The sequence below is a fragment of the Anoplophora glabripennis genome, unplaced genomic scaffold (assembly GCF_000390285.2).
Source record: "Anoplophora glabripennis isolate ALB-LARVAE unplaced genomic scaffold, Agla_2.0 scaffold3, whole genome shotgun sequence".
In the NCBI taxonomy this organism is placed as follows: domain Eukaryota; kingdom Metazoa; phylum Arthropoda; class Insecta; order Coleoptera; family Cerambycidae; genus Anoplophora; species Anoplophora glabripennis.
Genome location: NW_019416486.1, coordinates 3,677,031 through 3,821,209, shown reverse-complemented (window position 1 = coordinate 3,821,209; position 144,179 = coordinate 3,677,031). Strand labels below are relative to the sequence as shown.

At 32.0% G+C, this 144,179-nt stretch overlaps 6 protein-coding genes and 1 long non-coding RNA gene across 10 annotated transcripts in view; 2 read left to right on the top strand and 5 right to left on the bottom strand.

Moving 5' to 3' along the window:
• Positions 1-1,931: 1,931 nt before the first annotated feature.
• Positions 1,932-2,462, top strand: LOC108917451. Its single transcript, XR_001964801.1, has 3 exons — positions 1,932-2,208; positions 2,274-2,348; positions 2,409-2,462. It is a non-coding gene; the product is annotated as an uncharacterized LOC108917451 (long non-coding RNA).
• Positions 2,463-2,515: 53 nt separating this feature from the next.
• On the top strand, positions 2,516-17,817 carry LOC108917831 (formin-like protein 7). The gene is made up of 10 exons (XM_018724596.1): positions 2,516-2,594; positions 2,648-3,280; positions 3,338-3,436; positions 3,492-3,578; positions 3,628-3,684; positions 3,744-3,991; positions 6,816-6,964; positions 7,047-7,441; positions 13,561-13,938; positions 16,089-17,817. Exons 3-10 carry the CDS (start codon positions 3,355-3,357, stop codon positions 16,832-16,834), a joined length of 2,142 nt encoding a protein of 713 aa, XP_018580112.1. The 5' UTR covers positions 2,516-2,594; positions 2,648-3,280; positions 3,338-3,354; the 3' UTR covers positions 16,835-17,817.
• Positions 17,818-22,972: 5,155 nt separating this feature from the next.
• LOC108917887 lies at positions 22,973-81,966 on the bottom strand. Of its 2 annotated transcripts, XM_023454691.1 has the most exons (15): positions 81,743-81,966; positions 66,620-66,672; positions 47,283-47,334; positions 35,311-35,501; positions 30,394-30,659; positions 30,157-30,261; positions 29,494-29,664; positions 29,241-29,436; positions 28,922-29,185; positions 28,692-28,848; positions 25,837-26,001; positions 25,600-25,769; positions 25,382-25,549; positions 25,113-25,310; positions 22,973-23,751 (listed from the first exon to the last, which is right to left on the bottom strand). In XM_023454691.1, exons 4-15 carry the CDS (start codon positions 35,369-35,371, stop codon positions 23,672-23,674), a joined length of 2,001 nt encoding a protein of 666 aa, XP_023310459.1. In that variant the 5' UTR covers positions 35,372-35,501; positions 47,283-47,334; positions 66,620-66,672; positions 81,743-81,966; the 3' UTR covers positions 22,973-23,671. The 2 variants fall into 2 exon arrangements, with proteins under 2 accessions (XP_023310459.1, XP_023310460.1); XM_023454692.1 differs by lacking the exon at positions 66,620-66,672.
• An 18,522-nt stretch (positions 81,967-100,488) lies between these two features.
• Positions 100,489-114,193, bottom strand: LOC108917130 (alpha-N-acetylglucosaminidase). 2 transcript variants are annotated; one of them, XM_018723600.2, is made up of 16 exons: positions 114,082-114,193; positions 112,263-112,423; positions 112,037-112,212; positions 110,671-110,889; positions 110,431-110,592; positions 110,032-110,161; positions 109,171-109,316; positions 108,669-108,753; positions 108,075-108,224; positions 107,691-107,906; positions 107,422-107,508; positions 107,135-107,325; positions 106,872-106,992; positions 106,724-106,817; positions 106,501-106,671; positions 100,489-100,756 (listed from the first exon to the last, which is right to left on the bottom strand). In XM_018723600.2, the coding sequence occupies exons 1-16, from the start codon at positions 114,143-114,145 to the stop codon at positions 100,608-100,610; spliced, it is 2,322 nt and encodes a 773-aa protein (XP_018579116.1). In that variant the 5' UTR covers positions 114,146-114,193; the 3' UTR covers positions 100,489-100,607. The 2 variants fall into 2 exon arrangements, with proteins under 2 accessions (XP_018579116.1, XP_018579109.1); XM_018723593.2 differs by lacking the exon at positions 108,669-108,753 and adding an exon at positions 108,559-108,643.
• A 2,411-nt stretch (positions 114,194-116,604) lies between these two features.
• Positions 116,605-124,864, bottom strand: LOC108917373 (mitochondrial amidoxime reducing component 2). 2 transcript variants are annotated; one of them, XM_023454686.1, is made up of 5 exons: positions 124,452-124,864; positions 123,932-124,111; positions 120,653-120,848; positions 117,026-117,312; positions 116,605-116,801 (listed from the first exon to the last, which is right to left on the bottom strand). In XM_023454686.1, exons 1-5 carry the CDS (start codon positions 124,721-124,723, stop codon positions 116,690-116,692), a joined length of 1,047 nt encoding a protein of 348 aa, XP_023310454.1. In that variant the 5' UTR covers positions 124,724-124,864; the 3' UTR covers positions 116,605-116,689. The 2 variants fall into 2 exon arrangements, with proteins under 2 accessions (XP_023310454.1, XP_023310455.1); XM_023454687.1 differs by having other exon boundaries at positions 124,429-124,518.
• A 1,893-nt stretch (positions 124,865-126,757) lies between these two features.
• Positions 126,758-133,038, bottom strand: LOC108917055 (mitochondrial amidoxime-reducing component 1-like). Its single transcript, XM_018723486.2, has 4 exons — positions 132,716-133,038; positions 132,201-132,375; positions 127,230-127,516; positions 126,758-127,138 (listed from the first exon to the last, which is right to left on the bottom strand). The coding sequence occupies exons 1-4, from the start codon at positions 132,985-132,987 to the stop codon at positions 127,021-127,023; spliced, it is 852 nt and encodes a 283-aa protein (XP_018579002.1). The 5' UTR covers positions 132,988-133,038; the 3' UTR covers positions 126,758-127,020.
• Positions 133,039-135,021: 1,983 nt separating this feature from the next.
• The window catches only part of LOC108917728 (mitochondrial amidoxime-reducing component 1-like), a 9,963-nt gene continuing 805 nt past the window's right edge, over positions 135,022-144,179 (bottom strand). The window contains exons 2-6 of the mRNA XM_018724474.1: positions 143,049-143,305; positions 140,917-141,096; positions 139,861-140,050; positions 135,494-135,780; positions 135,022-135,402 (exon numbers count right to left, since the gene is read on the bottom strand). Of these exons, the coding sequence (XP_018579990.1) occupies positions 135,285-135,402; positions 135,494-135,780; positions 139,861-140,050; positions 140,917-141,096; positions 143,049-143,296 (1,023 nt within the window). The 5' untranslated portion in view covers positions 143,297-143,305 and the 3' untranslated portion in view covers positions 135,022-135,284. The remainder of the gene's footprint in view (positions 135,403-135,493; positions 135,781-139,860; positions 140,051-140,916; positions 141,097-143,048; positions 143,306-144,179) is intronic.

Below are 144,179 nucleotides of genomic sequence, written 5' to 3'. Positions count from 1 at the left end.
AAATTAGTCTCTTCTATTTATCTGTTATCTCTGGCGCAAAATTTTGTCAAGGATTTGATAATACCCCAAACTCTTCTGGATTAATTGGTACACTAGCAAAAATTAAAAACTGCTCAAAAAATATGTTAGCCAAAAAAACAGTGAAACTAGAGATATAGCAAACCATTTGCAACATGGAGTGATTAAAATTACAAAAGAGTTGAATAGTATTTTGCTGAACTTGAAATCAATGGCTTTGGACCATTGGTATGGCTTTTTCTTTGAACCTAAATAATCCAAGGAACTATACCTTTAGAAATTAATATCTAATTTCTAAAAATACTGAAATCTGTAATGTTGAAGCAAAAATATGTACATATTTTTATATTACGCTTTATCATCATTGCGATTCAAAAGATTTGATCCATCAAAATGCAGTTTACTAGAAAAATGTAAATAAAAGGTCTATAAATAACACTCACAACTGACAAGATATTTGAGATTTTTAAATTGGTGGGAGTCGTAGAAACAATTTAAGAGAAAGTCTAATGTTCTAGAGCATCAAGAAAAAAAAGGAGAATCTTTCTTTTTTATAAGACTTTGCAAAAGAAAATAATACAGGGTATCGAAAATAATATGATTCTTTAAAATATACTATTAAGATGGGAGATCCGATCCCATCAGGACAATCTCTAAAGCAGACAGTGATAACTTTTTGATGTGGATTTCAAATCAATTTGAAAAAAATATACAACAATCAGAAAAGATGATTTTTTATTCGAAACGAAAATTACTGTCACATATATTCATTTTCTGTTAAATTTTGATTTTTTCAATTTTTTAAACATTACAGCAAAATCTTACAATTTGAAATTTATCCCTTTTTTATTTTTTCTCTGGCAATGGTTATTTAAAATATTTAAAACCTGAATATCCATTTAATTTGGCTTTAAGGGTTAACCTGAAAGGTGTTTGTAGTTTTAATTTTCAATTTTGAAAAATACAGGACCGTTCCTTTAATAATGTTTCACATTTCTCTACAAACTACTGCGCTTAGTCCGATTAAAAAGACATTAAAAATAAAAAGTAAATTCACATCTATTCAAAATTTTTAATGATTATTCATATAATGAGTGAAGTTTTGTTTAGATACAAGATTAGTACTCAAAAATTTCATATTATTTTTTCTGTGTAATCAGGACCGCAATCAGGGGGATAGAACTTATAATTTGATAAGTAAAGCACATACAATTATCTATTTTAAATTATAAAAAATTCATCAGTAATTAAGTTTGGGGGAGCTGAAGTGAAGTGAAAATTGTCTTAAAAAAAGTTCTTTAAAGTTCTTCGGCTTCCTTATGGCTGCGCCACTGAATCAAAATACACAGATCAAAATTATTTTAAAGAAAACTGTTATTTGATGTTTTGACATTTGTAATGAATTGAACGTGTGCTAAAAGTTGAGAGAAGGTCAAACACTTAACTAGAACCAAAACTCGGTACAAAATTACAGTTGTTATTGAATTCTTAAATGAAAAGTCAAAATATTAAAAATTTCAAAAACTGTCAAAATATTTTTGACAGCTGTAATTAAAAATCGATTATTTGAGGTCATTGTTGTTTATAACCATTTTAACAATAAAGGTAATTATAAATATCATACATAAATATTAACCTTTTTAAATTAATTATAATTTTCAAAATTAATATTCCTGCCAATCAAATTGTCATACCGCCATTTTGTTTCTGCAGTAGCGACATCTTTGTGACTGATCTGTGACGTCACTTTTATAGTATGTTACGTCACATCGCACTAATGATGGAGAACGACGAACAGGTCTACGACATACGTGCGGAATATTGTTTGGGAGCATTTTAGTCGATACTTGTTTCCGAAACCGAAAACAACTACTAAAACGCTGCTTATCCCGCCATTTCTAGAATTTTGTTACCACATCACCGTTGCTCCCTGCGCCTGTCTTTATGAAATGCAGTGTTACGAACCTGTACATTGAATTAATGAACTCTATGCAATTTTCTTGAAATTTGTTTTTATATCGTGAAGTTAATGTCGGGTAATGCTAAAAATCTAGGGAAGTACTGTGTAATATAAATTATTGTGAATTTTCTAATGTGAAGTGACAGGTCTATTGTCACTTGTGAAATGTAAACTTACCATAAATTTATAGGTGGTGAGAAAGATAACCTCAACATATAAAATGGAAACAGGTAATTTTTTCAAATGATGTATAATGTTAAATAAACTAAATATATCTATTTTTTTTTTATTATAGAAACTTTAAGCAGCTATGAGCAACCTCAAGATAAACATATTTTAGATGATGTTAATCTTAACATTCAAAATCATGGTAATATTTGAAAATGCAGCCCTGTATATTTTATAAATAATCTTTATTAATCATTTTTAGATGACAACTCAAATTCATTGCACAATAATGATATTAACGAGGCAGAGTCAGGTATATTTACATAAATAATTCTATTATTTAGCAATATAGGTTATGTTTGTTGTTTGGTATTTACTAACAAATTAATTATTTGTCATGTATTTTTAGATATTTCTGCAGAACCAGTGAGTTCTTCATGCAAGAAAGGCAAGTATAATGATATTTATAAATTTGATATAAATTTAACTTTAATATTGTAGATACTGAGGAGAATTGTGATGAGACTGTTTCTAGTAGTGAGAATAAAATAGATAGTGGTAGCAATTTAGAAGATGAAAATGAAATTAGTAACACTGTTAGTAAAAGTATAAATAGCCCTAATGTCTCAAGTACCAATTATGAGGAAGAAGAGGAAAAAAATCATTTAAGTGATGAAGAGAGTTCCTTAAAAAATGATGAAGAGAAACATGATTCACCAAATAAGGAACATGATGAAAGCATAGAAAATGTGTCGGATACTGACACTATTTATACGAAAAATGATTCACAGGAACGTGAAGAAAATGTGGATACAACAAACAGTCCGAAAACTAGTGAAGACAAAAGTGAAGCCGTTGATCCACTTGAAACAAATGAGGAAGGCAATAAAGACAGTAATAATGAATTAAATTCTGTTAATGAAAAAACTGAAGATCCCGTTAAAGAGATTGCGGAGGAAAATGACAAAGATAAAAGCAGTGAACCTGATGAAGCACCAGAAGAGAAAGAAACAGCTACAGAGGAAAAGAACTTAGAAAAGACTCCTAGTGAAATTTTTCCATTATTAAAAGAAACTTTGACGAAGGAGAAGAAAGATGATGGCACTGAAGATAAAGAAGTAGAAAGTGAAAATGGTTTGTAAAAAATTTTTCATACAATTTTTTTTTTAATTAATGTAAATTTATTTCAAGGAAATGAAGAAATAGACATGGATGATGACTTTGATCCCTCCCTGCTATGTCCTGATATTGCAATGGAAGTTGATGAAGCACCAGTCATAACCACCACAGGTATTTTTATTTATTGAGTAAAGAATGTTTTTTTTTTTATTGAAATGTTTCCCAGATAATGTTCCCTCAGATGGTAATAAGAGCCCACTGCTCTATGATCCTGTGTATTCAACCTATGTGGACGAAATGACGGGAGCTGAAGGTAAACAACATGATCTGTTTATATTCTTTAATAATTTATGTTTTTACAGTGACTTTTAATTTAACACCTGAGGAGCACCAAATGCGGCAAGACAATTATGGAGAAAGTAAGTGAAATAATCACCGAAAACCAATTTCTATTTTACTTGATGTGTTATATTTTTAGAAAATCCTATACAGTTCACAAAAATCCATTGTACTGCCTGCAATGTTCATCTGGGCAGTGCATTAGATGGCCAAGGCAATCGATTCGTACACCCCCTGTTAAAAGTGCTGATTTGCAAAGATTGCTACCACTTTTATACTAGCGGGGAATTTGAGAAAGACGAAGACGGAAGCGAACTTTATTGCCGTTGGTGTGGACAGGGTGGGCAGGTCATGTGTTGCTCTGCCTGTGAAATGGTTTTTTGTAAGGTAAGATATGTATATTTTTTTAAATCCATTGTGTTGAAATTGATGTTATGTTGCCATTTTTTTTATTTTTGTTGTAATTAGAGTGACAAAAAATGGTGATGAAATATATGGCCTTCTAGGATTCAACCTTGCTTGTTTGTAAAATCCAGTAAGCCAAGGAGATTTAGAAAAAACTCTTTGTATTCACCAATAAAACGCCATTTCATCAGAAAACTGAGTATTTATGCAAATTTTCAATATCTTAGGCGTATTTTGATGTTTGCTCTTTAGTTTTTTAATTCCATTATGTGGAAATTGTTGGTCATTTTTTGTTTTTGTTTTTTTTTTTGTGGTAAATAGAGTGTGCCCCCCGTTAGGGATTCAGTCCTGCTGGATCGTGAAACAAAATCTGCCATGATTTTAAATCTGTAAAATCTACAAAGCCATTGGAAATTTTGAAAAAATCTCCTTGTATTGGCAAATAAAGTGCCAGGTTCTCAGAAAGCTTAAGTATTTATGCAAATTTTCAATGTCTTAGACTTACTTTAATGTCTGCTAGATTTCAAATTTCTTCTCATAAAGTCCCCTTTCTGTATGACATGATAAAAAAGTTATTGAGTTGATGTCCCTTACCTAGTTTGAGAAAAATTTAACATCAAGCAGAATATCAAAGTAGGCCTAGGTCATCTTTTTGTACATATACTGTATACCACAATGCTGCGGAAAATTTTCTAGGATGAAAAAAACCTCAGTTACCATCTCCTCCACTCATTGGCTGAATAATGACTGTACCTTCAAATTATTACAATCAATATTCTAATGATTTATAATTATTGCAATCAATAGTATAAAGATTTCTTGGATCCGATCAGCCATTGTAGACTTATTTCAAAAAATGTATTTTTGACAGAACACATTTATCACCCTGTAACTTTTTTTGCAAAGCATTTTCAGAATCATGGACATCAGAAACCTTTTTGCATAAAATAATCATTACCTGTCTTGCATTTAAGTTTATCATGATGTTTAACAACACCCTTGTATATTTGCATATGGGAACGTGCCAGATTGTTCAAAATAGCAAAAACAATTTTGATAAACGTGGGTCACGAGTTTAGGTAAAATGTTGCCCAATCTTTCTTGGTGTGATTTTTTATCTTTTTTTTGAGGCCGAAATTTGAAGATTGAACTTTTTTTACACAAAAATTTGCTTTTACTTTTTTTATTAATATTTCCCATCAACAATTAAATAGTTGGACAGTTTCTCTGTAAAAAGGTCAAAATTTTAAAGTTGTAGTATTAAATAAACAAAAAAATATAACCAACAAAGATGGGATGTTTTTACCTAAACCCATGAAAAAAAAAGTTTTTTTCATAAACAGGAAATTTGAAAAATTGGAAAAAAATTGAAACATTGAAAAAAATACAAATTTAAGACAAACTTGATGAAATACTAAAATAATATTCCAAATACATACACATATTTTTCTGGAATAAACCTTAATGACTATGAAAATAACATTTTAATAAAATATATATTATGGATAGGGATGCACTTAAATTCAAAATTAATGGAACTCATGCATAAATTAACAAAAGGTAAATATAATATATAATTTAAAATAACAAATTCTAGTTGTTCGCAAGTAAAGAACAAGAAACAAAATAACTAACTTCAATAACTAAAAACAAACAACAAAAGCAAATAAAAAAGATATTAGAAAAAAACATTTGCTAAACTCAAATTAGCTTCTTAAAGGAGAACTAATCTGATTATTTCATTAGTAAAATAATTCCTAAAATTAATTTTTTTACTTCTAATGATTTTACCAGCACTTATTTTTTCTGGGAATGTAAACCTCTAAAAGAAATTTCATCTTATATTTCACAATTTAAGCACCTCCAGTCACATAGTTATAGAAACCTTTTTTATTTTTTGATGTTCTATAACAGGTAGACTTTTGTTTATGCAATTGGGACACCCTGTATTTGTACATACACGGGGAAATGAACATATGAGTCGAAGGACCAAAAAAATATATACAGGGTGTAGCGCTTAAATGTGATACAAGCCTGTAGCTGCTTTATTTTTTGACCGATTTAATTTTTTTTTAAATGTAGGATAAACAAATATCTAACTGTAATGCTGCTGTTTTTATTAATGCAATTCATGGCCAACTAGGACGCGTTTTTTTAACGTCAAAACAGCTAATCGGTATTAGCTATTTTTTCCCAAAAACAGATTACGTATTCTCATTCAGCATCCCTTGAAATGTCTTGTCACCAAGTTTCATCAAATTCGATACATCTTCAGACGAGTACTAGTTAACCGTGTATTGCATTAATAAAAAACAGCAGTATTACAGTTAGATAGTTTTTTTATCTTACATTCCATAAAAAAATTTTTAAAATCGGCCAAAAAATAAAGTTACAAGCTTGTTACAAGTTACAAACTTGTTATTACATTTCGCGACATCATGGAGTGCTCGCCTGAAGATGTATCAATACCTAATCTGTTTTTTGAAAAAACAAATCGCTGATACTAATCAGCTGTTTTGATTTCAAGAAAACACATCCTAGTTGACCGTGAAATGCATTAATAAAAACTGCAATATCACGGTTAGATAGAATTTTTTTAGCCCACATTCCAAAATGAAAATTTTTGAAATCGGCCAAAAAATAAGGTTACAGGCTTGTATTACATTTAAGCCCGACACCCTGTATAAGGAAATTTTGAAGGAAAAGTTACATATTATTTGTTGGAAATCTTATATTTTATTTTACAAATCTTAACAAGAAGGTTACTTCCTAAATTACTGAAGTGATGCATTAACATTTATTTTAGAAATGCATTCGCATCAATTTTGGCCGGAAAAAACTAACTGAAATTAGAGACAGTGATGACTGGTACTGCTTCCGATGCAATCCAATCCAACTAACACAGCTGCGGGTCCATTGTGCAGAATTTATGGAATACGTGAGACGAGAAATTTCGTGAGTATAAGACGATTGTTCCTCATTGGCTATACTTTTCGCACTTTCTCGAAAACTGCCTTCAACCAGCTTTTAATTTTAGTCGGGCAGCGACACTGGAGAATGCCACATCATTCATGACAACCGATTACACACAATGCTGCCTGGCCCAAAAGAAGAAATATGTGGATCCGAATATGCCCGAGCAACCGAAAAAGAAGAGGAAAAAGTGGGTTGATCCAGATTACGACCCAGTAATGGATCTAGTCGATACCTCAAAAACGAATAATGTATCTCCCGAAATAAAAGCTTCCCCATCGGCTAAAGTCGTACCTATATTGCCCAAACCGTCAGATCCAAATCTTAATGCGGGAGTTGTTCAGGTTACGCAGACTGCTTCACCTGGTGGTATATTTAAGGTGGGGAACACGACGTTCAGGCCTAGGGTGTCCACACTTTCTCAAGTGAGACCAACGCTGCAGCCGGGCATTTCAACAGGTAAGATTCTTAGAATAAATTACAAAATCTTTATGAGAGTTACTTCTTTGAAGTAGTATGTTACATAATTACTTTACATTATTTTTTTATCTGCATATGCTCGAGTATCTATACAGGGTGTTTAAGTGGGGGATAGTTCTTTAAGAGGTAGGAATATGCGTTTCCAAGAATGCTAACCTGAAATTAACATTTTTTAAATCAAATAAATAGTCTTATCTACACCGGCAGCTCTCGAACTCAGTCGTTTGGTGCGCTTATCAGTGTTTTCTTTTTCCAAAATTTGAAACTTTGTTGAATTATTTAAATCTTTCCTCAAGGGTATTTGTAATTTTTTATTTCTGATTTTCCAGCCTTTTATATAATCTCCATGTTCATCTCTTGTAATATATACAGGGTGTCTCATTAAGGTCGGCGAGGTACGATATTAAGGAAAGTATAGGCTCTAGAACTTCGGAAAAAAAAATTTTGATGAATAAATCAGCCAAGAGAAATCGCTGGATATACTTTTCAAGTTCGTAGCTCGGCCGCTAGGGGGAGCAATCTACATACCAACACGAGATAAAGCATGAAAAGACCTTTCCAACGAGGTATAACACTTTGGGCTTTTGATAAGTCAATTCTTCAAAAAATGCGTTTTTCTGATTAAACATTAGAGGCTTCCCCTACCCTTTCTCTTGAGAGATAGAACAAAATGTCAATATCAAAAGTTATGCGCAATGAATCCGGCTATCCATATTTGTGCTATTTAACACGTTGGCTACCAAGGGAATATTTGAATTTCAACCTCAGAGACCAAGCATACATTTTTACATGAATGTAACTAAAATTGAAGTTTTTATTGATATGTATATGTATAAAATATTAATATGGGGTTCCTTTGGGATATTTTGATCCGGCTCACATATGTGACACTGGTCTATAATGGAAACAATTGCTAAATGGACCAGTGGCTCATATATGAGACCTAAAAGAGTGCAACAATTTTGAGTGAAGTATTTGTTTTTCAGCACTTTTAGAGGTAAACAAAGTGAAAAAAAACTAAACAATATATTTCCAATTCATTACATAAATAAGGAATGGCCACTTAGAATTTCTATGTAAAAAAAAGAAAAATGAAAAGATAATATTTCAGAAGGAAAGTAGAGTTAGCCTTCATGGTATTCTTTGAAGCAGGGGTCTACACATAGTCCAACAGTCTGTCCATTTTTGTAATTACAATCTCATCACAGACAAAAAAAGTTTGACTTTTCTTTTTTTGACTTATCTTTTTTTTTTTTTTGAAGAACAGATCTTCTCAGTTTTCTTAGGGTAATGGTTCTTTTCTTTTGGCATTTTATTTGTGGGTGAAGTAATGGCACGTACTTATCTCTACTTTCAAAAGATCTGAGACTACCATAGTCATAAAAAACAAAATACAAAACAACACTTGTTGATGACAATATATCTCCAGCAACGCAAGCTACACACAGACCATGTGTCCCATATATGAGACGGGCATTTCTATAGATCGTGTTAAAATCGTACTCCGCCGTTTCAGACCGTTGCACTTTAAATGGATATTTACTTACACACGATTGCTGGCTCATATATGAGACGGTGGTCTACCTGAAAAATTGTCGTGGCTCATATATGAGACGCTTGGTAGCGAACGTGTTAATATACCTGAATAGTAAACATTTCTGAGAAAAATTCAGCTCTATATTTTGATATGTAGATTGCGCCTCCTAGCGGTCGAGCTACGAATTTGAAAACTATTTCCAGCAATTTTTTTCGGCCGATTTATCAATCAAAATTTTTTTCACAAAGCTCTAGGACGTATACTTTCTCTAATATCGTACCTCGCCGACCTTAGTGGGACACCCTGTAGAAGTTAACATAGCATTCACAAGGTATGCTATAAATGTAAACAAAAAAGCAACAAATTTAAGTAACATTAAAACACTTTTTCAGATAATATAGTTTTTTCAAAAATTTTGCGAAATATTGATCAAAATTCGGTCAATATTAGAATAGATGAACACAGAGATTACATAAAAAAGTGGGAAACAATAGTATATTGTGCAATAAGTGTGGTAAGTTGTATATTGCCCACGAGAGCGGAGTTGAGCACACGAACAAAGTGAGTGCGCTCATCCGCTCAAGTGGGCAATAGACAATCGCACGAATTGCACATATTATTTTTTATTACAAATGCAATAAAATCTTAGAGTCCAGTGCGAAGCTCCGATGAGTACCACATATTTGCGTGTTTTATTGGCAATTCGCGTGCGACAAGTAAGATTACCGCACGCAAATAAATAGAGTGGGCAAACACACAACTATTATGTTTTAAATAATAATAATAATTTAAAACCTCATAGACTACAAAAGTTGAGAGAAGTAGTAATAATAACACAATAATACCTCCATAATATCTCCAGCTATGGAGACATAAACAAATGAAATATAAGCTGTCAAATTCATTTAAAATGAAAGGTCAATTGTAATTTCAAAAACGAAAATAATTTTTGGAACGTTTACTAAGTGAAGTCATATAGTGTGTATTTTTCTTTGTCTGTTCTTTATCGATGCGAAATTTTTGGTTATGCAAAAATAATTTCATAATTAACAAAGCGTCAAAAATAATTTTCTAAAATCAAGTTTTGCTATATATTTTTTAAAAAACAATAGAATGCAAACAATTTATACAGGTAAGTCTTTGAGGGTGCTAAATACCTTATTGTTTTAAATTTTTCATCATCTGCTGAAGGTGTGGTACTACCTTTCTCAGTGAAATTTTATGATATATCTTTTTTGAGATTAGGTTCTTTGTAGGTTATGTTGTATACTATAATGTAAAATTTCATATTGCAACTGTTTTTGTTAAAATCGTTTAAAATGCTCGATGAAATTAAACCTATTTAGGTTGTTACTTTTGTATATTTTTGCATCCCTAAAAAGTTATTGGTATTAAAAAAAAAAATGTTTTTCTATTTCATTTTAAATAATACCGACATAATTTTTTAAAGAAGCAAAATTATACCAAGATAACACAGGCTGACAAAATTTTACGAAATTCCAGAACCAGAGACCGGATCTAGTGTACCCAAAGGATGCGCTGATTCTGAACCCTAGGTTCTCGAGATATTCTAACCTAAAAGTGCAAAAATCGCGGTTTTTCGCATATTCAGTGTCAGATTACAACGTGAATTATTATTTTTTTTCTAAAATCGCGTTAAGTCATCTAAAAGTACCACTCTTAGCGTCTTACCCTTCTAAGCGCACTTTGATATTTTTGAAAATCTTTTTTTTCCATAGAGATATATGATGTTTAGTATTTCAGCGATTTCGTTACAACGTTGAAATAAACAAAATTTATCCAAAAACCAGGTATAGAGTACTTATATGTTTCTTGAGTTGCTGAATTTGAAAACACCGGCGGACCTGTTCCATAACTTCAATATTTCAAGATTTTCTAACCTAAAATTGCGAAAACACTACTATATGAAGCAGATACTTATGTATACACGTATATACGCCATAACCTGCGACGCGAAACCCACGACAGGTAAACCTAAATGCGCAATAACCCGCGAGGGCTAAGCCCTCGACAGGTAAAGCTAAATGCGCCATAACCAACAAGGGCTAAACCCACGACAGGTAAACGTTAATGCGCAATAACCAGGCGCTAAACCCACGTCAGGTAAACCTAAGTACGCTATAACCTGCGACGCTAAACCCACGACAGGTAAACCTAAATGCCCAATAACCAGCGAGGGCTAAACAGCGCACTAAGGTTAACCTCTAGCGGGTTCTGCGCATTTAGGTTAACCTATCGTAGTTTTAGCCCTCGCTGGTTATTGCGCATTTAGGTTTACCTGTTGTGAGTTTAGCATCGCAGGTTATAGCTTACTTAGATTTACCTGTCGCGTGTTTAGCTCTCGAGGTTAACCTGCCGTGGGTTTAATTCTTGCTGGTTATTGCGCATTTAGGTTAACATGTCGTAGATTATAGCGCATTATGATGAACTTGTTATGAGCTTAGCATGCGAATATAACAGCGTGTATATGTATAGTACAATCATATTCGATGCAAAGTAATAAATCATTGCCTGTCAAGGGAACCAATGAAGTACGCCTTTAAGGGTTTTACAAATTGAATAATTTCTTTATACATTATGAAGGGACGAGGGGATCAGTTCAGGTCTGGCACCCTTGTTGCTACAAAAATTCCTTTATTCTCATAAACTATTTATTTTAAATGTAATTTATTATAAATCCAATTTGTTTCCTAAATTCCACATATGTACTACATTTTACCTCTGTACGCGCCACTGTTGTTTACTTCTTTTTTGGAAGCGCTCCCTAATTGACGGCAAAGCTCGCCAGGTTAGTATTTGACGTATAACCGACCAGTTCGTACACTCGATGCACCTGGGCGACTACAGCTACTACCAGAACACAGTGCGTATGCAGCGGTATTTCAGATTTTACATTGAATTTCATTTTAAATTTGAAATGATTTATCTTACGCCTCCTAAAAATGATGACACAATTTATCTTTGATAAAAGGCCGACAATTTTTTGCTCTACTTTGCATCGTATACGATCCTACTATAAGTATCTGCTTCATATAGTAGTGTTTTCGCAATTTAAGGTTAGAAAATCTTGAAATATTGAGGTTATGGGGCGGGTCTGCCGGTATTTTCAAATTCAGCGACTGAAAGAACATATAAGTACTTTATATCTCGTTTTTTGATAAATTTTGTTTATTTCCATGTTGTAACGAAATCACTGAAGTACTAAACTTCAATCTATCATATCTCTATGGAAATAAAAAAAATTTCAAAAAAATCGAAGTGCGCTTAGAAGAGAAAGAGTGGTACTTTGAAATGGTTTAACGCGATTTTAGAAAAAAATTAATTCACGTGATTTGATCCAGAATATAGCGAAAAAACGCGATTTTTGCACTTTTAGGTTAGAATATCTCGAGAACCTAGGGTGATGGGCCAGTTCTGAGCTCGGATTCATAATCAGCACACAAAAATCCTTCGGGTACACTAGATCCGGTTTCTGATTTTGAAAATTGTCGGCCTGTGTAATTTAATCCAAATCAGTTAATTTCATCTAAGGAACTTAGACGCAGTCAGTTGCGTTTTTTTCAAAAACAATGCTTTTCTGGCAATATTAACAAGAGTGTCTTTTCTTGGGTAAAATGGAATGTTGTATAATATACATTCACTGTAAAAAATTTAACCTCAAAAAAAATGTGGTATAAAATGTCATTGAAATAGGTCGTAGTTAGCAATTTATAGCAATTATCCGAAACTAATAACATTGATGTATTTAACAGTCCAAAAAACCAAACTACCAAATTTTTTGCATTACTTTGTTTTTTTGGAAAGATATGGCCAAAATTTTATTTAAAAAACGCCCTGTACGTTTATAGTTTGTCCAGTTATTTTTATTTTTCAAACTATTCTCTACACCAGCGGTCTCCAAAATTTTAAGACTTGCTGAACCCGGCCAACATTTCGATTTTTTTGAGGAATCCCCACACCTAAAAAAATTTTTGAACACATTTTTTACTAATTATATAATATTTTTATAAATACTAGGATTAACAAAATAAATATTCCACTAAGTAAAAATTGAACTAAGTCTAAATTTTAAAGTAAATATTTATTGGATAATTAAAAAAAAGAGTAAAGAGAATGCTTGAATATTTTACATAATTGTGTTGAAATCAGGTGCTATTGTCGTAAGTTGCAATTGCATTTCAAATTCTGCATTAAGCGTATCGCGATACTTTGTTTTTGTTGCTACATACATCTTGTTAAGCTCTTATAGTAACTTATACGCGTGTACTTATAAAAATAATAAGTTTTAAGTAAGAGTATAAATTTTTTTGAAATTTGTAGTATCGATATTGTTAATTTCAAAATTTTGAATTTTTGACTAAGTCGCAGAACCTCCAGAAAAGTCGTGGGGAACCCCAGGGTTGCACGGAACACAGTTTGAATACCGCTGCTCTACAACAAATATTTTTCTTATCAACTTATAAAATTCTCTAACCTTTTAAATAAGCAAAAATAGTAAATAATCATGAAGTGACATACAAGTTTCTTTGTTTCATTGTAGGAATACGCCTTCAGACTTCCAGCCCAGGCTACATCAAAATCATGCCGAGCGGCATACGTGCCACCACTCCAAGGCAACCCGCCCAAACGTTTGTTTCCAGCTCGGTAAGGGCCCAGCCGTTCCAGCAGAGACAAATACGGCCAGGTACCAGCACTAGCCCCACCATGAAACACGAGTGGTTCGAAAAAACTGTTCGTGCCGCTGCCCGCGTAAATTCCAATCTTTCCTATACGTTAACGCAGCTGAACAGGGCTCAGGCGACGGCGAGTAGTGTCGAGGCTTTGGCGGTCGTCCACAACAAGCTGCAGGAAATACTGAGCACTTCCATCAATTCCTTGATCCAAATAAGGAAGAACTTGAGGACCGAGTTCATAGCAGGTATGTTTTATGACGTAGATTTTAAGTCTCTTCTGAATTAAGTATTTAAAAAAGTACGCTATTCGCAGACATATCCGGAAAGGATTAACATGTCAGATGTAATGAATATGAGTGTATAAAGATGTGTTCTTCGAAAATTAGACACTAATTGGCTTATAGGGCATTTACGTGAAGCGGACAGCAAAAAAAAAGTGAAGTTCTGAAATTTGTTCATATTCGACTTAATTGTACTTCTAGTAGGTATGAATGTGAACACACAATTTTTTTTGTATGATATTTATTTGCTAAAAGAATTGTCGTAATATTTTATAATATTAAATGTGGCATTTTAAAACTCCTGGTGTATTATAAATGTACTTTAGGCTATATTTTAAAATAAGAAAAATAAAAAACATCGGTCGAAGTTACTGAAATTCTGATTTTTTTTTCCAGTATCATTTTATAATTAAAAAGAACAGTAAATTTTCTATATAAGTTGCCATATTTAATATTATAAAATAAATTAGTTTAATTCGAAAAACTATTTCCGAATAATACGAATTTCAATTATGACAATTCTTTAGACAAATAAACGTCATACAAAAAAAATTTGTGTTCACATTCATACCTACTAGAAGTACAATTAAGTCGAATATGAACAACTTTCAGAACGTCACTTTTTTTCGCTGCCAGCTTTACGTGAAATGCCCCTTATTTAAAAATTACAACATTGTGATTCGAGTGTCTAGAGACACAATACACTATGCTTTAAGGCTCTTGTCATGCGCAACTTAGTTGTCTATTTCCAAAAGTGGCTAAATCCATCTAGTCATTTTTTACCTCAAGACAAAACGAATTAGTACATGATGATGCACGAACTGTCAACAAAAATTTTTGTACCATAAAATAATAAAAAATTCAATCATTACAATGTATGTAAATTCAAAAAGATATTGAAAATTATAGGGGAGATTTTTGCAAAAATTGTTTGGATTTGACCGGTTTTGAAAGTAAGTTGTAAATTTAGTTGGTTTTGGAAATAATTTTCCTTGATTCTATACTATACAGGGTGAGTTTTTTGCGATGTTTAGTGTAGGGATCTGGGAAAGTAACAAAGATACAAAAAAGCTTACATTAGGAAAGATGTGCACTTTTATGATCCTTATTAAATGTTATTTTTATTTTTTGAAAAAAACGTCGTGGCTGACTAGATATTTGGAAAAATCCGAATTTGGCCAATTCCTTCAGATGCGTGTAGCCCCGTTGCTATTTATTTTACAAAAAAAAATTTAAATTACAAAGTTTCAGGTTTTTTTTAGTGTTAATATGACAGTGTGATCAAATTGTTCGTGTATACTTTCGTTTTCAAGTATATAAATTTTTTTAATGTAGACCATAGTTGGCTGTGAGCTAGAAAAAAATGTCTGTTTTATGCTTTCCAACGATATAATATTTGGTATTGTTCTTTTGAAAAATGGGAGAACTGCAGCTGTTCTTAACATTTCAGTTGCTCGTTGATAGCTGTGAAAACAATCGAAATGTTTACTAACAACACTTTGGTTACTGTAGCATTATTTGACAGTTACTTTCCTTTCTTAAAAGTTGTTTCAATTGCCAAAGACAATGAATATTTCAAACGAGAAAAAGTGTGATATTATTGAGTTATAATTTTATTATTTATACAGGGTGTTCGGAAATAGTGGTACTTCCCTTTGCGGGTAGATTTATCGACTCAAATTAAGACAAAAATTTCATATAAACATGGTCCGCAAATCCACTGTACGGGAGGTAGACGCGTTTTGAAGATGACTTTAAATAAATGAGTTTTTGCCAATAACTTTTAACTGCTTTAAAGGAGAGGGATAAGTTTTGGACGATAAGTTACTACCAGGAACATGATTATTTGAGGTTATTAGTTGATCCAGCTTATAACCCATGACGTGCAAACTAGGGGGGGGGGGATGTCCACATTTTTATTAAAAAAAAAAATTGATGGTGATAAGTTACTACTAAAGTGCAAAGAATTATTTGGTAGTACAACAACAACAGTAATTAATATTTGAAAACATAGATAAATTTATTTTGTGTGGAAAAAATTCAAAGGAAAAATTGAGAGTAACACTTTCAGATTGCAGCAAGACCAGCAATTCTAAAACATTAACATTTTCTAGGTATCAAAAATATCAGATTTCCACCGAAACCACCTCAGCCACGACCACTGCCTTCGACGTCGGCTCAAGACGACGACGTAATTTTTGTAAGTCCTACGACTTCGCCTGTACCCCCACCACTTGTTACATCAAACAGTCTCATAGCAACGAACAACCTCACACCATCAGTATCCTTGTTAAATTCACCAGTTTCTTCAAAGAAAAATTCTCTTCCTATAGTTCCCACCACCACTTTACAACCGATTCCAAGTACTAGTAGTAGTGGCGGCAGCGAGGAGAAACCAAAAGTGTTCCTCAGAGTGAAATCGCTATCTGCATTACAAAACGTTCCCTCGGAATGTATAACAATACCCGACGACCCTATACCGCCACCCACACCTCCTCCTCTAACTGCCATAAAGCATTTCGAAGACGTTACTATGATTGAAGATAGTCCTGAAAAGAATGGAGACCAAACATCTAAAGAAAATATTGTAAACGACACAGTTACTGAAAGTGAAGAGAAGAAAAGTGAAGCTGAACCATCCAATACTGAAAAAAATTGTGATACAACTGAAGATGTGAATACGAAGAATATTAGCGATGAGAGAAATGAAGAAATGACGTCATTGACCATGAATGATCTTCATTCTTCACCTGGCCTGATGAAGATGTTCAAGATCAAAGTTTGCCTCCAAAGATCTGAAGAAATAGATAAGCTAGTTAGGAATAAATTTGGACTTGTCAATGGTGACACTTCGGAATAGTGTAGGTATTAAAAGTGTGTTAAGAATCTTAAAGGATAAAGTTCCTTGGTGAGAGCATTGCCTGTATATAAAATGCAGAAATGGAACGCTTGTAAGGATTTGAATGGGGTGCAATAATGCGGTTCTGTTTTTATCCATTGGAGACTGCTCTTAGGGTGGTTTAATGTTTATAACTATTTCTGAGACTTATGTGTTACGTGAGAGTACTCTTTTTTTCAATGAGCGTAAGCTCTAAAATATGTTGATATCGTAGTTTATTTTATAAATATAAATCATGTTTTGTTTTTAATAAAAATTATGCCTATACGAAATATTATCGAATTTTTATTTTTCTAAAAAAGAAATAGACAATTTTTTTTCGGGATTTGTCTAGGAAAATAAAACACTAAGTGTGCTGATTTAAAAAAATATTTTTTTCTTCTAAAAATCACCACTTTTAAGATCGATTTATACCAGGTGTCTCATTTTAATTGATACACGTAAATATTTCGTTCGATTTGACCTTGACCTCATCTTGAAGATCAATTGAAGGTCAACTTCGGAATTTTAAATGGCACCCCCTATTTTTAACCTTGGAAATGGATTCAACAGAAAATTTTACATCCGGATGTGATGACAACTTTGACCTTGAGGTCATAACGAGATTAAATGATTTGTCGCCCTTGAAGCAGCCTGGGAAGAAGATGTTTGATCTTCAGAATAGATGGCATTTACATCAAGGTACTCAATCACGACCTTCGATTCGTCCTTGACCTCCACTTTGTCAAGGTCATTTGAAGGTCGACTATAACAATTGCAGGAAAAAATAATGCTACAAATGAGTGAGGGGAGATAAAAATATCTTGTTACTCAACGAAGGTATAACTTCGCTTGAGAATTGAAAAAAGAGATATCTGAGTACATTACAAAGTAAAACTGACTGACGGTGAAAAATTGAGAAGAAATAATATCACAGTATTATTTGTGAGCCATTGAATTACGTTAGTATTCTGGATTTAAATCTTCACCTGATCTTCAAATGAACTTTTTATTTGATCCCTTACTTTGCAGCGTAATTGGATACAAATTTACCGTTTTCCCAAGATTTGATCTAGGTAATACACGTCCTGTCCGAAAAGAAAAGAAAGTGAACCTTCAAATTCAATCCCGAACATCTTTCGCAACATTTGTAGACATGAAGGTCGATTTTTATAGTTGACCTTCAACTGACCTTGACAAAGTGGAGGTCAAGGACGAATCTTGATTGAGTACCTTGATGTAAATCCCATCGATTCTGGAGGTGAACATCTTATTCCGAGGCTGCTTTAAGGGTGACTAATCATTTAAACTCGTGACCTTGACCTCAAGGTCAAAGTTGTGATCACATTTCCAAGGTCAAAAATAGGGGGTTCTCTTTATAATTCCGAAACTGACCTTCAATTGACCTTTAAGGTGAGGTCAAGGTCAAATCCTAGGTAAGCATCTGGTTTCCCCCCATGAACTGAACAACTTTTACTGTAGGTCATTTTTCGATTGGTGGCTTTTCTTGACGAGATATTTACGTGTATCAATTAAAATGGGACACTCGGTATAAAATAGGTATTTTATAGGTATCTGGAAGTGGTGGAGATTTTTTTGATTATGTTTAGACCTGCACCTCCAACAAATTTGCTGATGCATGTCTCTTCAAAAATAATGTAACATTTCAAAGTATACAAAAGTAACTGGTTGAATTAATTTAAAATTTTATTTTGTTTTTGACTCATCGCACTTTCATGCAAAAATTTCATATTCTTTTTTATAATATTTAATAATTTTTTCAGATTTTTTCACAAAACTATTTCATAACACTGTTTATTTATGTAAATAATAGTGCTGTTCTGTAATTTTCTCACAGTTCTATAAATCTAGTGATAAAAACATATGACAAGATATATACGTAACGTTTAAAAAAATGTTTGCTTTTCTATGACTAATACTTCTTGCAATATATGTTGCTTACATTTACTAAAAAAAATTGTAAATGTTGAAGAATACAGAATAGCAGTATAAAAGTACCATTTACAATATATTTTTAATATTTCGAGAAGGGGTTCACTTTTCCCCAAAATTGTAATTATTCTGTAAATATTTTTCATAAATTTGTTGCAACAGCCTTTCAAGAGGGCTCTATAGCAAATAGGCAACCAGCAATACATTTTTATAGATTTTATTACACAGTTTGTCTAAATATGAATTAATGTACAAATAACAGACTTTCCCCCATTTTAACGTAGATTTTCTATAAAATGGAGTTAGTTTGCAACACGCATTACTTTTTGGTGTAAAGAAATTTGTAATTTACGATGCCGCTTGTTCAAGAGCGGCAAATTACAAATTTCTTTACAACAAAAAGTAATTTGAGTTTCAAGTTAACTCCATTTTATAGAAAATCTGTTATTTGTGCGTTAATTCATATTTAGACAATCTGTGTAATAAAATATATAAAAATGTATTGCTTAAGTCCACTGTTTATGAAGATTTTGAAAAATTTATCTCATTCTGCATTAATTGTATTGTTTTTGTATGTTGTTAAATTAACAACAAATAAATGAGTTATTATTCTACAAAGGTTTTCATTTCATTTCATCATTTATAATCAAAATGTATTTAATTGATAAATATACACACAGAAAATTCTAAAAACTGAAACTTCATATTAGTGATGTATCGCGGACATGTCAGCTGAACATGTCCGTCGGACACGTGAAAAGTGGACATATCCTGAGGACACTTTTCAAGATTGAAAAGTTGTACGCGCAGGGTTCGTAGTGGCCGGAAAAACCGGGAAAAGTCAGGGAATTTGTTATTCTTCATAAAAAACAGGGAATAGTCAGGGAATTTTAAAAATATTCATGAAAGTCAGAGAATTTGATGTTTGCAACTGGAAATTTTGAGAAAGACGGCCCTGGGTTCTTGAAAGAGAAAACTATTTGTGGTTTTGAAACCTTTATAAGAGGTTGTTAGGGTGTAAAAAAGATTATGGAGTCCAGTCGAGAAAAAATTTAATGCATAAACACCAATTAGTATGTAAAAATGAACTACAAATGACCTGGATTTTTTTTTGTCAGGGAAAACCTGGAAAAGTCAGGGAATTCTTTATTACTTTTGAACTATGAACCCTGTTAATAATTAATACACAAATAGTTTATAAATGAAGTATGACGCCAAAATCAACAGTTTGGTTATTTTTTTGAATTGAGTAAAAATCATTATAAATGTAACTTCTGCTCAAAAACAACTTTTAAGATTTCCAATAGGATGGAAAAACATTTAAATAAGTGTATTGGCTGTCCGGGGAAAATTAGAAACCAGTTTATAAAAAAGTGTAAACGTAGGTAATAAGTAAAATATATTGACATATTCATTGGAATAAAAGTAATATTTTGCTTTGTGTACCCTCAAGCAGTGACCTGTGAAAACATGACGTCACTCATTGGTGCTTTATTAGATGCAAGGACAAAAGTACTTTTCTCGACATGTCCGTAACACACTTTTTCGAAAAGTGCCCATCTCTACTTCATATTAAGCCAAAATATGCTGAGCTAGTGGTTCTTAACCTATGGTCCGCGGACCCCTGGTGGTCCGCCTGCCTCCCAAGGTATCCGCGAAGCTTTTAGGAACATTTAATCACTATTAACAACTAATTTGCACTTTCTTATGCCGGAGTGTAACTTATTGTTTATCTTTCCAAAATTTACATTTGGTGTACAATTTAAAATTAATATTTCAAACCCATTGGGACTTATTCTAAGCAAGTAACTGGGGATTCGCAACAAAAAAAAAATTGAAAGAAGGTCCGCGATAAACAAAAGGTTAAGAACCGCTGTGCTAAGACATTCATATCCCACCTCCTCTAAATGTCGACGCTCTCTGAAGATGTTGCTATGATTGAACAAGTCACAACCGTAGAAAAGTTCTGAAAAAGGAAGTCCCAACATCTAAAAAACATTACAAATGACGTAGTTACTGAAATTAAAGAAAACAGTGAAACTGAAATATCAAATATTGAGGGAAAAAGTGATAAAGACACAACTGAAGCTGTAAATATGAAGCAAAGGAATCGTAAAATTGGGAGCAGTGAAGCTTTTTTACCTACTTGGGACTGCTCTTAAGGAGGTTTATCGGGTCTAAAGTCAAATGAGAGTTTCTGTATAGATTAGCTAGTGACTTTAGATTTGGCAACGTTGCACTTGGCTGTCGCGCTAGGCTCAGCGTTCGCTCGCTCGCGTTCGATCATTCTGTTTGTTTGGATGCCTAAGCTTGAAATATACATCATATGTCATACCTGCAAATTTCAAATAATACGCTACGTCGACAACCGCGGCGTTGCCGCTATCACGCATAATGGAGGTTAAGTTAGTGAACGACAGCAGTTTGAAGGAGAATTATTATAAATTATGTACCTTACAAGTACCTAATCGATTTCTGCGGGCTGGCATATGGTTCCTTAGGTATCAGAGTTTCCTATTTAAACAAGTTGCTGTGGAAACTGTTCGTTAATTGTTGCGCATTCTAAGTGGAAATACCAAAAAAATCTGCACTCTCATAAGACTCTGTAGGTACTAAATCATGAAAAATTATCTTGTCGCTTAGGTATCCAAACTGGTCATAATGTTTTTTTCTTCATATTAATAAGCTTATATAATTTTTTTAATGAATATTTGTTTGTCAATTCCAGATCAGATAAACCTCCTTAACTTTAAAGGACCGGCATTTTTCCCTTGAAATTCGATCTTTTTTGAAGGTATGATTTATGTATATAAATGTGTAGTCAACACGTCCGATGGAGTCCCGACTTACCTGCTGGCTCCAAAAGGAGCCAGACCTACCCAGCAGAGCACGGCCAATATCAAAAATATTAAAAATTCAGATACTTATTAGGGTTTGTACGAGTTTTTCATATCAATATTCACGATTTTAATATCAAATTATCACCTCTTTTTTAGGTTAAAATTTCACTCACTGCGATTTTGGACAATGACCTTATCCGAAAAAAATATACCTTGTTATTCCGAAAGGAAAAATTCTTTTTTTGAGCACACCTACTCAACATGATGGAAAATGCTTTTAGAATCCAAAAGATGAATACTTCTATATTTGTTCAAGAGATTTGGGGTGAGGGTGAAAATAATAAAATTTGAAACTACTAAAAATTCTTAAAAGATCTAATAAAAAAGATAAATTATTCAAATTTACATTTTCTCGAGTTGAAACGTATTCTTTCAGTAAAACAAAGTTGTGGAAGTTAAATTAAAAAAAAACTATTTTAGAGTGATGTTCTTATTGGTTTTACTCGAAAAGTATGGTTTTGAACAAAAAAGTGTAAATATAAACGATTTCTCCCCTTTTTCTGTTTATTTCCATCCCCAAATTTTACCCCCAAATCCCTTGTCCTACCAAAACAATTTATCCTGTGCAACTTAATCAGCATTTTTCACCATGTCTCATGAGTGTGATGGAAAAGTTTCCGTGATAAAATTTTTTTTTTTAATTTTGTTTGTCTATTTTGTATTTTTTTTTGTTTTCCATTTTTAATTTTTTTTCTGATTTTCTAATTTTTTTTTAACAAAAGATTGGAATGCCCGATCTTAGGAATACCAGTCAGAATCGAGAAAATGTTCACAAAAGCCAAATGCTTTATTCATCATTGCTCCAGAGGAATTCGATCATGATTATCAATCATGAACAATAATCCATTTTTAGAAGACGGAATCCAGTTGGCGGAAAGTTCAACTCGCTTATGAATTTTTTTTATATACATGATAAAATATAAAAATAAGAATTTTCTTCGTCACAGTTCAATCAATTTTGAATTTAAAAAAATAGCGTGTATCCTGAACCAGCATAAGGGATTCTCAAATTTTGTGACACATTTGCAACCTTCTTTGCAATATTTATGAGACATTATTTTGTCATTGAGAGCTGTTACTAAAACAAAAGCATTATACATCTCCAAGAATCTGAAATTATAAAATTATGTGTATATATATTTTTTCAATTTATAAAATCTTTAGCAATCTCAGCAACATCTTCTGTAGCCCCTAGGAGATTGTGAGACATACTTTTGTGAACAACTGCTTTATGGTATAATAAAATTATAATTTAATTCATTTAATTAATTATATTTACCTACAATCTTAAAAACTTAAACTTTACAAGAGAAAAATATGGACACATCAAATATTTATTTCATTAACTGTATACAGTTCATTAATTAAAAAAAAAAACAATATAAAACAAAAATATTTGTGTACAAAATTAACAACATGTACATGTATTTGATGCATGTTTCTATGAGATAGGTACCACAGTTTTATTTAAAAAGTTTGTAACTATTAACAAAGCTGCGAAAGATATGGCTGTGAATATGTTAAAAAAAGTGATTTTTCTATTTTTGAGTCAGAAATTTAAGTGATAAGAATATTTACAACATTAATGTTTTACACAGGTAACTAAAAATTGCTTTTACTGAGCATGTTTTTGTGTTGCTTATAGCAACTTTTTTAAACCAATTTTCCTCAAATAATTTCTACAATGTATTTGATTCCTTCATTTTTACTAGAATATGGCAATTCTTTGAATTGCATTTTTTATATAAAACCCAAGAGAAATTGTAAAACTAGTGAAGTGAGAACAGTGACAGAAATGTACTTCAAATTCTTGTAAAAAAAAAGTGGTGAAACATGAACCACAGCCATATAACTTGAAAGACTATCAAAAAAGTAAAAAAATATACAATAAAGCTTATAAATATAAATATATCATTTATTACAAAAATAGGTAAAGCTGTTTTACACACATATGAAATATAAATAACTAATATCTAAAATGTCCTTTCTTCGATTTACTGTTGTGATATACCCTCAGAGGTGTGTAAGATCCATTCTCATTCACATCTAGAAATTCAAGCATATTTTAGTTAAAAATTTACATTGGGCTAAATAAAATAGCAAGAATGAGTTATTCAAAATCAAGGTATTAAAATGGTTATTCACATTTTGATTTTGAAAAGTAAATTTGCCAAATGCCAAATGTTGTTTAAAAGTAAACTAACAACGATAATGAAAAAAACACAAAAAATTACATTGGAATGGTTGAAGAATTTTTTTTGCATATTATAAAATTAATTAATTTTAAATAGATTTTGAAATTTTAATTAAATTCATATGAAGAGAAGTAAATGTTTTTTTTTTGTGGAATATTACCGAGCACTAAATTCTGTACTACTACATTGTCCAAATAATCATTCTGATAGGTAACTACTCTAATGCAAAAAATTAAAGGGTCAAAAGGATTTCCGAAATTTTTCCGTGATTTTTGACAGACTGTATTTAGGTGAAAAATGGTCGTATCGGGAATTAAAAAAGCCTTTTGAAGTTCTAAAATTCTAATTTTTAGACCTTTTGGGTCGAAATTTTTTAGGAGCTACAGTTATCATGCAATTTTAAGAAATAGCGCGATAAAAAAATTTTGCAAATTTTCTTTCTTGCACGGACTTGGAATTTTTTTTTCAGCTTAGCCATTGCATGGACTAGATAGCTTGTTCGGGGACACCCTGTATAATTAACGTAATTATATAACTAAATATTAATTAACATTATTGAATCTACCTAAAATTCCACATATTTTCCAAAAAGAGTATTTTTTTAATTAAAAAAAAATATATTTTTCTCCTAAATCTAAAATCTCTTTTATACAGGGTATCTCATAATTATTGTCCAATAATTTACCATTTGATTCTATTGCCAAAAATAAGAAATATTTTTTCATATAAACATTGATCGAGAAATGCTTCCTAAGGGAGCTACGCCCACCTAAATGGGACCTCAAAAAAAATCATTTTTTTTAAATATTTCTGAAATGGAGTGAAGGGAAATTAAGAATTTTGACACCATGAACGCTCATTAAAAGTTGAAGTAGATCATCTTAAAATTTTTCAAAAATTTCAAAAAGGGGGTCGTCAACTAAAATTTGCCCCAATTTTTTTGCTTGTCGAAATTTTCAAATTCAGAGGCCAACATATGATAGACCTTCATAAGTGCTTAGAAAAGCACACTTTGGGAAGTGGTATAACATATTTAAACCGATTTTTCTCAAAAACGGATTACTTTTTCGATATAAAACAACATTACCATTTTTAATAGAAAACTCAGATCAATCAATTCTAACTGGATAATCTAGAAATGTGCTTTTTTAAACAAAATTTAGTATACCACCCTGTTTAAGTTTACCATCCTGAAAGAAAAATATCTCTTACTTTGGAATATAGCCGGTGCGGGATCAGGTGGTAAGTGCACTGGAGCTGCACATTTTGGTTTCATGTAGAAATGATAAGCAAGGAAATAAATGATAGCAATAACTGCGGCAGCGATGCAGAAGCTTCTGTGGACATCTTGGAAATTGTTGGGATATTCTGAGTACGCCATCCCTCCAAAAAGAGCACCGAAACATCGACCTAAAATTAAAAAAATTGATTTCAAAACTTTAAACCAGTTGTAAGAACATTTAATGAAACAAACCACTTACCTAAACAAAAGTGAGCAATAATTGGCAGTGCTTGACCACAAGAAGTAAATTTGCGAGGCACCAAATGCCTCAAATATAAGACGGACGTTATATACATAATATGCAACGTGAAAATTTCCATCCATTCACATAGGAGGATGTAAGAGGCATTTTCGATGAACATGAGAGCTAAAAAAGTTACATTAGAATCTGCACTTGCTCTAGAAGGTGTGTCTTACCTAAATGGTGACATATATAATTCACAAAACAAAATATTAGGATATTGGAATGCCCGCAATAGTCAACGATCCGTTCCGCAAATATCAAGAAGAACACAGCAGGTATTGCTCCTACTGTTACCGTCAAACCAATGTCAAGGGGTTCGCCCTCTTCAATTTTCACAACATGCCTACAATAGGAAGAATTATAGGGATGCTATATATATAGAATAAACATCACTTGTAGTTGCATATTACCAAGGTAAGAATGTGTCGATAGCATTCCAGAAAACACCAAGGAAGAACAAAACAACACCAAGAGCTGCTATCTCCAATCCGTATTTTCTTACAGAAGACATCGGCAGTGCCAGTAAGCCACATCTGGTGTGCCACCACCATTCTGGAGGACTTAATGGCATTTTACTAAAAAAAAATTATTGCTGTAATGCTGAATAGTTTTTTTTAAAGGTATACAGGGTGTCCGGTAAGTACCTCCTAATCTCTCGGGAGTGTATAGGGAAGGTCAAAATAAAACTAGTCCTTCCTATAATTTTTTTTCCTAATGTGCCCCCTAACGGAGTTATGGGGGGTCAAAGGGGTACCTAGAAATTAACGTTTAGGGTTATAACTTTGAAACCACCCTGTATATTTTAATAAAATTTTCGTACGTTGTATTACACATGGAGCTCTACGATTTGATGCTAAAATCAACTTTTTGCTATTATCAGGTGTCCAGAAACGGACTGGCCCTATCACAATTTTTCTCAAAATTTTGACAGAAGTAATTTTATCAAACTGAAAATATTATTATTAGATACTCTGAAGGTTTTTCTTTAAAAATGGTACTCTTTATTTATTTCGAAAAAATGAACGGTTTGCGAGATAAATCGGTTTTGAAAAAAATTGGTAACAAATACAACAATTAAAATTTATTTTTTTTACATATTATTTCATGCATTTAATTTCTTTAACTTTATCAAGTCCAGAAATCTTTGAACGGGTTGGCTATACTTTATGAGCAAGTAGTGACCAATTAAAAATAACATTTGAAAAATAACTTACTTACAAGACATGCAACAAAGAACATTCAACAATGAACAAAGGTACCTAAATGTTACTTCGGTAGATGTTCAAAATGAGCACCCCGTACTTCAATGCACTTTCTAATCCTACGAATGTTTTCCCGGTGCACTTGAAATAATATTCCGTGATTATTGCGGAGATGGTCACAGTTCTGTGTTAGCCTCAGCAGAAGTTCCTCTCTACTATTTACGGGTGTTGAATAAACGTTATTTTTTAAATGACCCCACAGAAAAAAGTCTAATGGGTTTAGGTCGGGCGACCTAGGTGGCCATAATACAGGTCCGCCTCGACCTATCCATCGATCACCAAAAACATTCGTCAGATGTTGACGTACTAAACGATCAAAGTGGGGTGGTGCACCGTCATGCATGTACCACATTTCAGTTCTTATTTGAAGGGGCACTTCTTCTAACAAAATATTTAGATTTTCCTCTAAAAATTGCAAATAAAGAGCACCATTAAGTCTTTGCTCCAGAATAAATGGACCAATCAAATGATTCCCGATAATGCCAGCCCACACATTCACCATAAACCTTTGTTGGTAGCGAGTTTGAACTAAAGCGTGAGGGTTTTCTTCATCCCAGACATGTAGATTATGCGAATTAATTATGCCGTCTCTTGTAAAACCTGCTTCATCGGTGAACAAAATAGATGTACCAAAATTATGATTCCGAATATGATGCTGTAAAAACCAATTGGCGTATTGAAGTCTTTTTGGATAATCATCTGGAGACATAGCATGTACTTTTTGGATGTGGTACGGGTAAAGCAATTGTTCTTTCAGAGTTTCATGTACAGCCCATTTTGTAACATTGTTTTGCGCCGCAAGCTTCCTTATGCTATTTGAAGGATTATTAGCAACGTCTTCCAATATTTGTTCCTCTACATGAGGGTCTCGTACTCTCCTCGGGGCTCCTGCTCCACCACGGCGTGGCAAAAAGCTTCCTAAATAAAGGATTCGGAAGAAATTAGTTTCACTAACGTTTTTCACTATTTTTTTTTACCTGTTTCTCTTAAACTACGATCAACTCTTTCAAAAGTTTTTGGACTCGGCAAATGTCGACCCGGAAACCTTTCCTCATAAAGTCTTCTTGCCTCCACGGAGTTGCATAATGCTTCCCCATAAATTAGGTGCATATCAGCATATTCTGCACAGGAATATTCTTCCATTTTTAAATGTTATTTCTAACGGCTTAAAACGAATACCACAATAAAATTGAATTTTTATTCTGTCACGCGCCTTTGACAAGTACTTTAAAATCAACAGGGTCTAACAACGAAAACAATAGAAAAGAACTCCATGGAGACAAGAGCAATAATAATTTGTAGATGTATTTTGGTCATAGATGTTGATTTTACAAGAAACGGCATTATTCATTCCCTTAATTCACCACCAGTAAATGTTTATGGTGAATCTGTAGGCTGGCACTAGCGGGAATGATTTTATTGTAAAAAAATAAATTTTAATTGTTGTTGTATTTGTTACCAATTTTTTTCAAAACCGATTTATCTCGCAAACCGTTCATTTTTTCGAAATAAATAAAGAGTACCATTTTTAAAGAAAAACCTTCAGAGTATCTAATAATAATATTTTCAGTTTGATAAAATTACTTCTGTCAAAATTTTGAGAAAAATTGTGATAGGGCCAGTCCGTTTCTGGACACCTGATAATAGCAAAAAGTTGATTTTAGCATCAAATCGTAGAGCTCCATGTGTAATACAACGTACGTAAATTTTATTCCTATACACTCCCGAGAGATTAGGAGGTACTTACCGGACACCCTGTATAAAATTTTATATCTAAAAACCATGACAAAGCAAACGATACTGCATATGTTTATCACCGGAACAGAGGTGAAAATCAAAGTTACTAAAGTTTTGCACAAATACTTATTTATTTAAATGGAAGGAAGTCAGACGAGTCAGACTCAACTTTTCATTAATGTTGAGAAATTCTTACAAAATAATTGACTTATTTATGATCCGATAAAATTATTTAGTCAAAAAAGTTCAAATTTAATAGTACTTACAAATCGACTAATAAAATAATAACGGCAATAGCCATTAATACCGTGAAGCTGATCATAGCATATAGGTATATTCCAGCAGCAGCTCCTCCTATGATTGGAGCAAATATACCAAATCCTAAAGCGCCAGCTGCAAATTGTTTTCCAATATCACCTCTACCTGAAAAAAATTCAAATCTGTACTTTGTAGGCCACAGGATTACAGCTGAATACTGTAGTCATAGTTCTATTACCTGTTGACGTTTCCCTAGTAGCTATCACTACGGCCGTTGCTAAGAGGGTAACAGCTGCCGCGGGAAATATATCGGCGAAAGATCTGATGAGCAGGTACAACCAAAAGCTGATATTGTCATAGCCACACTGGGATCTCTTCAGGAGACTGTTTTCGTTTGTATAAGGATTATGGATTTCACATACAACTACAGGGTGGCAATCCATTTGTATACTGGTTAGATTGTCAACCACACCAGGATTTATCCTGCAGTGGAAATAATCAGCTGAAAATGTACATTTTATAGAAAAAATAGTTTCAATTAATTTAATTCAGCATACCAAATGGATATTTGCAAGTGTCATCTTCGTCGTCTTCACTCGTTATTGTGGGCTTTAGCCCAATTGAGAAATGTATCTGTTTGGTGAATTCAGTGTACACCTCACAAATTTCTTCCCCACTGCTATTTTTGTAGCACATGTGGGGGTGTGGAATGAAATGAACTTCTTTTTTGCTGGGTTGAGTATCATTGAACACCTAAAAGAAGAAGTGATATCGATTATTATACTATGCACTTCATCATTAAAAAATTACCAAGGCTTGTGCTTCAATAGGGTCAGTAGGTTGATCTGCTTCACCAGATTCAAAGTATTCAGGAGCTTCAGAGACTCCCTCTTCTTCGGAATATGGTGTTGTATATTCGCCAGAGTAAGAAGACGAGGCGTTACAAGAAAATTGGCATTTCTTTACCAAAACTGAACCTTTCTGCAACGAGAAATATTTGTAAAAATGTTATAAAATATAACTACTTGTAGGAATTTGTAAGATACTGAAACGTAACTGAAATAATTGAAGGTACATATTAAATATATTTCTTCCAAAAATTGTATATTAGAAAAAGTTGTTGAGTAACAGAATTATTTATTTTCTCCCCTAATTTTTAACATATCTAGATTTAGTAAACATGTCCACAAATGTGCGGAGGCCCTTTACAAACCACCTTGGCCTTATGGATGGAAATGAAATGGAAAATTAGATGTTAATACAGACAGTAGGTGGCCCATAAGAGCTCTGTTCCCCACTCTACTAATTTGGGGCATTCACAAGATTATGGACCAAGTGTTACCAAGTAAACCAAGTGTTATGAAGTAGGAGGACTATGTCAAATAATGATATTTTCTAAAAGCACCCTGATATTTCTAAACAATTATTTTTACGCTTTCCTTCATATGGTTTGATAACCCCAATTTTACTTACCGTTGATCCCCAATTATAACATATCCTGTCAGCTCCACACCGATCTTGTAGAATAAATCCTCCTTGTTCATCACATGCAAAAGATACGTTGGGTGGACTTCTTAACTAAACAAGATAAGAACTTGACTATAAAAATATTTTCCTAACATGCCTAAGTAATTGGTATTAAAAATGTCTGCTTCATTAGAAATACGTAAAAATTAAAATGGAAAATAGAATAAATTAAAAAATACTCACAATTGGTGGGATAGCAAGCAACAGCCAATAAAAGATGGTGGCTAGTACCAGGCATACGGCGATCATGACCCTAAGGTACCGCCCAGTCTTACTCCTTGGGGCACCCCCGAAACCACCAGCTAACCTATCCGCTAGCGGGGCAGCTACGAGGGGCCCGATTGTAGCTATCAGGGGGGCTACTATCGAGACTGTTATAGATTCATCCTTCGCCGCGAGACCTATCGCGTTCATATGGAGAGGTAGGAAAGGGAACAGGCTTCCTATAGCTGTAAGTATACAATTTTAATTTAATAGTAATGATTATACACGTTGTGCACTCCAAATTTAACTTTTTCAAATAATATTCAGACATTTTCAAAACAAGTTTTTGGATGGAAGTATAAATGTAAATTTGCATATTGAAAAATTCAAAATTGTATTTATTATAAGCTCTACATCAAATACTTATTTAATATTAGCTCAACTCGTTTATATTTAATATAAAGAATGAATGAGAATGAAAGAAGTGTTAGGCGAATCATATTGGAGCAAATGATGAGAGGTTATTTTAAGTACGTATATATATATGCATATTTGCAAAATATTGAACACATATTTTAGTTCCAACAGTGGCAATTTAATTTGCAGACTTGTCTGATGTCATGTAAGAACTTGTTTATAAATTATACATAAACTCAAATTATACAAATTTCTACACATATGCTAATATTTTCCAGTACTTAAATTTTATGAGTTAGGTAATTTATGTTAAACTTATTGAGAACCTCTGGAATAGTCACGCACGTACGTACATACTACATAAAAAGTGGTGAATATTTGTGACCTTAAATGACGCTTGTTTGTCCGTTCTTTTTTGTAGTAAACAGAAAATTTGCTAGTTCAATTTTGGGTAATCATCAATTCCACTTTAGTTTTCATTGAGTATATTTCATTGTGAAAATTATTAGTGAACAAACGAAGTTAATCACTTTTCTAGATTATTTTAACTGTGTTTTCTTTTTGTGAAAGTGCAGTGTGAATATTAATATGTAAGTGCAAATAAACACTGAATGAATTAAATGAACATGGTGATAATGAGTGAAAATGCTGATGAAAACTGCAAGTTATCCAAATAGGCGTGAGCCAAAACTTGTAAACAGAGGCAGAGCTATCGGTGAAGTCAGCGGTTCAAAAAAAGTTTTCATGGTATTAATGTGGTAAGTCAGTAGATATTAAAGAGAAATGTAACAAAGCAAATGCATAATGTCAAAAGACATTTACAATGTTTGATCAAAAAGTAACGGGAATTATTAATTTTTCTCAGAAAATATTTATTTAATCTACAATTTTTATCCCCTTGTGATATTGTACACTTATGCCAACGTAGTTTCCAGTTTGAGAAACACTGGTGGAACGCCTCTTTAGGTATCGTCTTGAACACGGTTTGCGATTTTGCCTTTATTTCATAAAAACCTTGTCCTTTGAGTATCCTTTTGAGTTTGGAAAATAGGAAAAGGTAACAGGGTCATGTCCGGAGAATAGGATGGTTGCGGCATTAGTACAACGGTGTTGTTTCACCAAACACTATTGGATAAACAAAGCGGTGTGCGTTGCCGTGGTGCAAGATCCACGAGTTGTCTCTCGTGTTTTTGTCGTTTTCTCCTGATAGCCCCACTCAAACTTGTAGGTAGAATTAACTGTACGACCGGGCAGTAAAAATTCGCGATGAACTATTCCAACGTAATTCCCGTTACTTTTTTATCAAAACTCGTAATATTTAATATCCGATAATATAAGTACAGGGTGGCCCAATAGTGTGACAAAGATTTGAATAGAAATATTTTATGGGAGTAATGACGTACCTAAAAAAGTTCACATTTTAAAAATGTTTTGAATTATACAAGATGGTGACATTAGGGCGGAGCATCTTGAAGGTGGTTTTAATTAAATGGAACACTCTATATTTTAAAAATTTGTATTCTACAGAAAATTCTCTTTCCAGCTATGTCTTTGTTTTTTGTATTCGAAGCGGCGATGCTAAGTTATTTAAAAAAATAATATAATTTTCTCAGGGACAGAGTTCTGTAAATCTATCCACTGTGCAGGTATTAAAAATAATTAAAAAAAAATATTTTGTTGGCATGCGGACCAAAGATATGGACAAATAACAAAAGAAAAAAATCTTTATAATTTTGCACAGGGTGTTCTACACATAAGCCCCAGTTTAGCGAATTTCGAAGGAGGATTTGTTTAAATGAAACACCCGGTATATTATTTTGTTTCTGGATTACCTACAACTTTTGTAAGTAATACCCTATGCCTAAAATCACTATTTTCGGAAATATTGGCACTTTTCTAGCAAAACCCTTTTAATTTTACAAATTTTACTTTTTATTACTCTAGTAGGCCATGAGTTTGACATAAAATAACAAAATCTGCAAGATTACTGTTGTTGTTTAATTGTCAGTGGTGTAAACTGCTGGGTTGTAAGTTTAAAAATACTTCAAAATGAACTTTTCTCAAGAAGAAATGGTTGATATGATTTATGCATTGGGTGCAAGTGATAAAAATACTTTTTTAGCAACACGAATTTATCATCAACGCTATTCACAGAGAAGGATAATTCCGGTAATGTATTTTATGTTATTGTAAAAATGTTAAAAATAAGAACATTCACTGAAGAAAACGAATTAAACGTTCTTTTGGCTGTCACTGAAGACCCTCATATTAGTCAACGAGAAACATGTATTCAAATAGATATTGGAAGAACATCTGTTCAAAGAATATTAAAAGACAATAAAATGCATCCATACCATGTACAATTATTGCAGGAATTAAGTGATGAATATTGCAGAAGACGATTAGAGTTCTGCGAGTGGGTTCAAAACAAAATTAGAATAGAACGCGATTTTACAGATTTTGTTCTTTTTGGAGACGAGGCGACCTTTCATAAGAATGTTAATGTCAACCGACATCATTTTCATTATTTCGCCACAGAAAACTCGCACTTTGTGAGAATGCACTCACAAAATAGATGGAGTTTAAATTTAACGGAAGACGCTTTGAACATTTTCTTAGATAGTTAAATTGCTTATTTAGTTAGTACCTATTTATATTTCTTTTCTTTTTATACTAAGTATTTAATTTATTACTAACACTTCTTCGATTCTGTTCATTTGTAGTAATTTCTTATTCTTTTTAAATTTTGTTAAAATCTACTGTTAATCATTAAATTTAGCATTTTTCTGTTGTTTGAACTAACTTATTATTTCGAAGAAAATATACATTTTACGTTTTTATCAGTTTCTTCTTAATTACCATCAAGTTAGCCCTGGACAACGATTTTAATTTTGTTACTGTCCGCGGATAAAAGAAAAATTATAAATTTTGTTACTTGAATGGCAAACTCATGGCCTACTAGAGTAATAAAAAGTAAAATTTGCAAAATGAACGGGGTTTTGCTAGGCAAGTGCCAATATTTCCGAAAATATTGATTTTAGGCATAGGGCATTTATTTACAAAAGTTGTAGGTAATTAGTATATTAATCCAAAAATAAAATAATATGCCGGGTGTTTCATTTAAAAAAATCGAGAATATGTCCTTCGAAGTTCGCTAAACTGGGGCTTATGTGTAGAACACCCTGTACAAAATTATAAAGATTTTGTTATTTTGTTGTTTGTTCACATCTTTGATCGGCATGCTTACAAAATATATATTTTTAATTACTGGTAGTACCTGCACAGTGGATATATTTACAGAACCCTGTCCCAGCGAAAATTATCTTATTTTTTCAAATAACTTGGCATCACCGCATGGAATACAAAAAACAAAGACATCGCTGGAAAGAGAATTTTCTGTAGAATACAAAATATATAGAGAGTTCCATTTACGAAAAAAACACCTTAAAGATGCTGCGCCCTAATGCATCACCCTGTATAATTCAAAATATTTTTAAAATCTGAACTTTTTTAGGTACATCACTCCCATAAAATATTTCTTTTCAAATTTTTATAATAAGGGAGATATTGTCACACTATTGGGCCACCCTGTATATAAGACCACTTCATTTCCCAAATTCTATTCAAATTGTGTTTATATTTAGGAACAATTTTTATTTATTAAATTAAATTTACTGTGGTAATGGAAACTGAAATTAATTATCCTCTAAAACTAACTACTTTAAACGTATGCTTTACCTTGACATAAATTTAAATGCCAAGTAATTAGTATTTTTATTTTTATGTTTATAACAAGCTTATAAAAATAAAATAGGTATGCAGACCGAAGCAATATTGTGCACTTTCACATGTTTAGATGTATATTTTTAACATTTTAATGAATTATGGTACCTACATTGTATATTCAACTAGATATCTCTATTATTTTTATACAATTTGTTGTATTTTTCTTCAAATCTGATATGGTGTGTATTATTTGAAATTATCTGGAAGTAACAAATCTAGACAAATATTTGGAAATGCTAGAATATCTCGAAATATAATTTTCGTAAGGTACCTACCAAAAATATTATTGGAAAGGAAAGCTTTCCAAAAAGTATTACTAGCTCGTCCGAAAACATGAGTTTGATATTAAAACTGATCAATAATTCAACAATCAATCAGTCACTATAATTGCTTGTTATTAAATTTCTTTACTAATTTTGCGAGAGTTAAATATTAGAAATATTTAGAAAATGAAGATTTGTTTAGGCACATATAAAATAGTTTTACCACACTTAGTACCTACCTAAATTTTCATTACTGATCTCATAAAATTGTCAATTAGAATATTTTAAGGGCAAGTTAAAATTATTTTTTGAATTTGAAAAATATTTATCAAGATGTAGTAGAAATTTGCCTGTAGATAATATAATAATATATATGTTAATGGCTGTCTATAGATGTATAGAAAAATAATTTAAATAAATAGTTTCTTACCCCCAAAAAATAGGAACAGAACACATTTTAAGGTGATTAAGCTTGAATTGATGTACTTCATTTTAAGATTCGCAGTCGAAATATATCACACACAACCTAAAATACTATCGTCGATGTCTAAAATTTCTTTTAAATATCATGTCTTATTCTCTTCCATTTTGCCTTATCCACGATAATCACAATGTTGGCATCTGAAACAATAAAAAAAATAAATACCTTGTTAAATCTGCAGTGAAATGTTGCATTTATATTGCTTGTTTAAAAAATATAAATATAAACATATACTACTCATAAGAAAAAAGCTGCAACATTTCATTTACTAACAAGCATGGGTTTAATTTCAGTAAAGTTGTCACATCAAATTTTTATATTTCAGATTTCTCCAATTTTATCAGTAATCTTAAATGCTGTTCTTTTATACATTAACAATTTTTACTGTTGAGATTTTTATACCAATTTAAATACTTTTTCCGGATTTCATTCATTTTTATATAAAGAGTTGAATACTATCTAAATAGTTAGATTGTGGAAAGTCTGTTGCTTCAGTGCTTCCTACGAAATCAAATTTTTTTCAACTTATGTACATATATACATATTTACTGTGGAAAGCAATTTGACAACAATATTTCAGAAAGATTAAAAATTAGTTTGATAACGAATTAACTTTATTAAGTCGTATCTGGATTATCTAATAAATATAATCCGGGTGATACTGTCATTAAATTAATAAGTATACGCTTATGAATGTAATGTTATACAATATCTAATAAGGAGTGATATTTTTATCTGTCTAAAATATAAATACCAATTTTTAAAGCATGAATAGCTTTGAAATCTTAATAACATATCAAATTTATATAGCAAAATCAGTAATTAAGTTCTAAAAACCTAAATCTAAAAATGTGAGTGTTACAGATCTCTCTTTACTTTGAAATTCTATGTTACTTGCATTCTCTCAAATAAGTGCACGAAATTGAAATATATATAACAATATACATATAAGCTATAAGAACGTACAGAGTGTTTTCTGTTATTGTTGTTCTGTGTTGTTATATTGAATAATTTCATCAAACAGGAGAAAATGTGTTTTTTGAAAATTGATGTGCACATATAAAAGAATATTTTTCGTATAATAATATATTTAAGTTTCTAAATTCACGGGTTTAATTTATTACTCAAATATTGCAACATGGACAGAATTTCACTATACATGTATACCAAGCGGGCTATTTTAATGATGTAAGTCCTTGGATTTCGGAAACTATAAGAGATAGAAAAATGTATTTTTAAGCTCTTCATCAATCAAATCTGCTGTGTAATAATTTACAAAAAGTGATGATAAATGTTTTTATAGATCTGAGAAATTCATAAAATTGAAAAAGTTAGTACTTTTCAATTATCTCGGCCTTTGAGCGCCTTTAAAGAATAGTCTGATATTTTTCATATTTAACTGTTTTTCCATTCCTGAAAATGGTCCACCCGTTATACTAGCTGATATTATTCCTGTAATTATATAGGTACATACAGATAGGTAAAACTAACTCTCGGTGTAATGTAACTATAAAAAAAATAACGTCGTTTAAAATCAAAGGTCAACCTGATTAGCGCGAATTCTGTGACTAGCCATATTTCCATTTATCACACCCTACCTTTAAATCAAGAAATGGAATTACAAGCAAAGGAGTTTCTAAAAATAGGAATGATACTAGTTACCAGTACATGACATAAACATGTAAACAATTATTATATTTAGCCATTACAACAAACTACTGCCTATTTGTTAAACTAGTGGCTTTTTGTGATAGCCATTGACCCTTTTCTATCGGTGTTGCATATAATAGAAACGTTGATTGTGACCCCATTCACCATAATGAATGTTCGATGAACAATAATTGCGAAAAGTTTCATTAGTAATTGGTGTAGATTGTTGTATTTAACACAATTTACATGACTGACTATAATAACACTTATTATTAAATGTTAACAATTAACAAATAAATAAAGACAATATCTGGATACTCTCCAGTTGTAAATAAACATTTTTTATGTAGCACTTTAACACAAAGTATCAAATAAATAAACAAAATGACACAAATAATAATTATTGTTATAGCAACCATAATTTTTATTTACCAGGCTACTTTGATTGAAATATGAAATTATATTTTTTAAATTGCTTATAACTTCCAGCTGCCATCTGTCAAAGTTTGTCATTCTACTGGAGACGAAAAATTCTGGTCAACACTCTACATACAAGCCATAAAAATCTACAAAACTGCATATAATTTCGACCGAGAATGAGAGCTTAGAACTACCTATTCGAAGTAAAAATCATGGACCGATACGTACAGCAAATATAAATACCGTCCAGGAGACTTAATCCCCAGTTTCAAAGTTTCTTCTGAAAATACATATGTCTCTTGCAACATCAAGAAGTATAAAAACGACGTGACAACTAGCCCGGTAATTGAGCCATCTTGCATAAGAAGTTGATTTGGTTTTCGTTATTGAAATGTCTGCAAAAATTAAAATAAAGGAAATTGGAAACACCAATGTCGCGTTCATAGGTATCGTTACATGAATAAAAGTGTCATAAAATTATTATACTTATACAAGCATAAACAATCTATAATTTTTTAATTTACTACTGTTTGTAAAATTCATAAATAACTCCAACACGATGTCATAGTTAAAAATAGCCATAAGGACAATTTTATGTGAGGTATATCTACTATGATGAATATTAAATGAATTTAAACTGAGATAACATAAAACTAGTTTCAAAATTAAGATTTGTTGTAATCTTTTGACACTCGATATTCGTGTTGGATGTTACTTTGTTATTCTTATTCCATCAAAAATCCCACTGTCGTATTACGTTCAAAAATTTCAAACTAGAAGGATTTAAAAAGTTAAATATTTTGTAACAATAAAGATTCAGATGATATGTTTTCTTCACTATTATTCTCTTTTTCTTAAACATTTGCCCTTTTAAAGTATTCTTCAAGTGATCAAAAACAAATTTGCTTGCTATTATGCTAACGTGCGTCTTGATTAATAAAATAATGTATATATAAGTTAAACAATGTATTCGAAGGAATGTTTACAAGAGATTCGTCTCCTTAGCCTATATTAAATTATTTGGTCCTTGACGCAGTTCATCAGAAATAAAGGATTTTATATTCCTGTGAAATGCGATATTCTTTAAAACTTTTCTCTCGGGCGTTTGTGCAACAATCCTATTTATACGTTGAGAAATTGGGAAATATGCCGGTTCTTTTGTATCTACATTAATTTATTTCATATGGAACCGAAAATAAAATGATGTCACGGATATTTTCACTTTTCGTGACGAGATCTGAAATTTCGGCCCACGCAACATAATTCACCTGATTTCAAGAAATAATTTTTGTGCTTCTAGATTATGGAGAATTAATGACTGGTATAATTATTGATGACTTATAATCCACAGTTGGCAACACAGAAAATGGATATGTGACCCGATCAGTATTTTGGGTAACTAAATTTGTTGTTTTAAGCTGCTGCTAATATTAGATAATATTATTTATTGCATTGCTTATTTACCAAATCTAAAATCACAAAAAGAAGTAGTGTTCATAATAACTATGCAAAAAAGTGTCGAGTGTAAGAGAATAATATTAACTAAATTTATTTAACTGCTCTTTTCATTCTGTCTCGGAAATATACACTGTGTCCACCTAGTGCGCGTAAGTCCAATATCAAGGTTAATAAAAGATATAACTTAATTTACAGAGTTGCCTACTTTCCCGAGCTACATAAAAGAAAATATATTTGCATATACAGGGTGTTCAGTTTTTTCTGGGCAGGTACCAACTTATTTTTTTTTAATGTTACTGTAGTTAGGAAAGTTATTAGTGAAATTGGAGATTAAAAAATTTGAATGAATAGAATATTGAAAAAAAGAATAACCATAGTCGCAAGCTAACTTAAAATAAATGTTCAAATTGTCCACCGTTGTTTGCTACACAAAGCATTAATCTACGATGAAAATGAATGTGGACATTTCTTAACATTTGAGGCGTTATAGTTAGAAACTCGTTTTGAATCTGTTCTTTTAAGTCTTGAATATCCGTTGGTGGTACTTCGTATACTTGCTCCTTGATATAACCCCACAAGAAAAAGTCCAGACTATTTAAGTCAGGCGAACGTGCGGGTCAAGTAACTGGACCACCACGACCTAACCACTGGTTTGGATATACGTGATTTAGATGTTCTCTAACCTGAAAGATAAATAGGTAATAGGAAAAGTATAATAACAATAAAATAATCACAATACAGCCAAAGGAGCGGGCGCAAATCCGGTATTTTATATAAAAATGGGTTTCTTTCAAAAACTACGCAACTTAGTTATAGGGAATACTATTAAAAAATTGTAGGGTCTACAGAAAGGCATCTAATGAAATCATAAAACACACATACCTAAAACTATTTGAAAAAGTCGAGATTTTTCAAATTTTAAATTATCAGGTTTGCCACGATTTTTTTTGCCCCCTGTATATCGTAGGTCAACTTTTGATACGTTTTTTGAAAGAGCCATCTTCACTCTACAGTTTCTGAAAAAAAATAATTTCTAGCTGTCATACAATCATAATTATGTCAACTACTAGAAGTGACGAAACATAAGAAAAAAAATGAAAAGTCAATTATCTCGATAACTATCAATATTTTAATAGGGATCATAACATAAAGTCCCGTTAATTTTTCACGTAGTATTCGATAATGCCATAAAAAATATAGGTTTCCATAAAAAAAAAATTAAGTTGGTACCTGCCCAGGAAAAACTGAACACCCTGTATATGCAAATATATTTTCATTTTATGCAGCTCAGGAAAGTAGGCAACTCTGTAGAAAAAAAATTAAGTTCTATATTTTATTAACCTAGATATTGGACTTACGCGCACTAGGTGGACAGGGTGTATGTTAATTTTTTCACCAAAATTAATAAAGTCCATAAGACAACATAAATTATTGTTTCCTATAATTTCTAATTAAAAGATCTTATGACATCATCTGTTTTGTAGTTCCTAATTCAAACATAGCAAATAACAATTTGTAGTCGGCTTCAGCTGGTCTTTATTGTACCGAAACCAAGGTTAAATTCAGGTCACTAAATGTCCACTGTGGGAAAAAAACAAGCGTCCTCCTAGAACTGGATAAATAAAATGTATTCGGCTTTTAAAACTTTAGTGATTTAAATGCTGACCCTGTTCACCAATATCTTTCCGCCATTACGAGGAATATAACAGCCCTAGTCGTAGATGTTCTTAAGTAATCTATAGAAGGCAATTATATATGATAAATCATTTATTTGTTTTACAAAAGAGAAATCTATGTCAAAGACTGAAAAATAATTTAAATGCAATTCTGGAAGAATAGTAGGATGAATGCTGAATAATAAAATATCAAACTTCATTTTTGTCAGTTCTTTTCTCGCAATCACAAATCACATTTTCTACAATTTTGATCCTATGAAGTGTTAGTAGTGTTAGTACCCACCAAACCCATTATGCTGCTTGAATTGCCCCTGAATTAAACAGCCAGAGAAATTTTTTCAGAGCTATTCCAACCTATTAGCTATTTGAGTTTTGGCAGCAACCTCGACAGAATATGTAATTATGTGTTTGTTTCCGCTACAACCTTGAAAATGATGTCATCGTTTTTATGAAAGTTAATATAACCTCGTTTCTCAAAAGATGCAGCCACTTGCCGCCCACCAAAAATACCATCATTATGCCAAAATCTAGACGTTGTTTACTGGCTAAGTTATAAATAAAATACATTGTCGTTATTACGTACTGTAAACAAAAGATAGTTGGTGAATTGTGAAATGTAGAGTCAAGTGTTGTTATGTATCAAGGTCTAGATAATTCCCAAAATTTGAAATACCTACCTACATCGTCAATATAAAATCGAAATCTTCTTTGTTCATTGTTCTGATTATTCTGATTTTCATTTTTTGTTGGATAGAATAATAAAATTCGATTAAATGTGAATAATACGTTATTTTTAACTGTACGAGTTGAATTTTTCAGTACACATCATGAATAGTATGTCTATATGATGGTGATAACCTTTGCTAGTTGACATACCATTAGTGTCACTGGAGATAATACAAGTAATTTGTATATTTAATTTGCATTTGACACAAACGTCCAGTATTTACTGAAGGACACAACTTATTTGTAGCAATGTAATTTGTTTATAATGTAAATATTTACGTGGACAAATATTTATTTTACTCGCAAATAAATGCAATACTTAATTGCAAGCTTGATACACAAGTAATATAATTATTGTAACCCAATTTATATTTATTATTATTTCTTTTTTCAATGGGAAGTTTCGATAGGGTAATATAAATAATCTTAATTCATTTTAGAAACAAAACGTCAACAGAGTAATATTTTCAGTGTCCATATCAATTTAGAGACTTTAGTTTCTGCTATACCTAATATCTTTGTAATCGTAAAGAAGCTAATATAAAATTGTATTATATGTTTATCGCTCACTTGTTTACGTTCTTGGCAGGTGATAAGAATTTTATTCGAATTATAGATTTAATTACCATCCATGTTCCTTTTAAAGCATACACCTGCTTGTTGTTTATAATAACTACTTATTGTAATAACTACACGTTTGAAGATACACGTTTCTTCTAATTTCCGTTGAGATAAACAACGAACCAGTTTGTTACACACATAATGGAAAGGTTTGGGGAGTGACTTTACCATATTTAGAAAAACTTTATTACAAAATCCTGTATTATTAAGATGGGTCATTTATATTTAACAACTTCCTCTAGAGGCAGGACGACATTCTTCTACAAGATTATTCCAACATTTGTATGGTGAGCAATATACCATGATGCTTATCGACGATTTGGTACTGATTTATAAAACGTGTCTTTAATTCCTTATGAACTTGTTTACTACTTACAAAGTTAACAATAATGCCCGACATTACTGAAGAATATAAATATGTATCTTTAGCACAACGTTTATTTTTGCATTTGGTCAGTTATACATCAAATTATTTTATGAACAAAGACAACATAAAAATAACTTGTGGATAATAAAAATGTTTACTTCACTTTTCCTTTTTATTATGCCTTAATTTAAACTATATTTTAAGAAATACAATATTTCTTTTCTTGTCAAGAAATGATTCCCTAAGGTGTGTCTGAATAATATTATTTTAGAAATTTTATTCAAACACAACATAGTGACTTCAATTTGACAGCCAAATATGCCTACTCATTATGAATTATCTTACAATATGTATCAAAAAGATGTAAGAGATATTTAATATGTAAGAGTGAAATGGGTAAGCATAATATTTGTTTACCTCTATGGGAGTATTTTTCTTGGTAAGTATTTCATTCTATTTTCAATGAAAATAAATGCTCATCTTTCACTAGATTTAAAATCCAACATTTTTCAACAGCTACATTTGTTTCTGGTTCATAATTTAGTTCCATCAGTTATCTCCATTAGAATGCTATATCTCAATTTCATAATTGTTCGAATCTTTTCAGATTTCTATGATTTCACTACTAGGTAAATGCGTACTCTTTTCAACACTGTTATTAATTATTTTCCTTTTCAGATTTTCATTTGTTGGAACAGTGTTCATATATTACTTGCCCTTCATTGGGTATTAATAAATACCACGCTTTTTAGTCCATCAATTACTCGTACTCATGGTGGCTTCACGGTACGTACTCTGACCTGATAAGACGTAAATAAAAATATTACAGTCTAATGAATAATAGCGCCGACCTCATTATTCCCAGTTTATAAAGAAAAATTGTACCGTTATTTGAATTTCCTCAATTTTACTGATGACCGTTTCAGGGAATTTAATAGAAGGACGACTGCGACTTCAATTACTGCAAGATTAGCAATTAACGATTTCGAAATTAATTGGATATCTTTATATGTCTGCTTTTTATAACTTCAATCCTCAATGAAGCTTTGTAGCTTTTTTGATCTATAAAATTTATATAGATTCATTTAAAACACGTTGCGGTCTTTCTTGTCTTTGACCTTCATACATTGAATTCACTCTACCGATGTCCCGTAATCTTTGAACACCGTTTTGCACTGTTCTAAGATTTGGTTATTGTCTTTCGGGATAACGATTCGCATACAAACAGTCATAATTAAATCATATTTGACTCCCTATACATTAATCCCATATCCACTCATTTGAATAAAGTAATTTGAAATAAAACAACGTAAGTCAATCTACAGCCAACAAGAGCAAGCAAAAGTTGCCGTGCAAATAACCACACTGGATTTGAGTTTATTATCCTGTGTATCCTTCACTGAAGAGGGTTATTAAATCCAGAAATTAAAAACAACGCAATAATAGTGCTGTATCTAATAATCGTTGTTTGTTCAAATGTACCTACCTCACATTACGTAGGTAGAGAATCAATAATATATTTTTTTAATTTTTTTTCGTAATATAAAACACTACTTTTAAAATTCTGCTACAAATATTTAGCCCGAATTCTCCATACAACTAAAATTCATTCATATTCCAGTTTCGACGCTATATCCCTTAATTAAGTTCAGACATGTGGTACAGATCATTAGATTACATAATTAATAATTAACATTAGTTTAACATACGAGACCGGAAGTCGGGTCACTAATTCGAAATTTACATGTCATTAAGTAACGTCTCGAGTGGTATAAGTAGCAGCGCATAATTTACATAAGTGCCATTTGTTAAACGTACGAATATTAAATACAACTCTTCATATTTCATTTGCTGTAACGATTTATTATTCATCATAGAATAAAGGAACAAATCAGAAAATACTTAACTAAAGCTGAGTTAATACAAAAGGGAGGCATTAAAAAATGCAAAGAAATAAAAATACTGGCAGACATAAAAATACGTCTAATTTCTGACACACTGTATCTAACAAAGTTTTTGGTTCAAATATCTGAGTAATTTTTCAAGATTGTTTATATTATAAAAGTTGTTCCGAATTTTTTAAGTATAATTTGCTGACTATGTTAAACAAATATTGTAGTTGGTCGTATTGGCTTGATAAATTACATATGTCAACAGTGCTGCAGTTGGATAAATTTTGAATATAATATTTTTCCGTACAAAATTCCAGGATGGCGTTGGAAAAATTCCCAATTAACAATTAAACTCTAGTAACACACTTTTTTAATCTGTTTTTCCAAAATCTTTTAACAATGAAAACAGTTAAAGATCGCAGGTACTTTCATTCTGTAGGTATCAATTTTACAGAATTAAATATTTCCTGTCCTAGATGCAAATATATTTTATGTATGCGTACACTTAAAGGCAAATCCGTCCGTTTTGATTAATCCAAAAAATTAGATAAGCTACATACCTTCACTAAATTATATATTTGGCACACCTATCGCGATTCTGGCGCAGACACGACTCCTATTAGGTACATAAACAAAAGAAGGGAGCGGCCCATATTATTTCGCTTGAAAGAAAATAATTGTACAATTTACGCATTTGATGCTTCACCATATACTTCACCTATGTATAAAATTACGTCAGGAACATCTTTCGATTGAATTGATAAGTGTTTCTCATTCTTTGTTTTCAACCCTCAAAATGGAAGATGATTTACATGTTTCATTGTAACTAGCGATATTTGGTATAAGAACGCAACAGGATGTGACTGAAGTGCTGGCTATGGATACACCAGAAAAGTGCATTGAAATGTTAGCTATGTCATGCCGCCCATCTTAATTATTGAAAATGTTTCTATCGATAAACATTTCAACAAAGAGAACAGGTAGTAGATACATCGGTAACTGGAATCTGAACGGTTTAACTAGTTTTTTCACTTGGATACGTCAATAAAATCGTTCGTGAAGACGGGTGTCAACTTAGAAATTGAATTGTACCGAAAACATAAAGTAATATTTTTGCTGGTAACTTTGGAACGATTGAATCGATTGAAACAAACAAACCGGTGATTGATTGTCAAAGGCGATACGAAAGAACTTTGTTACTTTAACCTAGAAATCGATCTTTCATCCAACTTTTGTGGTTTGTCTTGATAAGAAATCAGAAATCAGAAAGTTGTTGATCTCCTTCAGGCTTTGTAGGCTGCGTTCCACACTGCATCATGCCTTCGTCAGTATGTTTGACATAAAAGTGTATGGTATTATACAGAAAAAAGTGTATAGATTTCGGGCTCATTTTTGGAAGAGTAGTTCTAACTGGAACTGAATAAAAATCGAATTTAAGATGTCTCCGTCATCAAAATTGGTTTCGCTGTTTGAAAATTACATTTATCTTTGAAATGGAGAAACAGTTCGCACGGGAAAGTTTCCTGAAGTAAATATAATAATTCAAATATCAACCAACTAGTTACTGACTTTTTATATTCCATTAGAATGATCATAATGTGTTTGGCACTTGTTATTATGCGTTTACAAACATTTTTTTGGGATTGGGGGTCATCCATAAATTACGTAAGGGTTCAATGGCGAGGGGGGGGCTCAGCATTTTCTTATCATTCCTTACATGGGGGGGAGGAGGGGAAATAAAATTCTTACGTAATAATTTTATTGTCAAACAGTACAGTCGGAATTATCGAATCGAATTTGTACAACATGTCATCTTTATTTTGCTTCGAAGAAAGCCCTGGCATTTCATGCCAAATCTTTAAAACATTCAGTTGCCAAAAAAAAATCCAAGTAAATTAAAGTTGAATAGTATAGAAGCTGCAAGAAAAGAAGAGGTTTTATGCATATTTAAAGACGAAGGTACAGGAATTGAGAGTGATGAATGGATTGACAAAACTGATATCGAGGATAAATATGTGTCTGCCTGTGTCAATAAAAGAGAGACTGAAGATCAGCTTGAAGAGGATGATTCACTAGCAATTATTGAATCAATGGAAGAATGGTTACAGAATCCGTCGATGGCAGTGTAGACAAATTTGCTCGAGACTATTTTTCTTAGTATATATGTATTTATAATATAACAAATATATTAATAAATGTTATTATGTATTTATAATATAACAAATATATTAATAAATGTTAAAATTAGAAGTTGTAAAGCTTTTTTTATTATAAAAAAAAATTATTGAATCATGTAATGTATTACGTAAGGTGGGGGAGGGGGGTTATGAAAAATCTTACGGTTTCTCTTACATGGGGGGAGGGGGGAGTTGAAAATATGAAAAAATACCCTTACGTAATTTATGGATGACCCCTTGTAACATATCGCCAAGAAAGTATCTACAGTTAAGTGGCTCCAAAAATGTTTGGAGGTAATTTCAAAACTAGTTTTTTCTACAAAACTGTTAAAAGTGGGCTTTTTAATTGTCATTTTTGATGTTACTTTTAACACTAGTGTTAAAAGTAACTTACTTTTAACACGCGTGTCAAAAAATTACATTTTTAACATCAAAAATGACAATTAAAAAGCCCACATTTAACAGTTTTGTAGAAAAAATAGTGTATGATATACGTGTTAAAAGTGATTTTATTTTGTTTGTGAAGTTAAAAATCTCGCTACGCTCGTTTTTTAATCATCTTCACTCACAAAATAAAATCTTACTTTTAACACGTATATCATAAATAGCTATTCTTTACGAAAAATATCTACAATAAAATATTTAATAGTATAATAATATAAAAATACAAGTGGTATCAGTTCAGGAATTTAAACTTTTTTGAAAATGTTGGAAACCTTTTGAGGTTTTTTTAAATTTCTTTGCGTCTAGGTGTTGCAGAACATGTTTGTAATATTTTTAATATATTAATCTGAATGTACTTCCGAGTACTTTATATAGAGTAATATCTTTCGTATCTGGAGTTTATTTAATTTTTTAGGAATGAGGAATTAAGCCAATAATGACATAATAAATAATAAACGTCAAAAAGTAATATAAAATCAAATTTACTTACCATTTTGAACAGAATGATGTGAAAATATAATTAAGCCTTGGTGTGATAGTTTCTGAAAAACAAATAAAATCCAATCAGTTTCATTCGTATTAATGTCTACGTCTATTTATACCTTACATAAATCAAAAGTCGGCCAATTTGTGACTTCCGCATTTTTAAGGTATTGTAAACGAATTTTATATGCAAAAGCTATTTCCCGTTTTCAAATTATATCGTGTCTACATTCCAGTTTTATAAGTAATGGCACTAAATAAAAAAATGTATTTTTGAAAATTTCAACTCAAATTATGGGACTTTTTAGACTTAATAATTACGTACGTAATATCATAGCATTTCGACCTTTCCAGAAGTATATTTTTATTTTTGTGAAAATAAAAAATTGAAGTATCCAAAAATAAAATGAGAGAAATTACTACTCATAAAAATCTAACAGTAAATGCATAGATTGTAAGAAATTATAGTAATTTATATTAACTAAATCAAATGGTAAAAAGCAAACAGTTTTTACCTATCTTCCCAATTTAATATAATAGAAACCATAATAAACACTCAATAGATTAGACGCACATTCTGAAAAAAGGGACAAATCTACAGATAGACAATTTAAACTCAATTTTTACATGACAATAGTTACTTGGAAAATATATCACTATCTGAACAAAACTGTTATAATGTTCCGCAATCATATATGTATGTATGTATTTACCTTACCTCCACATATATGTAGTTCCATATCATCTGCATACACTAAGATGTTGGTTTTTATAAATTCGACTACAAAATTTAAAAAGAAAAGATTGGTTCTTTTAATTTTTTTTTAATTTATTATTTTTTTTTACTGAAGTTGCTATCTTGGGGTACGCTACTAGAACGAAATTTTACATAATAGTTTATATTTCAATTTGTTAAAGCTTTTAGTCAAATACGTGCAGATACAATTGACATGTGACTTTATTAAGACTTTCTTCAGTCCAATACTGTGTAATATTACATAAATTTACAGTGACTGAATATGTGTTGCATAATCTTAATTTTCTACTAGACTTCTAACCCGCTTTTTTGAAAACCGGACAGATTCTACCTTTTTTGCACTCACGTGAGTAGTTAGCAATTTTGAAATTTAGATTAAAATTTATAATGATTTACTTAATAGCACTTCTTCTTATATTTTTACAAGTTTAAAAACGTCAACTTCGTCAATTTGTAGAATGGGGGAATTATTATAAAAGAAATGTATTCTTTTACAAATATCATCAAACGCATCGATGTCATGGGAATTAAAATAAACAGAGCCGAAAGGCTCAGCATTTCAGAGCCATTAGCGGACTCTCATTTGTTATACGTTATTTGTGAAGCATATTCGAAGAAATTTTTCCTGCTGTTAACGAAGCTCCAAAGTAGTTTGCATATTATTTACGCTGTGAAGAGTTATTTTCTTACTGAAATCAAAGAGGTAAATAAAAATAGAGAAAAATAAATATTAATTTACGTGGTTTCCTCCTTGAGTAGTAGTTGCTAAATTTTAAATTACTCGGCAAGTAATCTTGATACTCTTCACTTTGGTTTCAACCGGTTACTTTTTCGACGGATCTTACAACAATATGCTTTCGTTGCATTAACACAAAATACTGATAATCGCAACGCAGTTGCGTGGGTGTCATTATAACACGTATGCATCATAGCATGCATTCTGAATACCAACAAATTCTTGAAAGTGACTATGTCAGACGCGTTATTCTTACGGTCCGACACCTACGCTGACCCCAGTGCATAATTCCTGGCCCAGGTGGGAGCAAATGACACGGGACAGATCCGGCCTTAGAAGAAGACGAAGCAGCAGTGCATCAAAGGGCATTTGTTCCGAAATTTGCCTCCGTTTTGGGACAGAACAAACATACGAGATTAGTATACCAATTAATTTCTATTAGAAGAAAAAAAGATTATAAAAATCATCACAAATCCTGCAGAAGGGGTCGAATTTATTAAAAATCAGTAAAATCTTATCAGTTTCCAAAGGGTATCAAAATTTAATAAATATTTAAGAACCATCAATTTAATAATTTCAGGAGTTTTTATATTTATTGTTTCTCCTCCACAAACAATTTGAAAACCCAACGAAAACTCATTTTAATAATAAATTGAATAAGTAATAATTATTTGGTTCCCAATCCATCAGTGCCTCATTAATAATAACAGCCACAGAGAAAAAAAAAAGTTGGGTATACTTTTTATGCGACATATATTTTTCGTAGTAATTTGGCCTCCTGAACACGAATCTGGGGTCAGAATTGATGAAAATTTACTGGGAAAATTTGGAAAAAAAATTATTTCCACATCAAATAGTACATTTTTATGTAAAAGACTCTGCTGAATTCAAATCCACTGTCAGAATTGAACTAGAACGTGTGTTTTTTTTTCTAACCTCAAAAAACCGAGCAGGAATCGCTATTTTCAAATTCTGAGCGGATTTTGACCAGATTCTGTACAAAGGGTTTTTTTGGGTCGCTGATTACGAATATGAATTCACATTGTAAAAATTCAAGATGGCTGATCCAATATGGCGGGTGTACTTTTTTGAAATCCACCGATTTCAGTAAAATTTGGCATCATAAGGATTGCTGGTTGATCTCACCTTCATTAATCACACATTTGGAGCCAGATTTTCATAAATCTAGGTAAAATTTGTAGGCAGAGTAGGCGGCATTTTTTCGGCAAAGTCACATTTTAGATTGCCTTAGATTGAAGGCATAAGTAGATGCAGTGATGTGCTGTGTGGCAGTAATGTGTCCTTTTCCTTGAACTTTAAAATTATTAAGAAATAAAAGCATCTAAATGCCATAGGAAAACTGCATAGTAGTTAAAAAAATCGAATTGGAAAACCATAAGCCCATGCACGACTAAATAAATGAAAGAATAAAGTAGAAACTTTTTTGTCTTGTCCCATGGAAACAAGCACATCACACTACACATCATTACATGTGTATAGTCCTTAAGTCATTTTTTTAAGCGAAGTCACATTTTTAGACGGAGTGGAATCTTTTACCTTGATTTATGAGAATTTGGCTCCAGATATGTGATTAATGAAGGTGAGATCAACCAGCAATCCTTATGATGCCAAATTTTACTGAAATTAGACCTATATTTTTTTATCATGTTTTCTTTTGTTTTTTGTTTTTTATTTTTCATTTCTGCAAAAACAATTTAATTTTGACGAAACTTGGTGTAAATATTACCTCTCTGTGTCTTAAATAATAACCACATTTTTTTTTCGATTTGTATGTAACTTTTGTATTACCTATATAATTTTTTTGACGTCGATAATCGCAATAATAACATTTTTCAACCCCCAAATCAACCCTCCACCACCCACGCTCACGCATTAATTTTTTTAAGTTTATTATAAGCCCCTTTACCATTTCTATTTATAAAGGTGCAGGTAACATTTTTTTTTTGTCTCTAAGTGTAATTTGGTTGGACTATAATATATAATACAGGCACACAAGGAAAGGTGGTACCTATGTTCCAAAGATTAGACCCATGTATTTTTATGTATTTTGACGTGTTGAATCCTAATCCGGCTCCATCACTCTCCATTCTTTTAAATCGCTAAAAACCATAACATAGTTTCTATAATCATGTATTTTATAATTTTACACAGTGTTGACTGAAAATGACGTTTAATTAAGCTGTGTTTGGTTCAACTACTTTACCTTAACCTCCAGATCACCATTAAACTGCGTCCATTCCTAAGTGACTACACTCTTTGTACAAAAATATGTTTGGAACCTGCTCTGTGCGAACAAGTTCTTCGGACAACGCTAAATTGTTTAGTTATTTGTCAAAGCTGGAAGTACACCCACAAGTTATCACAAAATTACCTGGTAGGTAGGTGTCCACAATCTCAAGATGAAGAAGATTTAATAGACACTTTTGTATTGAAATGAAAAGAGAAGAAAGTGGTATTGCCATATGTCAATAATTTAATTTATTTTTGGATAAATAAAGTTATTATCAAACTACGTTAATATAAAAAACAAAATACTTTTAAAACCAGCCTTTAATTTCACTTCAGGATATAAGCAGTCAATTAACTAAAAATAAAAGTCAAATGAAGTAAGTGTAGTTTTTCTTAACTTTCTATTAGAAGTACAAATAAAACCTTATCTGTAATTATTAAGCCATCGGATTTTACTAATAAAGCTTTGTAATTTCCTTAAAGTCTGCCCTGTTCGAGCAACTAAAATAGTACTGGTCAATTAAGTTCAATGATGACAATTCTACAGTTCGCAATTTATTTTCGTCGTATGGCGAAAAGTTATGCGACTTGATGGCTATAATAATAAAACTCGGTGAAGTTCTAGGGCATTTCAATTCACTTCAATATTGCATGAATTATTTATGTATTATCGACAAGGAAACACTATACTTCCATAAAATGAAAGATACAAAGTGTCACAGAAAAAATAATGCGAAAGCAGTTTTTGTCTAAATTGGCTTATTATAAAAATTGATATTGAAATATTGAAAAGGATGCGAGTGTCAACCTAAATTGTGTCTGTCATTTTTTGAGTTGAAACACGTTGAAATCTGAAAACCAAGACTGAAAAAATGGGAAATGTGAAAATTCCATCTGAAATTTTAGAAAAATCTAATGCGGCTACTGCAGGCATCATTCCAATCAAAATCTATATACAACAGAGAACTGAAGGAATTTCAAGATTGGAAAATCAAAGAAGGGATAAAAAGCGTAAATTAAGGTGCCTTGCTGTCTTATTTTTTCAATTTAAGTGAGAAATTAGGTCCATCCACGTTGTGGACTAAATATTCCATGTTGAAGTCAACTTTGCGAGTTTACAAGAACATTGAAATTTCTAAATTCAGAAGACTAGTGGCATTTCTAAAGTCTAAGCACAAACATTTTCAACCAAAAAAATCCAAGGTCTTAGAAAGAGAACATATCGAACAATTTTTGCGTGAAGCCCTAGACGAACATCATCTTATGAATAAGGTAGGTTCTACTGAATAGTTTAACCGAGTTATATGTATTTATTAAATTTGTTGTTTTTTGGTGGCGTTGATATTAGGAGTTTTTGGTACTTGCCGTTGCGAGGAATTGACCCATCTAAGCATAGACAATACAGAGGACAAAGGGCAGCATATCCACATCATGATTTCAAATACTAAAACGAACAAATCAAGAAGCTTCGCTGTGTTAAATGAAGGATTTTGTATTAACCCAATTGAATTAATTAGAAAATATTCTAAGCTATGGGTCAAAATGTGCAGCATAAAAGGTTCTTTTGCAATTATCAAAAGGGAAAATGCACACGACAATTTGTTGGTATTAATAAGCTATCCAAAAAAACCCTAATGTTGTTGTGCGATTTTTGGACTTGACAGACTCTAATTTATGTATATACAGGGCACGGCTTGCGTCGCGCATCTGCAACTCTCTTGGCCAATGCTGGAGGAGATATTACAACACAAATGTCACGGTGGATGGAAGTCATCTACCGTGGCAGAAGGTTATATAGAAAAGTAAATTTCCAGTAAAATTGATATTGCTAAAAAGATACAAGGGGTGCAGACTCCTGAAGCAAGCACAAGCAAAGGAGCAACCTGTTCTGTAAATTTACCACAATCACAAAATGATTCCAATAATCCTTTGGCATCAAATTACGGCTTTACCATAAATGTTATTGTTAATACTAATAAGTAGGTAGATTGTAAGCTTGTAGCATTTTAGGTTATTTGTTGACTTATTGCTGTTTGCACAAAAAATCAGTAATTTTGTATTTCTATTTTTTTACTAATTCATAAAGTGATCGGTATAATACATTGTTTCACCCCGAGGAAAGTACTGAACTCATCAATACTATTAGAAAGTATATTACAAACAAAGTGAGACAAGAATCAATAAAACTGGAAATATTTGCCTTGTCGCTTATGTGATGGATTGACAATCTCTAGTTACTCTACCGAAGACGTATTTTCACAAAGAAGCTTTTATCACGGGTCCTTTTATATTGTATTACTCAGCCCTTTCATCTTTTATTGTCCGTATCAATTAAAAATGTTTATCTTCTGTTTTCAGTGTACCTTCATAATTGCAGAAGTTTAGTCGGGTTTATTTTATGCCTAAGGAAAATAGGCTGAATCAAAGAGAAATAAAAAATTAGTAGCGATGAAGACAATTGCGTAAATTATAAGTGTTTTTCTTTCACCCGCACTAGGTTGATGCCAGCAATTAGTGCAGTAAAAAAGATTATAGACTTGCAAAAGAAAACAAGTAGATTCTTTTTTGTTCCGGTAGTAGAGATACTTCTCATGTTATAGTTAGTTGTTTCTTAACTGTCATCCTTACACATCGTAAAATTTGTTTTGTTTCTGTAAAGGTCTATCGTTAGTAAAATCCTAGTGATGAGTGTTATTATAATTAGTGTATGTTGTAAGAAACCTATATATGTTTCATAACAAAATTTGGGCGAGTATTGTGGACAATTTGTTAATAAGACCTTTTAGGTTGTCAAATCACCTAACTGGACTCCAATGGTTGAATTTTTTAGAAAATGGTTTACCAGTTCCAAGGATGGTATATTTTGACGATGCAGCTAACAATGTTTAAATAAATACTTAATTTCCCTTAGGTGGATAGGACTCAACAGTTCTATACCTTGCTCTGCCCCAGAATAGAATCATTTAGACCTTTGCTTCTACGGATATATAAAGAAATTAGAATACGAGAGAGGTCAGTGATGAAGAATTGAAAGTACATCACAGACCATTAGACAACGACATGATGTCTTTGTATGTGCGTAATTCTTTGATTCGCTAACTTCGCTTATACGAAAACATAACGCTTTGAACTCTCACTGTTCAGCACCGACTCCAGCAGTTCAAAAAATGTTTGCATTTTGTTTATTAAGTAACATCATGTGGTTTAATATGACAAGATTCGATAAAAATAAATTTACACACACCTTATCTGCATATTTACACTCATTCGTTTGAGAATTTAACAACATATTTTTATTTATCTACAAACTGTTATTATTTTCATAAGGAATGCTCTAAAAGGCTGTTATTACGTTGTCCTTAAAATTAGGTCAAATCAATCTACTGAAAAGGTTAATGAGATAAGTTCGGTGTCAACATCTACTTTTGGTAACAATATGACAGATTATTCATTTTATTACTGATAGGATGCTAGTAACTATTCAAAAAAGTTGATCAACAGTACGAAAACAAATCCCGAAGTAAATTTAATTAAAGAGGTGGATGTATCTCTAGTTAAGAGAAAATAAATCCAGTGGTATATTTACGACTTTCTTAATGTTGTGGTAAACTGTCCAATTATCCAAGAGTCTAGAATGTCTAGAGTCTAGACATATAAAACGAAAAAAATCTTTACAGTACTGGCAACTCTGAAGAAAGAACCATCTTTGTATCGCCTCGGAAATTCTATTAAAACAAGCGTATAAGAGAAGTCGATGAACCTTTCAACAAAACCATAACGTTATCTTCAGACAATAAAACAACTAGTTGTTCGAGAGAGACGAGTAATTAATTCTCAGAGTCTAATGTTATTATGCTATTGAGGATATCGATTTTATATCCGCCGTCAAGAGCGAGCCATTAGAGGTTGTCAAGCCGAACAGAAAGATAAACATAGGTGGTTAATGGCTTACATGCTAGGCGATGTCTAGATGTATTGCAGGAGCATTAAAGGACAATGACGAGAGAGAACTCGATCGGTCAGTCTTGTGCAGTAAACATCAAATTAGTCAATCGCGACCAGTTCTTCTGTACGGATAAAAAAATTGATTACGAGTATCTTGGAATGTAAACGGCTACGCGCACATCTTTGCTTGTCATAAGCTTAACAAATCAATAAATCTGAACCAACTGAACATGGATAATATTACCATTTTTTCCTACATTCTACGATTTTTTTTTTGGATGGTAGAATATTTATTGACAGAATATGTAAGAAAAATAATAAGTAAGTGTGGAATATGTACAGGATGTTTCAGTTTCAAAGCCTTTGAAACTGCAACAAAGTACTTAAAATTAATAATTATTACAATTGTGAAAACTTATTGAGGACCCCTGGAATCGTCACCGACTTACATGCTACATAAAGAGAGGTGAGTAATAGCCGTAAATGGCGTGTTGTCTACTTTAATTTTCATTACGAGAATGTGGGTTCTTTTACTGTGAATATTATTTGTAAACAAATTAAGAAAAGGCATTTTTTCCAGATTTTTACTTTTAGCTGAGTTTTCTTTTCCAATAATAAGTGTGGTAACTAGATTTTCACCGAATGAGATTGAAGAGGCGTATGCGAGTTTTTCAATCAATCGGTGCCGTAAAAACCCAGTTGCCACAAGTATTGCGTATAATACTTTATCTACAATCGTGAATTAAAAATATTAAGTTTTTAAAAATTACCCTTGCGCACATTACCTTTTGATATGGTATAAAATTCTATATTTGATGACAACTATCTCTCTGAAATTAACAATAATAAAATCATCATAACTTGTCTTCCAACGATGAGAATTACAATTTAGCTGCACAGCTTTATATACACGGATTTTCAAATAAACGTATATCAACAGAGGCAGAGCTATTGATGGAATCAGATGGATCAGCGGTTCCAAAAATATTTTCATCGTATCAATGTGGTAAATCAATATTCTATTTGCAGAAAATATTTTTGCCGATCAAGAAGTTTTCGCACCTAGATTTTTTACTCTTCAAATTTGTAAAAGCCTGTACACGTTTAGAATAGAATAAAACTTGAAGGAAAATGAAGGCATCATTTCATGTAAAATATAATTGTATCGATCAGAATAATTTTATATCATATTAAGTGCACCATGAGAATAGTTTTTATTAAAAAATTGATCACCGAGTAGATGAGTAAACATATATTTTAACTAAGATAGACCAGGTAGATGGAAAGTTTATAAAATACTTGCAGTTAATTTCAAAATACTAATTATGGTACGTTTTCTTTGTATAATATTAACAACAACAGTAGAATATTAGAATTTCAAATGACCCACATTGGATATCCAGGTCATACCTATATTTATAATTTTTATTCGTGCTTTGACTACATCTGCATTTAATATGCGTTGAGTAAAAGAAATAATGGAACAGGTTATACAGTAATGTTTATACCCTCGTAACCATCACCCTTATAATAACTAATGACAAACATATACAGGAGTATGAGGTCATCTACAGAATGTATTACTCATGGTTTTCATCTAAATAAGGTCGTAGTCTTGCACAGTGTTTAAGAACGCCGTAACTTTCATTGTGTATAAATATTAAAAACTGGTGTGACGATGTAATTTGATTGAATAATCGTGTAGATGAAGATACATGAAAATGATACGAAACTACTAAGAAAAATAATATTCAAGTAGTAACAAAACGACAGTTCATATTTCAAATTTGCCACCAGTAAAAAAACTAAATTTAATGGAACAAATTTTTATCCCAAAAGGATCAGTCAAAAGTTATTGAAGTACATATATGGAACTGTTATAAAGTGACAAGACAAGAATGGGGATCAATTTTCATTCATATTTTTGAATGAAAATTGAAAAGTATTAAAAATTGTACCTAAAGTTCTAAAATGTAATTTTATCTAGATGTAAATGAATTAGAACCTAATTTATTGATCACCAGATTAATCTTAGGCTTACCACAGGTGGTGTCTTTTACGTTATACTAGTTGCGGTTTTCATAATTACACAGTAGAATAACCTTAAAAAATAATGGTTTCCATAAACTAGTATTTTAAATAAGTGGAAGATGATGTAATAGTCAATAAGTGAAAGAATAAAATTTTCAGAATATTACGAAGCTTTGAGGATCACGAGCAAAAGTATTGTGAAATAAAGTGATGATTACTAAAATTTGTTTCGATATATTATCAATTTTTTTACAATGTTTAGAAGTTTGCTATCAATTTAGATGATTTCTCATTTAAATCGTTTCCCATTTTATGTAACCACTGACTTTTTCAACAGCTGTTACTTTGTCTCATATAGCAAATACATATCACCTTGTCAACCTGTTCTTCTACACGAGGACTCTTTTCCAGCCAAACGAATTTCATAACTAGAATTTTACGAAAGAATTCTTGCTAACCTAATTTCCCGTTTTTAATATCTCCAACACAAATAAAAGTTCTTTTTGCTAGTGACACCCTGTGACCCACATAACATCAAACGGTAACGTTAAAATTATCTCTACGGCTATATAGGCGGCTTACGTCAGCGTTACTCCTTATTGATGCTACCTACAAAAAGAAGAAGAAAGGAGACCCATCTCGATGCATCGTGGAACCCGTTCTTTGTGCTGAGCACAAAATAGTTTAATTCGATATCCAGTGTTGAGTCAAATGGGTTTTTACAACACTGTAATAGTTTGAGAAATAAATTAGTTCATTTAGTTTTCTGGTGATTATCCACGGATGGAATTCATTTGTATATAGGGTGTTTCTTAGTACGTGTAAAACTGGAGCAGAGGATACAATCGTTAACAAAATATATAAATATTAATCCAAAAATACCACGAAGACAACGAGAACTCTTTCCAGAAAACAATAAAGAAGAAATGATCAGTTTGCCAAATGATACTCTTCCTATTGGAAACACCGCCAATATTTTTGTTTCGTTTGCAAATTCATGTTTATATAATGTCATAACTATATTATGCATCATATCTAAATCAATAACAACTGTTGGCAAAAAGTAAACGGAAAAAATATCAAACAATTGGAATTTTCTCCAAAGTTATTATTTCCTTTTTACAAACATTTTCTATACTAATCGAAAAAGATCGTTTCGATTTCTAATGGCAGTATTAATATATTTGTTTCAAAACATGAATAATTATTGGCTATCCTATTTTACTATAAAAAGTATGCAAATTTTCAATAAGGTTTAATTAAACTACGGGTATCTACCAATAACAGATCCTATGTCTATACACAGCGTGAATATCATAGATACATACGTCGCAGAAAGGGAGAAGTGACTTTATTTGTCCTTCGCATGCCGTAGAAGATTAGAAATAAATATTGCAGGGTCTTTCTCAAGAACAATGGCAATGTCGCCCCTGTGCGAGCAGAACTACTCTAGGGTAAATTCTCAAACGTACGTTTAGTATATTGGCCAATGTGACTCACCTATAACCTACCCCCTACGTCTGTGAATAATATAAGGTATATGAGACTTTACCTACTGCTCTTCCCTGTGGAATTTTTATTTTGTGAGAGAAGAGTAGGTATGTAAGTTTGACGGAACTTCATTAATATTGCAATAACTCTTACAGGATGTTACACATCGTATTCGTTTTATTTATCAAATGTAAATTAGTTAATTAAAAGGATCTATATCATCAACTTTCCAAAATACGCCTTCAGATTTATAATTTTTGATCGTTTGTTTAAAATGTTTTTAGTTTGTAACGCTGCAATTGTAAAAAAAAGTCTAGACGCTAACGGTACCTTTGTGTTGTAAAGAATGAAAGCAAACATGTAACATGCTTTGTGCCGTTCGAAATACACGCATAGATCATATTACACCTAACTCTAATTACATATACGTAATTTATGAGCAGTTTACAATTAAAATTAAAAATTAAAAATAATGTATCAATTATTAAATTTTATATTTGGTACTATTACATCGTTTTCTCTTTTCGCATATGATTAAATATGATATTTTTAATTTTAATTTATAAATAGAAATGTTAGGACGGCTGCAATGTTGTACAGGGTTGGCTGTAGGTCGTGTTTTCTTTTATGTAATTTTATTCAAATAAAAGTAACACAACCGTTCGCCTTCTTATAACTGCACTCTTTACATTATAAGATATATATGTAAGTATTTACATAATAACATGAAACAAAAAAGGACAGTGACTATTTTTTTACACTAAACGCTTCACATGGAACTTACCATAAGATATATAGGTATAGTAAGTAATAATAAGTACCCGCAAGAGTTAACAAAATAATAAATTCTTACTCATAAGGAAAGCGATTGTAGGAAAAAATTAACAGTTATCTTAAGTGGCCCGCGGTTATTCAACATTTACAGAGGTCACAGGAGCGTATTTAAAATAGTCGAAGTATCAACTATTTCACACTTTCACACTTTAGTAATCCAATTATCCGCGTCATTATACAATAACATGCCAGATCTGAAGCTTCGCATCGATCAATTTATTCGATACGTATCTAGCGGAACCCTAACGCCTGCCCTGTCGGCCTGGCATGCTGGTGAACAACCGAGTTTTTTTGCTGAGGGACATTGGCCATGCATATCATTGTAGTTTGTGCGTATGTGGGTGAGTTTAACGCTTTGCTTGGTCGAGTGTGTGGCACGTGTTTTTATGGCATGTGTATCGTGAGCATAGAGCGGCACACGGTTTGACCACATATTTAACTTGTTTCTGCTACTACAACATGTATTGCCTCTTACTAGAATAATATAGATTACGACTGTTTATTTATTTGATTGTCGCCACAAAGTTTCCGATGTCTATTTATAAATCATGACTACATTGGATTCCAACATTCCCATGCAAAAAAGACTAACGTGAGTGTAGTGAAAAGTTCACACATGTATCGAAACCAATTGTTGTCACCAACAAAGAAATTAATATTGGAAAGTGCTATCTTTTCCAATGAAACTAAAAGTGACTATTTTCAGTATTCGCAATGGAATTTGCTTACAATAAAAAGTAGTGTGTATAAATTTCTTTTATTAACCGCTGTTTGCAACGGTCTACAAATTACACCTGGCTGATGTCATCACGACCTATTTTTAGCGTTTGAGAAATAAATAATATACCATAATATACCTCCTACTTCCATAGAAGGTAAAACTGCTCGGTTAATTAAGTTTGATGTATTGGGTCTGAAGCGACGTTATTTTTTCTTGTAATGGCTTTAGCCAAAGTCCAAATGTAAGTCACATTACATATTGTTATATTTTACAGAGATAGCAGGCAGTGTCTTTACATGTGTGGAAATGTTTCCGTTCATAAAATATAAATATCTTCATTCCCTCCGATCTAATTACAATTGGGCAAATACATTCGATAATTTCCATCTAGTGGTGAATGCTCTTGGAACGAATTTTGATATAAACGACCTTTGCACAAAAGAACGGTATCCAGTACAACAAAACCAGTAAATATTTGTTGTGATTTGGCAAATTTTAAAAATAATGTCATTCAATAGTTTATGCTTTTAGTATTTTTATAAGTGAATAATTGCAATTTTTCTATGACCGCAATTTATTCGCGTATCTTCGCAATGAGATGAAGCAACTGGAAAATTGTAGCAGACGTCATCTATCACAGACATGAAATTAATAATGCAGTGGCAATTCAGAAAGCCGACTTTCTTTTCTTCGCCCAAGAGAATACCTTAAAAGGAATGCGAATTCACCGTTGCAAACGGGAATACAAAATGTATTCATTTAACAAACGGACAGCAATGTTTTTAACAATATTTGAAATGGCTTGTTGCTTTATTATACCGGGTGTTTCATAAGAAACTGTGCAGTGTGGTGAAACCTAGGTTAGTAAGGGATAATCACTAAAAAGAAGAACTAGGTGAAAACTTGAGATGTTTTTTTAATTTTCACCAAAGCTTATTTTGGCTAAGCTTTTTGAACCATTTATGGGAATTTATTTGTTTTTTAAATATGCCATATGCCATATGTCACTGAAGGTTACAGTCAGAATTTCAAAATTCCAGTACCGTACTGGATTTATTTTAATCTTGTGCCTTAGGTGTCCTATAATGTAATATATCTTCAGCCAAATTTACATTATTTGATGATTTGATATTTTTCAAAATATATATTCAATGCATGGTTTCTGTCACTGGTTCATATACTTTGAGTATATTTTGTATGAAATAATAAAAAATATATGTGCAAGATAAATATTTTGTATCCCGATTTCAAGAGTTTGTCTATCTTCGGTGGTATATGGTGCATACCAAAGAGAAATACATTTCCATAAATAATTCGAAAGCAATAGTTAAAGAAAGTTTTAATAAAAAATTAAAAACCACCCTATATACTCCCTAATTTTGACACAAAACTTTGACACTCTGTCATGTACTGTTCGTCACCGAACACTCTATATAGGGCCAAAATTAAGGGATTACAACTGTGAATTTGGACAGCAAACATATCGAAGTCATTACTCTAGACTAGATGGTAATGCTTTAGTAGTACTTAATAATTTCAATATATCAGTCACTTAGCCTGTTGTATAACATTAATCTGAAAATTGACGGCTTTTTCGATAAACGTTGTGACTTTATCATCTCTATTAATGTCATCTATTTGCATACACTGTAAAATTTGTCCTAAATTCATAGTTACTCTATGTCCTATTTTTACACTTACACACCCTGTATTGTCATGATAAACCGTAATTAGCAGGTTAAATAACTTTAATACTTGTATAAACTGTATCCTGGGAAATCGAATGCATTTTCGATAGTTCGCGTCGGTATCCCATACCGTAACAAAAATTAACAACACTCACATAGACATAATAATATTTTACTGGCTCAATAGGCCCAACATTATGACTGTTCAATACTAAATATGCCCTTGGCTGAACCTCGGGCAGAATATGAATTTAAAATTAACAGGTGTTATATTTTTTTTATAAAAATGAGACAAATTTTTACTTATATGTGAACACTATAAATTAGTCAATTAGTGTTAATCAAATAACATAAAAAACAATAGTAAATGAAAGCAGAGGTTACACATTACATATGTAGATAAGTATGCTGTTAAATTTCTTCAATTTTTTTTTCATGCATGTGATTGATTAACAGCTAATTTATTATTCCACACATGAGGCACTTACCATATGTTGCTTATAATAACTATCTAACCTGTCGATTTTAGGATATGCTAATCATTCTATGCGGTGCCTATTATATCTATCAGTGTTACATCTACCCTATCCCATACTAAATAACACTGGATCTAAATAAGTTTGCACTACTTTTCACACTAGAGAGAATATATGACGGGAAACCCATTGTTGGGCACAATCTGATAAAATATAAACCGGAGCTTCAGGAAGTATGGTACAAAAGACACAAGACGACGACCGTATATAATTATTGTTCGAGTCAATTTTTTAGTTGAGAGAGCGAGGAAGCGAAAAACCTTTTTGTAATACGAACCCGTGGATAAAAGCTTTGGTTTCCGTTAAAAAATTTATTTTCAGCTCTGTTTGCGGTACCGGATCGGGGGCTGAATTCTAAACGAAGGTTTTCTGGGATTAAAAGCGTATCTAATATCGGTACAAAAAGAAGAGAAGGTATGGAGATGAAAGTGGAAAGTTTGATATTTATTCACCGATAACAGCTCAAACAGCATTGTGTATGTATTCCATATATTTAGGAAAAATTAGATCGGTCTGAAAACTAATTTTCAGCACGAGCTAAAATATTTTTGAGATTTCTTCGAGTGAATGAAATATAACACCTCTCTGATGAACAACTTTTTAAAATATTTGAAAAATGTTTAATTACGAAATTAGTTAAATGATCAATTATATTAATAATAGAAAAATAGTTACTTACACCATAAAGCAGGTTAAGTATTATTAGTATTCTTGAACTCTATTGCAAGCAATGGCTGGCAATAGAGTCTGAGACTGGTAAATTATAACTGCTGCGTGGTGTATAACATTTTATCTGCTCCACAGTTCTTTATGTTTCATGAAATAAAGATTAGGTTTTATTTTTTGACATTTCTTAATCAATTCATTTTGACATTATTCGAAATCTTGCAAAGTCGCCTTGGTTGTTTGGATTTTGTCTTTTCTAAGGTGTTTATAAACAAATCTACATAAAAGTTGCAATTTTGCTGGTTTTGAATTATTATTTCTAAATGGGTGATTTTCAAATAGAAAATGCGAATTTTTATTGCCCGAGAAGTCGAAAGTGCGCTACAGACCAGTATATAGAAATTTCAAAGAATGGTGCCAGAACGAAAATTCTGGGGTTTCTAAAATGTCACTGCTGGCATATTTCATGGAGAAGTCAAGAACTTTAAAGTCACCGGCGAGTTTGTGGAGAGACTACTCAATGATTGAGTCAACTATTTTCATAGAGTGGATACATCCAAATACCGCAAGCTGAGAGCATATTTGAATCGTAAGAATGACGGTTATACACCTAAAAAGTCAAATGTTTTTACAAGAGCAAGTCAACGATTTTTTCGTTCAGGCACCCGATAACACAAATTTGCTAATGAAGGTAGTGACGGTCTTAGGCATTGCAGGAGCATGCCGTTCTCATGAGTTATGCAACGTCAACCGCAAAAATTTCGATGACATTATTGTAGTTACAATTCCAGATTCCAAAAATGGTATGTCACGTACGTTTACAATTACTTCTCGTCTGGGTTATGTTTCTCACCTAGAAATTCTCAAGAAATATATCAAGATTAGATTGGAAATTAAAACTGATATTTCACGCTTTTTATGCGCTATCAAGCAGGTAGATGTTACAACCAACCAGTCGGCAAGAGTACCCTTTCTATGATTCCTAAAAAGATTGCACAGTTTTTGAAACTAGAACATCCTGAAACATATACAGGCCGTTCATTCCGAAGAATATCGGCAACGTTACTGGCTAATACAGGAGTTGACGTATTAGCAATCAAAAGACATGGTAGGTGGAAATCAGCCACAATTGCAGAAAGTTATGTTCCAAACAGTTTAAGTAACAAAAATGAAATAGCCAACAGAAGAATTCTTTACAATGACACTTCAACTCCAGGTTCTAGTAGTACGTCGCATCATACTGTTTTAATGGATCAGCCAGATAATATTGAGCCTCCGGTGACTGAAATAAAGCGGTCAAATCATTTTGAGAAGAATGTGAGAATTATTAAACGTGAGGGGAATAATTATCCAGATTTTATAAATGTTACTAAATGTAATAACTGTACAATTACTATAAATATTCATTCATAATTATTTGTTCATAAAATATGCATTTATAACTCGAAATCACTTTTTCCCTAGGGAGGTAAGTTACCTCATTTACCTCTCGTTGTCCATAGCAACTTTCTACGGTAAAATCCACTTACCCCTTTAAAAACAATGTATTAATAGTCTATTTACTATAGTGATAGCAGATAAAATGTATTACTATATCAAGGCGTCAATACTTGAATCGATGAATGCCACTGTCGCGGCCGTAAGAGCTATATTCGTACTAGGCTCCCTCTCTGCGGGTATGGTAGAGTGGAAGAACGTTGGCTTGGATCACTATAAGAGATTGATACTTATCAGCGTTTGACCATCCCCCTTAATGATTAATTTGGTTATTATAATTATTAATATTTATGGAATTAACTAAGGCATCCGACATTATTTGTGGTGATATATTACTACCGGATCCAAAAACTTAAAATTAATAAAAAAAAATAATAGAAGGGTGGATAGAAACAAGTTTCCCTCAAGGCACTGCTGGGACCTAAAATTTTTTTAATGTAAATTAATGAAATTGTCAAGTTACATGATAATAACAATGTGACTTTTTACGCAGATGATACTGCTATCATATTTCATGGAAACTACTGGAATAATGTATAAAAAATGTAGAAGACGAGTAAAAGATTAGTAACAATCATTTAATTCTTAATTATTCCGAAATTAACTTTCTTGCTTTCTCTCTTTCAATTTTGCGTTAACCTGCCCCTGATTATATCAAAATACATAATCTTACATGTGAAAACATTGACTGAATTGAACATTGATTTTATGAAATGTCTGGAATATCTGTCTCAATCAAAACATTGTCTCAACATATTGCACAAAATAATAAAAACTACACAAACTGTTTTAGGAGTTTGTCTTTTTTTAAGTTGTGTTGATGAATACAACTTTTTTGACGTAACATTCTCTATTAATAATTCACATAACCTTTTTTTTGGTCGTTTTACATTAACAATTAGTGAAAATCCCATTATAAGACAATTTAAACAAAATTAATAAAAGTTATGTGCCACCACTGTTCTATACAATGAAGAAATGATCTTATCGGGAATTATAGTAAATTTTAAAAAATAGTTGCCATGCCTTCAAAATATATTAGTTAAGGATATTTCATTTTCATTTCAATGGAATATTTGTTAATAACAATAATGAAATATAAGAAGATAAGAAACACATTATGGTACGGAGAACCAATGAAGAATCTCTCAAAGTTTGATGAACTGCGTCAAACTTAAAATATTTCAATATTATTGAAAAGACTTAGCAATATTTCTCTTTTAATTTATCTTTCCAGAAATCTTGGAAAATCTTTTGACTCATGAATTTCACCACTGTTGGTATTATTTTCTCATTTCTCGTTTTTTTGATCATAAATTTTGATAAATTGATTATATATTTTTTATGCATACTTTATATACACTTCTATTAAAGCTACAATTTCTTCAGAAATATTTTCATGCAGAAATCGCTTTATAAATGAACATGTAACTCAGGAATTAGTATATTCGTCCCACTTGCAGACACAGCGGGCTTTTATTTAATTAAACGAGATTACCCCAATAGAATTACTATTGTAATTAGGTCAGTTGGGCTAGCCGGTCATGCTTAACCTGCTTTCTATAATGGCCAAAAAATGCAATAAAATACGCCTAGTGATTTATTACCACTTCTTAAGATACACCCAATTGCTGTAGGTATTGTGTCTCTTTAGAAAACATTTATTTTATTATTATCTATCACATTTGTTCACTCTTTTAAAAATAATATGTCTACATATAATTAATACAGAAACACATAATTGATATATCGAAATTATTAATTACTGTTTTTTTTTTCAAAATATCGATAAATACTCATTTGAATGAGGAACTCATACGTGAAAATATAAAATTAGAATCACTGTTTTCAGAAAAATAGGTTGCAACTCTTATTCCGGAACTTGTTGACAATCATGGGCACTAGCATAAAAAATAATATAAAATTACACTCACTCTATCCTTACGTTGTATTTAACTGTTCGCGTCTTCATAAATAATATTTACTGCAGATTTAATGTAGTGCTTTTACAGTTTTAAAATAACTAGTTAGTTAATTATTGTGTTATGATCTTTGTAGTTGTAACTATTTTAATATACAGGAAAAAATAAACATATTAATGATGAAAACTATGATATTGTACAATATGAAGGTCTCAACATAAATATAAAATTATTGGTTAATATACAAGTATTTTGACAAAATATATTTACCTAAATTGAAAATTTTGATCTGCACGCTGTGAGAATAATACACTACGCCGCCCCTGAAACAGAAAAGAAAGCATAAGAAATGTAGAAGGACCAAGGAGGAACAAGTTTTTGTAGTCAAACTTTAGTAATCGATAGATGAGCTCATTCTAAGAACAAAGTTGATATAAACGTAGGTCATAGAACGCTTCGTTTTCAAGACAAAGTGTTGATACTTAAAAAAAGTTCCATTTATTTAAATATCTCCTAAGATGTTTGACGTAGATTGATGAAATTTGGGCTAATAAGTGGGGCAAATGGACAAAAATTAGTTGGGATGGTAGAATTTCGATGCCACTGAGTACTATGGGAGTTGAACAGTTGAACAAATTGAAAATAATTCATGACCAATCGTTCCACAAACAAAAAATTAGGATATTTTATTACAAATACAATGTAACCATTAGAAATAAAAAAAATATCGTTATTGTAATAATCCTAAATAGTTACTAACCCTCAAACTTGACTCGCCTTGTATATTACAAATTTGTAATTACATGTTTTAAGTCACTGTTGTTTTGGCTTGTTTTTATGGGTTTTAAAATCGAATTGATATCACTTTAAACCATGGTTAATGATTTACATAATCTTCATGGTATATATTCTTGTTTTAAGGTATTACATACCTGACGCAGGATTTATTTTTAGGCCTATTTCCGTTAAGCCTTATAAATAGGATGTATCTGGGGTTAGTCTGAAACTGAAACAATATCGAGGCAAAAATCCATATTTTTAATAATAACTTTCCAGCGAACGAGGTAAACCTCAATCTTCTATACAAGCAAAAATTTTAAAACACATTTTTGAGAAATAGAATCGTTGTTGGCGAACATTCGTAGCATCTTGCTTTAAGTGATGGGAAGTTATGTAGAATGTATGTAAGTATAACAAGGAATAAGATATCCTTGTATCCTTATAAAGAACATATTTTTACCTTTGTAACTATTCCTATTTGTCAAAATAGTTGAGGATAAACTTTTATATAGTAAAAATTCTATTAAGTACATAATAAGTAAATAATCAGAAATTTTTTGAAGATGTACCTACTTAACTACTACTTATGTCCCTTAATTCGAATGACACTTCTCCGTTTGAAGATGTCTTTTTGGCAACGAATATTTTTAAATACACAATTCAAGTAAATTGATCATCAAATTTGGCATTTATTTTTGGCTATTAATGATTTATTTTGTTTGTAGTTTAACAATTCCTCTAGTAAGTTTTATGTTGTATTGAATTAATGTATCAATTACACACATTTGTCTATACTTGTTTAAGGATATATCAGCAAGTATATATTCACATGCTTTTGAAATGCAAATATAAATAATTGTGCACTAATTAATACAACTGTTAAAGTGGAGGTACAGATAGTGACAGCGACTTACTTAATGAGTGTAATTATGTTGCACAATTTACGTTTCTGTTATAATTATAAATACAAGCGAATATTTCATAAGTGGGCAGCATTGAAAGGGATAATTATACTCACGAAAAACTTAACAAGGGGAAACGGTGAATGACTAGAAACACTTTTTTGTTGTTTGCCATACACTACGTAACACAAAAACAACAATCCCCATACGAAGCTTTTAACAACATTAATCGTCGCTAAACCATGATGCTTACAAATAAAGTGGAAAAATCAATTGCAACGAAATCACTGTATACCACTTTAAATAATGAAATAAAAAGCCACACAATGCGTTTCCAAACTTGTAGATAATTTTTTAATGTTAGGTAGCATTTTAATACCTAATCAGAATTGTTGAAACTTCAGAATGGTGGATAAAATTAATAATAACTAAAATTGTTAAACCTTACTGAGAACTTCTGGAATCGTACTCGACTTACGTACTACATAAAAAAGGTGCATAGTCGTGGCGTGTCGTCCAGTTTTTGTCCCGTGTTTTGTTGTAAATACAAAAACCATAAAATTTTATTCAATTTTGTTCCCGGTCCAAAATTTGTCCTGTATATTATGTAGCCTTAGCGTTTTATAGACGACACTTTTGGTAAGACAATGACGGAACAAGTAGATCTATCTCGGAAGTGACGAAGCGTAATTTTATTTTTATTTATTTTATATTTAATGCTAAACTATTGCAAGGTCCTTTAATTTTCGCATTGAAAGATCACGTAGATCATGTAAACATCAGAAAATGTACCTTTCCTGTTTTGCCCAACAAATTTTGTAATGATACTCAATAGTTGTGATTAACGCATGTGTTAATAGTTCCCTAAAAATATTTTGCGGGGTGTGGTTATGCTTAATAGCACTGTACGAGATTTTCTGTATGTTCAACAGTTCAAATGTTGTTTTGAATGTATTGTCAGTTGTCTTATACTCAGAAGAAAACTTATGTAAGTGATATAGTGAAGAAATATTGTACCTAACTTGTTTAGATTTTCTAAAATGCTGGACAACGCCCCCTTAAAACGAAACACAAAACATGTTTAACGTGTCACGTAATTCCGGATATTCCCATACTTTTATCGCTATCCTCGCTATTCTTTTTGTTAAAATCTCTGTTATTCCCACTCCATGACGTGTCTGATAACACAAATCATTTGTAATCACGTACATTACTAAGCGGATGAACAAACTAAAAAATATATGCATATAATAATGAAAACTTCATTCGAGATACTGTAAATTCTGATTCATCAAAAATTTCGTATTAGTTACAACTCTGTCAAACTCCACAGAAAGTAATTGATTTTTTGCTTATACCTAAATTATCTTGTCAGTAGATTCGCCTAGCAGATCCACAGATGTACCTACCACTACATATTTTTAGGTCAGTAATTAACGCCGCTGACCTACAGGCCCAAATTAATGCAACTTTTTTAAGCTCGACATTCAATATGCAAAAAAAAACGAGAAAGCAATAATGAAGGGAAAGAGACAATAACAATTATATCGTTTTGATGATGATAATACAAGGGTCATCTATTTTTATATATGCATATTAGACTTGTGGTTCAAAGACCACGTTCCAAATATTTATTTTCCAAAGAATTTATTCTAAGGAATTTCAGGCTTCCAAAAATAAATATATCAATTTTAATGTTCGGTATTATCAATACATTAGAGAAAAGTGTCAGACATAAAATTACTTGTTTCAGTTTGCGACTTATACAAGTACGGTGCATTAAATAGTAGCAAAAATTGAAAAACCTAACGCATAACGGTAACAACAATGCAGGTATGTGTAGACAACTTAGAAACCATCAATGTCTGCAGCATGTCCGCTTTTTATTTTACATTTTACGGAAAATATAGAAAATAAAAAATCTGAAAAAGTCACGAGAGTAAACTACCTTTATTTTTAATATTTCTGAAAAGTGTCCCTAGGAAAAGTTGTTCCAAATTAAAGAATACGACATAATTCCAATTTGTGGGAAAATTGGCCTTATTTAAATAAGAGGAAAAACTTTTTTATTTCAAATAGAGGGTTGTGAATAAAATGACATTTTTCTTCACTGTACCTACTTCGTTAAAAACCCCCAAGAGTAATTAATTATGAAATAAATGCTAACTTTACAGCAAAAAATATAAAGCAGCTGAAACAACGAATTAAAGATGCTGTACAGTACATATCTTTAGATAAGATATTAGATGCAGCTACAATGTATTTCTTGCACGCCTTCAAATTTGTGTGAACATTGGCGGAGGAGTGTTCGAATTGTTTTATTTAAAAACTCAAGTAACTTTTTTGCACGACTTTTGCAAAATATCACTTTGCAGAAATATTAAAAGTAAAGGTACTTTTCCCTCATGACATTTTCAGATTTTTCTTTATTATCTGGACACCCCGTACATGAAAAGTTAAGTTTCACCATGGCTCACTTTAAATTCAAGCAAAACTTTTTATCAAGTGTGCCTTCTTTTTGTAAAATGTAAAATAAAAAAGTTTTTCCTCTTATTCACCCTAACCGCGGACATACTGTAGATGCTCTATAGAGAAATTAACGTCTTATTTAATTGATATGAAGGTAATAGGAGTATTGATTGATTTACTTCTTTGGTTGTGTTATTAATTTTCTTCAGTCTCCTTGTGACAGATTTTTTTATTGTTATGTCTTAGAAAAATCATAATTTATTTTTACAATAAACTGATCAAAAAACAAATTCAATGTTGTAGCCGACGCAGTTGATAAGGTGTTTCTTCTAGTTATGAGACCCCCTACCCTATATAGAGTATAATGACGATACTTATAACGGCTATATTCTCAGTCACAATACAGTTCCAATACAGTAGCACATCTGCCCGTCGCAAGTAAACAAATAACGGACCAGGTGAGAAGGTTAAGGGTTGAACTTGAATCAGAGGTAAAATAGTGATGAGTGACAAATCTATTATGGCAAATTTCCCGGATGAACCCTTCATTAATCACTTTAATATTCGCATGACAATTAATTCTAAGTGTGTATACTACAAGGGTCTATTCAGAACAAGTAACAGACAATCCTAAAAATACAGTCTTAATTTGCACTATCGCCATTCTGAGGAAATTAATATGTACGAAATCCAATTTAAATGATAATTTTTGCCTACGTAAAACATACACATAGATATGCAATACAATTACTGTAGTTACGCGTGTTTTTATAAACATACGAAAGTGAGTTTTTCGATTTTCACTATGTCTGATTTTGTTGAAAGAATTTGCATTATTTTGTTTGCGAAATGAATATTCTGTCACGGAAACGTTGAGGATGTTACAGAAGGCCTTTAGTGATGAGTTTATGTCGCAAAAAAATGTTTACAAGTGATACAAAGACTTTAAAGAAGGGAGAGAAAGCAGTGAGGACGAAGAGCGTCCCAGACGACCATCAACGTCAACTGATGAACAACACGTTAATCAGATCAAAGAGAAAACCGTCGGTTAACAATAATAGATCTTGTTGATACTATTGGCATTTCAAAATGTTAGGTAAATACCATTTTAAAAAACTTGTTGTGCCTTAGACTCATCAAATCTCGTTTGGTTCCAAAAACGCTTAACTTTTTGGGAAAACAACGTCGCATTGATATCTGTGAAACAATGATTTCTGACAACCAAGACGTCATGAAGTGCATCATTACTGGAGACGAGACTTAGATCTATGCTTTCAACCCGGACACAACCAATCAATCAAGTGAATATCGTGCAAAAGGTGAACCAAGACCGAAAAAAAGCCAGTTTTATTTGATTATCGTGAGTAGTGCTATGAATTCCTTCCAACCGGCCAGATTGTTAACAAAGAATATTATTTGAGTGTAATGCGTCGTTTGCGTGATGCTATTCGCCGCAAAAGGTCGGACATACAACTCTTGGTTTTTGCATCATGATAACGCACCTCACACAGCATTGATAATTCGAGACCATTTCGACAAAAAAATTCAAGTCATATCGTTCCGTAATCATCGTATTCGCCGGATTTAGCACTGAGTCGCTATTCCCTAAACTCAAAAGACCACTCCGTGGACACCGTTTTGAGTCGATCAAGGAAATAAAAGTCGAATCGATGGAAGCCATACCGAAAAAGGACTTTTCAGACTATTTCGAGAGTTGGAAAAAACGTTGGCATAAGTGCATTGTATCGGATGGGGATTACTTTGAAGACGTGGAAATTGATTTAGAAGCATCGAGATTTTTTATTTTTCAAACAAATTGACCCTATTTTTTGGACAACAACTATAATTTGTTTTCAGTTTGTATAATATGGCTTTGGTTCATTTTTAAATGTTATATTTCAAATCATGTTTATTCATAGTAATGTAGCAATGTAACCAAACCTGGTACCTAAAGCATTCTACCGTTGTGAAAATAATGAATATTTGAAAACGATTAATTCTGTCCTTATCTGTTTAGAGGCAAAGAAGACTAACGCTCATTTTCAAAATATTTGTTGAAATTAGCTTTAGTTTAATTCATCAGATAATTTTAATTTCTTTGAACACAAAGTAATGTTTCATATATTAATGAAGGTTTTGAAAATGGTGAATATTTAGCTACACAGTTCTTAGACTTGACAAAAGCAATTGATTGTGTATCTCATAATATTCTTGTTAGAAAGCTATAATTTTATGGGTTTACCGAGAACAGTATACAGATGTTGAGTTCTTACTTGACAGATAGGTAGCAATTAGTGAGTTACAATAATGTAAAATCCGACTTGAAAACTATTAAACACGGAGTACCCTAGGGATCAATACTGGGGCTCATACTATTTTTAACCTACATTAATGACCTACTTAACTCGTTGGATAATAATGTTCTGGGAATTTTGTTTGCTGATGACACATGTCTGTCAGTAAGAAGTAAAATACTCTTAGATTTAAATAATACAATCCCTCAGACTCAGTTAACTGTTAATGAATGGTTGACCGCTAATAAGCTTTGCTTAAATATATCCGAGACCAAGATATTTTCATTGCGAGAGATTGAGTATGAAGCTAACTCTGAGGCTGTTAAATTCTTGGGAGTTTATCTGGATCCTAAATTGATTTGGGAACATCATACTAATTACATTTGCAAAAAAAATGTCGAAGAACATGTACTTACTTCGTAGCCTTGCAAGTAAAGTTTCAGTGAACATTCTAGTGACAGCATATTATGGTTGTATTCATTCTCACATATCGTATGCTACTTCTGCTGTGTTCGCGCAGCAGAGAAAAGCAATTAGGATTATCTTAGGTCTCAGTTATAGAGATGACAAAAATCAATTTATTAAATTAAATAATATTCTAACAGTTCCATCAATGTACGTACTGCAATGTTTGCTATACATAAAACATAATTTAAATATTTTTCAGACTAGAAGTGAAGTTCACACTCATATGTTAGAGATCTAAGGATAACCTTCCAGTAATTTTTTTGAGATTGAGTAAAACTAGAACTGGAACGGGTTACATTGGTGTACATATTTTTAATGTTATCTCATTGCATGTGAGAAATCTGAATTATAAACAATATAAAAGCAAAATGAAAAATTATCTTTTACAAAATGCTTTTTATGACATTGAACAGTTTTTAACAAGTGATTTTAGCCATATTTAATGTATTATTCTTTTTTAATTGTATTACTTTTATATTACTTTTGTACTTTAATTTATATAATTTTTATCTAATTTTAAATGATTTACTTTTACTATTGTACGGTTATGTTCTGTCTTATACACTCTTACATGTTTTTCAATAATTATTTTATATTAATATGATGTACTTAGAGGAATAACTTCCTGTTTTTGACATGTGTAAACACTTTGTGTAATAACATTAATAGTTGTATACTTTTAAACGCAAATAGAAAATTTAAAACTTTACAAATTTAATATTTTATGCAACACCAATATTAAAGACATGTAATAAGTAATATGATGTGAAAGTTGAACTCTTAAAGAGCAAATGGCGTACCATTCTTTTAAAGCACTGAAATTTCTCGAAACTATATTTCTGCAAAAAACACCAGATACTATGAGAGTATAGAATTTCCTTGGCACGTGTTGACAAAAAAAACTTAAAGAGTCACGTCCGTTCTTACAAATCTAAGATACACTTCTGGTCAGTTTGTGGTAATGCCATAGCTTTCGTGGTATCTCATCACACCACGACGAATACCGTGCTACGCCTGATTACTCATTACATTTAGAGATAATTGTTACACCGATTCTATTTATAAATTACTACTTTCATCATCATTATCGGTTACACCCACACTGTGGATCTCCATTATACCACGAGTTCGTCGAATAAAAGGATTTATCATAAGTTATAAATAATAATAAACATAATGGACATTAAAATTTTGCACGTAGGTAGCAGTCCAGTTAGTGCAATACCGGTTATAACCACTGGATGCAATATAGTATGATGTTATCTATTACACAATTTTGAACTTTATAATTTAATACTTGATAATACTCGCTTAATAGTATAATACGGAAAAGTACTCCAAAATTCCAATAGACAATAGCTAATCTCAATTTTCAATACCTACCCACGTGTAAATTGTTTTTATGCGCCGATATTCAGTTCAATTACCTCTTCAGGTTATTCTTACATCATTTGCCCATTTATGGAAGTGTGAGTCTTTCGTTTACGAAGTCATAGTAAAAACACTGATACTGATGTCTGCAAAATGTTCTTCTGAGAATCAGTGACTAAGCAAAACTGCACTGACGCAAGATTCTTCAACAGTAGATGACGGCAAGCTCCTAATGCGTTTGACCTATGAATGTTGGCTAGAAAGTGTGATGGTCGACCAAAAAAAGAGGTTCTTTGTATAGTGTATAGTGGATTGTTAACTTTACATTAGAAAGTCAAATTGGGAACTCCGTTAATGTAGATAATGAAGTGCAATCTTTCATTATAGGACTATGTTACGCTTTTACTAAAACGTTATTCAAAAACAAGTTTAATAAAATCTAACTATTGGCATTTCGTGCATACAGAAAATGATTAGGATACACCTTTCAACAATATTACGTCAAAAAATATACTATTACTTATTGTAGGTCTACAACAACGATGTAAGACCATTTTGCTTGTAAAAAACCAATATATCATTAAATCTAATTAAATTATGATTCAGAATGTTAAATATATGTACCTGTTTGGAATTGTAAACAGACTATCAGAAGATAATTCATCAACAACTTCAGTGAACTACTTTGCAAGTTTTTAAAATACGCGATTGTTAGTTATAATCTACAAATAATAATAATGTACCAAAACTTTGACTAATTTCAACAAAATCGCTGCAATATTTCAGCTGATTTAACCACGACAAATTACAGAATTTTCTTATTTCGTAGAAGATGCATTCTAGAATCCCTTATCAAAACAATTTACTGTTGGCAAAAATCAATAGAAAAGTAATCACCCAAGTCTCCTCAAACTGATTAGACAACAGTTTCAATCTCAGCTTGCTAGATCTGGCCAAGAATCAAGCTGTAGTCTCTAACCCAGTAGGGAAACTGTGGGTCTTAAAGGAAATTATTTGGTCCACTGTCTTAATTCCTTTCTACGCTTTATTACTCACTAATTGCAATAAACGTGACAGACTTTGTCTTTAGACCGATCGATCCAGTACAAGGACTAGGATAACTTACAATTAGAGAGAACAAAAAAGAGCATTTATTACTATATGAAGACATCAAGAGAAGAAAGGGGTATGTCATAATAATATATGGTAAAGTCCGTTGGCAATACCATCTAGTAGAAAAATGTTTGTATTTTATTATAAAAACAGCTCCACAAAAATGGAAAATGAAAAAGATAAACGGTAAAAAAGGGGATACAGATACATATAATTTATTTTTAAGCGAATGGCGTTTTGCTTTGTTTCTAATATTCAAATTGTTTTAAGAATATCTACAGAGAAAATAAAAGCGAAACAAAAAAGTACAAAGATGACTAGGATAAAAGAGTAAAAATAAAAAAACGTGCATTGAAGAAAAGAAAGTCAATTAAGACCAGACAATTTACTTTATTTCCATTAACATACAGTGTCTCTTAGTGACACTTTTCGATATTTGAAAAAAATAGACTAGTTTACTAGTGTTAACTTCTTTTAACTTGAATCGAGAAAATAATATTTTCAGAAAGCTGAGAACAAGCAGAAATTTTTATAAAGTATTGTGACAATGTCCATTATTTCCTCTTAATAATCATTGATTATTCGTATTTTATATTTTTTAATTAATTATTCCATTGCTGTTTCACCTTTTCTTAGGAATTGTTAATACCCCTTCGGTATGCTCAAAAATTTTATTGTTTGTTAAAAAATTCTGATTTGTCTAATTAGTATGTCTAAATATAAATTAATCTTAGTCTCAATGTGTTTTTGTAACGATGTTCAAATTATGAAATACCTATGTCGTTCAAGTAAATTAGATATCTATTATGTAAAGTTCATGGTCTTTTAGAATGCTGAAGGAACATTTTTAAGACCAAACGGCATTCTAATGAACTGAATATCCATTATCTGTTGAGAATTATGCTTTTTCCATATATTTAGTAAAATGTTGTTAAAGACTAGTTTAGTATACTTTCATAAATAAATCTAAAAGATCTTATGAATCTTATGTTCAAAAATCATTTTTATCGAAACTGACCTCATTTTTCCCTATGACACTATGGTCTTCATGACACACGTGAGTACCTTTTCGTCTATTTAATGTATGCTTAATTTAAAACAAGAACCCACATGACTTACAAAAAAATAATTAGAACTAATGAAAAAGCTTACTAAGTTGTTTCATTTCAGTAAAAAATTGGAAGGTCTTCACAAATAAAACATTTTCCTCGAATTTGTATGTAAGTTCATAATTATAATTATAAGCTTCTAATTTATATTAACGAGCTTGTTTCGAAGATTTATTAAACATATATGCCCAGATGTTTGATAATTATGCTGAAAACTACATCGACTAAACTACATAACGGAACATTGTCGTTTCCTGACAGTTAAGCAAGGTACGTTGTATGTTTACGCCATGGTTAATTTTGTCTGTGCTACTAACATTACAGGGAAAATGACGATACGATTGTGTTCCCACAAAATTAACCATTCTTGAATCTAATGAATGGCTAATTAACGAATATTTTCTACTGACGTTAAAAATACCCGCAGCATGTAACTCGTCGAGTGGGACGGTAATGAACCCATGACGAACTGATAAAACATGTCAACACTTTGTTCTAGACAACTATTTTTAATATTGTGTTTTACTAATCTGGGAGTAGGTATTTACCTAGGTAAGTGATGCCAAATATATTTGATACTCGGATATTAATATGCGAGTTTTAAGAAAATAAAATGGTTTTTCTAAGGACTATTTCTATTTTAACTAATGAGAGAATCATACCAAATGTAAGGCTTTGCTATTAAATTAAGTTTTTACTGAATGTATGTAGCGATGTGGCCTTTTAAAAGTTCATCCAGTGTAGACTATTTTTTGGTAGGTGCTGAAATACTTCCAAATAAAATGTTGGATATCATTCAACATAAACAAAATTGTACGATAACAAAACTCAAACAACCAGCAGTATTATTTTTAGCAACAAATATAATTGGTAAAGTAAATGCAACGATTTGCCCTATGTCTGATGTTATCATGTAACTTTTGGGCAGCAATTGCCCAACACTAATTATCGTACTACAGATCACCGGATACTGCAGTGATTCTAAAAATATGCGGTGACAAGCGTGAGGTGTCAAATGTCAAGGAATTGGACATAAAGCAACGGTCTATTTTTAAACAATTATTCAACAAATATTTGAGATAATGCCTTACACTTATTAATATCTGAACATATAGGAGGCGATACGAAACACGAAATATGAAAATTACATAGCGAGAAAATAAATTAATAGTTATATCGTTGTTTAATTCAAGAACTTTCTAAATTGGCACAAGTCTTAAGTTTATTTTGAGCAGGCAAACACAATCTAAGATTTATTTATTTAGTATTTTAAGTTTAATATTTTCTATTTAACACATGGTAGATTGTTTTTTTTCGACAATGCAAAATTACCTTATAACTAATTCCATAATAAGGATCTCCACCAAAATGAAAATTACCTACTACGTACTATTGAAGCTTTTAGTACAAAAAATTGAAAATCGATCCCTTCATTGTAAATTACGAGGGTGGTGTTGCTCAAAGGAACACACTGTATCTAGTAAAATAAAATTGAAACGCACGCATTTTTGTCAATTTCTTCCACGCGAAAATCGTAAGTCATTTACCAAAAAGTTTCAAATGTTCGTATAGTTTGCAAGGTATGAGAATTTTATCATTTTTAGTTTCCTACACTTGTTTCAATTTCTAAACGGTTCGAAGATGAGCCTGAGCTTTTAGTAAAACATTCGAATCGACATTACCACCTCATTCTCGCCATATGGTCGATACTTCAAGGCAAAGTATATCCACTTAACAATAAATTAGCAATAAATACTGCTTACATTAACGGGTATATGCAGCTCGAATCCATATACTGCATATCCACTGAACTTCGCTGCACACGAACAAATAAATTTTAACGCGAGCTCGTCTACGCGTTCATGACCCAAATGTAAACACTGGAGCAGTAAGGTTTGTTTCACACTCCGTTTTTATTGTAAACCAAAATATTTCTTTGTGTCGGTGCTCGGTGCGAATAAATATGCCATAGAGAGGCACCGCCTGCGTGTTTATTTTTGTAAAGTAAAATAAATCCTCCGCATAATTCGATATTTATTATGGCATTTATTTGTTTTCTCTGAAATAATATTTGTGTAACAAAATCCACAGGAAGCCATGCTTAAGAGTGATTGATGTTGTATATAAGCGCAAACCGTTAGAAAAGCCGGAACTGCCAATTTCTGACACAAAAAATTTAATGTTCAATCTTCTTGACAAACGAATAATTTAGAGAAGAGAATTTATATGGTTCAAGATATTTTTTCTTTGTACAAATCATACATTCAAATACATGATTTATATTAATATATACCTACGTCTATGTAAATTTTCATTTCCGCAAAAATAATTTAATTTTGTCGAAACTTGGTGAAAGTATACTTTTCTGTGTCTTAAATAACCACAAACTATTTAAAATAAAAAAATCAAGAAGTTTCCGGGATATTCATTATTTCCGATCTGATATGAAAAACTTTATTTTTCAAAGAAAAATTCTACTTAAAAAAATCATCGTACAGAGTTCTGCCGGTGATCATTTTTTTCGTTTTGACATACACTTTTTGGTGTAATAAAAAAAGCTGTAATCACAGTTCAAAAACATGCTCAAAAATGAAAAAAAATCAAAAATGACTTGCAACAATGAATTTTTCAGTAATTGTCAATAATTTCTTTAAATTAAAAAAAATCAAACACTGATTAACCATTCAATTATACGGAAAAAAAACTGTGTCTCATTGTTTGGCCCAAAACTTTATTTTTGTACAGTATTGCTATAAATCGAATTCCAAATGCACATAAAATATCTCTGGATGATTTGAGATTTCAGCAATACAAAGTATTGTTTTATTTTTTTCTGGCTTTATTTGAAAACGAAAATAAATTGCATATTTAAATTGCCACTTTTTTCGCTCTATCCAATGGCGTCAACATTTTTGCAATCCGACATTTCGTCTTTGAGGGGCCATCATCAAGTTATTTTTTTAAATACGGCGCTGCTGTTTTCATGTTAAAATCTAGACATTTTTAATTCTGAATTAGATGATATTACTATTGTAATCGATTAAAAAGGTATTTAGCGTGTTTTTGCTATCATTTAAAATTTTGCGTTATTACGGTTCTGAACGCTTTCAAAATGTTTATTGGATGAAGTCATAACAGTATAAAAGTCAATACCGCAGAAAATATCCAACAAATTTTTTTTACTATGTATTAGCAATATCTACTAATTAGAAATAATAGAACATTTCATAAATTTTTTTATTGGGTACAACTTTTTAAATTATTGATTAAAAAAAGACAGAAAGGTATACTTTCACCATTTTTCTCGGAAATTTTGGGGTTATCTTAGAAAGTGACTTCTACAAAAGTTGTAAATTTTTGCATGATCTACAACTTTTGTATTAGATACTTTTTTGTTTGACGTCAACTTTCGCCAGAAATCCCAATGATACAATTTTTCACAACTTTTCAACCCCCCAAATCAACCCTCCGCCACCCCTGCTCACGCATTTATTTTTTTTCGTTTATTATAAGCTCCTTTACCATTTCCACTTATAAAAGTAACAATTTTATTTTTTTCCCTCTAAATGAGTTACTTCGATCGGTCTATTATGAATGTACATATTTTTAGTTTTGACTAATGTTAAAATTATATTATTTAATTTATACTTACATTAAATACTACATATCCATCTTTTGCCCTACTTAGATATTTGAAATTTGCAGATATATTATTCAGAGTGCATTATACACATGTTCATTTTCTAGTTATACTCATTATTAATAGTAAGTAAACTTGATTACTTTGTCTAGCATACTATTTTCATCAAAAACTAACTGTCCACCTTTGAAATAATGGACCGCAAGGGCGCTGTATCAAAATAACACTTTGTTACCGAGCAACAAATTTTTAACCCACATTTAAATCTATATATCTCTCTAGTTATGGCATTTAGTTCCATCTACCATACGAAACTGTTTGCTTGGTCTTAGGATTTGCATTTTTCCTTAAGAAAAGGATTCGAGAATTCTCACCACGGCAATTGTAAAGATATAGAAATAACTGATATTTATTCAAACAGTTTAGCGATTAATTAGTTGTTATAGATGAAGTATGTCTAGTTGTTAAACATTTTAGTTCAAAATCTTCAGCCGTAAATTGTGTTTTCTGTGATGAAACAATAATATTTTTCACACATTTCACATTTCATTATAGGATAGGATAAAACTATGATTTACTGATAATATTTTGTCTTGGTTTGTTACTGTATGGGTCTTGATCATATACAGACCGTTTCATAAATAAAATCAAAGATCAACTTTTTAGATTAGACAAAAGATATTTTGTAAAAAAGTAAAACAAAGTGTGATAAACTAAAATAATTGCTTTACTTAACTTTACTCTTCTTGGTAAATTTAATGTGAGAAATATTGTAAATACCTTTTCGTTTTTGGTTTACATCGTCAAAATACTACTAGATACAAATACTACATAGATGTATTTCCTTGGATTATCAAACTTTAAATAAAATCGTAATTAATAAACTGGTAGTTTTAGTTTCTCACTGATATGAATAAATTTTAACGCTAGAAAAGAAGAGAAACCAGAACCCCATTGAATATAATGAAATTATTTTTAGAAAATATAATTTTCACCTCAAAATGTGCCGCTTAAATTTATTTTTTGTCATTTTGTAGAACATATTAAAAAAATTGTTTGTTAGTTTGTTCAACCTTATTCTGAAATAAGTTTTAAGGGACTGTGGATTAGAGCCGCTAAAATTTTACTTTAAAATCAGAACAAAGTTTAAAAAACACATGTACAAAAACAAGCTAAATAGAATGTTATTACCCATCTTTCAATAAACAGCATTTATAAATAATTTATAAGGTGGAGCTCTGACTTACCGGTAATCCCTGTAGAATATTCCAGTTTATATAATCCAATTTGGAAAGACGACAGCCTTACAACACAAATTAATGAGAGTAGTCAGTATTCGTTTTCGAAAACTAAGAATCACAAGCACAAAATCACGTGGATCTCACTCGAATTCAACGCGGATTTCAAATGTACTCTTCTCGGACAAGTTGCGCCAGCAACTGGTGTGTAAAACGTAAAGTCCGACAAAGTTGTGAGCTTTCCGCGCCGTTTGCACCACGAGTAAACAGTATACGGTGCGTCGGCTACGGCTATCAATAATCGATAGTAAGATACAGAGTGGAGAACTCCTTTGGCACGGAAACAAAAAGACAGAAAATTTCAAGACAATCTTAATTTGCAATTATATACTAGGTTATTTTGAAAAGTAGTAGAATATCGATAATAGCAACGCAGACCCCAATCCATAGAAAGAAAGATACTACCTTGATAGTTTTTTCTAATAATCATGCGTCTTTTTTTAAAGAAAATCTTTAAATTTGCATCTTTCACTCCAAAAGTCCTATACTGTCTTATTATTGAGTATTTCTCTTTATGGAAATGTACTCTTCCACATTTCTTCAACTTTCTGCTCTATTTAGAAATAGAAATTTCAAATATTGCAGCGTTCTCTCTACAACCCTAATCTCGTACGTTGGTTGAGAATGAAAAAAACTATTCAAATATTTGCTGATTTATGATATATCCCCAGATTTTAAGTCATGGACGTTGTTGAAGAAGTGGGAAATGAATGTGATGTGACATGTCATTTTTTTATATTGAAACATCAAAAGCAACGTTGATCTACTACTCCAATTTTTGATCTGTACAGAGTACAGTTTATTTTGGAAAATGTTCATGGTCTTTTCAGATGTTATAGGTAAGGTAGCACCTTAATGTACGTACAGTAAGATGTACACGGTTGAGAAAAGAATTGAAGTCGCTCTGAATCAGAGAATGCAGATGTGATCTCCTGGTAGAAGTGATGCCCAATGAATAAACCAAGAAGCAACACCAATTTGACAACGTTATATGCAACTCAAACCAGATCAAATCTAGGCTAGTATAGATGAGTTGGTAAGTTTAGAGTGAGTCAAATCGATAACCAGCCTTGATATCAACTTATGAGAATTATTGAGGCAACGAGAAAGCTGATGAGTTAGTTAAAGTAGGCTCTTACAACTATGTAATTAAGGTATTCTTTCTGATACGGTTGAAGGAAGGAAAATTGTGACGAGAAATTTCTATCCAGAAACAAGCGAAGAAGTTCTTAAAATGACCCTGGAAGGAATTATCAGCGTTCCTACTTAACAAAAGCTGTAAATCAATAAAAGTTGCCCTAAAACTTCTGACTGATTTGCAGACCCAAGAGATATCCAAATAATATTAGTTTGGTAGAAGACGAAAGTAGCTTGTGTAGGTTCTGTAGGAAGAAGGGGAGACTACAGCCACAGTAATGATGAGTGCATTGTGCGAATATGGAATCTTTGCAGTGAACTTGGACGTCAAAATGGTCAATGATCTCGCGTGTCATGGATCAATGACATAGTGGTCAATGGTCAATGGCCCCCGAAGGTTAAAGCTCAATGACTGCAAGAGTCTAAGTACATTGACTTTTGTCCTCTCCTTTTGACATTTCGAGGTATTTACAGGATACTTTTGAAGTATTTCCAGACGTTTTGAACTTTTCTAGGTGGTTCGATGTAATTTTGATGTACGTTGATACTGTTTACTTTAATTGCTCAAAAAATAGATCGGATCCTATTTAGAATACGTCAGAAAGAGATTTTTCTTTAAGATGAGAATTTTCTCCTTTTTCTGTTGATAACGATTTTGCCATTGTTCCTACGTCAAGATGTATTTTGAGAGAAAATTATTTAACACCCACTTCTTTTGACACGATTAACTGAAACATTATAATTGTAAGTAAAACAATAAGCAAAATAGGTTTTAAATATTAACCTGATGTCTGTAACATTTTGGCAAAATTTATTACGGTTAATATTGATGTTTCTCATATTCCACAAAAACGTTAATTTAAGACTTAAGTACATACAAAATGATTTACTTTTGTAACTATTGCAACAAACATATCTAAATATGTGACTAACACGAGATTAATCTTGTTGGGTCAACTAAAGCAGATCAGTTCAAAATTTTGTTGCTTAAAATTTACATCAAATATATTAAAAGCAAAATTAGGAGTAGTACATTTTAAAAAGTAACAGTACAGCGTGATTCTACCTCAACGTATCATTGCAAATACGTAAAAGAGTCGATATAACTTTCTATAATTTTTATCATTGTGTTTCCCTTTTTTTCTTAATTGTGAATAGTGTTATACTTCCGAATTTTCTCTACTTTAATAATAATAATAATTCCTTGCGTTTAGAAAAACATGACGTAGTTGTAATAATAATAATTTTCTCATTTGTAACATTGTTTTTAAGTTAGGTATTTTAAAAGTAAAATATATAAATGTGTCACGGCACGGTTACGTATAAATATATAAATAGAAATTACTACACGCCCTGTTCTATTGGTGCAAACGACAACTTTGTTTTGATTGAATCAAAAGCGGCACAGCCTGCCGGTCGAGTCGTGAGTACATACGTCGTGGCGCGAGGCCGAACTCACCAGGTAACTTGCCTCTTTGATGTTACTCACCTTCCATTAGTTCTGAAACAAAAAGAACGGGCTCCAAAGACGGCAGCCACCAGGAAAACAAAGCTCTCCGGCACGGAACTTCATAGTCGTTTAATATGCACGATTTCCCCAGGCCTTTTTTTCTAAGTTGAGTGGGAGAACATGGAACCTCCATTAACAGTTGAGTACAGCTAATTATTTTTTTCTCTCCGAGAAATAAGTGTTGAATCGAAACTTTGGTAAATATTGCCAGATGATGGGAAATGGCGGAGGTTCTGGTGTCAGCAGTACTCCACTTTGAAAGATTTTACATTTTTATTTTCACAAAAATAGAATATTTTAAAGAATATTTTCAATAAAGTGTACAAAATATCGCAATATTTCGTATACATAGAACTACCACAGATTTTTTTGATTTTACTAAACTTACCCAAAGATGCTTCGTTTAACCAATAGATGGTGTCAAAGTTGGACTTACTTGTAAATTTATGTAACGATTTTCGCGTAATTAATTATTTTATGTCTTCTTAAATGCATTTTCGGCACAAATGTCAATCAGTGATACTGAAAACATATTTGTTATTTTACTTATAGAATAAAGAGTATGTTATTGCCCATTTTGCCCAATAATTTCTCAAAAAAAACTTGTTAATTGGTGTAATTTACAATTTGTCTGTAAAGTATAATTTTTTACATTTATACATGTTTTTTAAATTTCCAATATGACAATACACTGTTTCTGTAAACGTCAGGGTAATTTTCCCGTATATATATTTTATTGTTTCTAAAAGAAATAAAAATTTTTGATGACTTCTTAAATAATTAATTACTAACTAGTTGTGAATACATTTTTTCACCTATGTATTAGACAGCGAAACTAATGAAAAATAATTTTGTGAAAGCAGATTGCTTTTATATAATAATGATGTTATTTTAAAGTCACCATATTTTGTTGATGTCACTGTGGATGCACCAAAGAGCAGTACCTGTGGCGTATGGTGTGAAAATTTGCTTTTTATTAACCTATCCTAAAAATCAACAGATTTGACAACAATGCTTAGCCCAGTTCCCAACTGTGCATTAGTATGAAAATGACTTAAAAATGTTTAAAAAAAATGTAACACTTGTTTATTTTTTTAGTATTGTAATAATAGGAATCAATATATATATTTTATTTTGTAATGAAAACTATCGTGGCTGCTTTGAATCAAGCCTCAGCTGTTCACACGGAATGCGGCAGTCAAGTGTTTATTTGCTCTCGAGATAATGTCATTTATGAGTACCAAAATGTAACCCGAGATGCCGAAAAGCCAAGGGTTTTCTTTGCGACAGTGGTGCCTGACCAGCGCCCGAATAAGGTTGATTATTGGTTGGTTGTGTGCTAGCTTGAATACATTTTGTTTAATTAATTGTGAATTTGTAACTAATATGCCATACTCGTTTATGTTTATGAAAACCTCAGGGCGCACCACGTGTTCCCGGTCTTATGGCTGTGGTTTTTTTGAAGTTGTAAGTTCTACGGTGTCTTACCGATTGACACATACTGGGTGGTGTTGAGGTAGGTGTCATAATATGACTCACACACCCGGTAGTTGGGATGCTAACTAGTTGACGTCCGGGGGAGCCTCGACTTATTTCAGGTGACACTAGCTAGTTGTTGAAGAAAGAATGATACATATTTGCTAATTAATATAGTGGAAACGTATGGAAGGATATACCTTGAATCCTAAAGTTAGGGGGAGTGTAACCTCCCGGTGAGTTACCTATTTATTTGTTTTTTGATTTAAAGACATTTAACTTTGTTATTTGTTTCATATACCTTCTTAATTTCTGGCGAATGACCCGGCTGTTGTCGAAATAAACTGCTTTGTGATGACCGATGTATACAAAGGTAACAATACTAACAATAACATTTATTTTACAAAAATTAATTTTTCACAACGAAATTTGAAAGAATACACGTGTTTCTAAAGGTCAAAGATAGCCTCCGTATAAATATGACCTCCGTTGAACGTTACACCCTGTATATGTATTTGTAAATTCACACGTCTCGCAGTTTTGTATTGTAATTTTACTTTTTTATTGCTACTACGAATATTTAAAAAATTGCTTTTTTAATATTATTTTCTCCCATTCTGTAAATTGTATTGATTATTATCTTTGATTATTATTATTCTTCTTTGAGGAATTAAATTATTTGTCACTGTAGATTTTATTACAAGCTTTTGAACAGTATAAACTATTTTTATTAAATACATCAATTTTTGATAATGATTAAGTTAATTATGTATCGAAAATGCGATGTTCCATATCTTTGTGACAAAATAAGAAATAAAGTTGCAAGGTTCGTGAAATATTCAACGTCAAATATCGTTCTCGACAATGGTCCTCTCATATTATCTTTCCCGATATTGTATTTCAAAAAGGCGGAATCAATCGTTAGTTAATATTAAACGAGAATAATGATTTATTCAAGTAAAAAAGACAAAATCATAACTTCTTATATAGAATAAATTAAGACGCAATTGAAAAAATTCTTTAAACGTAAAATATCAGTTGTTCACCTCTGTTAAAACATATACCTAGATATAAGAAAGTTTATTTAAAGACTAAATCTCGGCTGAAATAAATCCCTGAATTCAAGGCAAAGTAAGATAAAAAGGCCGTTTATAAAGCAATAAGAACGAAACTTGTAGTGACTCAACTGAATCAGGAATAAAAGATATCCTGAACTGCGGAACGATGACGAAGAAAACTGTGACGCATAATACTAATATTACAGATACCGTCGTTCTTCAGAAAACGCCTCCATTTTACCTGTGCTTTGTACGAGGATAGATTTTTAAATTAAAAATTTTAAAGGAAGCCAAAGAAACCAAAAATATATAATTTAATTTGCATTTAGCCGACGCGTATAAAAAATAAAACATTTTTTATACGCGTATTTTTATATATCAAATTATGTAGGTAACCTCAATTTGTAATATTTCAGAATATCTAACATTTAAATTATCTTTGTCTCTCTCTAACCGTTAAGGCTTTCTTGGAAGGTATATGAAAGAGAAAATAGACATTTATGAGATATAAAGCTATTTATTTCGATAAAATATGTCGTCGTTATCTTTTTGCAGAGGATTTTATACCATTTCCTTGACTTACAAATTGCTGCCACTATTTATTATTTATTAATTCAGCTTGTTTCTGTAGAAAAAAACTTATATAGTGGTATTTCATGTTGTATAATACAGTGCAGTGCCCTCAGTACTGGTTCGCCTCGATGACCATATACGTCCTTATTCAGAATATTGTCAATCACATCTTACTTTTCTCTCATCCTAAAATGAGTTTGTGCTACTTAATATATGTGGAGACCAAGAATTTTTTAACACGCTTACGTAATATAAAAAAAAATAACAATTTTAACGAAGATAGTAATCAACCCGTTGGCACTAACACTAAGTCAACACTAAGCTCAGTCAACTATTAAATTATATTTTTCATACAAGTTTTGGTAACACGAAATTGTAAATTGTAAATTGATATTTATACAATATATATATTAAGATATGACTCCACAGTTCTGTTTAGAGAGCAATACAATTTAAAAATTTAATAAGTTTTCCTATCGCAAACTATTTATATTTTAACTAAAATTGTGAAAACAGAATGCTTGTAATGACATTGACCTCTATGTAACCATTGTTGTTAACCATTGACTCAAATTGGAAATATAGGACAAATTCGTTGACCTATCTTCTCGTGGGTCAGTTTTTTTATTGTAGTGAAGCAAGGACAACAGATAATTTAATTCACTGATCGCAATACAGTATTATTCCTAACTTTATAATATTGTCTTTAATTGTTTTACCTCAGCCTATATTTCTTCATCTTCATTTGATGTAATGGATTTTGAACCTAGACATAATAGTCTCATGTTCCTGTTTTCCTGTTTTTACAGAAAGTGATGTCTTAAAGGCATTAAAAAAAATACCTTTTTTTATTTTTTGGTAAGGAATTATGCAATACTTTTAACATCTCTTTTAACGACTATTTTCCACTTTTTTTCAATGGATATGCACTTCAAACAACAATTTTTTTTCTATATTTGAACTAAAACCAAGATCTATATTCAAGAAAGATGGCAATAATTTTATTGAAAACTATAAGTCCATTGCAATTTCATGTAACTATGGCAAGTTCTTTGACGTTAGTCTGCATAACATTTTGTACTTTCATGCTAAATTTCAAATTTCGTATTATCGACATGAGTACATAGTAATTAGGTCCGCCTTAACAAATCTTGTTAGTATTACTGGTTTTATTAGCTCTACATTATATAATTATTGACAGAGTAATGTAGTTTACACAGTTGATAGTTTAGATCACGGCATTCTCCTTCGTAAATTATCAAATTTAGTTATGTCGATAACTTTTTACAATTTTTTAAATTGTATCGTCCTAATAGATCATTGACAGTTCAGTATCTTGGTTTAACTTCGACTGAAATTTTTGTCTTGAGTACCTCACGGTTCAGTTCTTGGCCTGGTATTATTTAACAGGTTTATTATTAATAATTTTGATAATTTTCTAACTGATGTTCTTTGTTATGATTTACATATTACAAAATTCATTATAACAAATGTTAAGCATATTAATTAAAAAGGTTCCCGCAGTTTCTTTGCTGTATAATAAGTTTGTTAGAGTGCCTCGAATAGAAACTTCAGTTAATGAGTTACAAGAGCTGTGGGAGCGAAGAGCTCGCTAAATTATTTGACAAATTAATTCAGTTTAGAATTTGTTAAGATGATGAGATTTATTAATTTATCAATTTGCAATAAATGAATGCGATAATAATATCTGTATATGGTACAAGAGCAAACATTTGGAGAGTACTAGTCTACTAGCCGGCTATCTATATCTAGTTAATAAGCTGCAGGATACTCGGGTAAACGTTCGAACACCTTCTAGGTTGGGTCCGCAAGGATCCTGTAGTTGTGTCCGCATTGAATTTGAAAATTTGGGCTGCCTGGAAAATGTCCATTTTATGATTGTGGCCGCCTTCGAAGGATTTATTGATTTGTAAAAGATTTTGATTAACGTTGACCTTGTTACAGACTGAATTTTGTAACATTTTGTATATTTTTTCCAAAAATGGGGAACTGAGGCGGAATATTTCTCGTTTATTTGGTGCTGTTGGCGATGGCCCAGTGATCGATGGGATGCTCTGTTAGCGATGTCTGCTACGGCTAATGGTGCTTGGCGGAAATCGAGGCTTCGTAAAGGAATTTCCTCAAAGTTTCGGAACATGCGTGAAATTTTCCCGCTCTGAGTCTTCCAATATGCGTCGTAAGTCATCTAAGCATCCAAAGCATGGGCAATTTGAGTCATTTTTGTTTCTTTAAATGTGTCTATTTTATATAGAATTATTTTCTTTATTTTTTATTGTTTGTGGAATTACCTGTTGAATCTGTATATTTTTTATTAAATAAATTAACTGACCCAAATGTTTTCTTATTAATAAATGATTTTTAAAGCTCCTAATCGACATCAATTTTTAAGTGGGTGCCTCTGTTTAAACTAATAATTTAATACTAGGGCAATTTCCTTACCTACCTTATTTCAACCATAATTTCGACATTTGGTTTTCCTAGTCTGCAAAGGAAAACCTTGTACGTGACTTGAATAGTAGCTAAGTTTGAAGCAATAAATTCAGTCAAATTAAATTTTAACACCAAACGCGTTCGAAGAGAAATAAATTGTATAGCATTCAAGTGTATCTTGATAATAATTTTCAAGTAAAGATGATACTGGTTGATTCCGAATGGTAAACGAACGGCATTATTTGAAGATTTAGTGACATACGTCCTGCTACAAATAAATTAGAGGAACATCATCACACATCATTTATATTTGCAAAAGAGAAATTGTCGACTTCCTTTTCTAACGTTTGATGCCCACACGATAATTTTTCTGTTATACCATTACCTCCACACACTTCAGCCCAGTTTCATTCATTGTAATTATGTAGTACACGCAATTTTGCCATTAATATCTTGCCACTAAGTACACCACTGGACTTTATGTTTACAAATACAAACCATAGGAACTTGGGAAATTCTATCCAAATTATTGAATTTGAGTTATATTTGCAAAATAAGTAATTACGATTGAAAGTATAATAATATATTTTTTCAGTATATAAATACCAAATGCTAAGCATAATACATAAATGCACAGTATTGTTACTTTTGAAAAATAGTTCGCAATTACATTTATAAATGATATTTATAAATATAATTATGTCATATTATTTTATAAATATTATTTAACTAAACTACACTTGACTTAACCTAACCTGACAATCCAATTTAAAAAATCTATACTAAAAATATGTTATCGTTACTGAAAGTTTATAATTTTTACTGTGCATGTAAATTTTTGGTGTGCATTTTTACTGTACTGTGCACACTGTATATTTGACAACACTGATTTTAAACCTAACATTTATGGCATACTGATATACAGTAGCCGTTTTCCTTTTACAGCAAATGTTAGCTAATCTAACACCTTCCTTTTTATTTCCTTTTATTACCTACGCCAAGTCTACCGTATTTCTAGCTTAAATTAACAATTTTGTCTTTGTAAGTTCTTAAAAATACAAGGTCATATAGATATAGAGGTTAAGTTTATAGTTTATTTCACACAACATATTATAGTTTATTTGGTGTTTGGTTTTCTTGCTGTTGTAAATAGGGAATCTTCATTGTTTTGAAGAAAAAGAAAAGTTAAGTTAAGAAAAGTTCAGGAAATAGAAATTGGGGTTATGCATTGTTATATCTGATGACATTTGACAGAAGAACGAATCACCATGTTCTTTTTGTCAAATTAGTCCTGCTAAGATTATGTAAGAAAACAGAAAACTGAAATTTAGCTAAGACAAAAATTTGTGAGAGGAAAACAGTTAGTGCTTTACTCTTTAAAGAGCCACCATCTCGGTTATTTTTAATTTTTTGATATTTTAATACGAAATAAATAACGACAAACCGATAATTTTGATATTACAAAAATTTGTGAAAGGAAAACAGCTAGTGCTTTACTCTTTAAAGAGCCACCATCTCGGTTATTTTTAATTTTTTGATATTTTAATACGAAATAAATAACTACAAACCGATAATTTTGATATTACTAAATTTTATTTTAGTTATATGCGTCTGATTCTAAGATTATAAGAGGTTGGACTTAGAAAAAAAAAATAGCAATCGCATTTCTGAAAGTACTGTAACCTTATTTACCATGCTCAGAAATTCATCTCTACCAAATTTTAATAGTGCTCAGGTCGCGCAAACCCAAACTTTTAATTTTTAACGGTAACCTAAGTTAATTTAAAAACGAAATATTTCTGAATATTAGACTGCCTTCAACTTTTCTATTTCTATTATCACTGGAAATAAATAGTGTTGCATGTCATGATAGCTTACCAAGGTTACCTTTTTTGCATAAAATACATCGACATGCAACGCTTTGCTTTGCAAGAAATCGTGAGATAATAAACCTCTTTAAATGTAAAACAATTTATAGTGTTTAGATTGAATGAAGTACTGTATATCCAACAGTTGATGAATAATACGAGAGAAAAAGATACGTTAGCAGGTGGTTAAATACAGGGAATGGTAAACTAAAAATTAAGTAACCCCTTGCAGTCATGGTAAAGCAAATGATAATATCTATTTAATTAACACAAATGTAAATTTTGACAAGATATAAGTAAACATCTTTTTCTTTAGATTGTTGGTTAATAATTTATTTCAAAATAAAAGGGGAATAATAATAGCAATAGATTAATGAAAGTATTTTTAATTCCCTACCCACTTCTTTTTGAACAGTTCCGGCTATTTTTAAAAATAATGCTAATAATAACACATCTTCAGAAAAAATAAACGCATTCTACGCTTTGTTTGAAATTTTCCACGCGATCATCGTAAAGTGCCTAGACGTTATAAACCAAACTATCTTTTGCCGTAACTTTTATTTAGAAATAAATCTAAAGCCTGGGGTGCATGATTAACTTTAATCTAGTTGTCGACATTTAACTTATTTTATTATTTACTACTTTTTACGTATTTTAAATAGAACAAATATGCCTATTACAGTAGTATTCAAGATTTTCTTTATATTTGTATCACCTGTAATTAATTAATTTAATATCAAAAATTTAGTTTTTAAATTGTTGTCGGAAATTTGTGGACAGGTAGGACAAAACGTGCAGTCAATTAAAAGCATTATGTTTCCATCTTTGTACAAAATAAATGAGATTAATTTGTTTATTCTCGATAATTAATATACGTCCTTTATTTGGGACTTCTATTTGTCCACTAATTTACTAACAGCAATAACGTGTTATTTATCAATTTTATCGTTTATTATATGACAGTGGATACCCAAATTTAAATGATAGAATATCTAAAATTATCCTTGAAACTGGACGATACATTTTTATTATGGAATTTAATCGACTATATTCACTGCTATTTTAATATCCATAAATAACTATAAAATTCCATGCTCTGGTAGGTTTCATATTAAGTTTCTTTATGGTGTTTTAAATTGAATATTCATACGGCAGGTAGAAAGTAAGCATATAAGCACCAGTCAATTTTGATTTTCTATTTAATTATTTCAGTTTATTCACTCGTTTCATACACTACTCTCGATTTTTTTTTAGATCACAGAATAATCTGTCAAACAAGTCGTAAAGTTCTTGCTATACATTTGAATTATGATCAATTGCAGATGGAAATAAATTATGTTTCGATTCATTTTTTTTGAAACAACAAAATTTTTGTTAGGTCATATGACATTTGCATTTATTTTCAGTTATCAAGACCTATTTATTAATGTTTCTGTTTCAAATTTGGGTTAGCAATTTTTTTATTTTTGCTATACAATGGTTCTGCATTCATCTTAATTAGGTTTGCACTAAACTATATGAAAAAATATGTATTGCTAATCACTACATATTATAAAACAAAGTCCTCCGCCGCGTCTGTTTATCTGTCTGTCTGTTCGCGATAAACTCAAAAACTACTGCATCGATTTTTATGCTGTTTTTACCAATGGATAGAGTGGTTCTCGAGGAAGGTTTTAGCATATAATTTGTTAAGTTTTTATATATATTAATGATATTTGTTGGAGGTGTCGAAAAAAAATAAGCCGTCTGGCAGCTTTCAACGAAAACGCTGCCTAAACCCTTTGAGATATAACAAAATAATGTATGGTGGAATTGTGTATCTTATATAGGTCTACAGAAAAGTCCGCGATGACATATGTCTATCTCTTAAGGATAACATACTATATCCATTTTAATACTTTAAAAAATGGGTAATTATAAAGCGGTAATTGGAAAACTATTTACACAAATACGGTATTAATCATTATCATTTTAAATACGTTAGTTGGCTTGAACATTTCATGAAGATTATTTTTTCCCTTTACACCAAGCAAATTAAATGAATACCTTAGGAGATATAGCAAAATCAAAATAATGCGCAACGAAATTAATTTCATGTCGCCATGATACGACCGGGCCGCGGGGACGATGGTGGAATTGTGTATCTTATATATGCCTACAGAGGAGTCCGCGATGGCATATGTCTATATATTAAAGATAACATACTACCTATATCCATTTTAATACTTTAAAAAATTGGCAATTATAAAGCGGTAATGCAAAAGCTATGTACACAAATACGGTATTAATCCTTATCATTTTAAATAAGTTAGAGGCTTTAAGCATTTCGTGCACATTATTTTACTCATTTACACCATATAATTTAAATGAATATCTTAGGAGTAATCGCAAAAAAATTACGGACGCGAGAATAAAATTCAAGCGCCTCGCTTCGCTTGATGCGATCGCCGACCCTCCTCCCGTACCGTCTTGCCTACTGTTTAGCTAATAAACCGAACGATAATGCGCGCGTGATCCTTTAATAAACTGACTTGGAGCGAATGGAGGTGACGACTGACGACTGTGTTTTCTTTCTAGGTGTTGTTGGAAAGTTATAACTGCGTTCGATATTTTAAGGTCACATTTTTGTTTTGTATTTGTTGTCTTTAGGTAGTCGGAACATACATAGATACTTGCAAACATACTTTTATTTCATTGAGTTTTAATAATTTTGTTTTGTTTGTTTTTTTCTTATTGTGAATCATTTAAAACTTCATAGTCGCATTTTTGTTTCGTGTTTGTTTTCTTTAGGTAGTTAGATACCTAACTACTTACTTATTAATGAAAATTGATAGTCCTGAACATAGGTACTTTAATTTAATTGTTTTAAATTTAAAGGTTTTGCATTTTTAGTTTTGAATTCGTTTGTTGTCTTTAGGTAGGTACATAGATATATCGTGAATTCTTTTAAAATTAATATTAGGGTCGCATTAGATGAAAGATGATCGATTTTTTGTTTGTTACGATTTAACTCAAAAACTACTCAACCAATTTTACCGAAAGCTACATCTCCTCGAAGTAACATAGGCTATTTTATATTTGCCCGTGCGAAGCCGAGGCGGGTTGCTAGTTATAAAAATAAATAATGCATTTTATCATTTCTGTGATTTCCTAAACGGGGTAAGCAATCTATAGAACTACTAGCTGACCCGGCAAACGTTATTTTGCCATCTTGTGGAACTGTGGATGGAACAAAATAATATAAAAATCGCGATTAAAAATCAGGGGTTGATCGTATAAGGGTGAAAATTTTGAACTGTATGTATTTTTCAATGCTGAATCATGAAAAAATAAAAACAGAAAATTTTGTCCAAAAATAAAAAAAAATTTTTGGGTTGGACCACCCTTAACATTTAGGGGTATGAAAAATAGATGTTGGCCGATTCTCAGACCTACTCAATATGCTTACAAAATTTCATGAGAATCGGTCAAGCCGTTTCAGAGGAGTACGGGAACGAACATTGTGACACGAGAATTTTATATATAAGATAAATGAATTAAATAAACAAATGAAATGTTCATTAATATGTTAGCTTTACTTAATTTAAAAGTACACAAAGTCAAACCAGCGGAGAAGAACTAATAAAATTACTCTCCAAATATTTAAGAACTATTATGAAAAATATTCCAAACCGATATAACAAGTAAATACAGAAATTTGAGATTACGGTTGCAATTTTTATATTTGTTTTCATGGCTTATGTGTCATTATTACTAATTATAATTAATTGGATCATCTATTGATTTGAACATTTGAAGGAGGAAATTATTTACTCTGTTTAGGAAGAATACGAATTATAAAACCCATTAATATTATTGAATTTGCATGAAGACCATTACTGCGACCTTTATCCTAATACCCTTTTTACGGGCAGGAATGTAGGTCGATAGTAAAACCGAAATTACCGACCTATTAAAATCTCCCTCTATACATTTTCAACACGACAGTCACGCGACTAACTGAAGCTTCTCATTTTTATTCAGTAAATGTAGAACATAAACTAGTAAATAGGTGCAGACACAAACGTATAAAGAAGTTTTATTGTGTCTGTAAATATCAACATTGATTACTACGCATAACATTGTGGCAGCTTCTTAAACTATGTATTGAGGATGGCAACTTCATTTCAGTCTTCCCTGTATTTACTATAAGAAGTGTACAGCACGTACAATATTTGTTTGAAAAAATTCCGAGAAAAAATAAAAAAACAAAGTTCTATTATCGGAACTACTGTAACAGTTTACCGCGGCAGAGGCGTACCATGAAATTTTCCGCTTTATTTTCAGAATATTAAAATATACAGGGTGTGGCGTGTATAATCTATAAAAATTAAACTACAGCTTCCTGATGATATTTGTAATAGAAAATTCTTATACGAAAAAGTTCTATCTTCGCGCTTTTTTTGTAAATTAAAGTTCATTTATTCAACGAAAATGAAAGCCGACACTGTGTTATTTATTAAAAACTTTGGAAATGTTTTTATGCAACCTTTTAATTTAAGTCGGTATAATCTAATACTAGTAATACTAAAATGTGTGCAGTCAACTGATTTTGTATTTGTATTGAATTCATTATTCACTTAATTATTAAATATTAAGCATCGACCATCGACCCATCAGTGTTAAAAAGTGAATGATTCCAGACAAAAGTTATTATTTTGTAATTCCATAGAAACAGTGTACTTTTAATAAAGAAGTAAAAAATAAGAATAGCGTGCCGATTACATTAAAAACGAGAATCTTATTTCTTACTTTGTTTAATTTTTTAATCTGTGCACAAACTAATTTTACAATAAACCGAGAAAACAATGCATTTACTATTTCCAAACGTGTGAATATGGTGTTAGTGTATGGTGCAGCCGGAGAAAATGCGCTCGCGGCGACTAGGTTGTATCGGGAACGATGGCCACAACGTCGTCACCTCCCCATGTGCAAATACGCGCGTTCAGCGGCTGCGAAATACGGGAAGTGTTATTTCTCGAGGAGAAATACCTGGTCAGCAAATGAACTTTAATGTTGAAGATGCAGTGTTTGAAAATCATGACGAAGACCCCACAATTAGTACTCGACGACTTGCACAGCATGTAAGAACCTCATCTCGTACCGTATATCGCATCTTAAGGCGGCAGCTGTTGCACCCCTATCATCTGCAACTAGTTCAACAGATTTTACCCCCGGATTGTGATCAACGAATGCGTTTTTGCAGATGGTTTTTACGGCAATGTGCCAATCAAGTAGACTTTCCTGCTTATGTTTGTGTAACAGATGAGGCGACATTTACCTGTGATGAAGTGAATTTCTATAATATGCACATATGGGCCGGTAAATGTTTGGGTTGGCATAATAGGCGACGTACTTGTCCCTATTTCTTTGAAGGACGACTAAATGAACGAACATATGCTGACTTTTTGGAGAGCCGGTTGCCTGAATTATTGGACGTTGTGGCATTACAAGTTCGGGCACGCATGTTTTATCTTCATGATAGGGCTCCTCCACACAGTACTCGAAGAAGTAACGACACTTTTGAATGAAATGTTTCCTCAGCGCTTTGGTCCTGAGCCGTAGCCACCTCGGTCACCCAATCTAACTCTAATGGGCTTTTATCTTTGGAGTCACTTGAAGTCATTGGTTTACAATAATCAAATTGCTGCTGACACATAACTAGGGGAATACCTGCAATTTGGGAAAATATTCGCCAAAATTGGGTGCGTCGGTGCCATGCCTGTATCCGCACTAATGGGGATCAATTTCAACATTTTCTCTAGAAATGGTAAGTTTTATTTCATTTTGTTCCATATTTTAAAGGAGTTTGTTTAGTGCATGCAGTTGGCAACTACAGATTCTTACGGATGTGGTTTTGTTTGCGAACTCTTGCAGTAACAATACATTTAAGATAGTAATTACTATTAATTATTGTAATGAGAAAATATCAGTTTTTTTTTTAAATATCTGTTTTTGTTAGATTGTACTTTTTCATTGAAAAATTCCTCAAAAATTGAGAAGTATCTTTCTATCTTTCAACGACGATTTATTTACGCGGTTGGTCTACAGCATGTAACTCATCGTACAGCACACGGACAGGACCGTTCCAGAGAAAATATTTTGATCCATAATTGAACTTTAATTTACGAAAAAAAACGCAAAAATAGAACTTTTTCATATAAGACTTTTCTATTATGTTATATCTGTATTAATGTGTTTTTATTTCTTTTACAGTACAAAGTATATTTTTTTTTACCTTACTTTGTTAACGGCAACTTCATTTTAATATTTCCTATGTTTACTATAAAAAATGTACTTTTGGCAACAACGTATGTTTTGACATGTGTCAGTTTTTTCTTTTACTATATTTAGTAGAGGTGAACTTAATTTCAATCTTTTCTATAAGTACGTTTGGCTAAAAACATCAATATTTTTACGGATATTGTGGATATGAAGTTCAACATTTCTTGAATTTACTTAAAAACGCTAGGAAACTGCGCGCTTTGACGTATTTCAGTTTTTTTACCTTATTTTGTGTATGTCAACGTCATTTCAATCTTTGGCATATTTACTGTAAAAAGTGTACGTATTTTTTGATAAGTGTTAGTTTTTTCGTTTAACGAATGTCGTTTCAATCTTTCCTCTATTTAGATACTCTAAAAGCTGTAGTTTGGCAACAGCGCATCTTTTAACATACAGTACACACAGGGTACTTCTTAGGTACACCGACAAACTTTAAGGAGTGATTTTCAAATGATTTTGGGGCAAGAATGTTGAATATACGTCGTCTAAAAATCTATAGTTTTCGATATAGGTTGAAAAAATCACCTATCGCTCTTTTAATTATTAAATACGAAAAATATTAATAGCATAAAGTATTGCATTCTTGTTTTTGTGTTTGTTTGTTTGGTTATCTGTTCGTCTTTTGAATCAACGTAGTTTTAGTCACTCCTATATTTATTGAAAAAAATGTACGTTTGGCAACATCGCATCCTTTGTCATATTCCAGTTTTTTTCTATTAGCAAACAAACTTTCTAAAAAGAGGAGTTTTAAAAAACAATTCTTATAAATACATTATGTATTACGGAACTAAATAAAATTGCTTTAAATTAACTCGGTGTTTACAATAAAACTACTATGTAGCTAACCATAGGTTAGACATACAAACAAACGAAACGTTGTCTTTTGTCCATAAAGTGTACCATTAAACTTTTATATTCCTGTATACTGAGTATACAACTTACTCTAAATATATTCTCTTAGCCCCAACCAATGGCGCATTTTACTATTTACCAACACAGGTTGCAATGTATTTCTGTTTTAAAATTACGACCTTGTTTATAATAAAATAATTTATTGACCAATAAAATTGTGCCCACTGCTTATGTCACCACCAACACTGGTTCTATATAACCCATTCCTATATTAAAAGCAAATTGTCAGTCCCTATAAACGTTATTTCCATTCAAATTTATAAGTTCATTATATAAGTTATATTTTTGGAAATATTGCTCTTGTTAAAAATTGTTTGCCACCTGCGAAAAATTTTTAAAAATCAGTGAATTAAACTCCTGTACCTACCAAAAAGACCAGTCAAGGGTTATTTTATGAAAAAAGTTTTGCCTAAATAAAATATCGCATACTTCAGTAACTTATTGACGTTTTAAAATCTATCTGTTTTCGTCTTCTGAAATGAGACTACGTTTCAAAAATAATAGTTTATTGTACTTTCTTGCCTTTTTCAGTAAGTAATTTTTGGTTAAGTAAGACTATTTGCATGAAAATTGCCCTCACCTGATCCTTTTGGGGAAGAGTTTATTTCATTACTAAAAAAAAAAAATTACAGGTGGCATAAATAAAAGAGAAATAAAAATTTCATGTTTATATAAGAAAATAAACTGTATGCATAAACAGGTATAGTACTCTTACAATATACGGGGTGTATTAAAAAAATAACCGAACTTTTTTAATTACGCGCTAATGGATGTATTTTGTGGTATGCGGTTGGCAGTATTACGTTGCGCATAACCTCATCTGTAACCACATGTTCTTGGATTGTTGATATCTCATTTAGTTTTCGTAACATGTTTATTTGAGCACAACATGTTTAAGGGTCAGTGGCGATTTTTAAAATGTGCGTTTTCTGGAACAACGATGCAACATAAAATTTTGCGTGAAACTGAGGAAAACTTTCATAGAAACGTTTCAACTTTTGAAACAAGCGTACGGAGATGATGCTCTGGGTCGGACGCAATGTTACGAATGGTCGATTTAAAAGTAGTCGTCAGTCAATTGAAGATGATCCTCGACCAGGAAGGCCTTCGACTTTAACTGATGACTCCCAGGTTCAGAAAGTCAAAGATCTGGTGCGTGTAAATCGTCGACAAACGCTGTCGAGACCTATTTTGATACGCTGGAATCGTCCGTCTAGGAATCTGTAACTCCTCTCAGTTTTCTTTGATTTGCTGCACTTTATTTGTGGTTATACATTTTTTTTTTTTTATTTTAAAAATACTATGTACATATAGGTCCTATCTCTCAAATAGTAATGATTGATTTGAGTTACATGCACATTAGGTTAACAATGAAAAAGTAGCATCTGTAGTATTACAAATCATTAACCATTATAATTGTTATATTCACAATAATAAAACATGATTACTAATAATTACTATAATACTTAATAATCAGTTGTGCATGAATAACCAAGGTAGGTATTCTACTTTATTAGAACAATGCTAGGATCTTCTTTTACGTAGTTTTGAAAATAATAGGCTTCTTCCTCTCTACTCGAACGTTCAACCCTACTGAAAGATTTGAAACTGGACCATCTCTCGTGAATTTGTTTGGCAATTTCGACGGTATCACCTGAAAAAGATTCAGAGAATTATGTCAAAATGACATAGTTGATAGTTGATCTTAACTACAATCAAACAATTTTTTTAACTCTAATATCTACTAATTCTATTTCATAAAAATTTCTTCATATTATGAGAATAAATAAATTAAATAATATCAACATATTTAATTTAATTTTTAATTAATATAACCAGAACAAGCCCATAAGGAAAACAGATTTCATTGTTGCGAATAATTCCGTCATATCTTTTATAATACAATCGGTATAAATCTTAGTTATCAATATCTACATTATTTTAAATGAAGTCGTTTCTTCACACTGATAGCTTGTTATTTTTTTCTGTGTGGAATACCAGACACGCCTCTAGGCATGTCAGTTAAGGTAGGGCAGCTGATGTACGTTTAATTTGTTGATTAAATTATGGCTGTGACCTATTTTGTTACAATTTTAATACCATTCGCGGGGGTTTTTTCTCCCTTGAGAAACATTTTCCTGGACCTTTCCGAAACATTTGCTAATTAGCAATTAAAAAAAAATGTTTGGCTAGAAGAGTACGATAAAGCAACACAGGTCGTGACTTGATAAAAATTGTTAATTATTTTTTTGTTTCTATAAAATTACTATTGGGGTTAGCAGTGAAAAGTTGTCTGAGGGTGAATGATATAATAAATTCCTCCTGTCAATGTTACTTGTAACTGGTTGATTATCATTGTAGCATATCGGAATAGAGAACAGATATGGTAAAAATGAATCTAGCTATTAAAAAATAATACAACGAGTAAAATGTAACTATTCAAATTTTAAAAACAAAAATAGAACGATCATAGATTTATGAGGATAGTTATCAAAAATACACGAGCATTTTGTACATTTCTGGGATTTGGTTAATGTCTTTCCCAGAAACGATTCGCAAACAAACGACATGTCATATTTAAATCAGAAGCACCCGCCCCGTGCAAATATCCACACTGAACTTGACCTAGTTATTCCATCGTAAACAAATTATCAGTTGATTAATTGGGACGATGCAAGGTCGACCTAAGTTTCGCGTAATAATTCTTGACACATTTTTTGGAACACGTAACACTTTCGACCTGCTTAACGAAAATTGTTTAGTTTCATGTCTTCTGTTGCCATCTTGAAGGAACGTACTTATTTCAGAAACACCCTGTATCTCACATACCAACAACAAGGAATCTAAGTTTCAAGAACCTTTATATCCAAAAGTAGTATTTCCAGAAATTTTTCTCTTGCAGCCTATAATTACGTTCACATTCAAAGCATCACATCAATATCATTCGAAGATGTAGATGTATAATTAGGCACTAATTAAAGTCAGAACGTATATAATAATAACCACAAATGTGCAGCGAAGCAAGATAAAGATAATAATAGCTGGGGTGAAGCGAAAGTTATCATTTGAACATCCACACAAATGATCGCTTTTACAACCTCATCAAGTTATAATCAATAGTACGTAGAGCCTATATTTATACCTACTACAACTGTCTAATTTAGGTCACGATGTATAGAGTGGTCTATAATTGAACTAGTTCTTTTTAGGTAAAAGTTATTTTACTGTGAGGTATAAGTTTATATACCTAATATGATAACGTGTTTTGCAGCAGACTCTCAGGATTTTCAGTACTACTAGTTTTTAATAAAAATGTTTTGCGTTGCTCTACCTTTGCTAATAAATTGAAGAATCTAATCTCTCATCAAACATCGGTGTTCTAATGACAATCTAAATTTCAGCAAATTAACAAGATACCAATAATAAAAAGCATATTAAATTAGTCAAAAAGCAAATGTAACAAGTACAAGTTATGAAAATTACTGAAACATACACTGTAAAAAAATCGGTGCGAGTGAAAACAATAAAGGTTCGTGAGTGAAATTATTGAGTACATTTTCATTCAATATTGGGCATTATGATCATTTTACTCATTTGTGATTATATTTAAACTAAAACTGAGTATTTTCACTCAAATATAGGCACTCCTTAAATAAATTCTTCACGTAAACTTGTATTTGGTGCACTTGTACCTAAATCAGAGTAAATGTCCGCGCCGTGAAGATGGCACCACTTACATATTGCCTCTGTAATCTCGACAACAATTGATAGGGTCCCGTTAGATGTTCCAGAAAAGAGTAATCACTAGGAGAACAGGCCTTAACCGTAGACGGAGGGTCTCAGCTGGCGGCTCTAAGCCAGGACAGAAGGATGCCTCGCGAAGTGAATTAATTTCAACACCTAATATCCTAATTAATCACTTATTTTTGCACTCAATATTTAGTTAATTAAAAACCAAGTCTGAGTAAGAAATGACTCAATAATAGTTAAATTTAAATCATATTAGAGAGTCAAAAGTCACTCAATTGATAGTTAGCAGTAACTAGGATTTGAGTAAAACTCTCATTCCTGATGCAATAGTTTCACTCAATTGTACTCATACTAATAGAGTGAAAATTTCAGAATTTCACTCAATCAAGTATGGACAGAAATTGATACATTATGGAGTAAAATTGAGTGAAATTTCAGTGAAATTTTTTTACAGTGTAAGGTTCTTAATCAGTTGGTTACTGCTGAACATGTTTAGTTAAAAATGCTTTAAAACTAAAATTGTCATAATCTTCATACACTTGTACGCAAATACTCATTTATGGTGCAAGAACCATGAGTTGTCTCTTTTTGTGGATTTTTTCATGTAGGTAACCATTGTAAAACGCCTTTAATATACACGATCCTCTATTTCACCTTGAGGCAAAATTCAAAATGCATAATTCCATTAAACTCGAAAAAACATCATCACTTTGACATTGGATCGAGACTGAGATGCTTTCTTGGAGTGTGGAGATCTTTTGGTAATCCATTGTAGTAAATAAACTTTTGTCTCAATGTCGTAGCTTTTGTCTCCTATTATCATCCTTTGAATGGATGTTTCATGATCAATGGATTGTTCAAGGAGTTGCCGACTAACGTTCACACAATATTCTTTCTGTAGTTCGTCATCAAGCGAAGTACAAATTTTGCTGCAACTCGATGCATGTTCAATTTTTCAGTCAAAATTTCATGCCGTACCCAATTGAGATGCTAATCTTCTGCAATTTCTCAATCGGTGATTTGCACTCACCAGATCTTTGACTTTCTTATCGTAGGAGTCATCAGTTAAGTCGGAGGTCTTCCTGGTCGAGGATCATCTTCAATTGACTGACGACCACTTTTAAATCATGAAAACCATTCGTAACGTTGCGTACGACCCAGAACATCATCTTCGTAAGCTAGCTTCAAAAGTTAAAACAATTCCCTGAAAGTTTTCCCCAATTTCAAGCAAAATTTTACATTGCATCGTTGTTCGAGAAAATCACACATCTGAAAAATTGTCACAAACATACTCAAACAACAATCCAAGAACATATGATTACAGACAGAGAAGCTTGTGCGCAACGCAATGCTACCAACCGCATATCACTAAATATCTCTATTAGCGCGTAATTCAAAAAGTTCGGTTATTTTCTGAACGTACCTCGTAAGTAATAGTAATTTTAAAGAATAGATTGCAATAAACAAATAATTAATATCAAATATATTTAAATTCAGAAATTCCTATTTTGATTTTGTTGACATATTTTCAAATGGTACCTACATGATGTTTTATTTACAGTTTAATTATTTTTATTTGAAATTTCTTAATGAACCTTTGAAGTACAAAAATTATTGTGTATAAATTACACAGAAAATTATTTCGTGAGGTAATTTCGTAGTTTTTCATAGTGCACTCAACTAAATTTTATATAGTGTACATAATAATCTTTTGGAACAAATGAAATTTTGTTTTCACTTTTGGGTTGTCAGGTAGACGTATAGGGTGTCCCTGAAAAGGATGGACAACGCTTGACAACAGGTTCCTTGGATGAAAATAAGACTATTTAGCCTAACTTACCTATATACAAAAGTGCACGCCTACTACTGAGATATAGCCTTCTAAATATAGAATAGATAACCTTTTTCTTAGAAACTTCAAATTTGATACACTTATTTTTTTATGTAAGGGCAAGGTAAATATAGAATTTGTGAGAATACATATACAGGATGTTCTCTTTCTAGTGCCTTTGCGCCACTGGCTATCCCGTAACTTTTTTGTGTGTGCGCCAATGACGACAGAATTTATTATTTTTAAAAATAAGCATTAATTTGGAAGATTTTTTTGCTCTCACAAAATGTTGATGTCGTTTATGGATTTCGAGTAAAACTGGCATTTTTTATACATTAAATAAAGGCAAAAAATCCGATTTGTAAAAAATAATTTATATCTGCAGCCTCAAAACAGGGAATAATAACGAAAAAACGTCACATTAAAAAAATAACTACACATTTTTAGTATTAGTATTATCAATCAATAAAATAAAAATCAATACTAATATTTTAAATAAACAGTATCAACTAATAATGTAAGAAAGTCAACATTAACATTTTAAATAAACCTAAATTGATATTTGTAATCACATTAAAATAATAGTACAGTAAATGCTCAAAGTTGCTTCCTTGTTCTTATACGCAAGCATTAATTCTTCGAAAATGAAAATAAATTTTATCCAATAATTGTGCATTACCTCTCATAACACTAATTTCATGTTGTATTCTTTCCCATTATTCATTTTCTGTATTTACTGAAAAGTTATAAACTGTGGTCCGCAACGCTTCCCAAAGGAAATAATTACATGGGTTTAGGTCCGGGGATCGAGGTGGCCATTTTAAAGGCGCATTATTTCCGATACCTATCCACCTGTTAGTATAGTAACCTGTAATAACTGGTCTTTTAATACTCTATTAACGGAACTCTTTGAAAGCCAACCTCTGCCACTAAACGCCTTTTATTTACTTGAGGAATTTCTTCAACCCTTTCCAAAATTTGTTCCTCGAACTGAATAGTTCCGACCGTACATTATCCATGATTTAATGTTACAGTTAAAAGTTGTGATTTGAAATTCTTCGATTAGGAAAACTCAGCATACGTTCGAACAGTAGCACAACAATTTCCTTCACAATAACCCAAAACTAATAACATATCAGTTTGTTCAGCAAAAGTATAAATTGCAGTAAAAAATAAAGTAAACTAAAATTAAATCACAGCTAGCTTGACACTGCACCTTTTAATTATTGTTATGAATTTGTTTCTTTGTATGGCACCTCGTACTAAACTATTCTGTTTATCTTAAACTAATTTTACATTATTTAATGTGTAAAAAATGCCAATTCTACTCGAAATCCATAAACGATTTCAAAATTTTGTACGGGGCAAAAAATCTTCTAAAATAGTGCTTATTTTTAAAAATATAAATTCTGTCGTCATTGACAGACACACAAAAAAATTACGGGATAGCCAGTGGCGCACAGGCACTAGAAAGAGAACATCCTGTATATGTATTATCACCAAATTCTATATTTACATTTCCCTTATATAAAAAAATATATACCAAATTTGAAGTTTCTAAAAGAAACAGTTTTCAAATTATTTGAAAAAACTAGGTTATCTGTTCTATATTTAGAAGGCTATATCTCAGTAGGTGTGCATTTTTGTATATAGGTAAGTTAGGCTAAATAGTCTTATTTTCATCCAAGGAACCTGTGGTCAAGCGTCGTCCATCCTTTTCAGGGACACCCTGTATATATCGATTTGTTATTTTCACTATGTTTCTCTTTTACTTGCATTTGTGTAAGTTAATAAGTTGCTTCAAAATTTGTTCTTACCTGTAGGTTCCATTGGGAATATAGTTCTATCAAAAGTAAAAGGTTCCTCAGCGTTCCTAAACATTTCTTGTCTCACCAAAGAGTCATTAAATTTCGTATTCGTTTCTAGAGACTTATTCATATTCTGAATGAAAATCTCCCACCTTGGTTGGAAGAAATGGGATACCACACCTAAAAACATTGACGTAGAAATTTTACAGGAATACTTTCCTAAATATTTTACCCGCCCATTGCTTATTGGCATAGTTGATGATTTCTCCGGATGGACCCCACAGAGTTATTTGATTTCTAGCGTTGTACTCAAACAGATCTTCCTCCTTAAATTTAACACATTATTAATAAATAGTAATCAACGTTGTACTAATACAAACTTGTGAATCACTGGCACATGATTTAGCAGACTCAAGCCAAGGGCCTAGTAAGAAATCTTTATTAGTTGAAAGGATCAATTCCAAATCGGAGAGTATATTTTTAAATATTTCCGTAGCGTCCCTGAAATATGAAATGATTTTCTTCAGATAATTTTGTAGTTCCAAAGAGCAGTTATGCAAAGGTTATGCAGCTCTATAATCATCTAAACGTTTTAGTGGTTGTCCATAATCTATACTTACAGTAAAAGGATTTTTGAACTTACTTAAACTCGTCTTTATTTTCTGCTTTGAAGGAGGATACCAATTTTTCGTAGTAAACATCACCGTTGATTTGAAGCACTTGTCTAGTTACGTCTACGAGATCGTGAAGGAAGGCAGGACTGTCGTACAAATTATCAGCGGCTTTTATGAACCAATCCCAAGCATCGAATACCTCTGAATATTCATACCATGTCTGTAAAAACAAAAGATCGAATAAGACCAATATTTTGTGATATTAAGTATATAGGAAGTAATCGAAGTAATCTTGAGGAATTACAAATATACCTACCCATATGTTAAGTTTTAAACTTGGTGTATTGGTAATAGCATATCGCCCTCTAATCTTCTCGATTCCATTAAAATCATATACAGAATCCTGAAACACAAACAAAGATTCCATATGTCTATCCCCATCAGAATATTTTAATATTATAAATACAGCAAATATAACAACTATATATATCTTTTTTATATGTTAGTATTGATCTAGTTTTCGAAAAAAAAATGAAATCTCTTCAAATTGGCGCCCAATAATAGTTGCTTTTAAATCTTCCTTACTTTTAATTTTTGCCATGCTCGTATGACATATTCGTCATTTGCACCGTATCTCCTTATAGTGTAATTTGTGAACCAATCAGTTAGGTTAGCTGGTTCACTTCTCCAAGCTGATTCAGTCATCAGGTCGTAAATGACGTAATTCTGGTTTATGCCTTCTGGTGTTAAACCAGTTCCAATCATTGTGCTACCTTGTTCCTTCCTAGCTTTTATTGCATCCTAGGAAAGAACAAATATATTTCATCTACTGTATAAAGTATATTACTAGATTGTGATCATCAGATCGTCTTCAACATTGATTAAATGAATGAACAATGTTATAAGTGTCCAGTTTTATATTTTATAAATAAACCTTATACAAATTTGAAACAAATTAAATAGAATCACCTCGTTTATTTTATTTACTGATCCAAACATCCCCAATGTTCCTCCAAAGTCGTGCAACATACACCAAATGTATGGTTGACCAAAATATTGTTCCAGGCGATCGTATTGCGGAAATTCTTCAGACTGGAGATCTAAAACGATCATTTTTCCCTGAAATTGAATATCTTCTAAATTAAAATATGATTGAGAAATACGACTTTTGAGAAAATTGCTAGAAAATATATCTAAGATATCAAAACAAAGTTAGTTAGTTACGTTTCGGTTGCCTTGAATTTGCGTTATTTTACCAGGAGAATAGCTCTGATTCTGTCATCCTTATGAAGAAATAGTAAAACATGACATTGCATAATGACGTTACAAAATTTAACGATTTCTATAAGATTACACCGAATCTGTAGTAATATTCAGATCTCGGAAAAGTTCTAACTATTTAGTTTTTAAATCACCACCACCACTACCAATTTTCAAAAATATGTTGACATACCAACGGGACGCTAGTAATGAAAGATTTAGCTCTGTCGGTCGACTTCCAAAACGAACTGGAGTAAAATAGCCAACCCTGCATCACCCTAGACAAAAAAAAATATAACTTACTTTTGGCACTGAGGTTAGTAGAGCTTTGGCTCGTTCACGAGTCCAATAAAACATAGAATGCACAAAAAGCCAACCTTGCATTACCCTGAAGAGGAAAATCGATTAGCAATATTAAAGCATTTATTTTAAATGTCTGCAAGAAATTATAATGTTAAACTTATCTCTAGAAAAATTAAAATCCAGTCTTCACATATGATTATATTTTTAAGTAAAATTATCGTAATAATTAAATATTAGTTTTAATATAAACGTTTTTGATATTTGAAAATAGTCAGAAAAATAAAATAATTTTTTGTACCAAATAGAATTACGTTAAAAAGATTCCAATTCTGAAGCAATTTTTTATGATACTCTCAGTATATCATAAAGATCAAATATTACATGTGTCGAAGAAAATATATTGTGGTAGAATTAACGAAACAATGGATATGTAAAATAAAATAAACATAACAGAAGAAATTGTCTTGTGCATTTATGGTCGATGAAAATATTTCTTACTTACCAAATAGCATCAGCATCAGCTGCTGTCATGGCAGAATAAATACTTTTCCCAACATTTGAGAGGTAAGTTAGGTCACTAGTAGATGGGTCAACCTCATTGAAGCTGTCACAGTTGTAGACGTGATCCGTACCAAACTCTGCTGTTTGCTGCCAGAAAAATGTCAAGATATTTAAAGAGGTGAAGAATATACAGGGTTATCCAAAAGTCCCGGACGGCAGAAGAACTTTCGAAGAAAGCATTTTGGGAAAAAATGTTTCAGACAAAAGTGTAAGGATTTTTTCCTGGTTATCTGCTGGTGGCCTTGGATTTGACCTTGACTGTGACTTTCGAGGTCATTTGAAAGTCAAGTTAATTTTTTTAAATGGAAACCCCTATTTTTTATTGCGGATTTGGAAAGAGCAGGAAATTCTACGTCTAAATATGGTCTTGACCATTACTTTCATAATGACCTTCAAGGTCAAATGTGGGTCGTCTTCCAAAAGTCCCGGTACAGCAGAACTTTCGAAGAATGCATTTTGGAAAAAAATTTTTCAGACAAAAATGTAAGGATTTTTCCCTGGCTATCTGATGTTGATCTTGGATTTGACGTTGACTTTGATCTTCAAGGTCATTTGAAGGTCAAGTTAAATTTTTTAAATGGGAACTCCTGTTTTTTATTGCGGATCAAACCCAAGGTCACCATCAGATAGCCAGGGAAAAATATTTACACTTTTGTCTGAAACATTTTTTTCCAAAATGCTTTCTTCAAAAGTCTTTCTGCCGTACCGGGACTTATGGATATCCCTGTTTATTAAAATAAATGAATATTCTAAATTGACAGGAATAGTAAATTCGTATTCAAAAAATGTTACCACAACATACCTCATCTAAAAACATTTTACCAATAACTTTAAATAGCTCTTCTGTTGGATCTAGGAAGTAGGGACAGCAGTAAGTATCGTTGAAGCTATTCCATACTTGCATTTTTGTCATATTTACATCAGGATAGATACTAGAAAGGTATGCAAATTACAAACAAGACTTACTTCAAACATAAAAGATGTTTTGTCAGCATAAAAAACGTTATGGTTCTTAGTTTCATATCTGCCATCATTAATATTTTCTTCGAAGTCAGACTAATCAGATATTCTTTTTTGAACTACAACGAACCATAATAAACTCGTTGCTTTAATAAACTTAAATTGGAAAAATTACAAAAAATAGGACATAATATTTCATTAAAAGAAAAATCTTTAAAATTATAAAATAAATAGGTGATACCTTTTGAATGCTCTTGGGAGATGCCCTGCAAATGCTGGTAAAACTGGTATCATTCCCAAGTTTCTCATTCTTTGCAAAATGCGTTTTTGTAAATAAATAGATCTGTCATGCCATGCCTTGGATAAAGGCCCACCCCATCCGCGCATGTTGCCCATTCGCAACCTGCAAAATTATACATGCCACTACACGATTATAGAAAAATGTGTAATGAATTTTTAAAGTAATTAATGGACCACTCACCATGATAAAAACGCTGGTCCAGTGAAATGCTCATCGATATCACTTTGGGTCAAATTTAACTTTGAATACACCCTCTCCCAGATCGCTTCTTGTCCGTTAAAGGCTAGAACCAAATTAAAGGAATTCAGAGCCATCCAATCGATGTGTTTTTCCCACTGGGTCCAGTCCCACCACACGAAACTGTAACTTGTCGTGCACACATTTTGATAGTACCGAAATCTGAAATCCGCAACGGAATTTTGAGAAATCATATTCTTTCAGTTTCATTCCAGCAATAGTCAAATTTCACTAAACTTTCGAATCTAATCTCCGAAGCCGTTTGCAGAAACGTGTGGAAAACTCCACTAACAGTAGTAACCGATCATCCCTGTGAAACAGAAGACTCTGAGCGAAAATCGAAATTCAGCACAGAGACTTAAACCAATGCCAAACCGCGGTAGATGCCATACTAGCAAAACAATAGCCAGATTACCCGACTGGAACGTCAACAGCACATGAATCGCCCGAATCCGGAGAAGCCAGTTGTATCGGTCCAAACCGATCAACAGTCCCCTAGAATTCGCGTAGCTATCCCGAAGTGTGATCGGACACCGACTCTATTACCTCGCAGTTCTATAACCAGAGCGCAAATGTAAGTATATGACTCGAGTTCAAGTGTATTCGTTGCCTTCAATCTTGAAGCCACCCGTGTTTATTTAGAAGGAAATAAGTCCCAAGGCTATACTGAGGGTTTCACACGACATAAGCTAACCATCTAACGTCCAAACCGCTCAAGACTTTCTGTGTCTGTGGCGAAGATCCTGTAGGATAAAGCCAAGCTAAAACAGCCGTGTCAAAAGGAATAGAAATAAACAAGGAAATAGTGACAAAACTAGCCAAAGTGCATACAAGTGCTCATGAATCATAGAACCAGTGCTGTCTCGAGGGTGGATCCAGTGTTATCAAGCTGACGAATCAAAGCGTGAACTAAATCTCGAAACAGAACAATATGTATGGAAAAAAAACAGTTATACGACACTCTATAGTTTTTTACAGAAATAAAGGGATAATGGTGGAAGAGTAGACATTTTTTTATTGGAAACTGTATTGAAAGCATACAATAAAAAGAAAAAGACTTGAAATTTCATCGACCCTTCACAATTCTATTTTAGTATTGAATATTTTACTATTTAATATTTAAAAGAGGTTCTATTCTGATAACAATCTACATCTTTATGATGTCATAAATCGATGCCTGATTGTTTGACACTGACAAAGTGTCATGAATGCCATCGATTGTCTAGTGATAAACTTTACTTTGTTAAAGGGCTGTGGAAGAAAGATCTCACAGATTACATTAATTTTTTTGTCAATTATTATTACCTACCTATCGTTCAGAGTCATAGTAACATCTACGTCAGGCAAAACATCTGGTAGATTCACCTGGGAAGCCTCCCATGATATGTGACCATTGCAGTAATACTTCAGATAATACTGAAATCCAGTGGCTGCAGCGACTCCTGTTGTTGCTATTATGTTCACGGTCCCATTTTCTTTCTTAATCTACAATAACTTCTAATTACACAGTTTTAAGAAATTTATTACTTACCTACACTGAAAGTATCCTTTCCTTCTGTTCCTAAATTTGAATCAATTTGCACGGCAAATTCATTGGCACGAAGAGGAATATTTCTGATTATTAGGTCAAGGACTGCTTGGGCTTGGGTTGAGGTGTTAGCTTGAGGTTTAATGTGTCCTAGAGTATCCTGAAAATCTAAAAAGGAATAAATTGCAAGAACAAAAGTCCCACACAAATAAAAAAACTACATTCATGTCACTTTCTTGGAAATACAAGCAATGGAAGCTTACACATTTTCTTACTTTTGTATAACTTTTGATCAAACATTTTAACAAAAATAATGAAAATAAAATTAGTTTTTATAGCAGCAATATAAATGAAGGAAGTATTTACTCGAGGTAGAAAAAATTTGATCATAGTTTTGGCATGGTTCATAAAAAAATCTGTTTGTATTTTAATATGGAAAAATGTTGTTTCAAATTAGTCGATGGTAATCAAGTACATGGTAAGCGAACTCGTATATTAAAAAAATTATTTCTAATAATTTTTTCCCGGTATAAATACAAAGAGACGTTTGGAGAAAATAAAAAAAAATTTGTCCGATGCCGATTGATTCCAAGTTTGCAACATGGAAATAAATTCTAATTCAGAACAAATTTCCTAATCAAATCTCTTGATATATTATACAAAAAAGGCAATTTACCTACACAAGAAATATTTTTTTCGTACGCAACAAGAAATACTTAATTTTTCAAAAATAAAAATACATTACACATTATTCTTTAATAAATAGTCCAATTAAATTGGTTTTTTAATTCCCATTTTGTTCACTTGGCTTGATTTTTTTTTTTGGTTTGTTTTGGGTTTTTTATTGGTTTTTGTTGCCGTTATTTTTTTTTTCACCCCCGGCTTGGGGTTGAAAAAATTAAATTAAGGGGTTTTTCAAGATAACCCAAAAGGGGTAAGAGCTAGAAAAAAGTTGTAGAACATAAAATTCTACATAAAAATGGCCCATTGACTTTTTCTTGTACTATTAAAATTAACAGAGTTAGGGTGGTTAGAAGTTAAGGAATAATTTCAGAAATTTAAAAAAATCATAACAAGCAGAAAAATGAATGAATTTTATAATTTTTTTTCAATCTACTCTAAAAAAATGCAAACTTTCTTTTCAGAGAAACTTTTATTTCTAGCTCTTACCCCTTTTTACTTATCTTGGAAAACCCCTTTATTTTATCTTTTTTCAACCTGGCCGGGGGTTGAAAAAAAATTACTGTCACTTGTGTTGTTTTATATACCTCAAACTAATTTATATTAAAAATTCAGGCAAGTTCATTAAAATTGCGATTTAAAAGCCCATTTAATTGGGTTAAAAGCAGAATTGCTCGTCAAAATGTAAAAAATCCACGTAACATTTTTTTGTTGTTGACACAAATAGTTGACACAAATTTAGTACATGTTAAATGCTGGAAAAGGATTGGCTGTTGATGTGTTTCTTAACTAACATGATGTATTATTGAATCATATCTTAATAGGGAACACCCTGTAGATGTTGATCCGTTTAAAACTACGTTGTTGTACATTTGAACAGAATTTTTTAACAAGAATTATTTTCTTTCATAAAATGAAAATTAAAAAAGTTTCCCTGCTTTCAACTCTATGTATAACCATGTATAACATATATATTTCCTCACAAGATTTCTTACAGTGAATAAATAGAAAATATAATTTCATCTTTATATTTTATATCTCCCAAATAAATTATTTCCTTGGTATAATTATAGTAGAATTAGAAATAGATTATTTACTAGATAGTTAGCTTATCTGCAACTAGATGACTTCTATTAAAAACTTACTGTCACAATCACTATTTTCTACCATAACAATAATAACAAACACAAAACCCCACTTGACATCCATTTTTAAGAAGCCTACACTGTTTATAGACAGCGTCAACACAAACGCAAGTTGGGATGAACTATGACTTCCTTTTTAATTTATGAATATTCTTTTGATAAGTAATTACCATTCAAGTGCCTTCAGATTAGAATCATTCTCATTATTATAAGTAAGCAAATAATATTTAATTCAAAACACTTAGGAAGGTAATCTTATCAATGAATATTTAGATTGTGTTCTAAATATAGGGATCGATACAAGAATATTTATGTATATAGGGTGAGTCGCACCAAACTCCAGGAATAGATTCTACACGTCAATATAATAAGAAAAAACTCTAATGCTGTTATGTGATGTTCATTTGTTTTTAAGTTATAGTGTAATTACAAATTAAAAAAATTTAAATCTCAGAGTAGGTCATGTTCTAAGTTCGAAAGTAGGATAGATACTTGTCAGTGTCATTTTATGTTGCAGTGGTTTAACATTTGATTACGTTTATACGATCAAAGTATTATAAAATGCCAAGAATTTATTCAAATTTAAAGTATGCAAGTATGGTGTTTGTAATGGGAAGCTGCTGTTGAAGAATATCGTCAACGGTTTCCACATCAAGTGTGAAAAATGGCTTGCATGTATAGCAACTCATAGTTGGTGGATATCGTTTTTATTTATACTGAAGTAAGACAACATTTATATTATGGTGAAGTATTTGTGTTATGGTGAAACAAGGCAGCATTTGTGTTAGTTCGTAAAAACTGAGTAACTCGGACCCAAATGTGTTTACACGTCGATGGACAAAATTTTTAACAGTTGTAACATCAAGTATGCCAAATTATTTTATTATTTAAAACCAAAAATTAATAATAACAATAACGGCAAAATCAGTTGAATTTGCTGATATAAAATAGGTGCTATAAAATTCTATTTACTCCTTTGTTTGCGAAATTATTTCAAGTTTTTATCACATTTTGCTGCCATGCCGGTCGCATTGCGCAAGGTCAGGTTTTACAGTGGACCAGTTTCCAGTACCGTACAGAAGTGTATTTTTAAATCAATTTCGAACTGCCCTTTTTTATTTTTTCTTTACAAAATTGTATTTGTAAAAGTCCCCTGTACATCCAGATTTTTTTTTGAATAAGTTTTGAATCACCCTGTATGCCGTATATAGGTCTTTTCGAAATAGCCAAACAGAAACTAAAACTTATTTTTTATCTAAAAACCTACAAATAGCTAATTTTTTAAGGTCCACAACTTTTTAAGGGAGCATTTGGATACTGAGGTATATTTAGATAAATGTTTTGTTTAATTTGAGTAAGCTGAGTGTTAAATTTTTTACACCTAATTATACATCGCCCTGTATATTACAGCCAAATATTTTTTAAATATTTATATATAAATTTTCTGACCTTATAAAATGTCTTATTTCGTGTTATACTTAAGTTTGATACAACAGTAGTTAGTTGTATACATTAAAATTATTCTTTATTTAAGAAATCTTCCTTTTTGCATATAATACCACTTAATAACAAAGTTTTATGTTCAAGTATGCAGGGTCGGAAACTCCCCATGGTTCATCGTTCGTTAAGTGAGAGCGATAAAGTAAGTTATAGAAATCCGTGCGATAGAGAAGGATGGCTATAATGAAGGCGTCTCATACTCACCGCCCGTTTCGCCCTTCCAGAAATAAGATCCACTTCCACTTGTAATTCATCGACCGGTGGTCATCTTTGTTTACGTCGTTTGGCTTTTTTTTAATAGATGTCACTACTTATACAATTTCGACTTCGTTATCCCGATATGTTAATACCATCCGTTAACAGAGGGCAGCACAACGCGTAACAAAGAAAACTTTTTAGAGTAGCTAGAAGATACCTCTGTTTGTAAATCTAGTGACCTTGTTTCCCCTACTGAGAAGTTATTCAAATGGAGTATAGTGCTCAGCTGCATTTAAAGTTCATTTAGTCGTTATTTAAATATATTTTTTAAAATGACTTAAAAATCTCAAGAAATAAAGCAACATTCCCTATTTCCCCAATTCCAAAAAAATCTGTAGATCTGGCTTTCTAAGGCTGCGCCTCACCTTAGACAAATTGTGCTGCCCTCTGTTAACGGATTGTATTAACATATCGGAATACGAAGTCGGAATTGTATAAGTAGTGACATCTATTACAGAAAAGGTAAACGACGAAAACAAAGATGACCACCGGTCGCTGAATTACAAGTGGAAGTGGATCTTATTTGTGGAAGGGCGACACGGGTGGTGACTATGAGACGCCTTCATTATAGCCATCCTTCTCTATCGCATGGATTTCTATGACTTACTTTATCGCTCTCACGTAACGGCCGATGAACCATGGGGACTTTCCGACCCTGTATATACTCGTACAGTATATAAAACCCTTTTTTTAAACCTATATACATAAAAATATATCCACTCTGTTACATGATATAAAAAATATATGGTAACTCAGAAAATGTTTATTATCAGCAATAAGCTATATACAATTTTTATATAATGATAAATTGCTCTAGATTAAATAAATAATAGTTTACAATTATTGTGTCCTAGTCCTTGCCAACATAAACGACATCTCCAACAGATATGTTGCCTGTTTGGAAAACTTCAAGTAATATTCCCATTACTGGAGCTTTTTCTGGTCCTTTGCTGATCCTGAAACTAGAGATATAAAAATTATAATATTTCTAGAGGATTATATAGAGAGTTTTGTTTATAAATTATCATTACGTGGAGAAAAAATATAAACTTTACAAAACAATATAATTATATTGTACCTCTCTCAAAATTAGTATGTATCTAACGACATATTGATAGATATATTAATTTCTTCTTGATTTGAAATAGAAAGGTAAGTTTTTTAATTTTCTGCCAAGAAAACATACTTTTTCATGGTCGTCAAAGGTTCCTTATCATCTCTCCTAACGCCTGTCTCAGGATTAGTTGTAGTGATGGAACATCTCATGCACTCTACTACATTCTTCATAATCACATCGCCAACTTTGATCCATAACCAATCATCCTCCTCATATGGCTTGAGTTTTGCTCCATCCACGACTAAGTTTGATCGAAAGTAATCCGCATTTATATCCGAATTATTCATGCGTCTATTGATGTCAGCAACAGAAGCTTGATTTATGATGTGCATAGATGTCAAGTCTGAATTTAATCCCTAAAAATATGTGAAGGGTCACTTACAATATAAACATATCGTTTGATTTATAAATAAAACTTTAATGATGACTGTTTTTAAAAAATAATACTATCTATTGACTGATTTGAAATATACTATATACTTAGACAATCTCTAATGCGTGTCAGCATTCTGTTCTAAACTTTTTCTTATGTACGAGGTCTGTTCAGAAAATAACCGAACTTTATTTTCTTAAACTTTATTGTGAATTTTATAAATTATTGGTCCTTTACTGCTTCAAAGTACTCCCCTCTCCTATTCACACGTTTTTCCCAGCGATGTTTTAATTTTGTGAAGTAGTCATGGATAGCTTGAAACGGCCTTTAAAATCTGTGACAAATTTGCTTTGATGTCATCAATAGTCTGAAGAGGGCGTCCTTTCAGCACTGATTTTAATTTCAGAAATAAGAAAAAATCACAAAGAGCCAGGTCTGGCGAGTAAAGGTGAGGAAGGACAGTAATCTGATTTTTGGCATAAATCTGACAAATTAACAAAGCTGAGAGTGCGGGTGCATTGTTATGATGCAAAAACCATGAGTTGCCTCGCCACAACTCTGCGGATTTTTTCACATAACCGTTGTAAAACGCCTTGATAGAACACACGGTTCATTATTTCACCTTGAGGCAAAAATTCAAATTGCACAATTCCATTAAAGTCAAAAAAATCGATACTGACTTTCTGGGGCGTGGAATCCTTTGCCAATCTATTGTGATTGAACTTTTGTCTCAATGTCGTAGCCGTACACTGTAACCTGCCGCCTTCGTTGCAGCTTCAGGGGCGTGGGGTAGGTTCTTGGGTGGAATCTAAGAAGCGATTGAACTTAAAATAAGATATAATCTTCAATTATCTATCGAACATATTCACAAATACAAAAACATAACATATTACGGCCAGCTCACTTGCCAGCGCTTCCTAACTATACTACTGTCCGCTGGAAACTGCCACTTCGTCCCTCCAACGTCGTCGGGTACCCGGTACCACCCCACACTACACTTATTCAATCCCCCCTTCGTTCCCGCACTCATTTCTTGACTACAGGGTGGGCTTGCTACAACACCCAGTCAAAATTTCGTAGCATGATCCAATTGAGATACTAATATCTTCTGCAATTTCCAATCGGCGATTTGCACGCACCAGATCTTTGATTTTCTGAATGTGGAAATCATCGGTTGAAGTCGAAAGCCTTCCTGGTCGAGAATCATCTTCAATTAACTGACGATCACGTTTAAATCGTGAAAACCAGTCGTAACATTACGTGCGACCCAGAGCATCATGTCCGTAAGCTTGTTTCAAAAGTTGAAACGTCTCCGTGAAAGTTTTCCCCAGTTTAATGCAAAATTTTACGTTGCGTCGTTGTTCCAGAAAATCACACATTTAAAAATTTGTCACTAACACTTAAACGCGTTGCACTCACATAACAATATCACGGAAACTAAATGACTTATCAACAATCTCAGAGCATGTGGTTACAGAGGAAGGTTATGCCGAACACAATGCTGCCAACCGCATATCACTAAATATCTCCATTAGGGGGTAATTCAAATCAAATCAAAATCAAATCAAATCAAATTTCTTTATTGTTCCTTCGTATACAATACATGAACAAGACAGTGTGGCATAAAGCAAAAGAAAAAGAAGAGAAGAAGTGTTGGTTTATACATAACAAGGAGAAAAACAAAGCAAACAAATAAAAAGGAGAAAGTTGCAGTAAGCCAAAGGTTACATGGTTAGATGATTGCTACACAGTACAGGGATCGATATTTATTCATTAATGATAAATGATCGTATTTTCATGGCTCCGCATATGAAGCGGTAGAGTTGTCGTAATTCTTCAGCATTTGTGGATGTCAATAGCGAGTCTAAATCGTCCGAACGGCCTCCAGTAGGAAGGAGACATCTTAGGCTATTGTAAATTGGACAGAAGAGAGTTATGTGCTCTAATGTTTCAGGCACTAGTTTGTTGCAGATTGAACAAATCTGATTAGTGTATATTTTAAACGAGCTGTTGTTAACATAGATATACAGTAGGTCTGAGCTTGCAGTTCTGAGTTGCGCAATTAGTCTTTTTATATGTAATGGGGAGGAGGTGCAATTGAGATAATTATCAGCGTCTAGGAGATTACAATCCCGTAGGAGATGTTTGTAGTTGGGGTGGTGTGTGCTCAGCAGAATTTTGTTTATATCGTCATAGGCTTCATTAAGAAGGTATCGGTTTAAAATGTTCTTATTAGAGTTTTCGCTGATAGAGCCGAGGTTAAGTCTGGAGTTAGAATATTTGGACAGACAAATATTGAGTTGACTAATCCAGTTGTATTTTGTGCTACCAATCTCCGATTTATCTAATTTAATAAAGCGTTGTAGTGCGCGGTATGAATATCTTTGAGTGTTTTGGTTTTTTAATCTGAGAAGAAATTCCATTGACTGTTTCAGTATGTAATAGCCTATTTTACATAGATTAGCTTCAGTCCTTATTATGTAACCAGCTGTAGATCTATTTAAAAAGAGGAGGTTTTTCCAAAAGCTAGACTGTATTTTCTCACACACCTCTAGGTAGCGTAAACCCCATATACTAGCAGAATAAATAAAGGTGGGGATAACTACATTATTATAAAGGGTTTTTATAGAAGGAAGACATGATATTTTGGAGGTATTTATGGTTTTGAGAATTACTCCTTGAGAAAACCTGGCTTTCTGTTCGCGTTGTTTAAGGTTATTTAGAAATAAGCCATTGAATGTAAAAATAACTCCTAGATATTCGTATGTATTAGCAAGTTCTATTGTGGTGTTTTTATATTTAAAATTAATTTGATGCCCAATATTAGGGCTCCTGCGGAATATAACAACTTTGGTCTTGGACAGGTTAACTTCAAGTTTGAATTGGTCGCAATAAGTTTCCAAAATTTCTAGATTTCGCTGCATTTCTATTTGCGATTCTGCAAATATGACTAGGTCGTCTGCATACAATAGCATGTAAATCATTAGTTCATTATCTAGAATTACCCCTTTTGCGCCGTGTTTTCGAAAGAAAGACTCTATATCAGCAATAAATAGGGAGAACAATAATGGGCTTAGTGAGTCTCCTTGTAGCATTAGGGGGTAATTAAAAACGATCTATTATTATTTTCTGAACGAGCCTCGTACATAAAGAATAATTTCTATATTAAAATACTAACAATCTATGACAATATTAGTTGAATAAAACAACATCTATATCTAATTTTTCTCTTTCTAACATGTAAACTGACGTCATCCTTTAAACTTTGGTGTTTCATCAATAACATACTCAAAAAAGGATGAAAAAGTAACTAAATTACTTACTGACGATTCATTCCCGAGCCCACGTTTATAGTAATCAATTTTATCTTTGTATAGATTGTTTATTTGGTCCCTTTCATAGCTACCATCGTGAAAGGCTATTCTCAAACCAGAATCCTCTCCCAGTATGTACTGAGATATCCACGAAGCAACTTCATTTCCACAATCGATAGAATATATTTCTTCATTACGGTAATGTCTAAAATCAAAACAAGGTGTAAAGTGAATGTAAAGGCAAACTGATTGTTGGTTTCTTGTAACACCTCAAGTATTTCAAATGCACAAAAAGGAAAAATCTGTCAGGTAAAGCTATGATCTAAAGGCATTGTTTTCATCATGAGACAGATGTTGCAGTGTTCCTCAACAGCGGAAAACTAGATTTTCCTATTATTATGTTTTAGGAACCTCGGAAAACATTTTTTAAATATTTTCAGATTTTGATTAAAATGTTTCATATGAGAGACTGATATGTGATTTAAAAATATAAATGTACTTTACTGTAGAAGACTTCAAACGAAAACTTATTAAAAAAAAAACGTTTTTGATTCATGACATGAATTGAAAAGCAATATAGTTTATTTATTCGGATTTTCAAAATTAAAGAACGGTCAAATAACGAAGACAAGTCTGTATTCTTCTTTCTCTTATTATTATACAGGGTGTCTCAGGATTAAGTCGACAAACTTTAAGGCGATATTCCTCATAAAAAAATAAGAAAAAATCAAGTATAAATTTTTTCCAGAGACGCTTCTTCTTCGAAATATAGGGCGTTAAAGATTTTTAAAAAATTCGAATTTTTTAAATAACTTCTAAATGAAGAAGGCTATTTAAGTCAAATTTGGCATGACACATCTTCTTATAAGATACCATTTTTCCATAGAAGTAGAAGTCCCGCAAGCAACCAGTATTGGAGTTATGGGGACTCAAGACTCATTAAATTATAAAAAAAATTAATACGGCCCTACTGAAAATAAAAATATGATGCTGTCTTTGTTTTTAGATAGAACAGTTTGTTATTGACAAAAAGTGTACATTCACTTTTTTCCTAACTCATATAGTTTCATGGCAAAATTGATTTTTCCGAAGGGTGCTTCTAGATTCTGTCAATAAACTTTAGGATGACATTCCTCATAAAACCTAAAAAAATATAGTACCTATTAACTAGAGACTAAGACCAATAATTGGTCTTAGTCTCGAGTATGTGTGAGTCAAATAAGCCTTTTTGTCTCCCCTTTCCTTGGGTTTAACCAACAGTATTAAAATTATTTAGGAGATGCTTCGTTTTTGAGGTGTTTTTTTTAGAAAAAAAAAATTATTATAAAAACAATAGAAATATTTAAGTACCTTAACATCTAATGTGACTATGTCGTAATGCGACAACGTAACGACCCTTGCAATACTCCTAAATTTTTTCAGGCGGTTTGTAGTCACTTCATTTACTTGTGTTGTGTACTTTTAAATAAAATAATATGGCAACCAATACATGCAAATTTATTTGTAAATTGAAACAACCAAAAAATTCCAATTAATATTATACCTAGACAAAGCGAAAAGTGAATAAAAAATAAAATGATTTAAAAATTATTTTGTTCAAAATGGGCGCCTCCGAACTGTAGACAAGCACGACATCATCTAATTATGGAGGTAGTAGCCAATCGACACTGAATTGGAGTTAATTCTCGACTCGCTTGGACTATTCGCTGTCTTAGATCTTCTAGGGTATCAATTGGCACCTCGTAGACTTTTTGTTTAACAGCACCCCAATCGAAATAATCTGTCGGTTTCTAGTCCGGTGAACGTGCGGGCCACGCTGCAGGTCCTCCACGACCAATCCATCTCCTGGGATAATTAATGTTTAACCACTCCCTAGGACCTCTACCAAAATGGGCAGGATAACCATCTAGTTAAAACCAACTGTTCATTCGAGTATTAAGCGGAACATCTTCTAATAGATCTTGAAAACCATTTTCAAGGAACTCGGTAAACATGTCAACCGATCTGAAAGGAAGTAGGGACCAACTGTAGTGTTGTCCAACACACCCAACCATACGTTACATTTGAATTCATGCTGAAAACTCTGTTCCCTTACCGCCCGTGGATTCTCGTAGGACCAAATATGGTTGTTCCTTTGGTTTAAAATTCCCCTTCGAGTAAATGTTGCCTCATATTATGTCCATAATACTTTTTGCGTAAACTGATCATCATTCTCTGCTTGGTTTAACATCCAGTCACAAAACACGCGCCTGCATCGTATGTCCTGAGGCAATAAATGTTGCACACGCTGGATATGGTACGCATGGCGTCCATCAGCCCGAAGAGTCCTCCAAATGGTACTTGACGAAATACCTAGCTCATAGCTTCTGACACTCGTGGATCGATTTTCATCGAAATGGTTTAAAATAGTATTCGGTCTTACTTCATCCTGAAGTGGAGCAAAATGTCCATCAGCATAAGTTGGAATACCGAAAGACCTAGTTTGTCTAGACGACTGAATATCGTTGAAAATGTTTCCTTTGCTGGTAATCTGCGATGAGGAAATCTTACTGCATATTCACGGCGAGCCGCTGTGGCATTTCCATCACAAAAACCATATACAAAGACCATATCAGCATAATCAGTGGTCGAAAATATGGACGGCATTATTAAACTTATTTTTATTAGTTTGAACGCTTTATCTAATGGATAATTTATGCAACAATTCGCAAAATAACATTTAAAACGTCAAATTAACATTGCTTGACAGCAGCCCACTCGAAAATTTTTGTTGAGGTTCATTTTAATATTTATCGACAGAATCCAGAAGCACCCTTCCGAAAAATCAATTTTGCCATGAAACTATAAGAGTTAGGAAAAAAGTGAATGTACATTTTTTGTCAATAACAAACATTTCTATCTAAAAAAAGCATCATTTTTTATTTTCAGTAGGGCCGTATTATTTTTTTTATAATTTAATGCATCTGAGTCCCAATAACTCCGCCACTGGTTGCTTGCAGGACATCTACTTCTATGGAAAAATGGTATCCTGTAAGAAGATGTATCATGCCAAATTTGGCTTAAATAGCCTTCTTCATTTAGAAGTTATTTAAAAAATTCGAATTTTTTTAAAATTCTTTAACGCCCTATATTTCGAAATTGAAGCGTCTCTGGGAAAAAATTTATACTTGTTTTTTTTTCTTATTTTTTTATGAGTTTTTCCTTAAAGTTTGTCGACTTAATCCTGAAACACCCTGTTAAAATTCACTATACTTTTTTTTTGTTGTTCTGGAATTTAGAATTACTTACTTCACGACAACTTCCTTGTTCCTAGTTCTATCAGGTATCTGCAAGAGTAAAGTATTCATATTAGGTGCATTCAAAAGTACATGGTTCATGTGTTCAGCCCTAACTTCTACCAGAACCATTTTTGGATAATGTCTAGAATTTACATATTTGTGACTTTTTTCATTATATACCACAAATGATCTGAAATTAGATAAATAAATATACATAATTTCCAGAACCTATATCTATAATAATACTGGGCATACCAGAAAATATTTGTTTCTAAAAATTTCGTGTGTGAATGCATAAAATTTTATAATGTGAATAAATGTTCGTCATTATTCCATATAGATACACAAAAACATCCTGTATGAAAATTAATAACTTTGAATAATTTTAATATTTTAAACCCATTCTTCATTATAAATATGTGCAACTCATACTAAATTATTTAAATAAATTTGATAATTTGATAAGATTTTGTCATCAAGTATGCTGTGATAAAAAATTATACTTACAAATAGGTCTACAATACATTCACCTGTCACGAAGTCTGAAAGACTTGTCGAACTTCTCTTCTTCCATCAGTCCACGTTTCGTACATTCTGCCTGATCGACTTCAAGCTTTTTTCCGCTTTTGAAGGGGTATATGCATAATTTTCTCACCTCTCCAACTGCTCTCCACTCGTTCGGGAACTTAGATTTTTTAAATTTAGAGGAAAAATAGTAATACGTGCCCAGTGTCGTGGCTGCCACAGTTAATATTCCAGCAGCAACAATTGTGTGTTGTGAGAAAATCGCGTTATGAGCCATAGTCAAAATTATCACCTCACATCACTGTAATTGCTAACACTTTCGTCAGTTTTAATATTTAATAACTAAAAACAAAATATTTAAGTTATAATTAAAGTGGTCTTTGATAAAGATAATTGAATATAATAGATAAAAATAAAAATAATCGAGTTGTTTGGAGGACACAGATTTAGGAATCAATTTAGCAAGTATTATCTCTACTATAAAAATATTATGACATAATGTGTTATTTCAGAGTTATTATTTGCTTAGCGGTTTGTACTTTGTCCGTGTGAATTAAATTATACACAATATATGTACATCTACAGAAATGCAGATAGGAAACATTTACTTGTATATTTATACGAATAAGCACATGATATTATTAAAAAAGTACATTGATATTCTTTTTGAAGAATAATATAAATGAAGTTACCAGAAAGTTATCACAGTAATTCTGGATCAGTTTTGGATATTTTATTAATATAAATCCACAGTGAGTAATCTTGTGAACTGGTGAACAAATAATGGGCTATCCCTTAACACAGAAAAATGCCTAAGTAAGTTTTATTCATAATACACACTCTGTATCAACTCCGAAATCAGTTGAAGAAGTAAGGGTTGAGGAAAAGTACATTAGACACTTTCTCAATCATTACTCTCAAACATTGTTATAAAGTTACTTAAAATGTTGATTTATTATGAATTATCATTATTTCACCGACTGGTGAATCTTGAACATTCTATGCTGTGCTATCTAAGATAGACTATCTTGAAATTACTTCTTGGGTTTCGAGACATCATCATATTTGACAACCTGGAGCAGGTTCAACATAAATTGGTATAAACCTTAGGCTTCAAAAAACCCTCAAAGAAAAAAGACGTTAAATCGCATAATCTGGGCGGCAACTCGATTCACCAAAACGGGAAATTACACGACCAGGAAATGACTCATGCAGTAATTGAATTGTTTATCAAGCTGTATGGTATGTGGCTCCGCCTTGTTGAAACCACATGCCGTGTACATCCATATCTTGCAGTTTAGGCACAAAAAAGTGGATTATCATGTCGCGATAGCGAGCATCATTAGCTGCTATTTCCCAACGAGCTGCATTTTCATTTTCGAAGAAGAATGGTCTGATGACGTCTTCGATCCAAAATCCATACCAAACTGGTACTGTAGATGCATTTGTTTCTCAACAACCACTCGTGAATTTTCTGAACCGCAAATGCGACAATTTTGTCGATTAACGAAGCCATCAAGATGAAAATGGGCCTCATCGCTGAAGACGATTTTGTTCAAAAAATCAATATTCACTTGTTTTCCAATCAACCAACTCTCCTCGCTCTGCATGGTCAGTAGGCTTCAATTCTTGAGTCAATGGTACTTTGTAAACATGAAGATGCAAGAATACGCTGTAGAGCGCCTCGAAATAGCCAATTCTTAACCACGGTGCGGAATTGATGTTCCTGGACTCTCAGCAACACTCTCACGAACTGCTTCGATTTTTTGTGTTGAACACCTTGTTGAAGGAAGACCAGAGTGTTTAAGATCACTAATTGATCCAGTCTCCCTGAATTTTTCAATTAATCTCTTCACAGTTGATGAAGTTACTCACTATTCCGACCATATTTTATACAAAAATTGCGAACTGCCAAAACTCATTATTTTTAAAATATTACTCAATAATGAAATCAATTTGTTCTTTCGTGTAGCGCTCTATTTTTAATAATCCTGAACTATCAGCTGTCACGCTATCTTCTTTTTCGTTGACAACACCTTACCGGACTAATAGCGCAAAATTCAAATCTTGCATAATTTTTGGGACACCCGATATAAGCACGACTACTAGGTTTGAGAATGAAAATTGCTTAAGTTTAGACTGTTTTACTAATCAAACAACTAGTTTAAATTATTGTATAACATTTTTTTCTTTCTCCACTAAATAAATATCACTTTTTATCAACTAAATTGTTTTGCTCCGAAACTTAATCAATTTCCTGGGTTAGCTGTCCTATCAACAATCCGTAAATATGGTATAAAAGAAACTAACCCGAATTAAAACAATTTTATTGTACATTTCTTTGAAGAGTATCTAAATACATAAATATGTAACAATAGTGGCTATGACTTAATGAGGTGGACAACGAGTAAGGATTTCAAATACAAAATTGTCTTCCAGCAGACATATTAGAGATTTCACTCCTTGCGACTATGAAAAAATTAATCAACCTTGTCTGCTACCTCAAGTTAGTTTTCCACCTAAAATTAATAAGCTTTTAATAACTAATATGTACAGTTATGATGAACACCGGTTTCATTCTAAACTTTTTGCGACGTATACTGGATCGCCTACTTTAATACTGCCCGGTCGTTTGACTTCCAAGTGAATCCCCATAATTGGGACCTTACTCGGTCCATTGCTAAGTCTGTACCTAAAAATAATGAGAAAAATGGTAAGATGAAGGATCAGTTATTGATCCTGAATATTTGTTTAAGCAATCCTTCAAAAACGCAAGTACTTACTTTTTCAGTGTTTTCAGTGGTTCCATGTCGGAACTGCGCGATGCATTTTCTGGATTGATGGTCGTCATGATGCATCTGGTGCATTCTTTGACATTCCTAAGCACAACATTGCCAATTTTAACCCATTCCCAAGAATCTTCAGCGTAGGGTGCCAGGTCTGGTCCATCTACCACGAAATTTGGTCGAAAATTTAAAACGGTTACGCTGGAATTACCTATCCTTTTGTTTAAGTCATTGACAGACGCTTGGTTTAGGAGCAGGATACTGGTTAAATCTGAGTACAAACCCTAAAACGAAGGAAATGATTGTAATTACGATGATCAAAAGTAAGTGTCAGTATTTTATTGTGTGAAGTAAAGTTTTTAGGGAATGATCATTAGAAATTTTAGAAAATATACTCTTAAAAGTAATGAGTGCGATTCTTTTCTGGCTTCTGGAACTCTCCTGGACCAGTGAAGCAGTGAGGCGAGCGAGGGGAGGTGTTAGATAAAGACCCCCGACCCTCACCAGTTCAATACCGGCGATTGAGGGGAGCAGGTGTTTGAAGAAGTTCAGTGGTTATTATAGTCCGTTACAATCGAATTTTGGGTTAAGCTCAGTAAATGTAGTCCGCAAACGGTTGAATTATGGCAGCTGCAAACAAGATGCTTTATCGCAGGTACAAATTGACAGGTGGTTCAAGGCTTTCAAGAACGAAAGGGAAAGTATTGAAGATCAGGAACAATCTGGTCACCTTTCAACGTCAAGAACAGATAAAACATCCATGTCAAAGTTGTTTTGGACACATATTGGAGTTTGAATATCAGAGCTAACGGTTTTGAAGTGGGCCTATCGAAATCTGTCGTATACAGAATTGTAATTGAAGACTTGAACATAAGTAACCGGGCTTTCGAAGTAGAGTTGTCACGGTGATGAAACTTATGTGTACGAATACGATCACTTCGAATTCACCCAAACCAAAAAAGTAGGGATAAACAATTTTAAAAAAAAATCAATTATTGTGTTATTTTTTACATCGAAACATATTGGTCACAAGGAAAATGTATCAGAATTTATACCTTTAAAAGTTACAGTTTTGGGAGTTCGCCTCACAGTATGGGCACATGCACTCTATAGCCTTGCTATTTTTTTTTGTTCCATGCAGTAAAATTCTACTTACAAGAGATCATGTTGGGACCATTTTCAACACCTAACAAACAATAGCGAGTATTTTTAAAAAATGTTACAGAAAGCAACTTCATGCATGATATGAAGACTGGAAAACCGTTGGAACAACTATTTTGTTCCACAAAGCTGTTACTTTGAAGGTGCATCCAGTTACAAACGCATGTAATGAACCAGTTTAGACATTTCTGGAGGGATTTTTTGTATTTCCTGAAAATATTGGCGGAAAGAATAAAAAAGTTATTGGACAGAAAGACTACTAAAAATTAAAAACGCCATGTATCTCTTAAACAAATCAAGAAATCTAAATATAATTTTGTCGTTCAATTTTGTAAGAAAATTGGGCCAGAATCATTTCAACCATTTTTCCTTCTCAGGAAATAGAAACACTTCAGAAAATTTCAAAAGTGCCCAACCACCTTCTACAGCAGCACCGTGCTTTTATTCTAGTAAGCTGGTTTTAACATACAATCATCTTAATGTTATACAAGGTGCCCAGTAATAAATTTTAACCACATATTTAACACATCCGAATGCAAGCACTTTTATTTTGTTGCAATAATGTTTTACATATTTTTGTATTTTTATTTTTTACTTTTATATATATTATTTTATTTTATTATGTTTTTCTCAAAACCTCTTAGTTTTCAAGATAATATACTCTTGTTAATGCTTGTTATCCGCCACTGGAGCAAAGACCGAAACGGTTTCGGCGAATTTCCAGTGAAGTATAATCCAGTAAATCATTTGGGACGTTACTTAAAAAGTATAAATACCTTCGACCATCCGATTTAATATATCGTAAGATTCATTGAACCATTCGTTACTATTCCGGCAAAAAATTCACTGAATCTCTTTACTCTCTATAGTCACAGAAATGTTGTCCGTGATGGTAATCTTGAGGCTGTAAAAACTGAATTTTTGTACATAGTAGGGATTGTACCTGCTGTTGTTTTAAATTCCTTCAAACTGAAGTTAATCTACGAATGCTGTTCCAGGATTATTTGCAGTATTCTTCAAAAGTGCAACTTCAATTTTCGCAATACAATTAGGCAATTATCAGCCACGATTATGAATTTCACCTTTAAAAAATCATCCTTTCCCTATTTCTAAAACCCAGCATGATGCACAATCACAACTGTTAATACTACGTCATGTTTGTTACACTTTACAATGAGTCTAGTAGAGTCTGGCTCTGTGTACTTAAAGAGGCTCACTAGTGTAGTATATCCCCAAAAGTCTTAGGGTGCACAACTTGGAAATAAAGGAGATTCCATACGAATTCATTCACTGATTCATCATAAATTACCAGCACCAATTTTTCAAAAAATGATCAAATACGCGTGGTTTGCATGAAAACTTTCCGACCAAAGAGATTTTTTTCAAAACGTGAATGAAGTATGTCTTCCTAAACTAAAAAAAAGACTTGTGCTTGCTCAAATGTTGCTTTTATTTCTTGTAGTAAATGCCAGTTAAATTTATTAGTGTTATTTTAATAGGTAAAAAGAGTAAACACATGTAAAGTTACGAAAAAAATATTAGACGAAAGTTATTGGTTATAATTTAAATATATGGTTAAATTGTTGGCATTTATTTCTGGGACACCCTGTATAAACTCTATTAATAATTTAGTATAAAAACTTTAATACTGCATTTAATATTGGTAGGCGGAATTTTATCTCATGTTTATAAAAGATTTGTTGGTAAATCGGGTACAACTTAAATCAAACATACTACTTAGCTACTGTGTCCTTCACTCTTACTACCTAGTATAATTTCACATCATTTTTATTGAGGCTTAGAGGATTTTTCAGATGTTTACTAAACAAATATTAAATAAGTCACCATAGGTTAATAAAAACAAGTGATATCAGAATATATTTGGATATAAAGAAGAATGAAACTGGTATAAATAAAATTGTACTGGACTAGTTAAAAATGAGATAAATATTTAAAATAAGAGAAAAAACTATAGTTTAGAAGTAATTTTGTCAAAATTTTTCCGATACATCTTCAAAAATTCGTATTATAACAAGTTGGTTAATATTATAAGAATTTCGTCTTAACAACGGATATTTTGTAATGTTTTATAACAATTTGTCAGACTGTTATTTACCAACTGCCAACTTGTTATAAAAGGAATTTTATAAAAACTCTATTTTTGTTATTAAATGGTAAATATCTCAGAAATTAATAATTTTAGCTATAGGGAATGCTTCATAAAATTGAAAGAACATTAAGTGTATTTTCAGTTTTTAGAATAAAATACAGGGTGGTTCATTTTAAAAAATTGACAAAATTATGTGCAATAATAAAAAAATAGCACTTTCTCGTAAAATTGTACCAATATCAAAAAGTTATGCCTACAAAAAAACATTGTTAAGTATTTACGGTATAGAGGACGCTGAAATAGGAATGATTCTCGTACCTATACAATTGATCATAACTTTTGAAATACCCTGAACACCATAATTAAACCGTATATTGGAAGCATGGGAGAGATGAGCTTAATCTAAATTTGAAATAATATATAGGGTGTCCCATTTAAAAAACAGTATGTTTGGTTCCCCTGGTAATACGTAACACCCTGTATATACGAAAATAATTTTAAAATGTGCAGTTNCGTAGGACCAAATATGGTTGTTCCTTTGGTTTAAAATTCCCCTTCGAGTAAATGTTGCCCCATATTCTGTCCACATTACTTTTTGCGTAAACTGATCATCATTCTCTGCTTGGTTTAACATCCAGTCACAAAACACGCGCCTGCATCGTATGTCCTGAGGCAATAAATGTTGCACACGCTGGATATGGTACGCATGGCGTCCATCAGCCCGAAGAGTCCTCCAAATGGTACTTGACGAAATACCTAGCTCATAGCTTCTGACACTCGTGGATCGATTTTCATCGAAATGGTTTAAAATAGTATTCGGTCTTACTTCATCCTGAAGTGGAGCAAAATGTCCATCAGCATAAGTTGGAATACCGAAAGACCTAGTTTGTCTAGACGACTGAATATCGTTGAAAATGTTTCCTTTGCTGGTAATCTGCGATGAGGAAATCTTACTGCATATTCACGGCGAGCCGCTGTGGCATTTCCATCACAAAAACCATATACAAAGACCATATCAGCATAATCAGTGGTCGAAAATATGGACGGCATTATTAAACTTATTTTTATTAGTTTGAACGCTTTATCTAATGGATAATTTATGCAACAATTCGCAAAATAACATTTAAAACGTCAAATTAACATTGCTTGACAGCAGCCCACTCGAAAATTTTTGTTGAGGTTCATTTTAATATTTATCGACAGAATCCAGAAGCACCCTTCCGAAAAATCAATTTTGCCATGAAACTATAAGAGTTAGGAAAAAAGTGAATGTACATTTTTTGTCAATAACAAACATTTCTATCTAAAAAAAGCATCATTTTTTATTTTCAGTAGGGCCGTATTATTTTTTTTATAATTTAATGCATCTGAGTCCCAATAACTCCGCCACTGGTTGCTTGCAGGACATCTACTTCTATGGAAAAATGGTATCCTGTAAGAAGATGTATCATGCCAAATTTGGCTTAAATAGCCTTCTTCATTTAGAAGTTATTTAAAAAATTCGAATTTTTTTAAAATTCTTTAACGCCCTATATTTCGAAATTGAAGCGTCTCTGGGAAAAAATTTATACTTGTTTTTTTTTCTTATTTTTTTATGAGTTTTTCCTTAAAGTTTGTCGACTTAATCCTGAAACACCCTGTTAAAATTCACTATACTTTTTTTTTGTTGTTCTGGAATTTAGAATTACTTACTTCACGACAACTTCCTTGTTCCTAGTTCTATCAGGTATCTGCAAGAGTAAAGTATTCATATTAGGTGCATTCAAAAGTACATGGTTCATGTGTTCAGCCCTAACTTCTACCAGAACCATTTTTGGATAATGTCTAGAATTTACATATTTGTGACTTTTTTCATTATATACCACAAATGATCTGAAATTAGATAAATAAATATACATAATTTCCAGAACCTATATCTATAATAATACTGGGCATACCAGAAAATATTTGTTTCTAAAAATTTCGTGTGTGAATGCATAAAATTTTATAATGTGAATAAATGTTCGTCATTATTCCATATAGATACACAAAAACATCCTGTATGAAAATTAATAACTTTGAATAATTTTAATATTTTAAACCCATTCTTCATTATAAATATGTGCAACTCATACTAAATTATTTAAATAAATTTGATAATTTGATAAGATTTTGTCATCAAGTATGCTGTGATAAAAAATTATACTTACAAATAGGTCTACAATACATTCACCTGTCACGAAGTCTGAAAGACTTGTCGAACTTCTCTTCTTCCATCAGTCCACGTTTCGTACATTCTGCCTGATCGACTTCAAGCTTTTTTCCGCTTTTGAAGGGGTATATGCATAATTTTCTCACCTCTCCAACTGCTCTCCACTCGTTCGGGAACTTAGATTTTTTAAATTTAGAGGAAAAATAGTAATACGTGCCCAGTGTCGTGGCTGCCACAGTTAATATTCCAGCAGCAACAATTGTGTGTTGTGAGAAAATCGCGTTATGAGCCATAGTCAAAATTATCACCTCACATCACTGTAATTGCTAACACTTTCGTCAGTTTTAATATTTAATAACTAAAAACAAAATATTTAAGTTATAATTAAAGTGGTCTTTGATAAAGATAATTGAATATAATAGATAAAAATAAAAATAATCGAGTTGTTTGGAGGACACAGATTTAGGAATCAATTTAGCAAGTATTATCTCTACTATAAAAATATTATGACATAATGTGTTATTTCAGAGTTATTATTTGCTTAGCGGTTTGTACTTTGTCCGTGTGAATTAAATTATACACAATATATGTACATCTACAGAAATGCAGATAGGAAACATTTACTTGTATATTTATACGAATAAGCACATGATATTATTAAAAAAGTACATTGATATTCTTTTTGAAGAATAATATAAATGAAGTTACCAGAAAGTTATCACAGTAATTCTGGATCAGTTTTGGATATTTTATTAATATAAATCCACAGTGAGTAATCTTGTGAACTGGTGAACAAATAATGGGCTATCCCTTAACACAGAAAAATGCCTAAGTAAGTTTTATTCATAATACACACTCTGTATCAACTCCGAAATCAGTTGAAGAAGTAAGGGTTGAGGAAAAGTACATTAGACACTTTCTCAATCATTACTCTCAAACATTGTTATAAAGTTACTTAAAATGTTGATTTATTATGAATTATCATTATTTCACCGACTGGTGAATCTTGAACATTCTATGCTGTGCTATCTAAGATAGACTATCTTGAAATTACTTCTTGGGTTTCGAGACATCATCATATTTGACAACCTGGAGCAGGTTCAACATAAATTGGTATAAACCTTAGGCTTCAAAAAACCCTCAAAGAAAAAAGACGTTAAATCGCATAATCTGGGCGGCAACTCGATTCACCAAAACGGGAAATTACACGACCAGGAAATGACTCATGCAGTAATTGAATTGTTTATCAAGCTGTATGGTATGTGGCTCCGCCTTGTTGAAACCACATGCCGTGTACATCCATATCTTGCAGTTTAGGCACAAAAAAGTGGATTATCATGTCGCGATAGCGAGCATCATTAGCTGCTATTTCCCAACGAGCTGCATTTTCATTTTCGAAGAAGAATGGTCTGATGACGTCTTCGATCCAAAATCCATACCAAACTGGTACTGTAGATGCATTTGTTTCTCAACAACCACTCGTGAATTTTCTGAACCGCAAATGCGACAATTTTGTCGATTAACGAAGCCATCAAGATGAAAATGGGCCTCATCGCTAAAGACGATTTTGTTCAAAAAATCAATATTCACTTGTTTTCCAATCAACCAACTCTCCTCGCTCTGCATGGTCAGTAGGCTTCAATTCTTGAGTCAATGGTACTTTGTAAACATGAAGATGCAAGAATACGCTGTAGAGCGCCTCGAAATAGCCAATTCTTAACCACGGTGCGGAATTGATGTTCCTGGACTCTCAGCAACACTCTCACGAACTGCTTCGATGTTTTGTGTTGAACAACTTGTTGAAGGAAGACCAGAGTGTTTAAGATCACTAATTGATCCAGTCTCCCTGAATTTTTCAATTAATCTCTTCACAGTTGATGAAGTTACTCACTATTCCGACCATATTTTATACAAAAATTGCGAACTGCCAAAACTCATTATTTTTAAAATATTACTCAATAATGAAATCAATTTGTTCTTTCGTGTAGCGCTCTATTTTTAATAATCCTGAACTATCAGCTGTCACGCTATCTTCTTTTTCGTTGACAACACCTTACCGGACTAATAGCGCAAAATTCAAATCTTGCATAATTTTTGGGACACCCGATATAAGCACGACTACTAGGTTTGAGAATGAAAATTGCTTAAGTTTAGACTGTTTTACTAATCAAACAACTAGTTTAAATTATTGTATAACATTTTTTTCTTTCTCCACTAAATAAATATCACTTTTTATCAACTAAATTGTTTTGCTCCGAAACTTAATCAATTTCCTGGGTTAGCTGTCCTATCAACAATCCGTAAATATGGTATAAAAGAAACTAACCCGAATTAAAACAATTTTATTGTACATTTCTTTGAAGAGTATCTAAATACATAAATATGTAACAATAGTGGCTATGACTTAATGAGGTGGACAACGAGTAAGGATTTCAAATACAAAATTGTCTTCCAGCAGACATATTAGAGATTTCACTCCTTGCGACTATGAAAAAATTAATCAACCTTGTCTGCTACCTCAAGTTAGTTTTCCACCTAAAATTAATAAGCTTTTAATAACTAATATGTACAGTTATGATGAACACCGGTTTCATTCTAAACTTTTTGCGACGTATACTGGATCGCCTACTTTAATACTGCCCGGTCGTTTGACTTCCAAGTGAATCCCCATAATTGGGACCTTACTCGGTCCATTGCTAAGTCTGTACCTAAAAATAATGAGAAAAATGGTAAGATGAAGGATCAGTTATTGATCCTGAATATTTGTTTAAGCAATCCTTCAAAAACGCAAGTACTTACTTTTTCAGTGTTTTCAGTGGTTCCATGTCGGAACTGCGCGATGCATTTTCTGGATTGATGGTCGTCATGATGCATCTGGTGCATTCTTTGACATTCCTAAGCACAACATTGCCAATTTTAACCCATTCCCAAGAATCTTCAGCGTAGGGTGCCAGGTCTGGTCCATCTACCACGAAATTTGGTCGAAAATTTAAAACGGTTACGCTGGAATTACCTATCCTTTTGTTTAAGTCGTTGACAGACGCTTGGTTTAGGAGCAGGATACTGGTTAAATCTGAGTACAAACCCTAAAACGAAGGAAATGATTGTAATTACGATGATCAAAAGTAAGTGTCAGTATTTTATTGTGTGAAGTAAAGTTTTTAGGGAATGACCATTAGAAATTTTAGAAAATATACTCTTAAAAATAATGAGTGCGATTATTTTCTGGCCTCTGGAACTCTCCTGGACCAGTGAAGCAGTGAGGCGAGCGAAGGGAGGTGTTAGATAAAGACCCCCGACCCTCACCAGTTCAATACCGACGATTGAGGGGAGCAGGTGTTTGAAGAAGTTCAGTGGTTATTATAGTCCGTTACAATCAAATTTTGGGTTAAGCTCAGTAAATGTAGTCCGCAAACGGTTGAATTATGGCAGCTGCAAACAAGATGCTTTATCGCAGGTACAAATTGACAGGTGGTTCAAGGCTTTCAAGGACGAAAGGGAAAGTATTGAAGATCAGGAACAATCTGGTCACCTTTCAACGTCAAGAACAGATAAAACATCCATGTCAAAGTTGTTTTGGACACATATTGGAGTTTGAATATCAGAGCTAACGGTTTTGAAGTGGGCCTATCGAAATCTGTCGTATACAGAATTGTAATTGAAGACTTGAACATAAGTAACCGGGCTTTCGAAGTAGAGTTGTCACGGTGATGAAACTTATGTGTACGAATACGATCACTTCGAATTCACCCAAACCAAAAAAGTAGGGATAAACAATTTTCAAAAAAAATCAATTATTGTGTTATTTTTTACATCGAAACATATTGGTCACAAGGAAAATGTATCAGAATTTATACCTTTAAAAGTTACAGTTTTGGGAGTTCGCCTCACAGTATGGGCACATGCACTCTATAGCCTTGCTATTTTTTTTTGTTCCATGCAGTAAAATTCTACTTACAAGAGATCATGTTGGGACCATTTTCAACACCTAACAAACAATAGCGAGTATTTTTAAAAAATGTTACAGAAAGCAACTTCATGCATGATATGAAGACTGGAAAACCGTTGGAACAACTATTTTGTTCCACAAAGCTGTTACTTTGAAGGTGCATCCAGTTACAAACGCATGTAATGAACCAGTTTAGACATTTCTGGAGGGATTTTTTGTATTTCCTGAAAATATTGGCGGAAAGAATAAAAAAGTTATTGGACAGAAAGACTACTAAAAATTAAAAACGCCATGTATCTCTTAAACAAATCAAGAAATCTAAATATAATTTTGTCGTTCAATTTTGTAAGAAAATTGGGCCAGAATCATTTCAACCATTTTTCCTTCTCAGGAAATAGAAACACTTCAGAAAATTTCAAAAGTGCCCAACCACCTTCTACAGCAGCACCGTGCTTTTATTCTAGTAAGCTGGTTTTAACATACAATCATCTTAATGTTATACAAGGTGCCCAGTAATAAATTTTAACCACATATTTAACACATCCGAATGCAAGCACTTTTATTTTGTTGCAATAATGTTTTACATATTTTTGTATTTTTATTTTTTACTTTTATATATATTATTTTATTTTATTATGTTTTTCTCAAAACCTCTTAGTTTTCAAGATAATATACTCTTGTTAATGCTTGTTATCCGCCACTGGAGCAAAGACCGAAACGGTTTCGGCGAATTTCCAGTGAAGTATAATCCAGTAAATCATTTGGGACGTTACTTAAAAAGTATAAATACCTTCGACCATCCGATTTAATATATCGTAAGATTCATTGAACCATTCGTTACTATTCCGGCAAAAAATTCACTGAATCTCTTTACTCTCTATAGTCACAGAAATGTTGTCCGTGATGGTAATCTTGAGGCTGTAAAAACTGAATTTTTGTACATAGTAGGGATTGTACCTGCTGTTGTTTTAAATTCCTTCAAACTGAAGTTAATCTACGAATGCTGTTCCAGGATTATTTGCAGTATTCTTCAAAAGTGCAACTTCAATTTTCGCAATACAATTAGGCAATTATCAGCCACGATTATGAATTTCACCTTTAAAAAATCATCCTTTCCCTATTTCTAAAACCCAGCATGATGCACAATCACAACTGTTAATACTACGTCATGTTTGTTACACTTTACAATGAGTCTAGTAGAGTCTGGCTCTGTGTACTTAAAGAGGCTCACTAGTGTAGTATATCCCCAAAAGTCTTAGGGTGCACAACTTGGAAATAAAGGAGATTCCATACGAATTCATTCACTGATTCATCATAAATTACCAGCACCAATTTTTCAAAAAATGATCAAATACGCGTGGTTTGCATGAAAACTTTCCGACCAAAGAGATTTTTTTCCAAACGTGAATGAAGTATGTCTTCCTAAACTAAAAAAAGGCTTGTGCTTGCTCAAATGTTGCTTTTATTTCTTGTAGTAAATGCCAGTTAAATTTATTAGTGTTATTTTAATAGGTAAAAAGAGTAAACACATGTAAAGTTACGAAAAAAATATTAGACGAAAGTTATTGGTTATAATTTAAATATATGGTTAAATTGTTGGCATTTATTTCTGGGACACCCTGTATAAACTCTATTAATAATTTAGTATAAAAACTTTAATACTGCATTTAATATTGGTAGGCGGAATTTTATCTCATGTTTATAAAAGATTTGTTGGTAAATCGGGTACAACTTAAATCAAACATACTACTTAGCTACTGTGTCCTTCACTCTTACTACCTAGTATAATTTCACATCATTTTTATTGAGGCTTAGAGGATTTTTCAGATGTTTACTAAACAAATATTAAATAAGTCACCATAGGTTAATAAAAACAAGTGATATCAGAATATATTTGGATATAAAGAAGAATGAAACTGGTATAAATAAAATTGTACTGGACTAGTTAAAAATGAGATAAATATTTAAAATAAGAGAAAAAACTATAGTTTAGAAGTAATTTTGTCAAAATTTTTCCGATACATCTTCAAAAATTCGTATTATAACAAGTTGGTTAATATTATAAGAATTTCGTCTTAACAACGGATATTTTGTAATGTTTTATAACAATTTGTCAGACTGTTATTTACCAACTGCCAACTTGTTATAAAAGGAATTTTATAAAAACTCTATTTTTGTTATTAAATGGTAAATATCTCAGAAATTAATAATTTTAGCTATAGGGAATGCTTCATAAAAATGAAAGAACATTAAGTGTATTTTCAGTTTTTAGAATAAAATACAGGGTGGTTCATTTTAAAAAATTGACAAAATTATGTGCAATAATAAAAAAATAGCACTTTCTCGTAAAATTGTACCAATATCAAAAAGTTATGCCTACAAAAAAACATTGTTAAGTATTTACGGTATACAGGACGCTGAAATAGGAATGATTCTCGTACCTATACAATTGATCATAACTTTTGAAATACCCTGAACACCATAATTAAACCGTATATTGGAAGCATGGGAGAGATGAGCTTAATCTAAATTTGAAATAATATATAGGGTGTCCCATTTAAAAAACAGTATGTTTGGTTCCCCTGGTAATACGTAACACCCTGTATATACGAAAATAATTTTAAAATGTGCAGTTTTAATTTGGCTTTCATGTTCATTCTTGAACGCAATTTTGTGACACTCTATATCAAACAATTAAATAATATTCACTTTTTATTTTTGGTGTACGTAAATCAGTATTTACAAACTTAATTAGTACAATTCTAGCAATGGCAGATGATAACATCAGTGATATTTTTACTATCCCAAATAAATATCCTAGTGTAAACATAAACATTTATATCTTGAAAAAATTGTTTGTTTATTCTCATTGCTTTTACATGATCAACAAAATAGGTCGTATTTGTGTGGTTCATTGCGATTATTAATTTATTAATTCATTTAACGACATAATTATTCGACTTGGTACAGATTCAAGGGTTCTTCATTTTAAATTACCAAGTACATTTGCCAAAAAAAATATATAAAAATTATTATTTAATTATTTTAAAACTCAGTTTATTAATTTTTCTAATTTTTAACCAAACTGTGCTGACGACCAAAACACCTTGTCCCACATCACAAGTAATAGAAATACTAATATATTACTACATCGCGCTTGATTAGACAGCCTTAGTTGGTAGAATTTTTTTCAACAAATTGATTGTATTCATCTTACCGTAGAACTGTTTGATAAATTCTTGTAGTAATCCACGTCCACTTTATGCGCTTTCCTGATATCTCTTCTGTAGCTACCGTCGTGATATCCAAGACGCAACCCTGAGTCCTTCCCTAGGATGTACCTAGAGAACCATGAAGCTGCTTCGTCGCCGCAATCAATGCAGTAGATTTCTTCATTGGCGTGCAACCTTTAAGAATATTGATGGGTTTGTTATGCTTAATTTCAAATTACTTAAATAATGTGCTGCCGTATGTATAACATAACATTTATATATAAAAAACACAAAGATTCATACTTGGTGATCTTAATGGCTATATTCTAGAACTCTTTCTTTATAAAGATACTGCCAGACGAGGTACCTACCTAAATTTTTACATCAAAGAAAACAATAAATATTATTTTTTATTTCCAGAAAGGGAATTAATAATAATCATTACTTGAACAATTTCCGAATTGGATAGAGGGGTGTCAGTTTAGACGTTTCGAAAGATTTCTATCAAAAGAAGCTCTGAAGGTTGAGATTAAGTCCCCTCGCCGGTATTTATATTTGTTGCGCGTACTACCCCTATGTTTTCTTATCAGTACATCCTCATATGTAGGGTAAATAAATTGTTACCAATTATTCCTTAATCTCAGTTAACCTACTGAGGCTTGTTCAATATTTCTGTTGATATATCCATTGCCTGTGAGAACTGATCATAAACTGTAAACCATGTACCGGAATATCATAAAGACTCGCAAATGTAAATACCTGACCAGACTACTTAATTCCAAATTTCAAGGTTTCTTCCGACAACTTGGCAACAAATACAGAAATTGTTCAACTATTGACAACTGTTGGGAAAGTCTACAAATCAAGTTAAAATATGTTCTTCATTGTGTTTCGCAATGTATCATTAATTTCATTTTCAGATAAAGATATATTGAATTATTGATCACAATTTACTGTATCAAATATCATAAAGGAGCTAAAGGATTTCAGACCCATTTTTTAAGAACAGTTATTAATGAATATCAAAAAAAATGTATAGATAATAGAAAATATGTACTTACTTAATGGATACTTCTTTAGAATTAGACTTAGATGGTATCTCGACGTACAAGGTCCTCATGGTTGGAGTATCTATCGCTAGATGATCCGCATCGTGAACAGCGACATCTATCAGTACCATTTTCGGATAAGTTCTCGCAGTTCTAAACTCGTGATCCTTTTCAGCATATACGACTAGACTCCTGAAAGAAGTTGTTTTTATTATGCCAAGAGTGGTTCTTAAATTTTGCAGAACGAAAAAGTTGGGGTTGTATTTGCACCAATAGTAAGTGTTTTGTATAGATAAGCCAAAATTAGTACATATTATTTTTGAATTCTAATACCAAAAAACTGAAATTTTCAAATTGATTGATGCAATAGTTTTGAATATGCTCCTAGAATTTGCCTTTCTTTTAAGTTACAAAAGTATAAGGGCAATTGCCCCCTCTCCCCCTAGATACTCGAAAAGAGTACAAAAATTTTCTTAATTGTCGGGGAAATAAAGCACTAAAAACGGCCTTACCTCCGAAATCTGTGCAGTAAGATGGATCGTGATCGGCAACGGTCTCCGAGGTACCTAGTGCCCAAGGTGGCCGGTTTCCACGTCGTCTTATGGAATTTTGTGGAAATTCGTTATAAACTTAGCCGAAACTCGTTACCTCGGGGTTTTTGGGATCACTCAACACGAATATCACAACGGTAATGGTGTGGACACTAGGTACCTGGGAGACCGTTGCCGTTGTGATATTCGTGTTCAGCGACCCCAAAAACCCCCGAGTAGCAAAATTGAACTCATTTCCGTCAATATTTTCCGAGTTATAAATTTTTCATATTTTAACTCTTCGAGATGCAATTTTAAAAATGCATTTTTCTTATGCACCGATGCAATTTTCATTTCTCATTGATCACATGGGGTCACAAACTTTCTGCACGCTCTAACGAATCGAATTCAAAAAGCCGCATCACGATCCATCTAACTGTACAGATTTCGGAGATTCAGTGTTTCATTTCCTCGACTATAAGCTAAGAAACTATTGGATTAGAAATTTTTAATAAAATATTTTATTAAACTTTAATTTTGAAAATGAATGCACTACTTTATTTTTTTTAAAACAATTGTAATAAATTAGTATAAATATTTGTTTGCAAACCAATATCAAAAATACAAAATTTTATGTTAAAAAGTAATACATTTCTATATTTTAAAAATTCAGCTCTGGAATTTAAAATTAAAAAAAAATAAATATGTATCTATCGGAATTAGAATAAAAGTTTAACAGAGCAACTAAAGCTGTATATGTAACTCACCATTTTATATAGGGGTAATGAAAAATAGAAGAATGATGAGTATACACAGAAAGCTTATTTTTGAGAACCATGAAGATTTTACTAATAAACAAATTTTCAAAAAATCCGAGAAGTTTATATTTTACCTAATTTTCGTTGAATTTCTTAATTTTTTTAGTTATGTGTATATTTTTTTGTTTTTCTTGTATTAAAAATATTTCTAAAAAAAAATTATTCACTGTACCTATTTCTACTTATAATTTATACTTCTCCCATCCTCTCTCTTATCTTGCTTGCCCCCCCCCCCCTTGTCCATTGGCTGACGACGCCCTTTCTTCAAAGTCTACAGTCTACAGAATTTTAAAACAACAACAATTGCTTGTATTTTAGAAGACGGAGTTTTTTTAAAAGAGTTATGGTAAAAACAATGTATTCCTCATAGTAACAGCTGATAACTTCTTATAAAAAATGTAAAAAAAAATTTAAAGTATGATTGATGCCGTGGACTTAAATCTACAAGAGAAACGGTGTGTAAAATGTCGCATACTGATGCAGACAAAGGACAATAAAGTTCAACGGCTTTCATCTACAAAGCTGGCCTTTGGAGGAAGTGAGGCGGCCAAATGCCTAACTGATTTTTTTAAAGCACAAAAGTTCCATATTGGAACAAGTACCGACAGAATTGGATATCACCCCATATCTTCTAAAATGTGCCAAGGATCTGACTGATAAACAACACTTTCGAAATTATACAAAATAAATAAATTGGACGTTCTTATGGCCTGACATTCCTGCGAGAAAATATATATTATAATGTGCTGTACCAGTTTTTGAAAAACAACACACTGGGTAATTTTTGAGTACTTACCTGTCTTTAAGCTGGTAAGAGTTATCACCTTCCTTAGACTGCGTCAAACCGACCTTAGTGCATTCAGCTTGAGTCAATTCCAAACGATGTCCGCTCTTCAAGGGGTACATATGCAGTTTTTTTAACGTTCCTACTTCCTCCCAAGTCCATGGCACGATTTCCTTCTTCTTCTTTTGGTACAAATAAGCACCCACTACCGCTACTACCGTCGCTAACGTAGCGAACATCGCTGTCCCACCGAGGCCCATTTTAAAGTACTAAAATAAGAACAAATATGGCGATCAACGTGGAACAGAATAATTATATTTACAGAACTGGAACATGAGAAAGCATTTTGTTTTAATAAATATTCTAGAGTTTATCAGTAGGTATCGATATTAAAATTATTTTCGTACAGAAGCAATAGATAAAACTGTGCTCAATTAATAACAGCAAAGCTCATTTGTGTTCAGTTTTGTAAATAAGTAATATGTTCAACATATCGGTAAATAAATACCTAGTAATTTCAAAATTTTAAATATCTAAACGTGGATTGTTTAAGTCCAATTTGGAAGCTAATGAAACGTAACTGTAATTTTTTATTTGGAATGAAGTGTATATTAGTCACAACATATTCATATAAGTATCATGCATGATAGTAACCTTCCATTATGGTTCAAGAGAAAGTATATACCATCCAATGAGATTAAATAAAAGTATTATACTATTAAATTACTGACAATCCAAGTCAAGGTTTGAGTGGGATAAAGATCAATAAATAAAAGAACACCATCATTGCCAACGTTTCGGTGTTATTTTACACCATCCTCAGGGCTCGAAATTTGAAGTGTCTTTTGTCCAACTTAACAGTTCTAAATATTAAGAAGATGGTATCTAGATACTGACGAAATTTATGACAAGTAAATTTGGTTGGACCAATTAATTTAAATAAAGTGATTTAAAATTACAAAACTACTTTGAACATTTATTTTTTTTATTCAATATTCAAACAACAAATTAGTAAATTTTATCGTAAAGAATGGTGCATAAAATGAAGCACACATTGCAGTTTTTTCGGTGGTATAGGAATGACCTTTCGCATTAATTATGATTTATTTAATTTGGCACCTTTATCTTTATTATCTTGTGACA

Bases quoted from the DNA above. Each gene is read 5' to 3' on its own strand.
- LOC108917055 (XM_018723486.2), bottom strand. From the start codon at position 132,987: ATGGCTCATAACGCGATTTTCTCACAACACACAATTGTTGCTGCTGGA. The intron at 132,376-132,715 runs GTGAATGTATTG...ATCTAATTTCAG, and splicing joins TCTTTCAGACTTCGTGACAG to ATCATTTGTGGTATATAATG. The intron at 127,139-127,229 runs GTAAGTACTTGC...CATTATTTTTAG, and splicing joins CCACTGAAAACACTGAAAAA to GTACAGACTTAGCAATGGAC.
- LOC108917373 (XM_023454686.1), bottom strand. From the start codon at position 124,723: ATGGCTCATAACGCGATTTTCTCACAACACACAATTGTTGCTGCTGGA. The intron at 124,112-124,451 runs GTGAATGTATTG...ATCTAATTTCAG, and splicing joins TCTTTCAGACTTCGTGACAG to ATCATTTGTGGTATATAATG. The intron at 117,313-120,652 runs GTAAGTAATTTA...ACATATTTTTAG, and splicing joins GGCTCGGGAATGAATCGTCA to GGATTAAATTCAGACTTGAC.
- LOC108917831 (XM_018724596.1), top strand. From the start codon at position 3,355: ATGGATGATGACTTTGATCCCTCCCTGCTATGTCCTGATATTGCAATG. The intron at 3,992-6,815 runs GTAAGATATGTA...CATTTATTTTAG, and splicing joins GTGAAATGGTTTTTTGTAAG to AAATGCATTCGCATCAATTT. The intron at 6,965-7,046 runs GTGAGTATAAGA...TTTTAATTTTAG, and splicing joins TACGTGAGACGAGAAATTTC to TCGGGCAGCGACACTGGAGA.
- LOC108917887 (XM_023454691.1), bottom strand. From the start codon at position 35,371: ATGAAGTACATCAATTCAAGCTTAATCACCTTAAAATGTGTTCTGTTC. The intron at 29,186-29,240 runs GTATGCTGAATT...GTACATTTTCAG, and splicing joins CACTTGCAAATATCCATTTG to CTGATTATTTCCACTGCAGG. The intron at 25,550-25,599 runs GTAAGACACACC...TAACTTTTTTAG, and splicing joins TTATATATGTCACCATTTAG to CTCTCATGTTCATCGAAAAT.
- LOC108917130 (XM_018723600.2), bottom strand. From the start codon at position 114,145: ATGGATGTCAAGTGGGGTTTTGTGTTTGTTATTATTGTTATGGTAGAA. The intron at 110,890-112,036 runs GTAGGTAATAAT...TGCGGATTTCAG, and splicing joins ACTATGACTCTGAACGATAG to ATTTCGGTACTATCAAAATG. The intron at 107,509-107,690 runs GTAAGGAAGATT...TTTGTGTTTCAG, and splicing joins GAGCATGGCAAAAATTAAAA to GATTCTGTATATGATTTTAA.